The 119,872-nt window shown below is 35.6% G+C and overlaps 4 protein-coding genes across 7 annotated transcripts; 2 read left to right on the top strand and 2 right to left on the bottom strand.

The window, feature by feature from the left end:
* Positions 1-30,270: 30,270 nt before the first annotated feature.
* Positions 30,271-39,365, bottom strand: LOC306875546 (mitochondrial import inner membrane translocase subunit TIM44-like). The gene is made up of 13 exons (XM_079426196.1): positions 39,320-39,365; positions 38,673-38,780; positions 38,420-38,593; positions 38,252-38,332; positions 36,115-36,264; positions 35,828-35,964; positions 34,850-34,935; positions 34,400-34,492; positions 33,248-33,372; positions 33,127-33,177; positions 32,952-33,041; positions 32,644-32,754; positions 30,271-31,425 (listed from the first exon to the last, which is right to left on the bottom strand). The coding sequence occupies exons 1-13, from the start codon at positions 39,347-39,349 to the stop codon at positions 31,306-31,308; spliced, it is 1,356 nt and encodes a 451-aa protein (XP_079282322.1). The 5' UTR covers positions 39,350-39,365; the 3' UTR covers positions 30,271-31,305.
* A 16-nt stretch (positions 39,366-39,381) lies between these two features.
* LOC306875545 (TIR domain-containing adapter molecule 1-like) lies at positions 39,382-42,866 on the bottom strand. 2 transcript variants are annotated; one of them, XR_013784753.1, is made up of 3 exons: positions 42,645-42,841; positions 40,363-42,288; positions 39,382-39,487 (listed from the first exon to the last, which is right to left on the bottom strand). XR_013784753.1 is itself a non-coding variant. In XM_079426195.1 (2 exons), exon 2 carries the CDS (start codon positions 42,178-42,180, stop codon positions 40,480-40,482), a length of 1,701 nt encoding a protein of 566 aa, XP_079282321.1. In that variant the 5' UTR covers positions 42,181-42,288; positions 42,645-42,866; the 3' UTR covers positions 39,668-40,479. The 2 variants fall into 2 exon arrangements, 1 of the variants encoding a protein (XP_079282321.1); XM_079426195.1 differs by lacking the exon at positions 39,382-39,487 and having other exon boundaries at positions 39,668-42,288; positions 42,645-42,866.
* A 715-nt stretch (positions 42,867-43,581) lies between these two features.
* LOC306875234 (E3 ubiquitin-protein ligase UHRF1-like) lies at positions 43,582-62,117 on the top strand. Its single transcript, XM_079425711.1, has 17 exons — positions 43,582-43,866; positions 45,933-46,095; positions 47,128-47,388; positions 48,028-48,176; positions 49,017-49,232; positions 53,262-53,377; positions 53,486-53,672; positions 55,191-55,314; positions 55,403-55,510; positions 56,186-56,290; positions 56,372-56,478; positions 56,678-56,840; positions 57,534-57,671; positions 57,753-57,873; positions 57,962-58,113; positions 58,209-58,307; positions 59,404-62,117. Exons 2-17 carry the CDS (start codon positions 45,943-45,945, stop codon positions 59,551-59,553), a joined length of 2,349 nt encoding a protein of 782 aa, XP_079281837.1. The 5' UTR covers positions 43,582-43,866; positions 45,933-45,942; the 3' UTR covers positions 59,554-62,117.
* Positions 62,118-62,460: 343 nt separating this feature from the next.
* LOC306875563 (lysine-specific demethylase 4B-like) lies at positions 62,461-110,306 on the top strand. 3 transcript variants are annotated; one of them, XM_079426223.1, is made up of 22 exons: positions 62,461-62,586; positions 64,805-65,204; positions 66,528-66,703; positions 66,957-67,071; positions 67,213-67,406; positions 72,714-72,763; positions 80,344-80,447; positions 87,153-87,290; positions 91,432-91,628; positions 93,067-93,302; positions 93,436-93,614; positions 93,698-93,821; positions 95,446-95,624; positions 95,848-96,028; positions 100,262-100,338; positions 100,509-100,564; positions 100,685-100,793; positions 104,093-104,278; positions 104,351-104,518; positions 105,592-105,711; positions 107,712-107,804; positions 107,998-110,306. In XM_079426223.1, the coding sequence occupies exons 2-22, from the start codon at positions 64,824-64,826 to the stop codon at positions 108,340-108,342; spliced, it is 3,408 nt and encodes a 1,135-aa protein (XP_079282349.1). In that variant the 5' UTR covers positions 62,461-62,586; positions 64,805-64,823; the 3' UTR covers positions 108,343-110,306. The 3 variants fall into 3 exon arrangements, 2 of the variants coding, with proteins under 2 accessions (XP_079282349.1, XP_079282348.1); XM_079426222.1 differs by having other exon boundaries at positions 104,093-104,518; XR_013784755.1 differs by lacking the exons at positions 93,698-93,821; positions 95,446-95,624; positions 95,848-96,028; ... (6 more) ...; positions 107,712-107,804; positions 107,998-110,306 and adding an exon at positions 72,929-73,057 and having other exon boundaries at positions 93,436-93,494.
* The last annotated feature ends 9,566 nt before the right edge of the window (positions 110,307-119,872 follow it).

Raw genomic sequence — 119,872 nt, 5'->3', positions numbered from 1 at the left:
ACATGATACAAATGTGTATTTTTAATATTTATTTAAATTATATTATAGTTTGGATTATATTTATTGATTCTTTTAATAATGTCATTTTGAAATAAATGATTAATGATAGTAAAAATAAATATTAAGAATTATTGTTAATACTTGTAATAATAAAGAAATGTTAGTTTAAATTTACCAAACTTGATATTGCAGTCTATATAATAATACATCAGTATTACCAGTAAAATATGAGGTCCTTCGATTTGATTTTGATATGATTTTGCAAGAATTGACATATGTGGCAGTCCTTGGCATCAAAAAGTGTGAAAACCGGTCTGAGGATCTGATGCCAAATGTTCAAGTTCATACTGAGACTTTTGACTGCAAATCTGAGCCCAGTTGAAAACTCTAGATGACAAATGTGAGCCACTTCACCTTCATGGTGCTCATGAGCAAGCCCTGAAACATCAGAGATCTGGTTCGCGGCTTCTGTCCTTCAAACGCTGAGGATGGACGGAGCGCTTGTGTGCGGCCTGCTGGACGGCTCGAGCAGATGGCAACCCAGCAGGCCTTCAGAAATCACAGGTCACAGTCAGAGGACTCATCTCAGCGAACCCTCTTCAGCAACCCTCCGGAAACACCACTCGATTAACGAATCGCCTGTCAGGACGTCCCAGCGTAGGGCTCCATGCAAATCACGCAGACAGACCCTTAACAACATCTATCAGGTCGCCAGTGCATGTGTGTGCAATAACAAGGCCGGTTGCCAGATCCTCAGGCTGTTAAATCCCCTCAATGACATCCACAGGATCAATTAACAAGTAAACAGTTATTTTTTTTGAAACAGAAATATTTTCCAACATTACAAATGTCTTTACTGTCACTCTCGATCAATCTAATGCATCCTTGCAGAACAAAACTATTCATTTCTTTCAGAAAAGCCCTTACTGGTCTAAAAGTTTCTCATGATGCATCAGATTTTCCATTACAGTAGTAAATGTGTGTGTGTTTGAGCAGGGAGAAACTCTCCTCAGCTCTTCCTCATCCGTTCATTCGTCTGCTCCTCGATTCTCGATAAATCGGCGTCGCTCATTTACGCCGTCAGAGCAAACGAACGGCATTTCATTAACAAGCTCCTCGGGGTGGTTTCTCTGCTCTCGGCCCACAGGAACATTTGTGAGGAAAACAACTGAAGCCGATCTCATTATTCACAGAGATGGGCCAAACGGCCGGATTCGTCGTTATTTGTCCAAGAGCCCTCTCCAAAACTAATTAGAGGCCACAATCGAATGACAAACGAAGGGTGTTAGCATTGAAGCGAATGCTAACCGAAGGCTACGAGCGAATTCGGTTCAATTCTCCCACTAGCTGGGTGTTTATCAAGATAAAACGGGTCTAGGAAGAGAAAAGAAAGGAAAACAGCCCGAGAGATGACGCCATCCATCACAGCCGTTATACCGCTGACAGTCTTTGATTTTTGGCTTTATATTTCTGTTCGTCCGTGTTCATTCATCAATAACGGATCACTGTCACCGCCGGCTGGTCGGTGGGAAACATCCCGGTCACCTTGAGCTCGCGACAAAAGTGTAATGTCACGTGGATGATGGAGAACTGTGGGGTTCAGATCAAGATGTTTCTCCTGAAGTTCAATACATATAAATAAATGTTTTTTATACGAGTACAGGGATGTAAAATGAATGCGGACAGCAGCTTTGTTGAGAAACTTGAATTCATATTGAGATATCAGAGACTTTGGACCTTCGATTCAATGAGAAATGTAAAATTCAATAAGGAAATGTAGAATAAAACCTGCAAAAATAATATAATGATAATAATAATGTAAAACAAATATAATGAATATATGAAAATAAAATTCTAAATAAAAACTGCATATAAAACAGAACATAAAATCCATAAAAGACATAAAATAAAAATGTATTAAATAAAAAAATTACAATACAAATTCTAAATTTTTAAAAATGCATATAAAACAGAACAAATTCTATAATAAAATGTAAAATGATAAAAAGTCAAATAAAAATGCTATAAAACAGAACATATCTATAAAATGTAAAATAAAAATATTATTAAATTAAAAAGTAAAATTAAAACGCTAAATATAAGATGTATATGAAACAGAACATAAAATCTACAATAAAATGTAAAATAAAATTAATAAAGTAAAATAAAAATGCTAAACTATAAAAATGCATAAAATAGAAACTAAAATGTAAATAATAATTATAAATAAAAGGTAAAAAAGTTCTAAATAATAAAAATTTATATGAAACAGAACATAAAATCAATAAAATATCAAATAAAAATAATAGTAAATAAAGAGTAGAATAAAAATGCTGAATAATAAAAAAAATGCACAAAACATCTATAATAAATAAAATCTATAATGAAATGTAAAAAAGCTAAATAAAACAGAACAAAATCTTTAAAACGTAAAATAATAATAATAATAATAATAAAAGTAAAAAGTACAAAAATAAAAATGCTTAATAACAAAGTAAAAAAAATCGAATATAAAACTGAACATAAAATGTAATGATGCACTATATCGCAATATATCGGCGGCCATATCGGTATCGGCTGATAAATGCTATTTTTTATATTATCATTATCGGTCCGATAACAAAATTTGGTCGATATCTTTAAGCCGATAAATTATGTATTATTTCCGCTGGTTGAACCACTTCACACGTCACACAAAGCAGACGCGCGCGTTACAAGAGCTGCTGCTAGAGAGAAGATAAGATGTCAGCGGTGTGGGAGTTTTGAAAAAAGCAAACACAAGACTTGCAATCTGCAACAGCTGCAAATGCAAGGAGGCAGGAGTACAAAAAACTTAAATTCTACTAATCTAATAAGCCATCTGAAGTTTCGCCATCCCTAAATTTATAAAGATTATCAGACGAAAGTCACTGCCAAACAAACAGCGTTATCCACTACCAATAAGCCAGTACAACAAACATGAAGAAATTTGACAAGGATAGTGCCAAAGCAACAGCCATCACATGCAAAGTTATGGAAATTATTGCAATTCCTGACCAACCTTTCAGCATTGTTGAGGATTTTGGATTTCGTCGGCTTATCGAATGTATTGAACCGCACTACTCCTTTCGCTCCCCGCTCTATACAATGAAGTGTCAGCTCACATCCACATGCTTTTGAGCAAAAATCTGACAGATATAAGTTTCACTACTGACATATGGAGCTCCGACGTAAGTACAGTGAGTATGTTGAGCCTTACTGCTCAGTGGATTGAGGAAAACTGCATGCGCAAGAATGCAGAGGCTCTCACACTGGCGCTGCTATAGCAAGGGCACGCAAGAGCATGTTCATTCAGTGGAACATAACTAAAGATATAGTACATGTTGTGCTGTGAGATAATGGCCGCAATATGGTTAAAGCAATCGAAGACTGTGGTTTGAACAGTCTTGGCTGCATGGCTCATACTCTCCAGTTAGCCGTGCACGAAGGAGTTCTGAGCCAGCGCAGCATTTCCAACTGTATGGCGATAGGGAGAAAGATTGTCGGGCACTTCAAACATTCTCACCTTGCCATGTCCCGACTTGGAGAGATACAGACAGAGCTAGGACTGTCAAAAAAGATGCTGCAACAAGACACTCCGACACATTGGAACAGTGCGCTTTATGTGATGTTGAGTTTGTTGGTGCAGAAGCGAGCACTTGGTGCATATGGGGCAGAATTCGAGCTTCCTGCATCTTTCAGCGTGTACCAGTGGAGCCTTATTGAAAATGCAGTAACACTGCTTGCGCCTTTCAAAGAACTGACGAAAGAATAAGTTCACACACGGCAACTTCTTCAGACGTGATTCCCTCTGTTGAGGCTTTGAAACGTTTACTGAACAAGAGTCTTAGTACAGATAGCGGTGTGAAGACGACAAAAGCTACTCTGCTGGAGGCCGTGAAGCAGCGGTTTGATGGCATATACACTGAACCTTTGCACTTCTTGGCAACGATCCTCGACCCAAAGTACAAAGATCGCTTTTTTGATCAAGCCACCAAACAGCAAGCAACAGAAATGCTGCTGAGACAACTGAACAAGAAGACAGAACCTGAAAATAGCACGGAGAAAGAGAGAAATGAGACCGAGCCCCCTTTAAAAAAAAACAGAAGTGCACAGAGAGAGACGGAGGCGCAACATCCCTGCTTGACATGTATGGTGAAATTCTTGAAGAAAACATGGCCAAAGAACACCAGACGCACCAAACATCTGTTGTCCTACTGGAGATGTTTGGTGTGTCTGGTGTTCTTTGGCCATGTTTTCTTCAAGAATTTCACCATACATGACAATTTGACAATTTCACTTGACAATTTCTTCATATTGTCAAGTGTTTGTTGTACTAGCAGATCTGTAATATATAGAGTACAAAATATGCTTTGATGTTTTAGCGTCACTCTAAAAATATGATCAAAATGACATATATACATTACTGTAACATCAAAATAAGTTAAGCAGTATTCAACATTTATAATAAGTTTATAGCTGTGAATGCAAGCTGACTGCAGCAAGTGTTTTTGTTGTTGTTGTTTTTACAGTGTGTAAATTTACATGCTTGTGTGTTATATTGAAGGAAGGATTGTAATACATTTTGTATTGCTCTTTGTAGGTGAATGCATATCTAAGTGAGCCACCCATTTCCAGGAGTGAGAGCCCACTGCAGTTTTGGAAAAGCAATATGTCCCGTTTTCCAGCCCTAGCCCAAGCTGCACGCAAATACTTGTCAGCTCCCTGTACTAGCGTTGACAGCGAACGTCTCTTCTCAGCGGCATCAAATGTGATTGATGAAAAGAGAAACAGACTTATGTGTGAGAAAGCTGAAATGCTTCTCTCCATTAAAAAAAACACCCCACTCTTACATTCACAGATAAAGTAGCCAGACAATCCTGTAACATTTTTAGTTGGCCTTTCTGTTAAGTTCACACAAAGTCATGCTGTATCAGAATACAATTTTTTTTTATCTATTGCAAATTTGTATTATTTGATTGGTATTTTGATTATGCAAGTAATGTTGTTCAGTGACTTGGTTGCTTTATTTATGCATTATTTTTTGTCAGGCAATTGATTTTATTTATATAAAAGAAAGTTAGCCATAGAAATGAATAGTTAATTAATAAAGTTCAGAGATCAGTTTCTTTTCTGAAGTTAAGGTTTTAAAATAAAATTAGTTGTTCGCTGTTTGCGTTTGCCGTTTGTTTTTGCAATCATGCTAAAAAAAAATCATATTTATCGACCTACATATCGGCTATCGCACTTCAAATATAAAGAGTTATCGGTTATCGGTATCGAGCAAAATTTTCATATCGGTGCATCCCTAATAAAATGTAATTTATAAGATAAGCCTAAGTAATAATATGTAAAATAATTGTAAAAAATATATAAAATAGAACATAAATAACAGTATCGTTAAGTTAATTTGATTTTCTAAACCACTTTTCACAATACACATTGTTTCAAAGTAGGGATGGGTGATATCTTATCGTTTGTGATATACCGGTAAAAATTCTCCCCACGATACAAATTTGTCTTCCGGCGATGATAACGATAAAGTCTAGTTGTTGACATATAGTTGTTGAAGGTGGACGTGAAATTGAGGAGTTTATCATTAAATGAGGAGCAAGGTTATTTTCGTAGACGAAAACTAAAACATAAGACAAAAACGATTGATGAAAAATTTCGTAAACTGAAATAAAATAAAAATGTCAAAATAGTTGAAAAACTAAAAACGAAACTAACAACAGTTATTGAAAAATTAACTGAAATAAAATAATAATTAAAAATAAATAATCGTTTTCGTAATCATTATGCCTACGTTCTCACCCCTTATATCTGAAAAATATATGAGCTGTGTGGCGGTTTAGGGAAATACCTGTAAATGGCGCATCTCTGACGGAGAGATGCAAAGCAGTTTAAAGCAGAGTCCTGCACGGGTCCTGTTTGATAAACGTACACCAGCAGTACTTAACAGAACACCCGACCCGTTATCCGACAGCAGCACTAATTTATTTTTATAGCCTACCAGACCAGAACCGTTTGACAAAGACTGAGAGTCACGACGCGAACCGGACCCACATTAATCTACAACATCAGGTAGGCAAACTTATTCATTTTCTCAGGTAACACAAGCAATCAAACCAACATTAGGCAAGTTGGTGCTTTGAAGAAAAACAGAGATGCAGCACAACATGATAATTAACAGAAAAAAAAAGATGAGAACGCACCTTTCTGTAAACAATACAAAACTTGCCAAACTTTCAAACAAATAAATATATATAGGATAAATTACATCATACACACCCTTATAATTCTTCATAAATAAAGAAAATAACATATTCAAATGTGAGCCTTTAAATAGGCCTACGATTGCTGTTATTATTGAATTTCATTAGTCCCAGTTATGATTTATGCGCGGTTGTTCACGGAAAAGTGTGCAAAACAGGACAGTTAAAATATCATGATTATGGTTAAATAAGAAAAAAGACATAACCGAATTAGGCTACGTTTATTTTCATATTAAATCTCAACACACCATTAGATATGACATTAAGAGCAACTTGTGTAGATTTATTTAGTAAAAAGGCCTTCCTTTGGTGTATATTTGTATACTTTAACCATCTATCAATCTCAGCATGGGTCAATTTTGTCGCTAAACGTTTTGTCGCTAAAAGTCTTTCTTTGGCCTTCGCTCTGGACGTGATCTGTTGATTCTGCTAAACTTTCATTAAAGCTGAAACTAAACTATATAAAAACTAAATTAAAATGTGTTCACAAAATAAAAACTAAACTAAAACTAACAAAAATATTAATGAAACTAATAAAAACTCAACTGAATTTCTTAGCAAATTTGAAAACGATACTGAAATAAAACAAATTAAAAAATTCTACACTATAATAACCTTGATGAGGAGCTCCTTCTACAGTCTGGGACTGGTTTGGTTAGGGCTGTACTGTGCACACAAAAAAAATCGTTCTGAATAAATTGACTACAGTAGCATGTGTGTGATACAGTTTTGCATGTGTATGAGCCTGTTTAGAAACCTGTTGTCCAACAAAGATATCATTTATTGACATGCTTTTTTTTCCAAATTAACATAGTTGAGTGTTTGAATTAACTTCTTTTTGTGACCAGACGTGGTTTCATATTAGTATATATACAGTGATAAAGGCTATGTTGATTAGCATTGCATAATAAATATACTTTCCTTATAAAAAAAAATACCCAAGATTGCTTGAAGAACACAGATAAACCATGTATTTTGTGCAATCGTATGTTTATTGTCTTAAAGTTAAAACATTTCTCTATCTCTTTAATTCAGCGATAACTTGATACCTTTGTCCATATTAGGGATTTCCTGGAGCGTCATCAGTAGTATTACTTCTGCGATGCATATGTGGAGTTTCTGTGCAAGTATGAATTAAACAGTCAATACATTATGTGTGTACTCAGTAATGCTCACAACACCCTATTTTGGGTAAAAAATAGGAAACATAATACTTTTCTCAAAAGAAACAGGATTCCCTGGATTATCGTCATTGATATCATTATCGCAATAAATACCAGAAATATCGTGATAAACTTTTAAGCCCATATCGCCCATCCCTATTTCAAAGCCACTTTAAATATAAAGTAAATCTAAAATAAAAATATTATCTAATGAACAATGTACATATAACATTTAATTTAATGTTTAAATATGACCCCCAATCTAATCTCACTGCTGTCTACACATTATTAAAATTATTAAAGATTTTAAACAAGGTTTTAAACAAGAATCAGTTTGGATATTAAAGCAATCTCACTTGTCGATTTTTATTTTCTGTAAGCATTTGCTTTTGTAGGAAAGATTTCATGCTAATTGTTTGAGCTCGGCCTGACATCTTTGGTGGTTTGGTGAATCGAACACAGTTTGAGATGCTGAAATTTCGTTCGAGACTCTAGGGGAGTCACATGTGAGATTACCGTGGTATTTTCTGAGAACTAGGCTCCATCTAACTCCATTACTGTCTCTGAAACACAACAGATATATTACAGAGATTATCAACTGTGATTTTCTTCCCTACAGCTGTGCTTGCTCCTCTCTTTAAATCTGTCATACAGTGGGTTTCTTTGGTCAAATCTCTCTCCTGACAGCAGAGACTAGAGAAATCTCACCCCACGCATTTGCTGAGTGGGCAAGACGAGAAGACGTGAGTGTGAAGACGTCTTCAAACTGCTGACCTTCCTCATAACAGGAGGAAAAGAAACACTAGTTTTATATGCTCGGCTGCATGACGGATGCCTCCTTTGGCTTTGGAGGCAAAAGAAAAATGTCCATTGGGGACGATCCGTTATTAGCGTCTGCAAACAAAGTTGCGATGGCTATATCTTCGCAGGATTCTCGTTGATGAATTATCAGCATAATTTGACGTGATAACGGCACGGAATAATGAGTGGACGCTTTAGACCCGGCTGGTAGTGAGTGAAAACGCCCGTGCAATTTTCGATTTGTTGAAAGCACTGATTCATACAGCAACAAATGGCTGCCTTCATGAATGTGAGTCAGTGGGCCCTATCATCATTGTTGCCTGGTTTTCACAACAAAACCCACCCAATTGCTGCCCGAAGGTATCCCAATCGCATTTCGAGGAGGGTCCCCCAGCAAAAATAGCTTTCTTGGGGGTAAAATTCACGTTTTTTTGCAGGATTGCCCTGGTAAAATTAGCATTACAGGGGTTAAATATTACGTTATTGGGTCACTTCAACCTGGAGACATGAAAAACAACCTGCGACAACAGTATTAAAGTAGCCCAATTCTGCAGGAAAACCGCAGACTTCGCAATACATACACTCGGTGCAATGCGGCGCCAGGCACAACGCAAGTGTTTTTTCTGCCGTGTAAATAGCGAATCCGCCATGGCGCAAGCTCAACTCGCTCTTAAAGGGATAATTCACCCAAAAATGAAGCTTCTGTCATCATTTACTCACCCTCAAGTAGTTCCAAACCTGTATGAATGTCTTTGTTCTGCCAAACACAAAGGAAGATATTTTGAAGAAAGTTTGTAACCAGGCTGTTTTGAGCCACCATTGACTTCGGGAAAAAAAAATACTATGGAAGTCAATGGTGCCCCAGAACTGCTCTGTTTCCCACATTCTTCAGAATATCTTCCTTTGTGTTCAGAACAAAGACATTCATACAGGTTTGGAACTACTTGAAGGTAAATAAATGATGACAGAAACTTCATTTTTGGGTGAACTATTCCTTTAAAGGGAATGGGAAATGAGTCTCTGATTGGTTTATTGCATGTTATGCCCAAAAACACACCCATTACTCGTTAAGAGAATAGGGACAACCGTTTTAGACCATGCGCCGGGCACACATTTCTCCTGTCGTTAAACTAGCAAAAGTGGATTTGGACATGCCCTAAGTGCACTGGACCTTGCACTTTAGACCATGCGCTTAGATCGTTAAAATAGGATCCAGTGAATCATTCACTCAACTCAGATAATTTTTTTAGAAAAAATTAAAATGAGATAGTCACTGAATTACAATATTTTGCTGTGAAAATATAGTGCATATAAAGAATTGTGAAGTGAAATATCAGACGTCTGTATAAGTATAAGGACGTCTGGACCCAGATCGGTCTTAACGGGTCAGTGTTAACCTGGACTTGGCCTGTGGAGAATGAGAGGAAGTGATCTGTCAGCACTCCTGACATCTTTAATTCACATCCCAAATCAAAAGCATGAATTATTGAGCCGCGTGAGCGTTTGATGGACAGAAGAGATGGCAGTGAGTGAGCGCTTTGGACAGCGCTGGTCCTTAGCGGGACGTCCTCAACAAACGGACACATCCGCCCGGTGTCAGTCGGGACGGGAAGTGAGGGCGACTCGGACTCTGGGTTGCGAAAAAACTTTTGGACAACATAGTTTAATTTAACTTTACAGTAAATATTACTAGTAAAATTAAACACACCTTGATTTACATAACTGAGTTAAAAACATTGAACAACAGTGACCTTTAGGTAAAAGTATTTTTTAAAGTTAATATTTTCATTGAAAACTGCAAATAATGGCAATAACACAAGTCATTTTGTTTCATGAACAAATACTCTTTTAAACTGGTTATTTTTAACAATTCGAAAACAAGTAATCCAATTCACAAAAAAAGAAGAAAAAAAATTCAGTGAATCAGATTCGGTGAATCAGCATATAGAGCACATTCAGTCTGGTGCGATTCACAGAAGAAGAATAAAACAAATGATTCTTTATAGTAAATTAAAAAATATTGCAAAATCAGTCTGATTTTGTTTTTGCAATTTGTAAAAAAATTCATAACTAAAGCCAGTTCTTTTTAATGCATCACAACATACAGCACAATCAGTCTAGTGTGACTTTATTTAATGAAATAAATAATGAATCATTTAAAGCAGTACTTTTTAGTGAATCACAACATCTGTCTGGTGCGATTCATGAAAAATGTGTCATTTAAAACAATTCTTTATAGTGAATCAAAACATACACTGCAACCAGCATAGTATGATTTACAAACATATGACTCAGTGTAGCACGTCATAGTTTGGGTCCCATTGCTAATATTTCTGTACCATGTTCAAAAGTTTCTCAAGAAACAGAATTAGTTGTTTTTTCACTGCATATGAATACAAAATGGACATATACTGCAAGTAAAACAACCTAAATGCCCAAATGAAGAAGGTTGTGAATCATGCCAGGCTAGTCTAGTTGATTTCAGCGAGGTCAGAGGTCACAGGGCGGATTGTGGGAAGGTCAGCAGGTTGAAATTCAAAAGGACAACACCGATCGCTGCCTAAGGCGAGCTAACACCGGCTACAAGCACGCAACTGAATACTGAAGAGCTCTCGCCGCGCAGGGAGAGAGAGAGAGACGCTGTGTCATGTCAAACCTCAGCAAATATGAGATGAAAAGTGTGCGTTGCCGTCGGGAGGGCAAGATGGAGACGCCAGGGGAGATAAAACGACTCCAGCCAAATCTTGACAATGGGAGATCCCAGCGCAGATGTACGCGAGAACGGATTATTAAATCACTACAGATGGAAATGAAAACGCTGATTCCAGGAAAACGCAACAATCGCTTTGCCAGCGCCCACATCCGGCCCTGAAAGCTCAAATTCATCTTTCCACAGAGTCAAAAAAAGCTGGAGAGCTGGAGGGCAAAGGACACCCTGCTGACAAAAAATGTGTTCCAGGAACGTTTTGCTAATGTTTCCATTAAGCTAAAAAAAAAAACTTATTTCTGAATGTTTTTTAAATGTTTAAAACAAAACGTTCTTTTCTTGGTTAAACATTTATTTTTTATTTTGCAAATATTTTGGAAATGTTATTATTGGATTTTCTCTTCACATTAAACGAATCAAGTTTGTCAAAGGTTTTAAAATCGCAAGTTCTGAAAACATTTTCTTCTGAACGTCCTCAGAATGCCCAGTTTTCAAAAACTCTTTTTTTTCTGGTTATGCAAACATTGTTTTATCATTTTGCACACATTATATGGGAACGTTACGATTGGATATTCTCTGAAAGTTCAAAACATGCAGATTTTTTTTAATGTTTTAAATATCGGTTATGAAAATGTTATTTTCGGAATGTTCTCAACGTTCAAAATGTCATTTTTTTATGTTTAACTTTTTTTCATGATTATGCAAACATTAATGGAACAGTCCATTTGATAAGTTTGCAAACATTATGGGAACATTACAACTGAATGTTCAAAACGTGCAGATTTTTTTAATGTTTTAAATATCGGTTATGAAAATGTTATTTTCAGAATGTTCTCAACGTTCAAAATGTCATTTTTTTATGTTTAACTTTTTTTCATGGTTATGCAAACATTAATGGAACAGTCCATTTGATAATTTTGCAAACATTATGGGAACATTACAACTGAATGTTCAAAACATGCAGCTTTTTTTAATGTTTTAAATATCGGTTATGAAAATGTTATTTTCAGAATGTTCTCAACGTTCAAAATGTTATTTTTTTATGTTTAACTTTTTTTCATGGTTATGCAAACATTAATGGAACAGTCCATTTGATCATTTTGCAAACATTATGGGAACATTACAACTGAATGTTCAAAACATGCAGATTTGTTTAATGTTTTAAATATCGGTTATGAAAATTTTATTTTCAGAATGTTCTCAACGTTCAAAATGTCATTTTTTATGTTTAACTTTTTTTCATGGTTATGCAAACATTAATGGAACAGTCCATTTGATCATTTTGCAAACATTATGGGAACATTACAACTGAATGTTCAAAACATGCAGATTTTTAAATGTTTTAAAAATAAACGTTATCATGATTTTCTGAATGTCCAGTGTTTTATTCCTCGTTATGCAAATGTTAAAGAAACTTTCTATTTCATTTTGAAAACATTATGGAAACATTACTATCGAATGTTCTCTGAGTGTTCAAAACCTCCAGTTTTTATGTAAATTATGAAAACGTTATTTTCTAAATGTATTCTGAACGCTTAAAATTAAATGTTCACTTAATGTTTCCACAATAGGGAATTGTTTTTTTTTATATATTTAAAAAGCCAGAGATTTTGAACGTTCAGAAAATATAGTTTTCAAATGTATGTAAACATTCAACAGTAACATTCCTGGAACATTTGTGAAATATATATTGAAATGTTGTTTATGCGAAAGGAACATTCAGTTTTAGAGTGTTTGCAAAATGATGAGAACGTTATTATTGAATGTTTATGGAACATTAAAAAAAATCCTGGCTATGCAACTTTCAGGGAACATTCAGTTTTATCATGCTGCGTTCAATAACATTACTATTGAACGTTCTGAAACAAGTAGTGACATGTTACACAAACATCCAGCTAAAACGTTTTAGAAGAAAACATTCCATGAACTATGTATAAATGTGACCCTGGAGCACAAAACCAGTCTTAAGTCGCTGGGGTATATTTGTAGCAATAGCCAAAAATACACTTTATGGGTCAAAATTATCCATTTTTATTTTATGCCAAAAATCATTAGTATATTAAATAAAGATCATGTTCCATGAAGATACTTTGTAAATTTCCTACTGTAAATATATCAAAACTTCATTTTTGATCAGTAATATGCATTGCTAAGAACTTGATTTGAACAGCTTTAAAGGTGATTTTCTCAATATGTAGATTTTTTTGCACCCTCAGATTCCAGATTTTCAAATAGTTGTATCTCAGCCAAATATTGTCTGATCCTAACAAACCATACATCAATGGAAAGCTTATTTATTCAGTTTTCAGATGATGTATCAATCTAATTGACCCTTAAGACTGGTTTTGTCATCCAGGGTCACAAATAACGTTTTAGTGCTGTTTTGAGTACATTACAGATAGCGCTTAAGTATCAATTAACGTTACTCGAAGAACGTTTGTTCATAATTTTGAGAGAACCTTGCCAGAACATTCTGAGAACGTTTCCTGTTGGCTGGGAAGGACAGGGTTAATATCCCGTTTTTCTTTCTTCCAAATCCTATTAAAAATACTTGATAGCACACTAAACTAATTTAAACACGAATGCAGGTATAATACTGTAATATCATAAATAAACTAAAATAATACAACCCCAGTCCCCAGTCGATTATTAAATGCTTTTAGGGTAGGTGGTAATAAATGTTGTTCATTTGAACTCAAATAAACCACAGCCAGCTGTAAAACGCAATGGAAATGTGACTATAAGTGCATTAACTAATGAAAAAGTGTCATTCTCAAATTCAAATGTGATTAAATCCCCATCGCTCATCTGATCAGGCCTAAAGAGGCGTATTATCATACGGCTACGCCCCATCCGTCACTTCAAGCTCATTTTCGAGTGTAATTGCCTGACTCTGTAATTAATTTTGACTGAAGCTTGTACTATTTTTGCACTGGAAACCTTATGAATTGTTTCTGTCATGAACATGCTGACTGAGATTAATAACGCTGATCTTTACAGCATTGCTTTATGGATGTGTGAGACCGATCTAAGTGAACAGAAGTAGATCAGCAAAAGTTTCCCAGGAGTATCTGTTCTGTGCCATATCATCTGCATTACATCAGCTACGTCTTATGTTTTAGTCTTATTTTATGAAAAGCAGATTACTCCATCATAAGAAGACACTTGACCATATATACTGTATAATCCGTGATTTATATCAATTAAATTCTTTAGGTTTGATATAAAGCTACAGACTTTCATAATATATTGATTAAATCTCAAGGTTTTTAATATATATTCATAAATGTATGGTGTGAGAAAAGATGTTAATATTTAATGAAGTGCATTATCATCACATGCTTTCAAAATGATGAAATACCCTAAAACGAGAGACTATCCTAATCAGAGTATTCTAATATAACATAATATTAGTATTAATGCAAAAATATGATCATGTAACTGAACAAAAAAAGTGAAAAAATACTATAGCACATGTCCAAAAGAACATGGTATTACCGTAGTATGGTGATAATCATGATATGAAGGTCGGATGGCAACGCCATGTGAATATGGCAATTTGAAATTACCATGGTACTGAATGGTATTCATATTAATGTGTAAAATATAAGGTAATATGTGACCCTGGATCATAAAACCAGTCATAAGTAGCACGGATATACAACACATTGTATGGGTCAAAATTATTGATTTTTCTTTTATGCCAAAAATCATTAGGATAATAAGTAAAGATCATTGTTGCATGAAGATGGAACTTCATTTGTGATTAGTAATATGCATTGATAAAAACTTAATTTGAACAACTTTAAAAGTGATTTTTTTTTTGCACCCTCAGATTCCAGATTGTCAAATAGTTGTATCTCGGCCAAATATTATCCTAACAAACCATACATCAATGGAAAGATTATTTATTCAGATGATGTATAAATCTCAATTTCAAATAATTTACCTGGTTTTGTGGTCCAGGGTCACATATGGTGCATGCAAAAAAATTAAATAATAATAAAAACCATATTTGATACATAAAGTACTAACTGATTGAGTACTTAAGGTGCAATGGTACTACCATATTAAATGTGGTAGCCTACTTTTTCATACTTTTCTGTCTAATTACATATATATCATTAAGCTTTAAACAAATACGTGCTGTATTCTTGATTTCCTTAAGGTTAAATTAAATTTTTGATTCTAACAAATTAAAGTTATTTAGTTGGTTCTCTGTAAAATAACTGAGATTTCGCCTGAGTTCGTTTAAAACGCTTCACACGTCTAAATCACCAGCTATTAAATCTGAATAAAATGAAATATGTAATAAAGTAAAGACTCACCTGCTCGTGCAGTCGCCTCTTCTGTGTCTGCTGCGAAACCTGGGCGCGTTCAGCCGCTGCGCGCTCACGAGGCATCTCTCCAGCCGAGAGCGAGAGCGCGCGAGCGGGCGCGCACCACATAAACCAATCAGAGCAGAGAAGAGCGAGTTCTTTCATTATTATTTACAGAGATTGGCTTGATTTGGATCTTGCAGCGTGAATACAGTGGGACTTCATAAATAAATACCTAATAAGTCATTAATTTAACAAATACGACCTATAACAGTTTTAATATGGCTAGTATTTAATTAATTAATTTAATTAATGTTCTAATTAATGACAGAACTTGAGCTTTTCTGGTATTTTGACACATTTCAATCACATATACACTGTTTTTATTTTTCAAAGGCAAAACTAACATAAGACAAAAAAACAAAAAATTACTAAATATGAATTTATTTAAAGAGTCACCAGCTTCAGGTGTGCATGTGAAATGTCATAAAATTATGTTTTGACTGCTCAGAAATAAACAACACAACACATCCCTCTGTGATGCGTGTGGCCCCCCATCTGTTCATGACAGCACCTGCCATCTGTTGCCAACAAGAAACCACATCCACCCAATTACATAACGTGGATCTTTCCCAGAAGACTAAATTTAAATTAATAGAGATGCAGACAAAACATGATGTGATCAAAGAAAAGGTGTTAAGCAAAAAAAAGCATGTAACACTTACAGTTTCTCTGTTTGAATCCAAGAATCCTCCAAAAAAACCTCTTAAAATCATTGTAGACGTATAAATAAATAAACAAACAAACAAAAATATAAATTAAGTACTCTGGTGTCACTCAAATATATCATGAATGAATGTATTTAATGCATTATTATTATTTTGGTTGTACCAAAAATAAATAATTTTTAAATGAATAATTATTCACCCCCATGTCGTTCAAACCTGTAGTTCTGCAGATCATAGAAGAAGATATTTTGAAGAATGCTGGTAGTCATGTGGTTTCAGTTCACGTTGACTTCCATTATATGAACAAAAACACAATAGAAGTCAATAGGGGCCAAAGCTGTTTAGTTACAATATTCTTAAAAATATCTTCTTTTGTTTTCCACAAATGAAAGGAGGTCATGCAGGTTTGGAATGACATGAGGGTGAATAATAATGACAGAATTTTCATATATCTTTAAAATATATTTTTACTGGAAAACAGAACCAAAATACAGATGTTTTATTTGCATTGGAGTTGGTACTTTGATATTTTGGCTCAAGGTCTGCATATAAAGTCACACCAGAGGTGTTCAGCTGGGATCAGGACTTGGCTTTCTGCAGACCAGTCAAGTTCTTCCACACTGACTCAATCAATCATGTCTTTTTGAACCGTGTCTTATACACAGAGGCACTGTCAGGTTAGAATAGAAAAGGGTCCAAACTGTTGCTATAAAATTAGAAGCACACAATCCCCTAGAATATCATTATATGCTTAAACATTTAGATTTGTACTCATAGAAATGACTAAAGTAGTCAAACCTGTTCATTAGAAGGGGGTGCCAATACTTTCGGCAATATAATGAAGATACATTTCACACAATGTGCAGTATTTATGGAAAAATCATCAAATTACATTGAGGTTTCCAGTCTGACCGAAGGTTACAGTTTGACTCTGTAAGCCATAACCCTCCAGAACTTACTCCCAACACAGAGAATCATCCAACCGAAGGTGGCGACTCAGCCATCTGCGCCACCTGCTGCCTTCTACGCTGCATTCTGCCAATCCTTGCTTGTGCCAAGCACGCGGACGCCAGCCTCTCCCGCAGGTCAGACAGCTAGATTTGTCTCTGTGAACCCTCACGGAAACAGTCTGTAAGGAGGTGTATTGGCAAGCTCGCAACTAATCTCCTAAAATTACCTCGTCAGTTTGTCTTGTCATTCATTTTTCTCTGATATTAAATACACAAATTACTCAAACGCTAATTAATGGTTTCGATCTTCCAAACCTGTCCTGTCAGATGATGTATGTTTTTCTGAGGAGAGATCAGAATGTTCTTCACTGAACGCTTTGGTCAAAGTCAATGGCATGCCAGCTGGGAATTGATTCATTAGGCATATGATTCAAAATTTAATTTCTGCTAGGTCAAATTCCAACTAACTTTTCAGACTACAAAGACAATATCATGGTGTTATGTAGACTAAAATACCCTTGGAGTATCACGGTATATGGAAATTGTAATCTCGCAACCCCAGCTAACAAAAATATGTTCTAACAATGTTGTGCTATGTTATGAAAAGTTACACCTGAATGTTCCCTGAACATTAAAAAATGTCCAGTTTATTTAAATGTTCTAATTTTTAAATGCAAACTTTCAGAGAACATTCCATTTTAGAATTTTGTAAACGTTATAGGAACACTACTTTTGAATGTTCTCTGAACATTTTAGGAATATTTCTCTGTGGTTATTCAAACATTTAGGGAAATAATTTCAGAAATAAAACACTCCATGAGCAATGTATAAAAACTTTTTTGCGCGTCGACGCCGATAGCCTCGTGGGCAGCGCCTCGACATGTAGAGCGTCCCTCCTCTCTCGCTCCAACTTCGCTTCCTGTCTAACTACTGTCCTATCAAATAAAGGCAAAAATGGCAAAAATATATATTTTTTTGCGGCACTGGTTTCGGAACATTATTAAACATTATATAAATTCCCGCGTCTCGCCAGAAAATGGCGTTCGCATCACTTCTGTCACACTCAAATGTCACACATCTTGCGACACACAAATAACATTAACATCAAAGGTATGTGAATTATTTGAGTGAGTAGATTATATAAAAAGTCAATGCAAAGACACGAACAGACGTGAATTCACACTGGGCGACGCAACCCTGCTGAAAAAAAAAAAAACTGTTAAAACCAGCCTAAGCTGGTTGGCTGGTTTTAGCTGGTCATCCAGCCTGGTTTTAGAGGGGTTTTGGCCACTTCCTAAGCCGGTCAGGCTGGGAGACCAGCTGGAACAACCAGCTAAAACCAGCTTGACCAGCCTGGCCAGGCTGGGAGACCAGCTAAAACCAACTACTTCCAGCTTAAACCAGCTACGACCAGCTTTTTTTTTTCAGCAGGGAAATGACTCGATTGCCATGAACGCGAGATATTCGCCTAAATCATGTCAATCATGGCAAGTTCAAAAATTCAAAGTCGAGTGGGAAATCTGCATGACCTGTTGCGCATGCAAAGCAGTGAAGAGCTTATTGACACATCCAGTTTGACATGTTGTTGTTGTTGTGAAGACACTCCTCATAGCGTGATGTTTTATCCGCACGAGTGACCCGAAAAAACATCTTGCGACTAACCTAAATATTTGCTTCTCTTTTGGTGTGCACATACCATAACAGCTGTTTTAATAATGGCATATTTAAATAAGCGTAAAATTATATATTTCACACAAATATTATGTAAATATAGCCTATTATTTAGAATTTTTTTTACATGGTGGTTTTGAATTAATTCTCCCTGATAGCACACACATCACAGCGACGTCTGCATTTACATCTGCAGAGACGTATTTTTTAGTGTTTGCTCATCTGCAATACGAGATGTCAGATAGATGTCTATTAGATGTCTTTAAGATGTTTATGATTTAGAGTGTATGTAAAACTGACATCTGAAAGACATCTGCCAGACGTTTGTAGACAGCAGAGGCTTTCCAGATCAAGAGATCTTTAACAGACATCTTGTAGACGTACGTGTGCTACATCTCGGAGACATCTATTTGATGTCTGCAAGACATATTTTTTAGAGTGTTTGCTCATCTGCAATATCAGATAGCACATGTACGTCTGCAAGATGTCTGTTAAAGATCTCTTGATCTGGAAAGCATCTGCTGTCTACAAATGTCTAGCAGACATCTTTCAGATGTCAGTTTTACATACATTCTAAATCATAAACATCTTAAAGACATCTAATAGACGTCTATTTGACATCTAAAAGGAAACGTCCTATAGACGTATTGCAGATGAGCAAACACCCTAAATAATACGTCTTGCAGATGTAAATGCAGACATCAAATAGACGTCTCGGAGATGTACGTGTGCTATCAGGGTATTGCTCATCTGCAATACGTCTATAGGACGTTTCCTTTTAGATGTCAAATAGACGTCTAGATGTCTTTAAGATCCCTGATAGCACACATACATCTCGGAGACATCTATTTGACATCTGCATTTACATCTGCAAGACGTATTTTTTTAGGGTGTTTGCTCATCTGCAATACGTCTATAGGACGTTTCCTTTTAGATGTCAAACAGATGTCTATTAGATGTCTTTAAGATGTTTACGATTTAGAATGTACGTAAAACTGACATCTTAAAGACATCTGTCAGACGTTTGTAGACAGCAGATGCTTTCCAGATCAAGAGATCTTTAACAGACATCTTGCAGACGTACGTGTGCTATCTGGGATGTTTATGATTTAGAATGTATGTAAAACTGACATCTGAAAGACGTCTGCCAGACGTTTGTAGACAGCAGAGGCTTTCCAGATCAAGAGATTGTTAACAGACATCTTGCAGACATACGTGTGCTATCTGGGTATGTAAAACTGACAGCTTAAAGACGTCTGTCAGATGTTTGTACACAGCAGATGCTTTCCAGATCAATCAAGCGAGCTTTAACAAGACGTGTATGTGCTATCTGGGCTATGTTTTTATAATAATTCCTGCTTTGTCAATTTTATATAATTTATTTCACACAGCTCACATTGTCAGATGACACTGCCTTAATTAACGCCTCGCTACTCATCTGTATGTGTGTGAGAGAGAATGAGAAAAGAGCCGGTGAAGGACCGGACAGTTCCTCAGAGGAAACTCTCGCAGCGTATTAAAAGCATGTTAAAAAGAGAAAGCGGTCGGACTGTCGCGGCGAAAGCAGGTGGGCCGATCGAATAAATAACCCTGATAATGAGATCCATGGGGTGTCTTTACCGTCACCCCTTCTGGCCACACAAGCGCCTTCTTCCGTGACGAGCACTGTCTCCGTCGAGTGCAAAACGCACCTCATTAACCTTTACAGGTCTCAGAGCACTCTCCTTTTCCTCAAGGCATGTATGTACAGTTTTTATGAAGGTATATGGGTTATACATTTCTTTTAAAAGGTTAACTGGAAAGTAAAGCTTCAAATTTGGTAGTTTTTCCTGGGCAATAAGATTACACAAATCTAAAATCACAAGTCAGACCACCATAATTTATCAAGATCCATATCACTGTGTGACAAAGTAATACGGATCTTGCTAAATTATGGCAGTCTGTGTGTGACTTAGCCTGCTGTTCATATGATGAGGGCTGAACCAGACCAGGCTGACAGGAGGAAGGCGCCTCTGGGTCACTTCCTTTGCAAGCGGAGCAATAATGAAATATAAACAACTCAATCACCTCTTTTTCTTCTTGGTGATTTTATTTTACTCAGGCAATTGACAACCTCACCCTTTCAAAATGTGTTGACAAGGGTTTCAGAAGCTTTTACAGTCTGACTGACTAGCATGCTAACACTTACCCTGCTAACAGGGAAAAACATTCTCACAACTTTTACTAACGTTATATAAAAATTAGGACAAAACGTTCATAAAGTATGTTTATAGAACGTTCTTTTAATCTTATTAATATTTGATATATGTTGTCATAACGTTCTGAGATCAATATTTTCTGAATGTTCTTGTGATGTTATTTGCATTTGATGAATGTTCTAAGAAATATTTTTAGAATCTTTATATATTATTACAATTACAGCAAAATTCTTAGAATATTAAAATCCTTTGCAGATTTCTAAAATGCATTGAAAGTTTAATGACATTTGTAAACATTAACTAATGACCTGTTAAGCATTATATAATGTTTGATAACACTTTATTAATGAAGCTTTTAAACATTGTACACAATCTGTCAAAATCATTTGAAGATTTATTTTCAAAAAATGCTTGATCAAATGAATTGAAATTTGAATGGCTATTTTAAAGAGGTCATCGGATGCCCATTTTTCACAAGTTGATATGATTCTTTAGGATCTTAATTAAAAGTCTATATCATACTTTAGTTAAAATTTCTCTATGGTAGTGTAAAAAACACATTTTTTTACCCTGTCAAAATCAGCTCTGGTTTCAGCAAGCCATTTTTTGGTCCATGTTGCTTTAAATGCTAATGAGCTCTGCTGACCCTGCCCCTCTCTTCCGTGGGGTGACGAGCAGTACTGTTTACTTTAGCTGCGAAACTTGCTAACTAGCACATTATTAGGAAAGACGATTTGCTAATATTCATAAAAAACCCCTATACTCACTTCTTCTGTAGGTGAGGCTGGACCACAAATGATTCGTGCGGACATAGACGCATTTAGGCAGATCGGAGATGATAGCATTCCCTTCAAAGCGAAAGTAACGTTAATCCTCTGCATCTTCAGCAGCTTCATGTCGGGAGTAAATGATGACTGCTATATTCATTATTACATCCAACAACAAAACACCTCAATCACTTCATCGGAGACATTCTTGTCTTCCCCTGCACCAGAATGACAGACAGCTCTCAGTTCACTCAAGGTAAGACGGCCTTGTCAATCAACTATCATGGGAGGGATCTGTACAGAACTACGTCATATTGACAGGAATCTCAGAACAGCCTGATTTGAGAAAGGAGATTTTAAATAGGGATTTAGTTTAGTTTGTGTTCAGTTTATGTAATTGAAAACAACCAACCAAGGTGTTGTAAGGAAAATCTAATCTTTGTTTTTGCAAAGTCGCTCTTGAGGGCCGCTGCAGAGCACCTGAACGTCTTCAACCTTCCTTCTAAAGCGGGGGTTTCATAACGGCCAAAGGGCTTGATTCAGACACAATTCCACAAGCGCCCTGCAGCGTCGTTGAGTTGTGTCATGCCCTGCTGTGAAATAGAGTCCACCATCAGCGCTCGGAGCTCGTGGAATTGAGTTGGACTAATGGTCACTCATTTCCCTCTTTCCAGAAGGCCAGCAGGTATCGATCAATATCCCATAGACATCCATCAATCCCAATATTCCAGTGGGAATGGTTTTATTATGAGCGAAACAGCCAGGCGATAAACACATTATGTCTCTCAATGACTTTGGGAATTGAGTTTGGAGGATTTATGCGTTTTCTTGAGCCACGGCACAAAAACAAGGCACTCGTTTTGAGCCTGGCCCCATCGGATATGCATAAGATTATTAATATTGCATGAATGAATAATGGACGCAAACATTTCATACCAGCATTAACAATAATTTGCTTGGTACGAGGTGTATGAAAGTAAATTAGGTAAAAACTATTAGTTAGTTGCGTGCTGCATGCATAACGTGAGTGTTTATATCCGTCAAAATACATATACGTCAAATTGTGAGTCCCTAAATATCAAAACCATCAGAAAAGTGATTTAATGCCCAAACTTTACTCAGTTCTGTGAAATAATTAAATGACATTTTCTTCATAATTACTGCCATTGTGGGAATGCTAGGCTATAAATAATGCACGAATGCGTCGCTCATGAGTTGCACGTGGATTTTGCATGAACTCAGCTATGGATATTATTGATCACTTCTTATTTAATTACATACGAAAATTTACTTTTTTCTTGAGAGTGACGTGGCTACGGGATCCCTTGGGTTTGAAGGACACGTCAGGATCTCCCGAATTAAAAGATCAGACCGATTTTATGATTGCAAAGCAGATCTTTATTTAGCACCAACCTGGACGTGAGGCATTAAAAATTTAAATTAGATCTGCACATTTCATCAGTAATTTAAAGAAAGAGAGAGAGAGAGAGAGAAGAGGGGGTTGATTTTGATATTTTTGTCTGGGTTTTAAATTTCCTCTCTTTTCATATTTTATCCTGGCTTCCTAAATATCCCGGTCTCCCCCCTTTCCTCTTCTCCGTCTTGTTATCTATCATGTGTTATGACTTTAATATGCTTTACGGCAGATTATAGCTCATTTATCATGTAGAGCAGGACCTTGCAGATTTCATAGGCCAGTAAGCGATGCTCATCTCGGGCTGCGGCGACTCTAATGCGACTATTTAACCCAACAGACGCACCATTGCGCAATCCGTCACCCTCTACATTTACAGACACAAGCAAACTCAGTTAACATTAAGATTAGTCCTGTTGACATTAATGCCTCAAGTGTGAGCCTCAATTAGGGTGATGGAGGGCTAAGCACTATACAGTACGTGTCAAATCTTTGAACATAAATAATATGGCTGTTGCCACCGTTTTACTATTCTTTCAGTATGTATTATGTATACTGTGAACATTTCCAGTGAGACAAATGAACACGAAACAATATGAAATATAATTTGTAACTGTCTTTTTTCACTCAGTATTTGATTGGACCAGCCAAAATTACTTTTTGTACATAATTGAATTAAAAAAGTCTAAATAACAAAATCCTTTGTCTTTTGTTTATACTAGAACTGGAGGGTCAAGTATACTGCATACTGCACGTTCCAAAAAAACCCAAGGTCTCTTCACAGACCTGTCAAAAACATACGCTCGCACACACACAGGCATGCTCATTTACATATGCAAATAAGCCGCTGCATTGGCATTCATTTAGTGCTAATGAGCCCCCTCCAGTGCTCATTTATTAGACCTTTAGGCTGTTTTGTGAGTCACTTAGCATGTTGCAGAAAGCAAATAATTGTTGGCATGATCGTGTGTCTTGTCGAGGAGAGAAGTGCTGTTAGGTCAGAGGTCAAGGAGGCGTGCGATTACTCAACGACTGCAAATTAGCGGCAAATCGACGGGTATTTAAACATTCTCTACTGTGGAGCCGCATACAATCTCCTCATGAGCCTGCGTTGGCGTCTCCTCGCCCGAAATGAAATGAACGATCACCGCAGACACGGCTATCACCTCATCCCAGCGGCAGATTCTTTATGAGGATCTATGGCTGTGCTTTGGAGGACGAAAACAATGGCAAATCCGGTTTCTATTGATCAGTAAGTCCTCTGCCTGCGGTTCTCCTGTTAGTGGCTTTCAGGATGGCAATTTGTCACGGCCTTAATGCGGAGGACGACTTGTTTCTGTCAGGGCTTGAGACTGGGGGAGATTTCTGCTGGTGTAAATTCAACTTCAGCCTTAAAACATCACAAACATTTGTCTAAACTGGGAACGCTTCCGCAAGATGATCTCAAATAGATGTCGTACTTTGAATTTAATGGGTTGGTTCAGATTCAAGTTTTTTAATGACTGCATTACCAATTCTTTAGTATTTTTACACACTCAGGAAATCTTCATGGATGCTTGCGACTTTTTTCCTCAGTTTTGTTCTTTTCGTCTTTTTTATTTTATTTGTTTTCTTGGCTCAAACAAACAAACAAAAATAGCTCAGGGAGATGTATAATCAGAATTCAGAGAAAAAAGTTGGATGTAAACTCGACAAGGGCCTATAGGTTGATTTCGGCATTGGTGGGGACATAACAGCAGACATCAGACATTTAATTGCTTGATCAAAATTATTGCTAAGGACAATTTAGTAGTCGCTGGATATTGGCAGGGACATGTCATAAACCTCTTTTCTTTATTCAAAGTCAATGTAGACAAGCATATGGAAACTATCCAAAGCTCTGCTAATCCTAAAGCATTCAAAACTGCATCTCTATATTCATCCTATGTGTCCGCTTAAGTGTAAATTTATTGTTTTTTTTAACCTGCCAACACATCCCTTATGAGGAAATAATAATTAAACCTTGGTAACCACAAATTGACTTTTTTTTTTTTACAACACTAACAATAGTTTAACCATGGTATTTGTAGTAAAACTGTGGTTATATGGAAAAAACAATTGGTTAGAATATTGTTAAACATGTTTAGGCCTACTACATTTTTTACTGTAAACCATGGCAAATATGTCTTAAGAGATTTGTATTTGTGTATACTTGTTTTTTCTTTGTTTACTTTTTATAACTCTAATGGTTTGATGTTTTCTACTTTTTAATAAAAAAATAAAATGTTTCAGGAACCGAAGTCCTGACCTAAATAAAATGATTCTTGATCTGTGATCTGTGATCTGTGATCTGCGCTCTGAAGTCCCGATCTGAATAATTATTCAAGAATTATTTCAAATCGGGACTTTGTAGCTCGGATCGCAAATCATTCAGTTTTCGCAAAATGATTTGCAAAAACACTCTGAAATTCCTGATCTAAATCAAATGATTCACGCTCCGAATTCCCACGCTCCAAATTCCCGATCTGAATTCCCGATCTGAATCAAGTGATTCACGCTCTGAATTCCCGATCTGAATCAAATGATTCACGCTCCTAATTCCCGATCTGAATCAAATGATTCACGCTCCAAATTCCCGATCTAAATCAAATGATTCATGCTCTGAATACCCGATCTGAATCAAATGATTCATGCTCCGAATCACGCTCCTAATTCCCGATCTGAATCAAATGATTCACGCTCCGAATTCCCGATCTGAATCAAATGATTCATGCTCTGAATTTCCGATCTGAATCAAATGATTCATGCTCCGAATCACGCTCTTAATTCCCGATCTGAATCAAATGATTCACGCTCTGAATTCCCGATCTGACGCTCTGAATTCCCGATCTGAATCAAATGATTCACGCTCCGAATTCCCGATCTGAATCAAATGATTCATGCTCCGAATCCCCGATCTGAATCAAATGATTCACACTCTGAATTCCCGATCTGAATCAAATAATTCACACTCTGAATTCCCGATCTGAATCAAATAATTCATGCTCTGAATTCCCGATCTGAATCAAATGATTCATGCTCCGAATTCCCGATCTGAATGATTCGCGAACCCGCACTGAAGTCCCGATCTAAATCAAATGATTCGCGATTGACGCTCCGAAGTCCCAATATAAATATTCTTGAACATTTCGATCGATGTAATGTGAAAATGAATGGCTCTTTTGTTCTGGTTTTTGCTAGTGAATCGCTTGAACTGAATGATCCCCTCACTGCAGAACAAAGATCCAAGGGACGTGGTTGGATCTACATCTAGGGGGTGGAAATGGTAGGTTTAGGGATCGGGGGTTAGAGATGGGTAGGTTTAGGGGTGGAGATGGTAGGTTTAGGGATCGGGGGTTGGAGACGGGTAGGTTTAGGGGTGGAAATGGTAGGTTTAGGGATCGGGGGTTGGAGACGGGTAGGTTTAGGGGTGGAAATGGTAGGTTTAGGGATCGGGGGTTGGAGACGGGTAGGTTTAGGGGTGGAAATGGTAGGTTTAGGGATCGAGGGTTAGAGACGGGTAGGTTTAGGTATATGTTAGGTGGAAGGAGCTGGATCTAGATCCAACCTCGCCCCCTGGATTTTGTGTTCTGCAGTGAGGACCATCTCGTATGATCAGTCATGCTGAATAAATTGCAGCGGTTCCAGCGTAAATCAGAATCAGATTTATTCACCAAGTGTGCGCAAACACACAAGGAATTTGTTGTGATGACTCACTCAGTTTGTCTCTTGCTCCACTTTTTGCGTCTTCAGCCATGATTATATGACACTGTCAGTACAACTGGCTTAGCTCTCTAGTTATATAGGTGAAATAAGCTAAATAAAGTATGATGTTTACAAATAAAATAACAGTATTCCCATTCCAATGACAACATCCAACACAAATCTACGAACATATTCAGGTGAGGTAACCGGTTTACTCACTCAAAAAACATGTTAGATGGAAATACTGTGCATTAGGATCGAGTTTGTAGCTTAATTCACTATATTTGAAGTTGTCGAGCACTGCAGTTCAGTTGATGGAAATCAGTTGAAGCATGCAGTCACAACAAACATTGAATTGAGTGTTCAATTTATCAGTATATTGTAATAAATATTTGAGAAATTATTGTTGTATCTTATTGCATTAGTCTATATAGAGTGACAGTCAATGTAAAAAGAGCAGATGGGAGAAGCATATGAACACAAAACAGTTAAAGATGGTCAGCTTTATCATTCAAATCACTATACATATTTATTTATAGTTAGCAACACTGTAAACTAGTAAAAACTAGATAACTGCAATGAAGGTACATAGCTACTCAATTTAAAGCAGCTTAAAGTTAAAGTTAGCAACTATAGGTGATGGATAGGCATTTTTGTGTTGCATATAGATTATTCTGAAAAACATCTGAAAATCCCGCAGGAAACCCGAGATTGAATTAGATAACTCTAGGAACAGCCTGATCCAAGAAACCGACAAGAAGCAGGAAATTAGGCTTGAGTGCCTGGAAAACAAGCCTAATGGGGTGGCAAACCTTGTGGGAAGTGGGTTTAGAGTTCGGCCCTATATATATCTTCCCATCTACCCCCAGGCCAGTTACTTACGCCCTCTCAGGCATTTGTTTGCTCCGTGGAAGTGACAGCTAATCTATGGGCGTAAATCAGACGACTGGAGGTTGGGAAAACAGTTGCAGAAGAGACTCTCTCTCGGCCGTCGCCCGCCGATAATAATTGACTTAATTTTTATGACGAATCTCCAGGTTCCGTTAAATCAAGCAAGGTTCATTGAGGCACTGGATGAGCAAGTGTTTATCGACATGTAACACCATGAAGATGAAGAGACAATTAAAACATTGAGTATATGCAGGAGTAGTATATACACTCTAAAAAAAATGGTGCTATATAGCACTAAAAGTGGTTCTTTGGCTCGTAATCATAGGGGAACCACTTGGTGCATCAGTGGTTCTTTGGCATGACTGAGGTACTATATAGCACCGCTCCCATATACAGAACCTGTTAAGCTCCTGTATGATTCTTCAGCGGTTCTTCAGTGGTTCTTTGGGGTGATTAAGGTGCTATATAGCACCACTGCCATACAAAGAACCTGTTAAGCCCCTTTAAAGGTTCTTTACGAGCCAAAGAACCACTGTTGGTGCTGTTTAGCACCATTTTTGTTGAAGAAATATAGTGCAATATGGCACCTCTTATGGTTCTACATAGCACCATTTGACAAATTTGCTGTATAGCACCTTTAAAGATATGATGCTATATAGCACCAAAAGTGGTTGCCCTATGATTACGTGCCAATAACCACTTTTAGTGCTATATAGGACCATTTTATTAAAGAGTGTAGTACAAATATTATGGTATAGTATGCTATTCTGAACCAGTATTTAATCGTACAGGCAATAATCATCACATTTTAAAAAAAAAAATTATTGCTTAAAAATTGTGGGTCACAGTATACATACTATACATATACTACATACTGCAAGAACAGTATGTAGTTTTAGTCACACTATACATAACAGTATGCTAAAACGGTATTTAATAAACCAGTATTAAAACTCAGAATTGTCTTGTATTTTAGGATATCATCTCATGTTCTGAGGTGGGTTTTGTTTATTTTCTGTAGGCCTCCTCGAGTCATAACTGCACATCCAGACCATCCATCTGCAGATGTAGGGAAACATCAGGCTGCAGAAGCGCACACCTCAGCGGTCTCCTCAAGCCGAGGAGATCCATCACCAAACATATGCGCTTGTCATGGGGACGTATGAATGGATGAACAAATAGGAAGGCCTGTTTATCAGGCTTCCTCCCCGTTTCCAAAGCCCAGGCAATAAATCTGACCGTGTCAAAACGGCGCGCCCACGTTCATGGACAAGCGTTGCACGTTGGCGAGCATCTGCCCACAGAAACCCGAAGAGAACAATTCTCTGAAACACATTACATAACAGCATTTTCTCACTCACTGTGTTGGTAAATGGCCAGATACAGCCAGCAGTTCTGCAAAAGCTCCTAAACTGAATTAGCAGTTTTACAATGTATGATTAGGCTACACAAGCCAGCTGCTAACATAAAGATACCTTAGCAAAGACATTAATTTTAGTTTTTAAGACTTAAGACAGAAAACTAAAGTAAATTTAGTTAACCTGCTAAATTACAAGATACTTGATTTAAAGTGGTTTTAACAGTCAAGCTACTCTTTAAAAACAGTACAAACACTAACTGCAATAATGCTACAAATAAAATCTACTTAGCTAGTTTCCGTTAGTTGCTATGTGAAGTTCACTAGTTTTTCTATTAGCTTGTAGTCTGATCAACTGCTTTTTTTACAAAAGAGTAGCTTAAATAGCTACAATTTAAAACTTAAATTTAGTAGCAATATCTTTGTTGCAGTTAGCTAGTTTTTAGCTAACTGCTTTTTACAAATAGGTAGCTTGACTACCTTTTAAACTACTTTAAATTGAGTAGCTATTCAATGTGGTTAACTAGATTTTGTAGCTATTCATTGCAGTTAGCTAGTTTTTGCTAGTAGCATGTAGTGTAACTAATTGTACCACTTTAAATTGACTAGCTATGTACTTTCAATGCAGTTAGCTAGTATTTGTTTGTAGCTATTTCATTGCAGATAGTAGCGTAACAAACTGATTTTTAAAAGAGTTGAGTGGCTATGCACTTTTAGTTTTTGCTAATAGATTGTAGCATAGCGAAGTGCTTTTTAAGAGTTTCTTAACCTTGAAGACTTTGAATTGAGTAGCTGTCCTTTCAAATAAAGTTGCTCCTTTAAAAAGCAGTTAGCTACACTACTAGCAAAAAAACTAGCTAAAGCTTTAAACTACTTTAAATTGAGTAGCTACTTCATGGCAGTAGCTTGTATATTTAACTGCTTTTTTTTTGAAGGATAGCTTAACCATCTAATATTTAAACGTCTTTAAATCGAGTAGCTTGTATTTTCCTGTTTATATTCAATCAGAGCAGTATAGCCTCATGTGCTAAGGTCAAATAATTTACACAAAATACTACTAAGAAAACTTTAAGAACTCTAAAAGAATGATAAACAATGGCATTTGGTTAATATTTAACAACATAAAATGCTATGTGTTGATATATATAAATGGATTCATCCAGCTAAAGCTGCTATAGGTTAGCTAACTTGTTTAGAATCGAATTCGAGCTTGCTTACAGTATATCGTCAAAGAAATATGTGAAAACAGTATGGATTAGCATTTCAAATACAATGAGTCAAACCAAATCAACATCTTTCGTGGTGAAGCATGGAATATTTTTAATATACATTATAGGTTTACGATCAAGTTCTACATCAACCAGCAACTCATTTTTATACAGCAGGAAAATCGAATTAAATTCGTCGTAATGTCATTTTGAAGACGACCCACTATTTTAGCCCCACATAACTGAGGCGGAAATTAATAAAAAAAAAAACAACTGATGGCTTAATAACAATCCGTTGAAACACTCCGAAAGTGGAAAGCGTTAAGGCCGATCTTAAAGATTCAATCTGTAATTGATAAAACTACATAACCTGGACCAAATCTTTAATAAATAGACATCTACCATTGTCGCAACAATTCCTGTATCTCGGTTTAAGACGCCTCCCTGATAGCACACGTACATCTCCGAGACATCTATTTGATGTCTGCATTTACATCTGCAAGACGTATTATTTAGGGTGTTTGATCATCTGCAATATGTCTATAGGACGTTTCCTATCAGATGTCTATTAGATGTCTATTAGATGTCTTTAAGATGTTTATGATATAGAATGTATGTAAAACTGACATCTGAAAGACATCTGCCAGACGTTTGTAGACAGATGCTTTCCAGATCAAGAGATCTTTAACAGACATCTTGCAGACGTACGTGTGCTATCTGGCTGGGGATGTTTGATTATATTCAGATTCAATCCAAAAGAAATTAAGTACTTTTATTATAATTATTATTATTCAACATTGTTATTGATAGCTTGGTAGAATGGCACTTGATAACCACTCGACTTTACATATTCCTTCCAGAACAGTTAAACAGACAATACGCACAAACAAAAACGAGTCTGTTAGTCTTTCCGACTGATGGGGATTCGGTCCAATGGCGTGAGTCCAACCGTCGGCCATTTTGGCTCACCGCGAACAACCTTGCGGTTCGTGGTAGAGCTCTGGAAGAAACCTCTAGGAGCGGAGTTATGTAAAACAAGCCAATGTGTGGCTCCGCCCCCAGTTGAGCCACACCCCCGACCCTTCCCCTCGTGTCCCAGTCGAGGAAGCCGTTGTTTACAGGATCTGCTCTGTGCTGGAAGCGGAGATGTCTAAGAGTCTCCAGGCGGCGGAAGGGTTCAACTCGTCCTGATCTCGACACAACGCCCAAACGTACATCATCCTGAGAACCTTTTCCTGTGGAATGCACAAATGCAACGAATGCGTGAATTTTATGAAAACGTACATTTTTCATTACAAAAACAAAACATTTGTATTCTATTTTAGTAAAATTACGATTTTTCTTGCATTAAGATTAAAAACGTTTAAATATATATATTTTTTATTTTAAATATAAATAAAAAAACATATATACTTTAGATTACTCTCAGTATAGATTTTTGTTTTCATTAATCACTGTAGTACAGTTACTTATTTAATTGTTAATATTAATTATTTGATTAAAATGATTACAAATGATTAGAATTTTTTCTCAAATTTGTCAGAATATATAAATTATATAATAAATTACATATAATTTTCAACAATACAATTCATATTAAAGGTATAATTCATATAGTCATTGTGTTTAATTAGAATTATGGGGGAAGTTGCTTAATCATATCTATCCATAATAAAAATAACTAATTAATTAATGTAAATTATTATAAGTTTTTTTTGTGCAGTGAATTATTTGATATTAATATTATATATAGCAATAATAATAATAATACCATCTTGAAATTATCTAAAATAAATATTTTTAAATAAAATAAACATTTTAATATTTTACTATGTATTCAAGTAGTTTTTTTAAAATAATTTTTATATTTTAATTAAAAAAAACTAACAATTAATATTACATTCACATTTAATACATAGACATGTTTAACTGAATATTTAATGTGTATATATATATATATATATATATATATATATATATATATATATATATATATATATATATGTGCTGTTGTATAAATTTGTTGTTTTATTTTATTTCATGAAAACTATATCTTGTATTTTTTTTTATTTTGATTTTAGGTTTAAATGGACATGAGATTCACCCAAAAGCTAATGATGACCAGATATTTTGCAAGAGAACCTTTATGTAGAAACTAAAAATGAACTTTTAAATGTTCAGATTTAAATCAAACACGACAGCTACTTCAGCTGTGTGAAATAAAACAGCGTTTCTAATATCCACGACTGTCTGAACTCAGCGACTCGAGGGCGCTGGATGGTGAAAATTAACTACAAACTCCTAACGCAGAAACATCCCTGGTGTGTCATTACATTTGGCCTCTGAGCCGATTTCTGCAAACCGCCCAGCCACGGCGGCTCCAGAGGGGAATCACGCCACTGATTCACAAGCGCTAGCGGTTAACGTCATCGCTAATGCTAGCGCTCACTCACCGGGTCGCCCTCCACCACTTCACCCTTCATGTTACGGATGACCATCACCAGCTGAGCCTGGAAGGTGATGATGAGAACGGGACCTTGCTCCATCATCTTCCCCATCGCCAACTACAGCAGAAAAAAAACAACCGAAACGAGTTACTCCAAACATCTGGAGAAGATGATGATGATGATGACATAATGAAATTCTGACGCTCCGATATCCCATTATTCTGCAATATACGTCCATCAGGACGCCCTGATCGAGTTACTGGGCCATTAGGATGCAGCTGATGGATGTTATGTGTCTTTCCAATGGTTCTTACATCAATGTTATCGATGTCCAGGATCTTGGAGTGGAACTGGAGACCCATGGCTTTGGCCTGCTGGATGGGGTGAGCCAGCTGACTGTACGTCTGCAAGCAAAACCAGAGAAAAACCAGCATCAGTGCATCGAATTTACAGCAGAATCTGTTATGTGATGGTTTGTGGGACACTCACGGCCTCGTAGCACCAGTCCTTCAGGACGTCCAGCTCTCCCTGGATCATGGCCTGCAAACAGAGCGAATGTTCAGCTTTTGCTTGCCTTTAAGAGAAAAGCATGCTGGGAGTTTGGTCTCACCTCGAGGATGTTGGGAATGATGTCCTGCTCGCACTGCTTCAGGAACGAGTCCTTGTCGAAGCTCGGATCCACCTTCAGGATCTCGGTCAGAACCTCAGACATCTCGGTTTTGGAGAACAAGCCGCCTGAGAAGAGCAGAAAATATTTACGATGATATTTACAATCATCTATCTATCTATCTATCTATCTATCTATCTATCTATCTATCTATCTATCTATCTATCCAACTGTCTGTCTGTCTAGCTATCCATCTATCCGTCTGTCTATCTATCCATCCATCTCTATCTCTCCATTCATATCTATCCTTCCATCTATCCGTCTGTCTATCTATCCATCTCTATCTCTCCATTCATATCTATCCATTCATCTATCCTTCTATCTATCTATCCATCCATCTCTATCCTTCCATCTATCCGTCTGTCTATCTATCCATCCATCTCTATCTCTCCATTCATATCTATCCTTCCATCTATCCGTCTGTCTATCTATCCATCCATCTCTATCTCTCCATTCATATCTATCCTTCCATCTATTCTATCCGTCTGTCTATCTATCCATCCATCTCTATCTCTCCATTCATATCTATCCTTCCATCTATCCGTCTGTCTATCTATCCATCTCTATCTCTCCATTCATATCTATCCATTCATCTATCCGTCTGTCTGTCTGTCTATCTATCCATCCATCTCTATCTCTCCATTCATATCTATCCTTCCATCTATCCGTCTGTCTATCTATCCATCCATCTCTATCTCTCCATTCATATCTATCCTTCCATCTATCCGTCTGTCTATCTATCCATCCATCTCTATCTCTCCATTCATATCTATCCTTCCATCTATCCGTCTGTCTATCTATCCATCCATCTCTATCTCTCCATTCATATCTATCCTTCCATCTATCCGTCTGTCTATCTATCCATCTCTATCTCTCCATTCATATCTATCCATTCATCTATCCGTCTGTCTGTCTGTCTGTCTATCTATCCATCCATCTCTATCTCTCCATTCATATCTATCCATCCATCCATCCATCTCTATCTCTCTCTCTCAATCTGTTATTTGTCTATCTGTTTATCATCTATCTATCCAACTGTCTGTCTGTCTATCTATCTATCTGTAAAGCTAAGCAGAAATGCAGTGGTGTTTTTACCGATTATGTCAGTCATTTTGTCAGTGACGGCGCGGGACGCTCTGATGAAGGCGTTGTCACTCTCGTCGTACTTCATCTTCATCTCAAAGAACCCTGGGAGGAGGACAGCACATGAAATGACTCAGGATAATAACACGGCACATATTGTGAGTCGTTCTCTCAGTACAACAATCTAATGCTAAAACAAACGTATCACATCACGCTTCGGGCAACACACAGCCCTTCCTGTGGAAAAGGGTTCGTTCGATCAGTCTCTGAGCCGATGGGCTGCGGCTGCTCGTTACTGAGCCTCATTATCACTGCGCTTAACGAGCCTCTATTTGATGCAGTGAACTCTTCAACACAACTAACATCCAGAGCTGCTTCTGAACAGAGCAGCTGTCAACATACAGCAGATCCCTACGGCACAGCGCCATCTATTGATCACACGAGCATTTCAGTCAAACTCACTGTTAAAAACAACATTGTTGTCCTTGAAGTCCTTCCACTGCTGATACCATTTAGAGTCCTTGTGCAGCACGACACCCATCGCTTCCCTTTAAAAGAGAAAGAAAACACTACATTAAAACATTATTAAAGATGAAATGCTTTAAAATAATTTAGATGCTCTATAGTTCATATTGATGTGTCATTTTTCCTATGTAATCCCAAATTTATTTCAAATATGTTTGTTATTATAAAACATTTATGAAATTTGGGGAAAAAAATATACAGAAAATAATAACAATTAATTTGTCAATTAACATCTCATTACCTGTAAAAATTTAACACCTATTACTAATTAATATGATCTATACATTTAATATTATTAAACAACTAAATATTAATAATTATAACAATCAAATATTATCTATAATATTTTATTTGAACATTTTAATTATATATAGCCCCCCACACAAAAAATGGAATGTATTCTGCTATTTAACGTGCACCAATACACAATATACATTAAGTCTATTATTAATATGAATTTAATAATTAATTAATACACATAAATATATCCTTATTTATTTACAATAATTTTATTAAAAGTCTAATATTAATTAAAATAAATACAGATAAATATATCATTATATATTATTTACAATGATTTTATTCAATATAGCTAAATATTAATTCTAACTATTATCTACAATAAATATGTCTATAATATTTTAAGTAGTTTAATAAATATTGATACTGAACCATACATTATGCAGCCCAACAAACCAAAAAATACACAATTCTTTAAAAATATATATTAAATAATATTTTTCAAAAATCGATATAAATGTTCATATATAAAATTCATTTTAAAAACTAAATGGAAAAATAGTTATTTTTCCTTTTATTTTGCAACAATATACATTCTTCATTAAAAAACAAGCAAACAACAACAAAAAAAAAAAAACAGCTCATCATAACATCAGTCCTTGAGAAGTGACCTACTCGTTTGCCTCGAAGACTTTGGCTTCTGCGCCTCCTGCCTTCGATGAGAAATCGCTCCTCTTCCTCAGCCTGGTGGGCGGCCGGTACGGGCCGATTTGTCCGAGGTCACCGATCTCTTTCTTGACACTCTCGACGCCCTGAAGACAACAAGAGTTGAAGCTATTGAGCCATTCAGTTCATTCATATGCCACTTTCACAACATACACGCAAGAAAAAGCCAGATAATTCACAGCTTATAACATAAACAGCATTTCTATGATGTGAAAACTCATTATCATGATAGGGACCTGTGATATCGCCCGAAAGGCTCCGGTCTTTCCAAATTTTCCTCCACCTTTAGACACCGTCTCTGCCGAATGTTTGGCTGTTTTGGCCGCTTCCTCCATACCTTCTTTGATTTTCTTTCCAATGTCTGAGCGGCCGACCTCTTCCAAACCCTGGGTAGAAACACACAGAATCAGCTCCTGAAATATTTTTATAAATGTATTACAAATATAATGCTTTGCAGACTGTTAAAATAACACAACATGCATTGAATGACAACAACACTGAGCAGTTATGCAAATCACTTCAAATGAATAGGGTAAAAAATTAACCCAAAAATATCACCATACTTCCCAGTTTATTGATTAGATTAAGAATTGCAATATTTTTTGGTATTACAACTTTTCTAAAATATTTTGTTTAGACATACACGAGGCATTATCTAATTAAATATGACACTAATTTGCAAACATTTCCAGAGCAGAAATCTGTAAAGCCAGGTTCAAAATTCACTTTGTTGACATATTAGAGTTAAAGGTTTTTACAGAAGGGATTTTGGATAAATCTTTTATCACTCCAAATCAGAAAAATACTGTCAATAGACATAAATAAGATGTTTTAAGAATAAAATGTTGTAAAAAAAAAAAAAAAACAACAGTTGAATGATATGTGTGTGTATTATATATCAAATTCAAATTTTATTTGTCACATACATATACATACATAGTACGACATGTAGTGAAATGTATTATACGACTGTCCAACAAAATTAAGAAAAAACCTCAAGTTTACAAAAATACAAATAGCAAATAGAAAAAGTACAGTAAACATATATATAGAAATAAACTAGCAATAAAATAAAATAACAAATAGATATGAGAATAAAAATAGATATGAAGAATAAAATAGAATATGATTCTATATAGATTCTGTAAAAGTAAAGTGTATGTCAGTGACAAAGTGTCTGTGTGCTGTGCAGTGCAGTAAAGTGTATAAGTGAGTAAAAGGAATACTAAAGACAAATGGTATGTAAGTCCCACTCATTTATCCTTACGTGACCTTCTACAAATTAGTGCAGATGTAATGAAGATGTGCAAAGTGGAAGTGTGGGGTGATGTGATTATAGTGGAGAGAGGCTAAGACTCCGAATGGCCTGCGGGAAATACATATATATTTTATATATATATAAAATAAAAACAGCAAAAATGTTCAGAATACAACTGGGAATAAAACTGTAAAACTTGGTGCATGTAAGTGCTGCTGGAGTTGAGAAAAAACTCATTTTGAAGAAATCGCCTTTCAAGATAATGTAATTGAAATCTACAGAGGCAAATAGTGCAGCAATAATCCATGCAAATGACATATGAACAAACCCCACAGTAAAAACCTTCAGAATATAGATAGGAATAACACTGTAAAAAATTGTGCTAGTAAGTGCCACTGAAATAGAGGAAAAACTCATTTTGAGGAAATTGCCTTTTAGGAATTGCATTGCAATTGAAATCAACAGATGCACAAAATAAACAATTTGTATGTTTTCCTTCCACCAGTCTGAAAGAAAATGTGTTATGGAAGCAAAACATTTCATATCTCAAAAGTGACTGATGGTTATATTAATATATCAAATTTGCAGTAAAATTAAATCCATTAAAAATCAGTTTTGTTAGTTGAAATTTAAAAGTTACTGGAGAAATGTTTTGTTTTTTTTCAGCTAGTTGCCAAGGCAACTTTATGTACTAAAATAAATATGAATAAAAACATATATGTATATAATACTGAAATTATACACACAAAATTTGTAATCATTTAGCTAAAATTAAAATGAAAACATAAATTCTAAACATAAAAACTACATTTTAAAATATTAATAAAATCTATAATAGTATCTCCGTGAAATGAGACTGAATTGACCAATACCTTAAATAATAAATGTGTTTTCCACATAAAATCAGAACAAAATCCAACAGATTATTTTGCAACGTAATCCTTCGTAGAACATGGCTATACTGCAGCGCAAACACTGCAGAAACATAACGTTCAGCACTCATGCAAATCGCTGCACGCTTAATGAATACATAAATATAAATGTGCTCTGAAATGAGAAAAATTGCACATCAAGATGTCCTGGGACGGCCAAAAATCAGCGTTAATTACACTCACCTCCTTCACCGTCTCTGATATCGTCCCAAGTGTTTTCTTCAACACTTCAGAAGTTTTAACTGTTTCAGACTCTATGGTTTTCTGGAAGACACCCACAAAAACACACTTTCACAATAGAGAAATAACATGTTTGGCTATTTTAGAGTCACGTTAGACATAACATCGTACATATTTCCTCCTGGCTTGCTTGAGGGCTTCTGATTCCTCTAGTTTTTTGGCCTCCTCGCGAAACTTCTTGATGTTCTCCTTCATCTCCTTGTTCTTGCTCAGTTCCTGCTTGAGATTGTCCACAAACTCTCCAAGGAAGCCTTTCCGACCGCCACCAGAGGACATAAACCTTGCCTGTGGATGATATACATGTAAAAAAAAATGCTGTAAAATCACAATTTTCCCCAAAAAACTAATAATGTGCGACACTCACCTGCGCCGTAGCAGCTGCCGGGCTACATATCCTGTAAACATGAGCTCTGTCGTATAATGACGCATACTGACGAGCGACTAAAAGTGCAGAACCTCTCCTGACACACAGCTGAGGAGAAAAACATGCATAATAATACAGTATTTCCATAATTATGAATGGAAAAACAGCATTTAATGACAGGTTTGCCACAGATAAACATGCTCATGTACTGATGTCACTGTCAAACAAGATTTTATACATAAATTACTCATATATCATAAAACTCAGATGCTTCTCCAAGAGATACCATAGTATTTCCATGGTACATTTCCAAAAAGCATGGTAAAACCATGGTACTTTTTAGTTAGGAGGTCTAAACACAATAATCAATTCCTGTCTAGCATTTTTTTTGTCATTTGTACCTACGTAATGTGATTTAAGAGCTTCGTTTGTTATGTTATTTTAATTTTTAATGTTACATCAAGGCCAGAATCATGTTTCATAAGCATGACTGATCAATCTAGGCACATTTCTGCATTAAAAACGCGCGGTTCTAGTGAACTAAGCGCGCGCTCGTGCTGCTTTAATCGCGGACATTGTGTTTATCATACCGATATGAATCGCGTTGTTAATGAGCGCTTAATAAAGGGTTTAAATGAGAAACTCACCTGGTAACACTGACACAAGGAGGCCGCCATCTTGGAACCGCTGCAGTGACCTGTTTGGCTGGTGACCTTGTGACGCATTTCCGGGGGAGGAGCGGCGTCTTCGGGCAGCCAATGAACAGACTCCTGTTCTCTGACGTCTCATTAAGTATGATTTTAACATATTATAGCCTATAGAATGTGTGTATATATATATATATATATATATATAATATATAAATAATTGTATTAATTATAATTAATTGCTAAATAAACACACGCACACACACACACATATATATATATATATATAATAATTATGTTATAATTAATTGTATATTTAAAGATAGGAAGAAAAAGAAAGAAAGACATCCATTAAGCTTATTTTTATTAAAAAAATAAGAAATATAGAATAATTTATCATTTTGTCAAATTGTAAGCATATTCCTTGCTGTCCCATGGCAATGATTTTATTATTTTATCCAACCTTTTTCCTTACAGTAACACAATAGACATTTTGCTTTCAGTTGACGTTTTTCATTTCTGAATCAACTTAATATTTAAAGCAAACCATAATTATAATGAACATATGAATTATGCTGAACATGGAAATTAAGCTTAGACTCATAAAGTACCAAAAGAAAAAGAAAGTTAATAGAGAACTATAAACCACCATAAAACATACAGACAGCCCTAATGTTGAATTAATACAATGATATGAAACACTATCCCCCGGTTTCATAGATAAGGCTTAAGCCTAGTGCCAGACTAAAATGCATGTCTGGGCTATTTCAACTGAAAGAAACTTGCACTGAGTGATCTTAAAATATGTCAGATTCATTGTTTTGCACACCAGTAATGTTTTTATCTAAGGCATATTTATAAAAGCTACTTAAATGTCCTAATTGAACTACGGCCAAATCCTGGCTTAACCTAAGCCCTGTCTGTGAAACCGGGCCTATGTCTTGTTTTTTCTTTTCTTTTTAAATTGGTAGCTGTAGATGATCATCAGGCCTTCTCCCAACCCCGCCCCCAAAATCACATCAGCCAACCAGATGACAACTAACCTGAGCGTCTAAAAAGATTGACAGGCAGAGAGGGTTCTGATTGGCTAAAATAAGGGTTCTTTCCCAGAATCACATTTGAACACCTATTTTAGGGAAAAAAAATATAAAACACCAGGTTTACAAATCAAACTCATCTGCCGAGTTTTTAGCATGGTCAATATTCATCGTTGAGTGATCTCCGATCATAACGTTTTGTGCGTTCTCAATGTGGATGCATGACGGTGGTTGCTGCTGCCATGCGGCGTGTTGCGGATGCATCGCTCCATGTGACGGAGGTGGATGCATTGGTACAGATGGCGGATAAAACATGTTATTTTGCTGCATTTCGTTTTCTAGTTTCAGTCGCTCTAATTTTTCCATCTCTTGTCGCAGCTCCACCTTTACGGCGTTCTCCTCTTGTTGTCTCTTCTGTTCCTCGACTAGTTTCTTACGATGCTGTTTGATGCTCCAAATCTTCTTTTGATTTGCTACTTTTTCCGGTGCGATGGCCTTTCGTGCGTTGCGTTCAAACATTTTGTTGCTTTCATCGAGAGGCACCTTCGTCCGAAGCACTAACGGAAAATTTTTGCGCAACAAACAGTTCTTGTGAGGCAGCAGCGGAATTACGGAGTTAATTTTGTGGTGGTTTTCCAGCGAATTCACAATCGCAGAATCGGCGCTAGTCGCGCCGAGGTGGGAGTTGAAGTTCTGGGTGAGCAGCAGCAGCGTGTACGCCGAATTCTCGATGGCGTCCTCCATACATCGCAACGTCGACCTTCCTGGTTGCTCAAAGTCGTCGGAAAACGTTGCACCAACTCCAGAAATTATACGTTCAAGTTTGTCCTTGAGTCTTTGCGCCTCGTCTGCGTCTTCAGCTTCGTGTAGGATCACAAAGTTGTAAAAAGTTTCTTCTAAGTCGCTTTGACTCGGTTCTGGAGAGCTAAAACTGACAGGTTGAGTTGTCGGTGTGTGATAATTAGCGTTTAGCGGTTGAGCTCGAAGTTTCTCACCATCGTTTGGGATGGACGAAAAATTGAGATTCGTGTTTTTGGATGTCACATGGGAGCTTCCATTGCGGTTTATACACTGCTTCGACTTTGTCGCGTCATTGACTTTCGCTGTCGGTAGCTGGTTCTTTGCGCAAATATGTCGTAGTTGGTCTTGATTGGTTGTAGTTTCGCCATCTGTTGGTGTTCGTAGACTCATCGGCTTTGATTCTTCCATATTGGATTCTGTAGAAGTTGGCGAGCTAATTTGGATACTGTAATCCAAGCTTGATTGCTGAGATGATGGAGGGCCACCGTTTCGACCTAGCGACGTCAAATTGTAGGTTTCGTTAGGAAGTTCGGCATTGGATTCATTGATAACGTCAGGCCCGCAGACTCGCTTTACTTCCTCCTCGACGTCTAAAGATAGCAAACCAGCCATTCTGCTCGACGCAAGAGCTTCACGGTATGCTTGATCTCGTAGTGACTTGTCACACAATCTCTCCTGCACCAAAACGGCAAAAATTCTTGCGATATCCAATGACGTATTGGCGTCTGTTGACTTAAACCCGCCAATGTGGCTACTGTTCACACGTTCTCCGTGCATTTTGACCATTTCGAATAAGTATTTTTCAATGCTGCTGTCGCTGTTAGCCGTTAGCTTAGCGTGCACCTCTCCAATCCTCTTCAGGAGAATCAAGCACATGACATTTACCATTTCCTCGGCCCGTGTGTGGACCATTTTGAACGTCAGGCTGACCCATCGATCCTGACCAGCCTGGGAAATGATCTCAAATGCCTTGGCGAGATTCGTGAATCCTTGATCCACGAGCTCTGCTCCACCATCTGCCATTGTTTACGCAAATACGGGCGATCATATGTGAATATGTGCTCTCATATGACATGTTCAAGACATTCCATTCAATCTGAAGTCACTTAGATGAGTATGAGCTCCTAAATGCTGAAAGACAAAATGAAGTCTATTTCAGTATTAATTGTGATAATTCAGTTCACAATTACCTTTAAACGAACGTTCTATTAACCTTCCAAGAAGAACTTTCGTTGAACTATCAGAGAACATTCTCAGAACGTTTGCCAAAGTTCTAAGAACGTAAGCTGGGTTCATAAGGGATATTAAAAATGGCGTGTGACTTGAAAATAATCCCAAATAAGTGTTTAACGACTTTCTTCAAATAGCATAGTCTAAATGACAGTCTGACGACGTGACGTTCACCCAAATAATGAATAGATGACTACTACGTCACTCAATGTATTTGATACATTTGATAAAGAAACACAAAAGACCGTGTGTCTTACCTTCATCCAGAAGCAGGAACTGGGAAACAGAAATAGACTTTTACAGAATAAACGGCGAACATGTAGAAATGGACTGATTATTAAACATAAAGAGGCATATAGTACCGTTTGTTTTATATCTATAACATTAAGTGACACGTGAAGACTGAATGTTTGTCTTTTCGCTTTCTCTTGTAATGCGGAAGAAACACTTCTGTAGGACTTTGTAGTTTCAGATGACCAGAAGATGGCAGTAAAATTGACTGGGAAAGTTACAGTAATGGCCTTGAATAAAACTACCTGTTGATCTAGTGAACTTTACGTTATTTAGCATCAATTCTAAAATAAATAGGTCTTGTTGTTTACTTGACCATTGTTTAATTTTTTAAACATTTGACAACTGTAGCTTCCCTGCTAATAAGAAACCATCACATAAATACCATTATAAACCAGTTTTGTCCAGTAAAACCATTACAAAATTCATTTTGTGTGTGTGTTTTGGGCATTTTCCCAATATAATTTAACATCTCACCAATAGAATCCATCATATACCAGTAGACACCATTATCCATTAAAACCAATACAATTGTCATCATAACCATTAAATCCATGTTTTGTGCAGGACTTTGTTTTTTTTTCAGCAGTAAGGTTACTGGAATTACTTTGGGCTATATTTTGCTAAAAAAAAAATATTAATAATATATTAATCAAAAGAAAATGATGTGATTTTAATGTCCATATTTGAAGCATAGATTTTTTTCATTCTGAAAAATATTTAACATTAAGATTAAACGCAACGCATATATCATTAATTAAATAAATTCGTTATTTAACGTTAAATTTTTTATTATTATTCGTAAATGTAATAAAAACATGCTAATTATATTTTAATAAAAAAATAATAATGCTTTTATTATATAATACACCGCCAAATTTCGCGAGATTACAGGAGATCCAAGCATGTGCGATAACGAGAGCAGGGTTTCGCGCGCTGAGCCTAAGCTCCGGCAACGCTCGTAAGTGACGCGCGGCTCGACCAATCAGCGAGAGGCTCAGAACTCCGCTCGTCCAATCAGCGACGCGCCGTGCCCGCGGCAGGCGGGGAAACACGTTGTTGAACACTTTTATTGATTCGAGCCCCAGCTCCAGTGCGTTTTGCGTAACAAAAGTGCAACATTTTCACACTTTTAGCGCTTTAATTGAATTAAAATCACGTCTTCTGTTCTCAAGAGGAAGATTACAGGTAAAAAGCCGTTTTTTAAATCAGATTCGCTTGATGTTTAAAGGTATTGTCTATAAAACCATGAGTACGCGCCTTATTGTACTGTGTAAACATTCATAAATTAGCATTTTTATCTTCTGCATGTTAATAGCTAAGTCATATTTAGCGCTTTTCAGAGATTTCTTTCTTTCACTTTCTGTCTTTGTGTTTGAATTGATTTTATATCAGCCCCATGCCCTTAAATGAACTCTGAATTGTGAGTTTAATACTTTGTTTGCTATTAAATTAGTTAAAGTGTGTTAGAAACACGCATATTTGTGCTCAACAGTTCAAAACAAGCCCATGAGAGACAGGAAAGTGTTTTTGGAGGTGTAACTGGAGTAATCAATGGGTTGGCGTTCATTAAAATGATACATGTTTAGCTATTTGACTCAATTAGTTTTCATCTTTAATTAATCCTAGTGTATTTTTGACATTTAAGTGTCTGTTTTTGATACTAGACCACCCACATCATCATGACCCTTAATTAAATGAATGCAGTTTGCGTTAATTCTGATTTAAACTGATTGATTTCTACAAATAAACCTCAAATAGACTCCTATATAGAAGTTAAGGCTAAATGACATAAGTAAGTAAAGTAAGGCCTCATTCCTGCTTCCTGTTGTTGGTGTAAACTCGATAACATAAAGACTGATGTTATTTCACACAATGCACTACCATTGAGTGACGTTAGGGGGCGTTTCCGTCTATTTCCGCCAATAGCAGGCGTGGTTTTGAGAGCTGAGATATAAACAAGGCCCTTTTTATGCTATTATACACCATTTCACCCCTAGGAATGGAGAATAAGCTCGCACGCCAATTTGAAAATGGATCTAGACAGGTAGCATGTAATGCCATGGTTTATAGGCATGCATCATTGGTGCTACCATGGTTTTTTTTGGGCACGAACCTTGGTAATACCATGTTTTTTAGGCCCACACCTTGGTAATACCATGTTTGTTGGACATTCACTGTGGTAAAACAATATTTTTTGGGCAGCTACCATGGTAAAGCCATGTTTTTGTGCATTGACCATGGTAATACCATGTTTTTTTTGGCATGCATTTGGGTAATACCATGCTTTTTGGGCATGAGCCATGGTACAACCATATATTTTAGGCATATACCTTGGTAAAACTGCATTTCTTGAGTATGTACCATGGTAAAACCATATTTTGTAGGCATATACCTTGGTAAAACTGCATTTCTTGAGTATGTACCATGGTAAAACCATATTTTGTAGGCATATACCTTGGTAAAACTGCATTTCTTGAGTATGTACCATGGTACAACCATATATTTTAGGCATATACCTTGGTAAAACTGCATTTCTTGAGTATGTACCATGGTAAAACCATATTTTGTAGGCATATACCTTGGTAAAACTGCATTTCTTGAGTATGTACCATGGTAAAACCATATTTTGTAGGCATATACCTTGGTAAAACTGCATTTCTTGAGTATGTACCATGGTAAAACCATATTTTGTAGGCATATACCTTGGTAAAACTGCATTTCTTGAGTATGTACCATGGTAAAAGCATATTTTGTAGGCATATACCTTGGTAAAACCATGTCTTGCATTAGTATTATTTGATGTGCCCTTGTAATATTTTATATAAATATTGTAATCATTTAATACAATGATAAATGCATACGCCATGTTCGGACATTCATTGAAAACCTATGAATTGATCGTAAATTGGAAAACTAATAAAGTATTGGTCAAATGTCGTGGAAATGCTTAGAAATCAAAGTACCTTGGGATTTGCCGTTCGTTAGCATCACTGTATCGTGCTAACAGCTTTTTTGTAAAGGTAACGTAACCCTACATAAAGTCGTAAAAAAAAAAACAGATGGCTTCTTGGAGTATCAACCCTAAAATCGCCGGAGGAGACGAACGAGGAAAAAGCTGCCCTTGTCACTCACGTCACTGTGAAACGAACAGCTTTTTCCTGCTCGTTTGAAGCTCTTGGCTCGGAGCCATAGTCTGAACTATAAAAAGCAAGGCAGGAAACAATCTCACTCGCTGACGTCGCTCGTTCCAGGTTTGCCGCCATGTGGATCCAGGTGCGCACTATGGATGGCAAGGAGACCCATCGGGTCGACTCCCTGTCCAAGCTCACCAAGGTGGACGAGCTGCGTGTGAAGATCACAGAGCTCTTCAACATCGAACCTGAGAGGCAGCGACTCTTTTACAGGGGCAAACAGGTGACTTGTGTTTCACATAAGTTGTTTTACTTCCATAAAGTGGACAGGAATTGGTTTGGAGGGGTTGGATTGTTAGAAAGTGATTAGGTAGTAAAAAAATGAAGCATTATTTTGTGTATTGCTGTTTTAAAGGATAAGTTCACTTCAGAATAAAAATTTCCTGATAATTTACTCACCTCCCAAGTCATCCAAGATGTTCATGTCTTTCTTCAGTCGCAAAGAACTTAAGTTTGAGGAAAGCATTCCAGGATTTTTGTCCATAAAGTGGACTTCGATTCTGGCCAGTGATTTGAAAGCAGCTTCAAAGGGCTCTACAGCATTGGTGTCAAACTCAATTTCTGGAGGGCCACAGCTCTGCAGAGTTTAGCTCCGACCTTAATCAAACACACCTGATCCAGCTAATCAAGTTCTTCAGGATTATTAGAAACCTCCAAGCAGGTGTAAGTTGGAGCTAAACTCTGCAGAGCTGTGGCCCTCCAGGAATTGAGTTTGAGACCACTGCTCTCCACGATCCCAGCCGGGGAATAAGGGTCTTATCTATTGAAATGATTGGTCATTTTCAGTAAAAAAAAAAAAAAGATCCACTTTTTAACCACGAATGCTTGGCTTGCTCTAGCTCTGCGATGCGCGTCTTCACATTACGTAATCCTGTTGGATAGTCTTTGTACTTCGGTTAAAAACTCCTGATTTTCTCCAACTTTAAATCATCTGACATTGTTTTACTCTTTTTGTAATGGGGAATGACTTTAAAAAAAATAATAGCTCATATAAGACCCTTACTCCATGGCTGGGATCGTGTAGAGCTCTTTGAAGCTGCATTATTTTGGACTTTCAAATCATTGGCCACCATCAAAGTCCACTATATGGGGAAAAATCCTGGAACGGTTTCCTCCAAAAAATGTATTTCTTTGCGACGGAAGAAAGTCATGAACCTCTTGGATGATATGGGGGTGAGTAAATTATCAGGATTTTTTCTTAATTCTGGTAGTGAACTTATCCTTTAACGTTGAATGTTTTCTTTGGGCATCATAGATGGAAGACGGCCACACAATCTTCGACTATAATGTTGGGTTAAACGACATAGTGCAACTACTGGTGCGTCAGAAGCTCCCGTCCGCACCGCTGCCGAAGGACAAAGAGGCCGAGCTGTCCGACTCAGACTCAGGCTGCGGTTCGGCCCAGAGTGAGTCCGATAAGAGCTCCACACACGGCGAGAGCGACGGCCAAAGTGCCGGGACCTCAGGCCAGACTGACACGCCGGATCTCATCGACCCTGGCTTTGGCTTTTACAAGGTGAGGAACTGAGATTATACCTTATTAGAAACTCATGAAATCATTCTTGGGTACATTGTCATGACAAATTAAAATTCGACTATAAATGTCTCGTTGGCCTCAAGTTTGTCTCTAGTATATTGAAATTATTAATTATCTTTAAACATAGTTATTTAAATAATTATAATTTGTTACACTAGGCTCTTAAATCTTTCTAAATTGTCATTTACGTAAATTGGTTAAGCATTCGTAAAACTATTCTTTTGCAAAAACAAATATGCAGTGTTTGAAATCAGTTTGTATGCAAGTTGTCGCATTCAGAGCGCATTTGCGTTAATTGCTCATGAAACTATTCTTGTGCAAATTGTTGCATATTATAAATTGTGTTGATTCCACTATAAACGTCATGTTGGCCGTATTTTTGACATTTTGCTGGCTAATTTTCTCTTGTATTTTTACATGATCTACAAACGTAATAATTTTAATGGTATAATTCACTTTTTTCATCTAAAAAGGCTCTAAAATTTCGAAATTGTTAAATTTGAGTGAATATTATTTCATTTAATTTGCATATCTATTCCACTACAAATGTCTTGCTTTTCTTTCTATCTGATAGTAAATGTAACTTTTAAACTATTTTTATTATATATTTTTTTTTAGATCAATGAGTTTGTGGACGCTCGAGACTTGAACATGGGTGCTTGGTTTGAGGCGCAGATTGTCAACGTGACGAAAACGACAAAGTCTTCGAGTGAAGACGGAGGCTCTGATGAGGAAGAGGAGATCATTTACCATGTCAAATATGAAGAGTGAGTAAATAGTCATATTTGACCTTAGTTATGAATGTGAGTTTGCCGTCTGAATGTAATGACAAATATTTTGTTTACAAAACATTGGTAAGAAACGTCTTTATATGGAGTCCTTGCGAGCTGAACACTAAAACGAATATACAATGTAACCGCTCTAGTCTTATTCAGTATACTGAACAAATGATTCCTGTGAGTCGATTCCTTTAATGAATTGTTCAAAGATTAGTTACTGGTTTGAAACCATGCAATTTACACCATCAGCATTGAGAGAATCCCTTTCCGTAGGCAAAATGGACTTTATAGCTGAAATATGCCCAAATTAATCTGAATCCAACTGAAATCAGAAAAAAGTTAGTTAGTTTGTGTATTAAATCAAATAGAGAAATCTTTAAAGAGACTCTGTATTAATCCTTGGTTTTTATGTGTGTTCCACAAGGAGCACAGTTTGACATTCAAATCTTAAACTTAAACTGAAATTTCATTTTGAGTCAAAGTTAACAACTGATTCACTTTCTGAATCGCAAGTAATTTTCAGTCAGATGTTTTTATGACCCAATTATAAGGTTGATTTGAAGGACAGACTTTTAGAGTAAAACTGTAAGGTGAATAACACATTCAACTTTATCTTTTCCAAACAGGCTCAAACTATTTTTTTTTCCCTCCAAATTCAAACTGATTTCAGCATGAACACCTGGGTTCATCATGGGTGCCTCGTGCACCTGTTAACATCTCCAAGTTTCAGTCTTTCCTTTCATCTGTGTCTTAAACCGTTCATCAAAGGCGGTCTGTTTAAACGTCCCGCGCTGTTGAATGCTAATGGGGCGCGTGTGCTCTGTGCAGTTACCCTGAGAACGGTGTGGTGCAGCTACGTGGGAAAGATGTCCGTCCGCGGGCGCGCACTGTCTACCAGTGGCACCAGCTGGAGCAGGGCATGATCGTGATGGTGAACTACAACCCGGATGAGCCTAAGGAGCGCGGCTACTGGTACGACGCCGAGATCCAGAGGAAGAGGGACACACGCACCCAGCACAAGGTTTATGGCAAGATCCTGCTTGGGTAGGACGATGTTTTAGTCTTTAAAGGAATAGTTTACCCAAAAATGAAAATTCTGTCATTACTTACCCTCATGTCGTTCCAAACCTGCAAAGGGCCGTTCACACAAAGGACAATAACTATAAGGATAACAAAGATATAGTTCTAAAAATTGTTCTCAATATTAAAGGAACACTCCAGTTTTTTTTTTTAAATATACTCTCATTCCGGCGTAATAATAATCAAGGAACTTTGGTGCAATGATATTATGCAGCGCCTGTAAGTAGTCCCCAGCAAGGTTAACTAGTTATGATATAGCTGGGGACTCTGTGTTTCCCCTATAAATTTTTCCAGCAGCGGTGCTGTTACCAAGCTGCTCGCGGGGGGTCCGAGGGCATGCACCCCCGCAAGATCTTTTTTTTTAATAACCCCTTAAACCATGACTTCTGGCAAGTTTTGTGGATAGAAATGCACATTTTGAGACATACAAACTTGACATACCATCAACAGAAGGCATGATTATTGCAGCACGTACCTTGAACTGGTCACAAACAAGATTAGGACAGGATTATTCATGTTTTTCTTTTGTTTTAATTTTCAGCTGTAAGGTAGAAATAGATAGTGGAAAAATGAAACGGCACAACCCAGAAAAAGATTATTTACAATTTATTGAAAATTTTATCCTAATGGCAAGGGCCACACCCAATCTGTGAGCACTTAATTTTTCTGGGCTTTTCATAGAAGATTCATATCATGTAGGGTGTCATATCAGGTGAGTTTTTTTATTGATCGGATGTTGGGTTATTTTTTTGTGGAAAAAGGTATGTACCAGGTATCTGCATGAAGAGATTTCAGTGTGCCTGGAGCTGTAGGTATACAGAAATCACGTCAATATGTCTTAATGAATGAATAATGGATCTGATTAAAATCACCCTATTCAGTGTGGAAAAGTCCCACTCACAGTTCACACTGGAGATTGGTATGCCACAGGATTTCACCCATCTGAAAAATGAATGGTATTTTCAATACCAGTGAAAATTCACGGTTTTCGGTACCAATTTCGCAGTTTGCTTTCTCCTTTCCACAAGCGCTTGCTGGCTCTCCCGTGGCGTCTGTCGTTGCTATGTAACCATGAACAGAGGCGCGCAAAACGAGAGTGAATGTTAACGGCCCCTTATGGCAACGTGACATTAGCCTAATCAAAAATAATTTCCATTTGTGGCTCTTTCCTCCTTTCTTGTCAACAAGTGGATTCAGAGCCATCGCATTAGCAGCGCTGCTGGTCGCCATGTTTGTGTTTTTAGGTATGTTAGTGAATGTCGTGATATTACTGATCATGTGAAGATTTTTCAGCGGCGCCGCTGCTTAATACATTGTAGGCGAAACACTGGGACTATTTTCAGGCGCTGCGTAATATCACTGAGCCTGCTACACCCACAGTACGGCAGCAAAGTTTCTTGATTACGCCGGAATGAGAGTATAGTTCATAGCCATATCGGCCTAGAAAATTGCAACTTTTCATTTTCGGTCAGTCTTGGTACACGACGTAACTACAGAAGAGTCAAGTTTTAAATGGGAAAAATATTGAAACTCTTTGGTCATTTTTGAGCGAGATGCTAACGGTCTAATCCGATTCAATCATCTATGCTAAGCTACGCTAAAAGTGCTACCGCTAGACCCAGAGATCGGCTGAATGGATTCGAAAGCGGTAAAACTCAACTGTTTAACTCTAGGGGAGTTGGAAAATGAGCCTATTTTCGTAAATTGTGGAGTGTTCCTTAAAGAATAGCGGAGTCCAATAAAGGCACAAAGAAACGATATCATTGGAATCATTTCCAGAATGATTTTTTTCCAGCTGATGAAAGATTCAAACATTGACTGCCAATCAGAATCAACCCTGCTCTCACATGCTCGATTATTTAAAGTGGCAGACGTGCATGCGCTTGGAATAAATATGATGTTATCTCTATAGTTATCATTCTTGGTGTGAACGGGGCTTTAGTCCTTCGTTCATCTTCAGAACACAAATTAAGATATTTTCGATGGAATCCAAGAGCTCTCTGACCCTCTCATGGACAATAAGGGTCCTTACACGATCAAGGCTCAGAAACGTAGCAAGGAGATCGTTAAAATAATCCATGTGACATCAGGGGTTCAACCGTAACTTTACAAAAATTATTGTAGTAGCTTTTGTGTGCAGAGAAAAAAAAAAAACACTTGATTCATCAATTCGTCTCATCCGCGTCACCCTATAGTGTCGTTTTGGAGAATATCACATACGTAAACAACGTATGCTGTTCTGTATCAGCAGCACCGTATGCAGATATGCTTTGATCTGAACGTAAACAACGTATCCACCTACATGCATTGCATATGTTGTTTATGTATATGATACTAAGTGCTATAGGGAGGAGATGAATTGTTGAATAAAGTCATTATTTTAGTTTTCTTTGCATACAAAAATTATTCTCGGAGCTTCGTAAAGTTACACTTGAACCCCTGATGTCACATGGATTTCTTGCTACGTTTCTGAGCCTTGATCGTGCTGTCTTGGGAGGATCAGAGAGCTCTTGGACTCCATCAAAAATATCTTAATTTGTGTTCTGAAGATGAACGAAGGTCTTACGGGTTTGGAACGACATGAGGGCGAGTAATTAATGACAGAGTAGTTCACCCAAAAAAAGAAAATTCTTTCATTTACCCATCCTTTCACTTGTTCGAAATGAGTTTCGTCCTTCTGTTGAACACAAAATATATTTTGAAGAATGTTGGTAACCCAACTGTTGACGTTAGCCATAATATGGAAAAAAAAAAATACTATGAAAGTCAAAGGCTACCGTCAAATCTTTGGTTACCAACATTCTTCGAAATATCTTTTGCACTTCCTTAAGCCAAGCTTTTAGCCAAACCATGTAATAAAGAAATGTTCTTGCGCAAGAAGAAATGCACAAAGTGTGGTTTGGCCAACATTTTACATATGTAGTGTATTTGCGTTAATTGTTCACTCTTGAGGAAATTGTCTTGTTCGATGGGCAAATCTGATTAAAAATGGTCGATTCCACTTGCTGACCATTTTCTTTTATTGGTCTAATACGAGTTTATCATTTTGAATTATGAACTTAATGGCATAGTTAATTATGAACTTTATAATAAGTATGTTTAAAACAATTATATAGTATGGTTTAGGCTTTAAAATCATTTGTAAATTATCAAATTAGTTTAAATCTCTTGTAAAGTGTGAACGCAAAAAGGAATGTTTACCAAACCACTTTCTACGTAAGGCATCGCTTTCAATTAGAAGAGCAAGTTTGCATTAATTTCTCATGAAAATGGCCTTGTTTTAATTTTTTTTCTTTGTTGGTTTGCTCACAAGTTTATATGCAAATTTAATGGCTTTAATTAAATTTTATTTTATTATACAATTAAATCCACATTTTTAAAACGACTAGCATTTATTACGCCGTTCTTAAAATCATTGGTAAATTGAATTTAAATTTAATCCTTCGTAAAGTGTTCGTAAAACAATTCTTATGTAAGAACGTGTAAAATGTCAAACTACTTTTTACGCCGTGTTGCATTCAGTTCGTAGAACAAATTTCATGTGACGAAACCATTCTTAAGCAAACTATCGTATTTAGTGACCAAATCCTATTAAAATTGTTAATTCCATTATAGACGTCTTAATCTGTTGGTTTATCTATTTAAATGATGTATCTGTCTACAAGTGTTCTGTAGAATTATTTGATTTAAGTTTTGTTTGTATAATATTTAAGTATAATACAAATTTGTTAGATTTAAGCTCCACAGTCTTTTGTAAATATGTAAGTCACTTGAAGTATTCATATGCAAGAACGAATATGTAAAATGTTTGTAAAGCCCCTTACAATGCAATGCAAGTTGTCGCCTTCAGCAGGAAAAATAATTAGAAAAATGATGAATTCCTTGTGAAACCAGTGTGCAAATTGTCGAGCGAATTAGATATTTAAAATTGCATTGGTTCCGCTGGTCATTTTCTTTGTTTCGCTCACAAATCTTTGTCCACACTTTCTACAGAGACGCTGGCGATTCTCTCAATGACTGTCGCATCATGTTTGTAACCGAAATCTACAAGATCGAGGAGCCAGGAAGTTCGGAGTGTCCAGGAGCCTCTTCTGACAGCCCTCTCAAGAGTGAGTCTGACTTTTTAGTATCATATCAAACCTAGATTTTGGTTTTGCAGTATTCTATCTCAATATGTTAAGCGCAAACTATAAGGTTCCTCGTTTCTGTCGATTCAGGGTCGAACGGACCCGAGTGCAAGGTCTGCAAAGATGACCCGAAGAAGAACTGCCGCATATGCAACTGCCACGTTTGTGGTGTGAAGCAGGATCCTGACAAACAGCTGCTGTGCGACGAATGCGACATGGCGTTTCACATCTACTGCCTGAACCCGCCGCTCACCACCATCCCTGAGGACGAGGACTGGTAAACGAGTTTATCTAATACTTCCATCCAAAGCATCAATAAACCAACTCTTGAGGGATTTGAACCAACAACCTTCTGGCAACATCAAAAAAACTTGTTAGTTAGGGCTGGGCGATTATGGCAAAAAAATTTAATGTTTTTTCCCCAAAACGTTTGACCGATTCTTATTTATTTTTAAATGATTAACTAGTCAACTTAAATGTAACTACAACATGATTCAAGTAATTTGTCTTTATTAACCCTCTAGTTAAAGTAAATTCTATTCCAAGTGCAGCACACATGAAGTTGTCAGCATGATGTAAATGTTAAACAAATCACTTTGCAGAAAAGATGCATGAACTACATCTTGTGCAAACTTGTCTTATACATATGTTCAGAAATAATACAAAGAAAATGCTTTAAAAATTCTCAAAAGTCAAGGCAATTCAAATTTTGCAAGGTATAACACCAGTAGATTATTAACTATAAATGTTCTATAAAAACAACTGCAGCTTTCAGCCTGTCACCATGATGCAAACATGAAATATCAGACCTACAGTAGGCTAGCAGTTCTTTACAGGGTTTTTTATTCGATTGCGCTGCTTTTCCAGTGTTGTTTTCTATATAAACATGGATGCATTTATCTGTTGCACTCGTGAGTCCTCTATTTCTAAAAAAATAAAAAAATTGTGGCAAAACATTAAATTCGAATTAATAGATCATCTGAAAAATCACTCAGCCCTTATTGTTAGCTGTAGCTCTATTTTCGTGTTCACAATGTTTCTCTCAAGTTTATTTACCTACTTGAAAATTTCTGAAGTATAATGAAGAAACGCTTCATAGTTATCTAACGTTGATCATACAACTTTAAAGATATTTCAAATAATCACACACAATTGTTACACTAAACTCCAGTATCATTTGTAAGTTGTTGAATTTGTGTAAATCACTAGTGATTTGTAAAACCATTTTTGTGACTAGGACTGGAAAACAAGTTTTTCGCCACTAATGATCTAATATGTTCCTCCAAAGCAACAATAAACTGATTCTTGAGGGATTTGAACCAATAACCTTCTGACAACATCAAATAAACTTGTTAGCTTTAGCTGTTTTTGTTCTCATGAAATTTGTCGCTTAAATTGATCTACAAACCAAAATATTTTAATTGCATTTTGAAGAAAAAAACTTTAAGTTTCAGTATCATATAGTTTTGTTCATGCAATAAAGATTCAAAACAACTACATGTATTTTTGTTACGGTAAGATCTAAATCATTTGTGAATGAAAGTGTAAACTGTTCGTCAAACCATTCTTGTGACGAGGACTGGTAAACGGATTCTGTAATGTATTACTCATTTATCTAATACGCTCGTCCGATTTGAACCAACAACCTTTGGCAATAATGAATATGTAAAGTGTTTATTAAACTACATTTATATGAAGTTTTCACCACAAATTATTCATGAAACCTTTTGCATAAATTATCTGCGCAATTAAAATAAAACCATTGTCGTTTCCACTCTAAATGTGTTTTTCGCAGGTATTGTCCTGAATGCCATAACGACGCCAGCGAGGTGGTTCTGGCCGGCGAGAAGCTGAAGGAAAGCAAGAAGAAGGCCAAGATGGCGTCTGCGAGCTCGTCCAGTCAGAGGGACTGGGGGAAGGTGCGTTTTAACATCAGGGACAATCACAAACACGGGTGTGGGATTGGTTCAGATGAAGTGTTTATGAGCCTGGTGTCTCATTTGGCAGGGTATGGCATGTGTCGGCCGCACTAAACAGTGCACCATCGTTCCCTCCAACCATTACGGCCGTGTTCCTGGAGTCCCAGTGGGAACGCTCTGGAAGTTCAGAGTGCAGGTGGGAATCTTTATTTATGGCCTTCTATCGTCACAAAACCTTAAAGTATTAGTCTTAAGTTTTTTTTTTATTTATATATGTGTGTATATATAACAGTTTCCGTTATTAGTTTAATAAGCGAGTGAAGATAGTAAATAATACTAGTTAAATTTTTTTTGTAGGCCATCTATAATCATGGAAACCCTAAAAAGTATTAGTTTCATTGTTGATTATAAAATTTAAAGGATTAGTTCACTTTTAAAAAAACTTTTGCTGATATTAGTAGATAATGCTAGTTTTTTTAGTCCTATCTTGTCTAAATGAACTTTTAGCATTTATTATACAATTAATGTATTAAGGATGTTTTAAAAATTTACATAGTGTTTATAACACTGCTGTAATATTAATTGTATAAAACTGATTACAATTTACTTGATGATAAAATGTTTATCATACAATTAAAGTTTATATGTAAAACTTTTCATTTTATAGTATATGTATATTTGCATTTTCATATTTATTTAAAACAGTTAAAGGTATTTTTTTTCCAAATAATTAGTTAAAAATATTTCCAGTAATCATGAAAAATTGAAATTCATTGGTCAAAATGTTTGTGAACCTTGTGTTTGCTCATTGTCCTGAGCTGTGGAGACGTGTTGTATATGAATGTGATCTTGTTGTGTTTGTGGCGCTCAGGTGAGTGAATCGGGCGTTCACAGGCCTCACGTCGCTGGGATTCACGGCAGAAGTAACGACGGCGCTTACTCTCTGGTTCTCGCCGGCGGCTACGAGGATGACGTGGTGCGTTTGTGATTCTCGCACATAACTGTGCTTCAAGAACTCTTTCCCTTCTTCCCTTCACCTGTGACTGTCTTTATTCAGGACGACGGTAACGAGTTCACCTACACGGGCTCCGGGGGTCGCGACCTCTCGGGAAACAAGAGGACGGCCGAGCAGTCCTGCGATCAGAAGCTCACCAACATGAACAGGTCAGAGAACCGTCGTCGCATTATTAAAAATTTCCTGGGTTTGCTATTTGGAGTTATGTTTATTTGCATTGCGCTTTGTGCAGTATGGAAGATATCAGTGTTGCAAGTATGAAATTGCATTAAACGTGGATAGAAAGTGGAAGAAATGCCAGATGTTGTACATGTTCTCTTGTTTTTATTGTTGGTTTGTGATTTGCAGGGCTCTGGCTCTGAACTGCAACGCGGCGGTGAACGAGAAGGAAGGCGCCGAGGCCAAAGACTGGAAAGCAGGGAAACCCGTGAGAGTCGTGCGCAGCTCCAAAGGACGCAAACACAGCAAGTACTCTCCTGAAGACGGCAACCGCTACGATGGCATTTACAAGGCGAGCGATTTGTCCGTGTGTTTTCAGCATGATTGGGTGCTTTGCACTTTTTTTAGTTTTATTCATAAATTTTCTCTGAATGCATGTGGACCTTGAAATTTTAACGTATACGTTTTTAATTATACTTTCAAAATGTATTTATTGTTTTTTTTTTAGTTAATTTTATTAGGTTATTTTCTTATATGCATTTGTTTATTAATGATTATTTTCAAATTATTAATGTTTTAACTTTTGTTTTAATTTTTAAAGAAATAAAAAAAAAATTATTACACTTTTTCAGTCGCACTTTTTAAATTTTTATTTTATTTTTAAATTTATATTTTGATTATACCTTTTAATTATGCTTTAGTAAAGTTATTGATTATGTATTGTTTAAAATTTAGTTATACTGCATTCCAATTTACTTAAAAAAAAAAAAAAATTGATGTATATATTTTATACTTATACACACTTATTTATATATATTTTATTTATTCCTCAGGCACGTTTATTCATTTACGTCAGTAATTATAATTTTATTTATTATTATTATTTCCATTCCTTCCTAGGCTTGTATTTATTTTTTGCAATTAATGTTTTATTGAAAACTTTTATATGCATGTATGTATAGAATTAATTTTTTTTTTTATTTTTTGAATTATACTTATTTAATGCTGTTGCATGTGGGAAGTAATTCATCGCTGTGTTTATTAGGTGGTGAAGTATTGGCCAGAAAAGGGCAAGTCTGGCTTCCTGGTCTGGAGGTACTTGCTGAAACGTAACGATGATGAACCTGCGCCGTGGACCCGCGACGGGAAAGAGCGCATTAAGAAACTAGGGCTCACCATGCAGGTAACATCTGCCAGATTTCACTCAAATTTCGCTCATTTCGTTTGAGAATCGCTCGTGAATCCTCATTCTGGGGTGCTTCAGTATCCTGAAGGTTATCTGGAAGCCGTAGCTGCGAAAGAAAAGGAGAAGGAGAACAAAAACGATGATGACGACGTTGAAGAAACACCCACCAAGGGCAAGAGGAAGAGGAAATCCCAGACCGGTAAGTGAAAACGTCCTGATTTAATAAAGTCCGAAATTAAAAATCAGTCAGGTTTTGTCTGTAATGTCTTCGCTTTTCTCAATTGCAGTGGAAGAGAAGAGCTCTCCGGCCAAAAGCACGCCTAAGAAGATGAAAGTGGAGGCGTACAAACTGAACAAAGAGCAGAAGGCCTTGATCAAGGATGACGAGCTCAACAAGAAGCTGTGGGACGAAGCCATAGAGTCTCTCAAACTCGGACCTGTACGTTCAGACCAGTGCCTTCGTTATTGTCGTTTGTCTTGTAATTAAGCCGCTCTGATGATTGTCGGTTTAATGTGTTCTTCTCACACTTGTAGCGCTTCATCAACAAAGTGGAGGAAGTTTTCCTGTGCATCTGCTGCCAAGAAGTCGTCTATCAGCCCATCACCACAGAATGCCAACACAACGTCTGCAGGGTAAGAGATAAAACCACAGACACACTTATGCTATATTGCAACAACGGACAATAAACACTTTAATTTTCCTGTGAATGCGAGTGATGGACCTTGAAATTAAGTATTTTAAATATACATGTTCTATGCCCCCCCCCCCCCCCCCCCCCCCCCAGTTATTCTAATTTGGTTATTAATAAATTATTTAATTTTAGTTATAGTATATTTTATATATGTAGTATTTTGGTTCGTTATTTTAATTGTAATTTTTATATTTTAATTATACTTGATTTTGTCGTTTTTAAACTTGTAAATGATATAAAAATAAATTTACCTTTGGCGATTTTAATAATTTACCCTAATCCTAATTTATTTTGATTATGCTTTTGTGAAGTTAAAGTATGTATTATATACTAATATACACTAGTCAACATTTGAAGTAGATCAAAACCTTTCAAAGTTGTCCTAAAACCAAAATGCATTCTTGTCTTAGGACAACGTTTTTGATCCACTTCAATTGTTAACTACTGTATTATACTTTTTCAATTATTTTATGTATTCTGGTTAGTTATTTTAATTGTACTTTTTATTTATTTTTTAATTTTCCTTGATTTTAGTTGCTTTTATTATACTGTTTTTTTTTTTTTTTTTTTTCAACTGTTTTAGTAAAATTAGTTATTACGTATTTTTAAATGTACACTTATATTTTTTGAAAATGTATTTTATGTAGGCCATATTTTCATACCTAATTTTTTGTTAATTTTATTCATGTTTTTTTTATACACAACTTGTCAGCTATTTTTAGCTGACAAGCTGTTTTAATTATCCTTATTTATATCTTAAGTAATGAAGTAATTTAATAGTTTTATTTTAATTTAACTTTAATTTCATTTGAACATTTTGTGTATTTTATTTGCTTTATTCATCCCTCCTGCTGATGTACAGTATTGCTTTTAATAGAAATATTTTTAAAAATTGGCTTGATGAACCTCCATTTTTTGATAGCAGCAAAATAAATGACGTCTGATTCTAGGGTTTATGGCAACACTTGAGGGTTTAATTTGTTCATTACACATGTATGTTTACGAATAAGACAAACCCAATTTTCTTCTCTTCGCAGGAATGCCTTCAGCGATCTTTCAAAGCCGAGGTCTACACCTGTCCGGCCTGCCGACACGACCTGGGCAAAAACTACCAAATGACGGTGAACAAACCTCTCCAAGCCATCCTCACTCAGCTCTTCCCCGGATACAGCAGCGGCCGGTGTTGACGCTTACGCTGTCGGCACAGGGATGCAGCACGACAGAATTTCACGAACGAAACATGGATTTCGTTTTTTAATATATTTAACAAATGCATCAGGTTGTAGGATTGATGGAAACACCTCCGTCTTGATTGAACATCGCTACTTGATTTGGCCCTGTTTTGTGATCTGCCTCTATCTAGCCACTTGACTTCTGTACGTTGTAGTTATTTCTTCCGAATTGCGATCTTCGTATTTACGAGTAAAGTGATTCTAGTCGTGTTTTAGCTATAGCCGCTTCAAGTGACCTATCAATGCCTTGTACCCTACACCAGCACAATGAACCATAGCTATGCACAATTACGATGTTCCTTAATCATTTTTCGCAGCAAATTGTCATTACGATGATTTGTACGAAAACCCTGGCTCTAGAATCCTGTTAAAAAGATCTTGTTGCTCCATAAGTGCTTTTGGCATTTTTACTGTACCATCGTTAGCGCTAACTGAATTTAACGAATGCTAATATCACATTAAAACGTTTTTTTTGCCATTTGATGTTAAGCTTTCGTACGAATGCTATTTAGACTGGTTGAGCTTAAGGTGCTGTAGAGTTTTTACCATTGTTAGCGTTGACTACAAACTATCTATGCACCATGATGTTTCTTAATATTTCAGAAGCAGTACTTTGTCATTACGACGATTTGTCCAAAAGCACTGGCTCTAGAACCCCGTTAAAATGATTCCAATGCATTTATGATCAGTTACGCTTTGATATTTGTACCACCGTTAACGTTAACTAAATGTAGATGAACGAGCTATGCCCTAATATGATGTTTGTTCCCAACAATTCTTCGTTGTTTGACGGTAACAAGCCTTCATACGAATGTTAAGATCCGCGTGTGCCGTAGCAGTAACAATTTTACTGTACCAACGTTAGCGTTAACTAAACGCCGCTATGTACTGTTATGATGTTGGCTAATGGTTTTTTGCAAGCGGTAATTTGACTTTGCAATGATTTGTGCGAAAGCGCTGGATTTAGAGTCCTGTTAAAACGATCCAGTGCATTTGTGGATTTACTGTACCATCATTAGCCTGAACTAAATTTAAAGAAAATAGCGATACACGTTTGCGACGTTAATCATTTGACATTAACAAGCTTTCGTGCAAATGTTAACATCCATGAGTTTAAGGTGCTATATATAATGTTTGCGATGCTAATATCCCAACAGGTTTTTCTATCATTTGTTGTTAAGCCTTCGTACGAATGTTTACGTCCATGAGTTTAAGGTGCTTTAGCAGTAACGTTTTTACTGTATCATCGTTAGCGCTAACTAAATTTAAATAAACTAGCTATGCACTGAGGATGTTTGCGACGTTATCAACTTTTTTTTTTTTTTTTCGCCAGCAGTTTTTCGTCATTTGACAATGACAAGCCTTCGTACAAATGTTATTAAGATCTGTGAGTTTAAGGTGCCGTAGCTTTATTAGCGCACAAACGTTTTTACGTTTTGGCTTTATTAAATCTTTTATCGTACTGCCATTTATTGGTGACTAACTAAATTTAATCTAAAAAAATATTCATTTTATCCTAATAGTAATTTACATTAAAAAAAAAACGCTAAATTCGTTGAACGTATCCTGTTTTTTCTTATCCATTTTGATAAGCGAATAAATTAATACACTCAAATGAATAGATATTATCCCTCTTTTTTTCGTTTCGTTTGTTTGCTTTGCTGTTTAACTGCTGTATGCGCTTTAGAAATGGAGTGTCATTTTTCCACTAACTTCTGCCGTTATGCAAACAGTGGTCATGCGCGTAAAACCGATCCGCGATCTGCATTTCAGGTGCTGTTTTGAGTCAATCCCAGGTTCGGTTATAAATGCTCCTGATCTGTCTTGACTTTTCGAAGGTTTCCGAAACCGTTTTTCGCACAAACCTACACAGATACTCATTCAGGAAATATTTAATTGTATTGTCTTTTTCACCCGTTGACGTTCTTTGCTTGTTGTAAGAGTTATAGTATTTGCTAAATAAAATGCCTAAGGCTGCAGATAATTACCTTTTTGTTTTATTAGTTGTTATACCTCAACTATTTCTAATATTTACGTAGACTGGAGCTGTATATTCTGAAATTTGAAATTGTATATTTTTAGCACTTGTATTTAGCGATTTTATGTAGTAGTTGGTGCATAGCTATTTTCTTGCACTGGGACGAGTGCTATATTTTTCAATAAAATGTATTGAACTTTTATATAAAATAAAACCCATGAGTGTGCTCTTCTTAAAATACTCTGTGTATCATATTTTGCAATGAAAATGCTATTTTATTTGAATGTGCGCGACTTGATTCATTAGCGGTACATACAGGTGCATCTCAAAAAATTGGAGCATTATGAAAAATGACAATTTTTTTTTTTTTTCACTCATTTCTGAAAGTGAAACATATTATATAGATTCATTACACATAGAGTTAAATATTTCAAGCCTTTATTTCTTGAAATTGATGATTATGGCTTACAAATAATGAAAACCCAAAATTCAGTGTCTCAGAAAATTATAATATTGCATAAGATCAATAAAAAAAAGGATATTTTAAACACAAATGTCAGGCTTCTGAAAAGTGTGTTCATTTCTGTGCACTCAATACGCGTGTATAAATAATAAATGGAGGGTTTTCTTCTATTTATAACGTATTGTACACAAAACGGGACGAATCTGGGATATAAAAAGCACATGTTTCATATTCCTTCAAATGCAGACGTGCAGTCAAGTATTTTATCCCGGAAGACACACTATTATTACGTGAAGTACGTGGTTTCCGTGATAGTAGAGTGCACAAACACAAGGCGATAGGCCGGTTGAGCCGTCAATCGAGCGCGTCAGCCAATGGGAGGCTACGCTTTGGTGCGATCCAGCCAATCACGGCACAAGTCGCGCTGCAGTGGGCGGAGACGCGGCCCAGCGCTGCTGTAACACAACCGAGCCTTTGGAATCCAGAAAACGGATAGAATCGAGAAGAAAACAGCGACAAAAGAGCAAAAAACGACCCGGAGCAGGAGGTAACGCGATATATACTATCTCTATAGCGCTTTCGGGTCGAGTCCGCGGACGCTGGGGGATTTTTTATTGTTATTTGTGATGTTACAGAGCAGCTGTGTTGATATGCTTGTCAAATCAGGAGCCTAAACGCTTCTGGTGACAAATATAAGCACATTAAAGCATTTGCACTTGAATACAGGCGTGCATTTGATCCATAAGTCACAGTATGTGATGTATATGTGTTATTTCAATCGCTTCCTGTATTGTTTTCCCATGCATTTCGCTTTAGTAGCCATGATGCATTCTGCTGTAGCTGCACACATACACAAAGGCCATTTAAACCTCATCTCTCATGCTGATTGAACTTGAGCTGAGCTGAACACTGGCAATTTAACATGCATTGGGCATTTCTTTCATTTTTTCATGCGTGGATGGTCTTTATGGTTAAGCATCAAGCATATTTTTAATATGCAATAAACTACAGTAAGCGAAAGTTAGTGATAGAAAACTGTCTTAAGCTATGAAGACGTGCTTGAGCTGAATTTGACGTGCAATTCTTGATTATTTATGGTAACACAGAGACTTTAGTAGTATCTAATTCAATTAAATATAAGCGATGCATTTTGCATGTAGCTATTGATTTTTTTGTTAAGGAGTAGTTCACCCAAAAATAAATATTTGCTTAATGTAATCACCCTCAGGTCATCCGAGATGTAGATTAGTTTGTTTCTTCATCAAATTCGGAGAAATGTAGCATTGCATCCTTTGCTCACTAATGGATGTGAATGGGTGCCGTCAGAATGAGAGCTGATAAAAACATCACAGTAATGCACACCACTCCAGTCCATCAGTTAACACGTTGTGAAGCCAAAAGCTCCGTGTTTGTACAAAACAAATCCATCAATAAGATGTTTGTAACTAAAATACGAGCTCATAATCCATAAAAACGCTTCCTCCAGTGAAAAGGTCATCTGATCTGATTCAGGAGAGAAATCTGCTTTTCTAGATGTTAATTGATGGACTGGACTGGAGTGGTGTGGGTTATTGTGATGTTTTTATCAGTTATTTGGACTCTCATTCTGACGGCACCCATTCACTGAAGAGCATCCACTGGCGAGAAAGTGATGCAATGCATGTCTGCTTGGTTTGTACGTGGGATGAATTTTTATGCAGTTATTGATTATTTCATTCATGCATGCATAATCTTCATGGTACCATGCAGACTATAGTGTAGTTACTAAAATATAATCAAATAAAAAATGGAGAGAGCATGGAATCAGTTTTTATGCTTGGTTTGGACAACTTCTGTTTCCAAGAAGTGACAAGCAAAGGGAAAAAAGCAATCCACTGCCTCTATTTGCTTTCTAGCCATTATTCAAACTATCATTATTTATTAATATTAATTTTTATTTAGCTAGTTGTAAGAATTCTGTATATTTGCAATGCAAGTATTTCCATGCCATTTGAATGTTAATGCCTTGAGCGAATTGTCACTAAAATCTACTTATGCATAAGAAAATATCATGCAAAGCATCACGGCTGGTCGAATTTTTCATAACTAACTCTTCTGTGCATTTCAGATATTTTAGTTTAGTTTAATTTAGTTTATTATTGTAGAATGGTTGGCAACTTCATTGTGTGCAAAAATGTATTTATATCCCTCTTTAAATCTGTAATATTCATTTTAAATTTGTATTACTCTACTTCAAAATAGCATCTTTGTTTCAAAATAATATTTCCATTGCTAGAACATTCAAATTCAGTCCATACAGATTGCATTAGTAAATTCAATGGCATAGGCTATCTTTATTATTGTTGTGCACAATAATCGGATTTCTTATGCAAAATCATGCAAAGATCCTCGATTTATTTATTTTTCATGGCTGTAGAGTGTTGTCATCATTCCTGTGGTTGTTGGGCTCATGGTTTGTGTGTTTCTGATGAAAGCGTGTGCAACGCAACAGGTCAGATGAGGATTTCCGCTCGGCGACAGTAATAATGTCTGAGGTTTTTGCTTTTGGCTCTTTGGTAATTGGCCTGTTCAGAGCAGGTTCTTTTTTTAAACAAAATAAAATAATTTTTTTTATTTTTATGAAACATTGCTTTTTTATCATACATTTCTTCATGGCTTGTGGTTATGATTGAGTGAATTTAACAAAAACAAAGTTAGCTTATACTTAATAATTGTAATAGTGGTGTGGTTATTGATTTGTGATGTTTTTGTATTTGTGTCCGCAGCATTAGCTGACCTGCAGTCATGGACCCGGCTTTACCTCCAGACCTGAACCCTGAGCCTGAACCGGCTGCAGACGTCACTCCACAAGCAGACGTCGCTCAAGATTCCCCAGTCCGACTCACCTTGGATTTGAACCAGCAGCCATGCCTGGAACCGGTTTCAGATCTGGCCCAGGAACCCTCACCAGAACCGACCCTGAACTCAGAGATAAAGCCAGAACTATCAGCACCAGAACTCACACCAGAACTACCGATCCCAGAACCGGCCCCAGCACATCCTCCTCCAGCGGCCAGTTCCTACAAGATCATGACCTTCAGACCCACCATGGAGGAGTTCAAGGACTTTGGGAAGTACATCGCTTACATCGAGACCCAAGGAGCTCATCGTGCCGGTCTGGCAAAGGTATCCAATGGAAGTTTGATTTAAGCTAAGTTTAGATTTACATTTTTAAAAGTAAAGTTTAATTACTCATCTGTTATTGTCATGAGTAACAATAAACAGCATTTTTGACAGTATATAAACCTAGCTTCATTAATTTATAAATATGCTATTGTTAATTCATGCTCATTCAAAATTAATTAAAATTAATATATACAACTTGAAATGCTAAACTAATATAATTCAAAGAATTGACATAAAACTAGATGAATAAATGATGTAAAAGTATTATTTATTGTAATTTCTTGTTTCATTACATTAATGTTTTGCCCACATGACCTCAAGTGGATTATTGTTTATATTGTAAACTAGCGTTTTGTTTTTAATGTTAATAATACAATACGTTAATTGTAAAATACAATTACATTTAATTCAAAGCTCAATTTAGTAAAAATGAAACTAATATAAAGGCAATATATAATTAAAATCACAAAATTTTGCAATTTGCTTATTTGTTTTCAATAAATTATGTATATGTTTTATATCGGTATTGCAAATCAATACCGATATAAAATACCTTTTTTAAATGTTAAATAAACTATTTATCTAAATTATTTTCTCCAAATTCTTTACTTAATAAAATTAACATATGTGCAAAAAATTACAATACAGAAGAGTACAATACATAATACTTTTACAGCATTTATTAATCATAAAATGTAGCAGTTTTCTCTTTGCTTTCATTAAATTATGTGTGTACATAGCCTATATTAGCTTTATATCAGTACTGTAGATATCCGAATCATCACTGGCTGTTAATAATAAAAAAAACTATCACTGTACGAGTTTTTTTTTCCAAATATCAAAAAACTTTTATAAAATTTAGCAATTTTCTTATTTGTTTTCATTGTGTGTGTGTACAGTTGTGTATGATTTGTATCAGTAAATCACAGTAAATTAACTTTTTTAAATGTTAATCCTTTTATCAAACTCTTTGCTAATCATTAAAATTAAAGAATGCGCATACGATTACAATGCATAATACTTTAATGCTATTTAATCGTCTTGGTTAATGCTAATTTCTACATATCCTAATTTAAGATTTCTTTTAACATTTCAAATTGTATCAATTAACATTAATGTATTATTCAATGAACGTGAATTAACAATGAACAATAATATATTTATAAGTTAACCTTGAATAAAAAGGTCTGTAAATGCATTTATTCATATAATCTTAATAACAAGATTGTCATTGTTGTTTTTCTGAGGACTAATGCTTTTATCAGTTGTCTAATTGTACAGTTGTCAATCACAGTTATTAAAGTTCATGCGTTGTTATTTAAGGTTATTCCGCCGAAGGAGTGGAAGCCGCGGCGTTCCTATGAGACCATTGAAGAGATGGTCATTCCCGCTCCCATCATGCAAGTAGTGACCGGCCAATCAGGACTCTTCACTCAGTACAACATTCAGAAGAAGTCCATGACGGTCGGAGAATATCGCAAACTGGCCAATAGTAAAAAGTATGCTTTGTTTGATAAAGCCAATTTTTATAGCACATACAATGTGGTTTCTTTGTAAAGTTTGTACTCTCTTATCCGGACCTTCGTGTCATTAACGTGACGTTTAAAATCACAGTTTTTTGGTGGTATATTTTTAAAAATATTGACAGAATAGGGAATGTTTGCATGTAAATGTAAGATTAAGTTTGAAAAGTTCTTTGGTCCTTCAAGCTTAATTTATACTTGAACTTTCTATTTTCTTGACCGATCTCAGGTACTGCACCCCTCAACACAAGGACTTTGATGACCTGGAAAGAAAGTACTGGAAAAACTTGACGTTTGTGTCGCCCATTTACGGCGCCGACATCAGCGGGTCCCTTTATGACCCGGTTAGTCACCCTTACTGTGATTAGTGTTTGAAAAGCCTTGGCAACTAGCTGATATATATGATTGTATTTTAAGTAACAAATATGATAATAACCCTGATCATTAGTCATATGCATGTGTTTATGTTGTTTTTTCTTCGTAAGGACATCACGGAGTGGAACATCGGCCATCTGAACACTCTTCTGGACATGGTGGAGCAGGAGTGTGGGATCGTCATTGAGGGCGTCAACACGCCATACCTGTACTTCGGCATGTGGAAAACCACCTTCGCCTGGCACACGGAGGACATGGACCTCTACAGCATTAACTACCTGCATTTCGGCCAGCCAAAGTCCTGGTGAGCATCCTACATTCACTATATATGTGCGTTTAGTTGAGTTCAAAAGATTCAGAGGACCATTTTTTTTAACGTATGACATAGATAAGAAGTCAAGTCACCTTTATTTATATAGCGCTTTTAACAATGCAGATTGTGTCAAAGCAACTTTCCAATATAAAAATAGGAAAATAGTGTCAATAATGTAAGATTAAACACTCATAATTTCAATTAAAGGCATTTCATTATTGAATGAAAGTGATAAGGTCATTTTGATAGTATTTTACCAAAAAATGACTTGACTTTTTTTCTTGTCATGTGTATTTAGTACATTTTCATGTAAATATAGGATATTAACGCAATTCATTTTCTGTTTTATATATAAATATACTCTTAAAATATAAACAAATTATGAAAACAAAAATAAATATTACAGTAACACACTTAAAAATTAAATAGTTAATTGTTTTCTTTTCATGTGCATTCAATAAATTTGTGTATTAAAATTGTTTTATAAAATTGTATGTGGTGAACAATATTATGTAACAAATACTGATGAAAACATTAATATGTTGTTAAAATATTTTTGTATCTGGAGGTTTATAAATAATTTTGCATTACTTACAGAAAAAACAAGGTATCACAGTTAAAATTATATTAGTCTTCTTTTGGTATGTATTCGTATGCGTATAATTATATTTGTGTAATATATTTTAGGCATCAATTTCTTATTTGGTAAACTATATTATGCCACAAATGCTGTTCAAACATATTCAAAAACATATTTCTGTATCTGGAAATTAGGGATGCACCGAAATGAAATTTCTTGTCCGAAGCGGAACAAAATGAAACACTGGGTCGAATACTGAACACGGTTTTTCAAAATTTTTTCACCATTGCATAAATTAAATGGCCAAAATGTGCTTTTTACTGTTTTGACTTGCTTTTCAAATAAAGAGTCAATTGCAAAACAACAATTTAAAAAATATTTCCTTTTTTTTCAATTCACTATTACACTGAACATGTTTAAACATATTATTGGGTCTTTTAGCTTATTTGGCCAAACTCCGAAAGAGCTTTGTTTGCTATTTTCGGCCGAATAATGTTTTCTTTTTAATATATTTTAGAAGTCATTTTTAATATGCTTTGTATAATCAAGATATAGTTGAATTCAAAAGATTCAAAGCAGTTTGTTGGTAATTTTTTTGGACACATGGTCTGGATTCAATTTAACATGCTCAGATTTGGTAATTTTGGCAGTATTTTACTTGACGCTTGCCATATATGGGTTTTGTGAAGATAAAATTGTGATCCATCAGTTTGATTGACATTTGGGCCCAATAAGTGTCTCGCAAACTAGATTTTATGCTTGATTTTACAGTACAAACCTGCTATGGGTGCAATATGAAGGAACTTAAATCTAGATCTGTTTTTGACCTCTTGGGGGAGCTGTCGTCATTCACGGCAGCTGTAGACATTCAGGATGATGTCATCGAGAGAGATGAATCATGTGCTGTGTGCTTTGTCTCACTGTATCTCGTTCTTGCCGCATTTAAACGCACAACAGGCTCTTTATAATGGAGCAGAGCGTTTCAGAAGCACTTGGTTGTGAAGTAAATCCTCCAGAGAATCGTTAGGGATGATGTACGTGAATGAGATAATGCTGAAGTATGTGCCATGCTTTTATTCAATAGATAGAAGGATAAATGTACATTGAAATCAAGGTTTTAACAAGAACAACTGACAATAGTCAACTAAAAGATGTGAAAACTAAGCTTAACATCCTTGATCCAAATCAAAATGCTGTTGAAATGACTTGGTATTCTGTTGGTTTGTTTTGCTGAAGTTCAGCTTGACTTTTCTTCTCCGTTCTTGCGGAGAGAAGCTTTAATACTGTATTTTCAGGTTCAGAATACACAATTTTCCGGCTGAGCGTCTGTCCTGTGCTGAAAGAGTTCGAATAAACATGATTTCAGTGTCCTTTTTTCCACATGTGAGACTTTTATCTTTTATCACATCCTCCCTCGCTCTCATGTTGCATCTTCTCCCTGGTGTATCCTCTCATTTTTCCCCTCTTTCGAGAAAGATGCAAGTGTGTTTTGCATACTTGCACACAAGTCCTTGATGCCCTTGGCTTGTGTTTTCTTAAAGAGACCCTGAACAGAGCAGAGCGTTCATTAGACGCAGCTGTTCTGTCAATATCTCGGGCTGTCGTACAGAGGGATGTTTCATCCATCTGTGTGTCTTTTAATCAAGCTGGAAAGCAGTAGTCAATCAAGGGTGTTTTGTGCCTTGGAAATTTTTTTTTTTAAAAACTGGTCAAAATGTAAAACGAACAACATCGGGGCTTCGTGAGATGAAAAGCATAAGTTGCATCACGAAAGGAAGGTTTTGTGACGGAAGTAGAAAGTAGGAATTGTTCGCAATAAACAGCAGGGTTCCCACAAGTTGGTTCCCACATGAAACTGTGAATAGTAAATGCAAGAGTTAACATCAAGGACCCCTTATTTAAAAGTTGTATTAGGGCTAGATTTAATGCTCATGCTTGATGCTTGTCTCTGTAGAGTTGAATGCACTGACATGAATCATGTTGAAAGGGTCGTAGCATGTTTTTGGGTCATGCTCTGGTAGGCACAGGTGTCCAAATGGATAAGGGTGCAAAACTGTGATTCTTTAAGAGGCCTTGCGTAAGTCTTTCTTGCTCTCTTGAGTATTTTTCCGTCTCCATTTCTTCTGTGTCCTCATATCTCTCTGAAGTGTTAGCTCTTGATGTCTCTAGCTAAGCATTCTCTCTTTCTCCCGCTCTCCGGAGGCCTTATCTCAAGTTAACTTTCCGCACAGCGGAGAATGGCGAGGTTCGTACTCAGAAAAAAAGGAAAGAGGAGAAAATTTACTCACCCTTCAACTCGGCTTAATGCAGCTATGCATGCGCTCGTCCTCCCCACCCAAACACCCCCTTCTGCTTTTGAAATTGAATCCATTTTGCTTTTCTGGTAATTACAGTATGTTAAAGTGTGTGTGGTAGCTGTTTGCCTAACCCTCTGTTCAGCCACTGTGAAATTAACTTCATTCGCCTCCAACTCTCCTCCCATCAAAGTCATAATTCTCGCCGCCTCCTGAGATCTAGTGTCAGATTCTTAAAGATTTCGGAGTGGCCCAAAGTGGTGCGCACGCTGCCGGAAATAATCACTGAGAGAGGGAGTGCTGCAGCTGAAGGGATAGCTTGATTCTTATTGCTTGTTTTCTCGTTCTTGTCCTCTTCAAGATGATGACAAATAAAACCGTAATGCTGCCGGTGGCGTTGACGCCGTTTGGCGGGTAGGGGTTTTGTGTTGCCGCCATGGGATTAGAGAGATATTGCATCTGGGAAGTGAAGTACGGAATTGTTTCATGGGCCGTAAACAAGGTAAATGGGATGCGTCCCTCACATACGCCCAGGCACCTAAGTACCCTTGTATCAAAATCTCAAACGGTGTTTAGTAGGCGCTTTGTGTTCATTTCGTCATTCCGGTGGCACTAGAGAAACCTGAAGAAACTGGAGGGTTTCCTCCAAGTGGGCGTTTACGGTCACACCAAATCAAGCTCCTCAGATTTACCTTGATTTCTGGTGCCCCCGGTGTGATTTTCATCAATATTTGCCTTCCTCCCCAGACAGTTCCAGATCGAATAAAGCAACTTTTGGTTGCCAGATAGAGTTACTGCCAGCTTGATCTGATGAGGTTAGTGGGGTGTAAGGATACTCCTGCTGGCAGGAAGCATTCGTACCCTAATTACAGCCGCCCATCAGATTCAGCTTTTATCTGCAAGAAAAGGAGAGAAAGAGCCATCTAATTAATATTGATTTGTGGTGGCACCTCAAACACCAAATTGAATCTACTACCTCCAGTGTCCTTAGAGTTGGCCAGCCGTTCGATTTCCCACTGGCTCTGTCTTTGGTGTTTCAGAGCTGTTCCCAATACATGCAACAAATGCATGTCAATGTGGGAATTGATTAGCATTCATGTTTGTTGCAGGTCGAGGCCAATAAGTGGCATCCTTCTGTTTTGTAGTGTCCTGTGCCATTTTAAGACACTGTATGAAAGTTTTAAGTAGACTCAAGATCCCTGCGTGCACTTAAATTGTGCTCGGATTTGGTCTTAAATGTTTTTGAATGCAAGAACGAGTACTTTGTGAATGGTTGCCACTAGTAGAGTAATTTCTACATGTAGGTGCCAACACAATGGCACTTTTTCTAAAATATGCACCACAACTTTGAGTCCAGGGTCATCTAGTTCAGGAGGAAGAGAGTTTATTTTAGACATGGTGAATTTTGATATTGCGCTGCTGCTAATTCCATAATTATATGAGTATGGCAATCACAGACTGTTAACTAGCAGCTTTCTTCGCGTCCAAGTTTCCATCTCCTTAGATCTTATTTCCATCCTGTACTTGTTCCCGTTTGTTTTTTGTGCATAGACATGTCAGGCTCTTTCAGTTCCCATCCCTCTTTGTTTTCCCCCCATAATTCTCCTACTTTTTCTCCTATAACCTTTTAGTAGAAGCCACAACACATTGTAAAATAAAACAAACCTCCTCTTGTACATCCCATCAACTGCATACAAACACAACTCTTTAATCCATCCACTTGGTATTCATTTGACTTTCAAACGATCCTGCGCTTGTGTGGAGAAAATCACTGCTGTGAAATTGGCCTGTGTTTAACTAGAAAGTGCCATTAGCCCATAAAATCCTCGTTTTGCCTCCTGCTGCCAGAAGAGGGCAGTGCGACGCCGCTCAAAACCCTCCCAAAGCCATGTTCCCCTCATTGTGAATTTGTGATTTGGAGCTGAAGCCCAAGGGAGGGTGATGCACCGGATTTACATTTGCGTTCGAGGCCTCGGGAGGGTTTCGGCTCTCCGGAAACTTGAGAAATAATTAGGCTAATACAGACAATGTCAATAACAACGTCAAGCGAATTGAACCTTTAGAAGATATTGTGCTGTTTCCTTCTCCAGCGAAATCATTTCAAATTAAGCAGCACAGCACAATCTGTATTAGCATTGCGTGTGTTTGAGCCGATTAGCCGAAATAAATTGGCTCTGGCGCAGTAATTTTCCAGGCTTTGTCTCGGTGACGTTTGAGTACTTTGTCTTTAAACTAGCGTGTGACTGGTGAATGTGAAATAGGGGTGAAATGCTATCTGTGTGTTTCATGGTTTCGAGGGCTGTGTGATGATCAGACAGCGATTCTCACAGAGGCGTCTCGCTGCGCGTCCCTCCAGTGTCGTTCCCTCTCGTCTTTTTCCATTGATCCTGTTAATTGATCTCGTTTTTGTCCTCCTCACCACAGGTATGCCATTCCTCCTGAGCACGGCAAGAGGTTGGAGCGGCTGGCGCAAGGTAAGACCTCACATCCGTTCGTTAGCGTGCCTCCATGCAGAAATGGAGCTTGGTAGGTTAGGCGATCAAAACAGAGGTCATTTACATATAAAAGCCTTAAAGGACAAGGAGTGAAAACAGAAATGTTGGTACATATATATGTGTATGTATGCGTGTATATATCAGGGGTCCCCAACCCTGGAGCAACCCTGCTCCTGGAGAGCTACCGTCCTACAGATTTCAGCTCCAACCCCAATTAAACACACCTGAACCAGCTAATCAAGGTCTTCAAGGCTACTTGTTAATTTCAGACAGGTGTGTTGGAGCAGGCTTGGAGATTTATTGTCTATATATGTTTATATTAGTTTTATATATTTTGATGTATCTTATATGTATGTAATTTATGCATTTATAGAAATTAATTTTATTTAGTTTTTTAACATCGTTGTTTCTTCCATTTCTTAAGATATAAGCCCTTTTAGTGAAAAATGGCTAAAAAGCACCATAACAGTAGGGCATAACAGCTGTATGCTGTATTTCACGTCTTTTGGAAATCGTAGGATAAATTTGTGTGCGGAATATTCTGCGAAGTTTCTCAGTTTATGTTTTACCAAAGGAAGGTCATACGAGTAAATAACGGTAGCAGTTCATTATCAGATGAACGATTCTGGCCTCAAACAGGGAAAATGTTCCTCTGTTCTCGGGGTCTTTTCCTGCCCCAAATTACGCAGACGAAACATCAGCGTAATCCTGAATGAGGTACGAGACGGTGCTGGCAGAAAATCCTCTCCGCACCTCCCGAAAGTTTGCGGCGCTGTCTAGGAAAGCCCTGGCGTCTGCCTGTGGTTGTGTGGATTATGAGATGTGAAGATGTTTGTGCGTCTCTGAGATCTGAGGCTGCTGTACTTCAAAACGCTACCGTAACCCACATAGACAAACTCCTGTCCCACTTAAACAAACACCCTGCTTTAAACGAACACTCGACACGGCGCCAGGCTTTCAGTGATCAGCACTGAGACGACACACACAGAACAGATGTATATATAAACACCAACAGAGTTTTATCGCCACACCTCGTCTTTTTCCGGCCTTGTTTGGACGTTTTTTGTTGTTGTTGTTGTTGTTTGTTTTTTCATCCTTAAGAATATGATGAATAATGTTGTATTTTACTGTCATCAAGCTATAATGCATTTCATTTTGTTATTCTGAAATAAGACTTTTATTGATATATAGGGCTATATATAGATATTTTATATATGAACCTTTTTGGCTCATCTCTTTAGGAGTCTGCAAGATGAATATTTAAAAGTATTTTTATTAATAAAAAAAATAAGTGTGTGTGTGTATTTTTTTTATTTAATTATTATTATAATTTTTTTTTTTTTGAAAGCTACATTTAAATTATTTAAACTTATTGATGAATCACGATTGTATTATATTTTTATAAAAATTCCAAATATGTTATTATCAAACAATATTGTTTATTCTGTTCTTTATAGTTATAAACTCAAGATTCTTTTTTTTAAATGTTCATATTCATACTTATTTTTAATATATATTTTTAATATTTTAACATTATTTTATCATTATTCTTAACTGTTATTTATATTAAATGTTAACAGATTTTATAAATATTTTTTTAAATTAAGAGTGCTTGCATAATGTATATTTGTATAAAAAATACATATTTTATCTCTCTTGAATATATTGTTTCATTTATTATTTTTAGACACACATTCAATATAATATTCAAATGTACCTTTTTATGAGATTTATTTATTAAATATTTTAACATTATATTTTATGAATATTTTTAACAATATTGTTTTGTTTTTAATATATATAGCATTTTAACCCTATTTCATACAAATTTATACTTATGTTTATTTTTAGATATGCATTTTATTTTAATTATGTATATAAAATATTTTAACATTTTATAAACATCCTTAATTTTATTCTTTTATTGATTTTTGAACACTTGAAGTGCTGACATGTTGATGAATTGTTTTTTGCACACACTGTTACCGAAGGAGAACCTCTGCGTGGAACTCAAGCGGTCCTGAAGAGAGTCATAGAAGCAGCCGAGTCGTGGCGATCTGCGCTAAAGCTTTCTGTTATGCGAGGCCTGACGCCGCTAATGGTTTATGCAAAACTCCTGTACTTCATATGCCTGCATAAAAATATGAATTCACACTCCATCGAATCAGTCGCCTGGTTTTAACCATCGCCGCATCCTTTTCTTCTGTTAAATCTGCGTTAAACGACGAAACAAAGGCAGCTGCGGCTCTGAATGACAGGATCGTACCTCAGCATCACTCTCCACACCTAAGAGTCTCCTGCTCTTCTAATGCTCTCCACAAATGACAGAATGCCTGACGATATATTCTCATCGGTCGCAGTGAGTAACGGCGCTTCGCAGAGACGCGTCTCAGTTGGACGATCCCCTCTTCAGCTCCTGAAGACGTCTAATGTTGTTTTGAAAGTGAGAGGCCTCTTTTTATGTCATATACCTTGTTTTAACAGAGTTGCTGCTCTGTTTTTGCTGTACGGATAACGAGAAGTGGAAGGAAAATATTGTACGTTATAGCAACACGCTAAGAGGAGGAAAAAACTCGTAACTAGCATGATTTCCAATATTTTTGGCTGGAAATATTTTACGTTCAGCGCTTAAGAGGTTATGTAGTTTATATCGATGAACTCAAACCTTAGAAATGTGGACTAACAGACGCAAAAGTTTGTATTTTTATATTGTTATTGTATTTATCTGTATTATTTGTTAATCATAGAAACATAGTATTTTTTATTAAAAATTACATTTTATTCTATAATTTTTTTTTGAATATCTGTTCATGTGTAAATATAAACCCAAGATAATGTTTTTAAAATATTTGTTTATATTTATTGTTAATACATATTTATATATATTTAAATTTAAAATATACATTTATATGTAAATTAATAGATTTTTGTTTTTGCAAATGTCCTCTTTTTAACGTTTTGTTTGTTCTTTATAGATATAAATCCTAGATTATTTTTTTATATTAGTTTTATTTGTATTTATAATATTTGTTATTGTATTTATTTTGTTTATTATTATTATTTGTATTTTAATATGTAATTTTATATATGTATTTTGAACATCCATTTATTATAGATATAAACCTAATATATTTATGTATAAATTATACACTTATGTTTATGTAAAAATTATATATTATTTTTTTTTTAGTTGATAATTGATATAAAATATTTTAGTATAATTTTATAAATTTTAAAATTTATGCTTTTATTTATTTTTTTTGCAGAGATAATCAGACATTTAAAATGAAAAGTAAATATTTGAACATGTTTCATTTGTTCTTTGTTTTTTTGTAAAATATTATCGTTATTGGTTATATTTATTTGTAATATAGTTTGCAAAATAAATTATGAAATATTTTAACATTTAAAAAATATTTTGAAACGTTATTCTTATTTTTTGTGTGTTGTTAATTGTATATTGTTTGAACAGTATACTGTATATAATATTTTTACTTTCATTTACATACATTTGATATTTATAGATATTATTTTATTTTGTAAAATATTGTTTGATTATATTTATTTGTAATATATTTTGTGAACTTAATTTTTATTTATATTACATTTTAACATTTTATAAATATTTAGAAACTTTCTTTTATAAATATAATGTTAATAATTATATATTGTTTAAAAAATATACATAATATTTAAACATTTCATATACTTACATTTTTTTTAACCCTACATTTAGAGTAAATTGAAAGGGGTCATATGATGCTTTTTTTAAAGGTCATTATTATGTGTATTTGGTGTAACAGAATATGTTGACATGCATTAATGTTCAAAAAACAATTTTTTTTTAACATTAAACACAATGTTCAACAGAGTTGCGTGACAGACACAGTGATGATGCTATATTTGCACACAAGCCGCGATTAAGACAGCTGACTCCACTGTGATGTGACCCTGTCTCTCTCTCTCTCTCTCTCTCTCTCTCTCTCACACACACACACACACACACATTTACGCACACGACACGCAAAATTCTGCATTTAAACAGTCAATAGCAAATATTTAAACTAATAACAAAACATACTTGCAGTCGCTGATTCAGAAGCTTGACCAGATTGTCATAGCAAAGTCAGAATTACCTCCTCTCCTAGGTTCACGAAACGGTCATAAAATGCTTTGCTGTTCTGTTGTAAGTAATCTTAACGATTCCTAAATGCATCTACTTTCTGAAGGCCAAATAAAGTGCTTTTGCATTCACCTAGAAACACAGCGTTTCCCTGTCATGGCTTCATCAAAACTACTGTGTTACTGAAACCACACCACCTTTCTTTGCGTGAACATTTGGGCGGCATTATGCAAATATTTCCACATCTTGACGTCAGTATGTGGGGGCGTGTTTAAATGAGCCGTTTTAGGGGGGCGTGGCAGAGTCTTAACTTTGATAAAGAATATCTCTTTGGTTTTGAGACTTTAGTCTTTGCAACTTCAGGGATCTTATCTATGCACAATCACATGATGAAAATTACAGGCCTCTCTCATCTTTTTAAGTGGGAGCACAATTGGTGGCTGGCTAAATACGTTTTTGCCCAACCGTATCTGTGCACAATCAGCTTGTAACACTCCAAAGAGAAACTTGAAATCTCATCATATGACCCCTTTAAGTTGCAACTTGATGTGGATGAATCCTGATTTCTTTGTGAAACTGTTCACATGCAGGTTTTGCGCACAAATACACACATTCGCAGGAATTCCACTTGTTTTAGTGCGAACTTGTCAACAATAGCACGCTAAACAAAGAGAAATGGCCGATGAATAGTTGTACAGTGAAGTTATTGTAGCAAAAGTTCTCCGCTAAGTGACTGAAAATCGCCCATATTTAAGCCAGTAAAGCCACTTAAGCGTATTGTCGCTAATGATAGAGGCTGCGTATGAATCACACGCTCTGAAACGGCGTGTTTGGCGTTTATCAGACGTTTTGGTTGTGTCGTTATGACCTTTATTGTCGGCTGTGGGCAGGAATGAGGAGATGATTATAATAATTAAAGGCTTTCAGCATGATTCAGCGTGTGGCTGATGTGCTGACCCGCGGCGCACCGGAGCCTCTTTTACCCGTAGCCGCAAAACCGGAGATTATACGTTATGCGCGTAATAAGCGCTTACTTCTGAATCTCCACAGATGATTTCACTGTAATAGCTTTACACCGGCTCTGTGCTAAAGCCCTGCTCTGTACTGACTATAGACAGCATGCTAACCGCTAACGTTCATGAAACGCTAATAGTTTTGCTAATGATGTGATAGACTTCAGTATAAACAGACAATATTGGGTTAAATCATCCATTTTCTAAATTTTATTGGTGCGTAACAACAACAATAGTAGTAATAATTATTATTATGCTTATTTCAAGTTAGCTATAGTAATATGAAACGCCATAATATGAAATACAAAAATCCTCAAATATGTTGGAATTTTTTTTTTATTGTTATTATTATTATTATTATTGTTGTTTCGTGGAATAAATTTCTAATAATTTTATTTACATGGAATTCAACTCTCTGTAAAAATGTGTGTGTATATATATATATATATATATATATATATATATATATATATATATATATATATATATATATATATATATATATATATATTATAAATGTATTAAATATTCTCTCTCTCTCTCTATATATATATATATATATATATATATATATATATATATATATAGTTTTTTTTTCTATCTGTATATAAAAGAAACATCATGCGATCTTCAAAATATATGTATGATTTTATTTTTTTATTTAATAATTATTAAAAATTATATAATTATAATAATAATGTTCATTAATAAAAAAAAAACAATATATATATATATATATATATATATATATATATATATATATATATATATATATATATATATATATATATATATAGAGAGAGAGAGAGAGAGAGAATATTTAATACATTTATAATGTATTTTATATATATATATATATATATATATATATATGTGTGTGTATATATGTATGTGTATGTATTTCATTTTATTATATTATTAATAATAATATAATATATTATAATATTATTCATATATTTTTCATATATAAAACAAATTCTTATAATATAATTTGGTCAAAGTTCCAAAGATTTTTCAGTGTAAAAATGTATTTATAAGGAATGAATTGTATAAAAAAATGTATATGAAACATCTTGCAATCTTTATAATCTTAATAATAATAATAACAACAGCATTGACAGCAACAGCATTGACAGTAATAATATAGTACTAATAATGATAGTTAATAATAAAGAATAATTGAAATAGAAAATAAAATAAAATCAATAAAAATTACATAAATGTAAAATATAATAAAATAATTTACGTAATGGTTTTATTTCTGATGTATTTGTAATGTTATTGTGAACTAGGGCTGCAGGATTATGACAAAAATCATAATTGTCAATTATTCCCTTGAGATTGTAATTGTGATTATTAATAACGATTATTTTGAACAGATTTATGCCATTGTTTGAAGCTGCATGCCATATTTTTATGTAAAATATGTATTTAAGAAAGGCTGAAAACACTCTTCCTGAACTTTTATTGCTTTTCTATAGCATTGAGCCTCAAATATCAACTATACAGTTTGGTTTCTTCAAAAACAAAAATAGGTAAAATTATGCATGATATAATAAGGTTATACTAAAACTAAAAGAAAAAAAATGGTCTACTAAAGCTATATATTTCATTTACAATTAAACAGACGAAATTACAGTAACATATTACAGTACAATTTATAATATCAGGGCTCCAGACTAACATACGAGAGCAGTGGCACCAGCACCTGATTTGGTAGCACTGAACATGTCATATTACAAGTTTTATCTCTTAGAAATGCATATTAACAAGAGCTTGAGTTGGGATGCAGATGTACACTTGACAGTACCATTGTGAAAACTGTAACAGCCTCGTCTTTTATACATAACCAGAAGTACAGCACCTCAGTACCATGGTAAAAAAGTAGCCTAACTATATGGTTTCTATGGTGTTTGCATTGAAGAACAGTAGCCTAAAATCCATATCAACTAAGAGAATAATTAACAAATAATGTAATTATATTCCATTACTCCTTTAACATATTTAGTATATTAATTACGTATATAATAACACTCAATATGAATATCCTAGAGTCACAACGACTATCAGTTAGACAGAATGTCTTTTATCCAGTGTGTTTGAGTTTGGCAAACACCTCTTAAGCACACAGAATAATGCAAGTGGGCATTTTTAATAGTTTATTTATTTTGTAATCGCGGCTTTGAACGATTATGTAATCGATTAATTGTGCAGCCCTATTATGAACTAGAATTAATTGTTATTGTTAATGTTATCAAAATAGAAGTTAATAACAATGAATTACATAGTTGTTGTCATTATTATGATTATTATTATATTTACACCCACAAGTTTTGTCCTTTTAAAGATCATCAGTCTGTTTATTTCAGCGCTTCTTCCGTTGACATTTTCTTATTCTCTCTCTTTTTTGCTGTTTTCTGCAGGTTTTTTCCCAGGAAGTTCTCAGGGCTGTGACGCATTTCTCCGTCACAAGATGACCCTCCTTTCTCCATCCATCCTGAAGAAATACAGCATCCCCTTTGACCGAGTGAGTTATTCACACATTACATCACTTCCTGGCACTCCTACAGCACAAATGTTCATTCAAATAATATGGCTGGTGAATAAATTGCATAAAAAATTGTATCAATGCAAATGTTAATCATAGTGGTTCACAAACTGAAATAGTGTGAAATATTTATGCAATTGTATGTGTTTTTGTGATAGTATGCAATACATTATAAATACATTAAAAGTGTAATAATTAACTATAAATCAAAAACTTATCAATACAGTAAATTTTCATTCTAAATATTTATTTAACATTATTATTGTTAGTATTATTAATAAAATTGTTAGTAGTATTATTAAGGGCTGTATTAATTAAATCATAATAATAACAACAAAAATATGTATTTAATTTACTTACAATTTATTATTAAAGTTCAATTGTATTATGCAGATTGTCACATTATAATGTGAAGTATTTTTCTTTCATGTCATTATGCAATCATTATTTATTATTAATAATAAAATATAAATAAAGTAGTAATAATAATAAATGAATAAATAATAAATATACAAGTTAAAAAACTTTGCTTTTAATAATTTATTATGTATTTATTACTTTGTTTAAATAAAATAAAATATTAATGATATAACATTTATTTAATTTACAATTTGTTGTTAAATTAATTTAATTATAATTTATTATGATGCAGATTATCACATAAGGAAACTAATTAAACTGATTTTTAAAAGTTTTAATATTAAATGTTAATTGTTAATTATGAACCTCTATGATTAAAATTTGGATAAAATCATTGTCAATTTAAAAAAACTCTGAAATAATAATAATAATAATAATAGTCATATTTAACTATTATTCATAGTCTCTCATAGTTTAGTAATAACTCTAATGAGCTCATAATTTTTTTTTTACAAATGCCAGTTTCTATGTAATTATTTTTTTCCTGCAGAAACATCATGTCATAGAGTTTGATTCAGTAATGTCTAAATATAATCTAAATATAGTCCAGTTTATATAAGGTGGTGTGTGTTGCGAAGTTGCCATAGTAATGGTATCTGCTGGGACTTATAGAGATCAGCACATCCATAGCAACCCAACAGTGCAATTTATATTGACTGAGATGCAAAGAGCGAATCTATAAAAGCCATAAAAGATCAGCATAAGATCAGGTGGGCTGTCTTAGAGGGTCAGATATCATTTACATGCGTGTCGGATGTGATTATATCAGCAAGCTGAAGCCCAGGTCAGCAAAACATAGCTTGATTAAACGTTTTGTGTGAATTTCTTTGTAAATTGTTCGTAAAATCGTTAAAAAAAACTATCGTTAAAGAAATGATCAACAATTTACATAAATTCAGTCTATTCATTTATAATCACTAAGGCACATAGCTTTACGTTGTTAGGTTCGCATTTAAGAAATAATTTTTTTAGCCTGCAAAGTCTCGAACTTTTACGAACAAATATTTCAGAATGGTCTAGCTTAGCCCAATATTTACCAGTTTTGTATCTGACTGTTCTGCATTTGCTACAAATTCATTAAAATGAACAATTTTCAATTCAAGAACAACTTATACGAACAACTTATAAATTCGTTCTGCTCATGTTTCATTAATACGCCACTAAAAGAAGCAAATAAAGCTAATTTATTTATTGTAATTTGTTTCGTGTTATTATGGGATCATTTGCATAATACATTTGAAGTATTTTAAAAATGTAATGATAATATTAATGATAGCTAAATAAATTTAGTTTGTTTCGAAAGTTTTCAATTCAACAATGGTTTTGCAAACTATTTAGAACTTCGTTCTGCTCATCTTTCATTAATATGCGAGTAAATTTTTTTTAGCTTTTCTCACTGCTTTAATAATAACGATAATTGTTCGTTAAACAATTTTACGTTTGCTATGAACCCTTTTCATATTCGATTTCGGTAACTTGCGATTATAAACAACATTTCATTCTGATTTTTACCGGTAGAAATGTTTCTGTGTATTTTAACGAAGGTAAGGTGCGTGTTGCGCAAATATCAGTGTGTGTTGCGCAAAAATTGGCTTTTCTAATAGAACACACTTGGCTAATTTACACAGTTTGTGAATGTCTGAAAACGCACTTTGAATGTTAATTTTAATGTTGCCCACAGTGTTCAGAAATTCATTCAAGTAAATGCGACTATTCATTAGAATGTTTTATTTCTTTAGCTGACTATGCACCAGTAAAAGATGTTAATAATGCTAATTTTATTAGCTTCTCTCATTGGCTTGTTAATGAAACACAAGCTAAGTGATTTTTCTATGTGGAAATTGTTGCGAATATTTTCATTTGAAATGGTTTTTAATGAACAATTTACACTCACGTTTCATTAATACAGCAGTAAAAGAAGCTAACAAAGCTAATTTTACTAGCTTCTCTCATTGGCTAATTAATGAAACTCATTGCGACTATTTTCATTCAAACAATTTACACAAACGTTAAACACACTTTAGACTTTTAGTGAGTGTTTATGTGCAGTTTTCGTTAATAAAAATCATCCTTTAAAATTAAAATGTGTTGCGCACGTAAGCCTTGCTAACAGCGCACACTTTTTCATGAACATAGTTTTTCTTAAAGAAAATGCATCTCTTAGTTAGATAAGCTTAGTCACTTAGCTATTTCACACAGTTGTTGGAGTCTCTGAAGACACTTTTGCATGCTAATGCTAATCTAGGCTGCAGGGTTAATTTCATAGGCTGCCTGCGGGCAGAAATTGTTGCATTAGCGCTTAGCTTTGCATTCAGAGATGACGAGGGTGGTAAACTAAAGCACTGTGACCCTACACACATAATTTTGTGTATTTGCACAACAAACGCGCTTTATGCGCCAACCACGGACCCCTGCTAGCATCCGCGCCACAGATTACATTTCAATTTACTCCGCCGCCCATTTCCGTCCGCACAAATTAATCTTCTCCACAGATAATTCCCATTGTTAGGAGCCCAAGACCCTCGCGGAGAGATTAAACCGGGAATAAATCTCTGTAATGAGGCTAGATAAAGTTCAGCGCTGCTATACGTTATGCTCAACCCTTGCAATCCTGATTTTGGCTTCCGCTGCTGCTCCATGCGACGGATGTTATTGTCACTTTTGAGTCGATGTGACACACTGTGGAGCTGGAGTGAGATGAAACGGAGAGGGAGATGCTGAAGTGTTGATCTCAGCAGGTTTCCTGTCTGTCTGTCTGTCTCTCTCTGTGTGTCTGGGGACGTTATTAGAGCTTCAGCTCAAACTCTTGCTAGCGAACAATCGGAGAGAGTGTGAGTAGAGACCCAGGAATCATGCATTAAATCTCATCCGCTCTGCCGTTATGGTGACAGTTAAGACCGTGTGAAACATAATACCAGACTTAATACCAATATATAGGATGTTCCTGGATTCTACACTGTGGTATTCTTTAAAGTACCTTAAAGTAACGTCAGCATGAAATCAAAATGTACTATTTTCATCTTGAGTAACCTGATACACTCTAAAACACACTTATTATGGAAGTAAAATCGGTTGTGAAATATTTAATGCTGATTTTAAGGTATTTAGTTTTTTTTTTCTTTTTTTTTGAGACTTTCAAGTCCTGTTTTTGGTTCTCTCTTATTTTCTGTAAATTTGCAGTAATCTTTGGTGGAAAACTTTTAAATCATAAGTAAATTTATTAATATTTTAGGTTTAGATTTTATTTTAAATCAATACTTTTTATTTATTTTAAATGTTTTATTTACAATACATTAATGCAAACTTCAAATGAATATATATTTAAATGTATTTAAATATATATTTACATAATATTAGATTTTATTGTAATGCAAATGTACAAAATTACACAATCTATCTGAATTGCATTTCTGAAAAAAATTCTGAAAAATTGCAATCAAATTTTTTTTATGCAAATGTTCACCATAATACCTGACTTTTTTATTTTATTTTAAGTTAATGATATTACTTTACTTGACTTTTTTCCTTTTGATTTAGTTCAAATGAATTTTTTTATTATTATTTAAAATAAATAATACTTTTATATACTTTTACAATTCAGATGCGTCATGATGCGTACAAGTCACTTGTCTATTTATTCAATTTTTTGTATATAAAATATTTTCGCAATCAGATTTTTTATTGTAATGCAAATTTACACCAGAATACCTCGTTATTTTTTTAAAATGAAAATTACATTTAATTTAAAAGTTAATTTTATTAATTTAGTTTACTTTTTCCTTTCAGTTCAAATGTAAATAATTTTTGTCATTTTTTATTATATTTTTTCTTGTAATTGTTTTGGTGCTTATTCCTACGTTGACATTTTTTGTTTGTTCACATCTGTGCAGAATTAATTTAACACATTTTTACTATGTTATTTTTTTATTTAGTATTTATTTTAAATAGTTTTTACTTTAATGTTTATATTACATTTTAAATGTATTTATTTTACTTTTTATTTTTTATTGATTTTAAAATATTTATTTGTGTTTGTCTGAGCTGTAATCGACACTCTATAACACAATATCGCGGTGTCTACAGGTGTGGATTTAATCTAGTTTCGTTAAATGAACAAACGCCCGAGGACTAATTCTACAAAAACACCAGACACGTAGCAGTGAAATACGCCATTAATGAATCTGACTTTCTTTCTAATGGACGCCAGCGTGATGCTGAAGCGTGACTCCACCGATCGCAAAGCTAGAAAACGGAGTGAAATAAAAATAATCATTAGCTAAGGCCGGCTAACTCTCCTCCATGCTCCGCGCCTCCACCTTAATTGCGCACGTAGCGTCTGAAAATGTCTTTCCAGCGTTTCGTTTGGCCGGCGGCGGCTGAGGAGCCCGAGGTCTGAAGGAGACGATGAATGGAGGGAGAAAACGAGAGGAGAGGCTGAAGATTTCTCAAAGCAAATTTCTTTTCCCATCAGCCGCTAATGGCTACAGATATTAGCGCTGGAAGCCGGCGTGTTTCTCGGTCTCGGCTGATTTTCCCGCAACAGCTTTTTCTCCCTCTGAAGTGTCATTTGCAGCTTAATTCAGCAGTTATTGGCTCTTTCATCAAAGTACAGTTCACTGAGTCCTTTAAATGTTGCCTTCGCCCAGATTACTGTGGAGCTGGATGAAATTAATAATATGTGGGGTAACGGAGCAATAGCCGGGAAAAAATTAAACGTCCAGCGCCTTCCATCTTCAGAGACACATGCGTCCCGTGAGGATGAGCCGAGAGCTTCATGATTATTAGCACATGTGCAGAATTCACTAGAAAGTGCTGCAGATATTGACATTCAAACTCCAGCTGTTCACAAAGACACTTGTGCTTATATAGTGTTGGGGAAAGTTACTTTTAAAAGTAATGCATTACAATATTGCGTTACTCCCTAAAAAAGTAACTAATTATGTTACTTTGCTACTTTTTATGGAAAGTAATGCGTTACGTTACTTTTGCGTTACTTTTTAAATATGAGCAGGGCTAACATATTTAATTAATCTGAGTTTGCATTTCACTGTTTTAATTCATTTTGATGAATACTAAATCCCTTTTTTTGCGAGTGGGATGAATTAATGCACATTCATATTTAGTCTAGGACTACAGTAACATGTTCACACAGCGCACTGTCAGTCAATAAATGGGGAAAAAATAACTGCCGTAATTTTTTTTTTTAAAGTAACTCCGATATTTTCTTGTAAATTAAAAAGTAATGCGTTACTTTACTAGTTACTTGAAGAAAGTAATATTATTACGTAACTCCCGTTACTTGTAATGCGTTACCCCAACACTGCATATATAATATTTATATTAAAAATTAGTTTACACCATAATACCTGACTATTTATGTTAATTAAATTTTATTATTTTATTTGTATTATTTTTTTATGCATTTGTTCCTTAATTTGTTCATAATTTTTCATTAATTCCTTCCTTTTGTTCTTTCACATTCATAATTATCTTGCTTTTGTTTTGTTTTTCTTTTAATTTAGTATTTTTTAATAATGCATCAATTTTTAAATTAAACATAGTAAAAGTATTCTTTTTTGTTCATTCAGCATTTTTCTTTAATTTGTTTATTGTGTTTTTACATGTGTTTTTTTATTATTTAATTGACTTATTGTTTTTAATTATTCATCTATTAATAAAAAAATCAAACTGTTAATGTAACAAGAAATAGGTTGTTTCATTTCTTTTTGTTTATTAATTCTTTGTCGTTTTTTTTGTGTATATATTATTTTATCTATTTTTTGCGATTAAAATTAATTTTTTTTTACAGTTAATACCTAACTTTTTAATGAAATTAATTTGAGGTTAATCATTAATTTATTAATTAAATAATTGAATTGTAATAATAAAAGTAGTTCCTTTTTTAAGTCAATTTAATTTAAAGGTATTAATTTGTATTTAATTAGAATTTTTATTTTTAAGTATTCATCAAATAAATAGCTAATAAAAGTAGTAAGTTGTTTGTTCCTTTTGTTTATCAATTCATATAATTTCTTAAATTTTTCATTGTACTTTCAGTTTTTTTTTTTTTAGCGTATACTATTTTAGCATTTTTTTTCCGCTATAAAACGCTGTACTTTTTACAGTTCACCAACATCGGCGTAAGAATCTAATTCTCCCACTTTATGCGTTTTATTGTATTCATTTTGTGCAATTAACAAGATTTTACACCATAATCAGCACAGATGACGTGAAATGATGACGTCATTTTTCTTTCTCTCGTAGATCACGCAGGAGGAGGGCGAATTCATGATCACGTTCCCGTACGGATATCACGCCGGATTCAACCACGGCTTCAACTGCGCCGAGTCCACAAACTTCGCCACCCTGCGCTGGGTCGACTACGGCAAGATGGCCACGCAGGTGAGCGCTCTCAGACCCAACGATTCCCTACACCACTCGCTTCACCGCCCCTTCCTCACACTCATTCTTGTGTTTCGTTCGTTCTTTTGTGCTTTCGTTAGTTATTTCGCACACTTTCATTCATTCTTTCTTTCTTGCTACTTTGTTCTAGATTCATTTGCTCATTCATTCATCCTTTAATTTTGGCTGCTTTTGTTTGTTTTTGTTTGCTCATTCACATCCTTCACCTTTTTTTTTCTTTGTTTTGTACATTTTTGTTTGTTTTTCTTTTGATTTGTCATTTTGATTTGTTCTTTCTATTTGTTTCTTTTTGATCTTTTTCTTTCTTTTCATTTGCCCTTATTGTTTTTTTTTGTTTGTTTGATTGTCCTTTTCATTTATTTTTTCTTTGCTGGTCGTTCATTTGTTCTTTCGTTTTATTGTTTCTTTTTGATTGTTCTTTTTCTATTTTAATTGGTCCTTTTCTTTAGTTTTTTGTTTGCTTTTTGTTCTTTTTGATTGTTTTTCTTTTCATTTGTTCTTTTCGTTTTTTTTTGTCTTTTTCATTTGTTTGTTTTTTTTGTTCTGTCTATTTATTGTTTCTTTATGATTGTTCTTTTTCTTTCTTTTCATTTGTCCTTGTTTGTTTTTGTTTGTCCTTTTCCTTTGTTTTTTCTTTTTGCTTGTCTTTTTCTTTTGTTCTTTCGTTTGGTTGTTCTTTCTTTTAATATCCTTTGTTTTTTTTTTTTGTTTTTCTTTCTATTTTGTTCTTTCTTTTGTTTCTTTTTGATTGTTCTTTACCTTTTCATTTGTTCTTTTCATTTCTCTTTTTTGTTTGTTCTCTCGTTTTGATTGTTCGTTCTTTTTATTTCCTTAGTTTTTTGTTCTCTTTCTGTTCTTTCTTTCTTGCTTGCTTGCTTTCTTTTCGTATATGTCTTTCTTTCTCTCTTATATGACACAAGTCGTTTTTCCCGCTCGTGTTGCGCTCTGGCATTTAGAGACTCTCGTCACACGTGTCTCGCGCGGCTGATGATATGCATGTATCGTAATGATTAGCGATGTGCTGAATGTCGGGTCACAGAGGCGCGACTAATTAAAGCGCACGAGCGGATTTTGTGTTTGAATCTCTCTCGTGTCGCGCTCAGTCCCACTCATTATTTGAGTTCCTCTTCTACAGGCATCTGATGGAGCGCCTCATTAGTCAGAGATCTTTAAACCTGCACATTCATGACAAAATACTGATTTCTGGCCTGTTAAAGAATATTTTGTATGCAATAACAGTGTTGCTGATGCTGTGAACATGCATATTTGTTATATTTACATTTTCATGCATGAGAAATAAAAAAAATTTAATGGTGCTGTGAATGAATCCTTCAATCAGATAAAAAAAGCCCATTAACGTCAATGCTATATTCACAGTGTTGCTTGATTTTCTACCATTGTGAATGTACTGTGAATAAATCGCCCATCATTTGTGGGATCTAAGAGAAACCGGTAATAATCCACCTGCAGACCTGGTCTAGTGAGAGAGACACGATGAGTTTACAGAGTTATTAACATGTTCATCTCTGATATGAGACCGTGTCTTCAGAGGCCTGTGATTGTTTCTTTCTCCATTTCCATTTATTGGTTTAGCAGTGAGAAATACAGCAATAAAAGAGATTGATCCCAGAGAGTTCAGTGTCAAAATAATTGTTTTTTGTTCTTTTTTTAAACTTTATTTTATGGTGTAAAAATATACTCACTTTTTATACATATCTTTAATTCTTTTTTGTTTTGTTTTTCATTTTAAATTTATATATTCACTACAATGCAAAACTGAGACGTTTTTTAAGCAAGAATGCATTAAATTGATCAAAAGCTAAAGTAAAGACATTTATAATCTTACAAAAGATTTCTATTTCAAATAAATTCTATACTTTTGAGCTCTCTATTTATCAAAGAATCCTGATGAATTAAACTTTGCATCAAGGGAATAAATTACATTTTGAATTCTATTCAAATAGAAAACTGATATTTTGAATAGTAATAATATTCTACAATATTACTGTATTTGCAGTATTTTTTTTTTTAGCAAATTAATGCAGCTTTGGTGAGCAGAAGAGACTTTTTAAAAACAGAAAAAAATATTGCCTCACTTTTAAACCGTATTGTATATATATAGTTATTTTTTTTCAATGTTTTTCAAATATGCTTATAAAAATGTATTTATATAAAAATATTTACAATTTTTACCAGTATTTTGTAGCTTTTAGGGACTTTTTTTGCCAATTTACACTCACACACTCACACACTCACACACACTCACACACACACACACACACACACACACTCACACACACACACACACACACACTCACACACTCACACACACACACACACACACACACACACACACATATATATATATATATATATATATATATATATATATATATATATATATATATATATATATATTATTATTCTATATATATATATATATATATATATATATATATATTTCTAATTTATTTAGATATTTCTAATGCTTTTTATATGCTTTTTCCAGTTGAATTTTTCATTGTTGTGGTCTAAAACAATCACAATACATACTTTTTTAAACAGATTTTGAAATGTATATATTTTTATTATATACACACACACACATATGTATCTCCCTATTGTCACAATTTTTGCTAAAGAAATGTAGAAGTGTTTTGGAAACAGCGAGTCTCAGTTATGCTCCTGAAAATGTTCACAGCATGATTGTACTTTTAGTTTTGGTTGGTTCCTCTCCTCAGCGCCGCTTGTTTTCCAGGTGGAGTCAGATCCTTCCAGTCGGGCTGGAATTGCATTTCTGAGCATAATATGGCAAGCCCTGGAGTTACGCTGCGAGACATTGACATTTCAGAGTGAAGAATAGCGCTTGTTGCCATTATTACGCCCTCACACGCACACACACACACACAGGGTTTGCCGTGTTTGTCTTCACTTCAGCTGCAGAATGTTTCTGGTAATTGAACAGCAGCTCCGGTGCGGCTCAAGAAATAACGGCTCGATGTAATACAGCCAACTGCAGCTCGCAGGAAAATGACTTTTATTTCCATCCGTCTCTCTCTCTCGCTGTTGATTGAGAGATGTTGATTTGTGCGTTTTTCACTTCGGTCCACGCCGCGCAAACTCTGCGATTAAAACCGTGTTTTTCTCCCTTCCAGTCGTCGGCGCTGATGATTTAATAATCCTGTGTCTGCGCACCTGCATGAAGACTTATTTCATCTAATCATCTCATCTCCATTTTCCTTTCAATTGTTGTTTCAGACACGACTCCCAGGATGCAGTTCATTTGATTCTCATCTGTTATACAGTTTCATCTTTTTGAACCCCAATATTTTGTCATTTTTAAGGTCCTTTTTTAGTGAATTTGCATTAGATTTTTTTTTGTCATTGAAATATTATACTTCATATTTTCTTTAAATCTGCTCCTAGCAACTTGACTTAAAATTACTTTTGTATTTAAATAATCTACATTTAATTTTTTAATTGAAATATTTGTATTAATGTATATTATTATTTTTAATGTATTAATTTAATTTTAATTTAGATTACCTTGTATTATTCGTTGAATTTAAATATTTATAATGTTATAATTTATAATGTTTTTGTTAATGTATTTTTAATTTGCATAGTATAAATGTTTTATTTAGTTTATTATATTATAATGAATGTGTATTAATATTAAATTAATTATGCTAATATTTATTCATCATTATTAAAACATTAATATTTTTATATATAATATTTATAAATCTTTAATATATTTTAAATTAATTTGCATTTTATTTATATTACTCTAGTTTGTTCTCAAAACTGAAGGCCAAAAATAAAAAGTGTATTTAATCTTAATTTAAAAAATAATATAATGCAATATAAATTAATTAAAAAATATACTCTACAATAATGCAAATTAATAAATACACCTTTTTTGTGTGATGATTACCTCGCCCACCGTGGAATCTCATTGGTCCAAAATATCACTCCACATAGTTGAGTACTAACCTTTAAATTCATTCTGATTGGCCGTGATTGTGTCACATCATATATCATGCAGTCAGAACTTAGAACTGTTTTACAGTTGTTGACTTTAATTAAAGTTGTTGGTTCTCTTGTTGGTCTTCTGCAGTGCTCGTGCCGTAAGGACATGGTGAAGATCTCCATGGACGTCTTCGTTCGCTGTCTGCAGCCTGACCGCTACGACCTGTGGAAACAGGGGAAAGACAATACGGTCCTGGACCACCTGAAACCCACGACCCTCACCAGCCCCGAGCTGGAGCACTGGAGGAAAACCAGAGTCACCTACAGAGAGAAACTCCTTCGCAGGTGCCGACAATTTTTCATTTTGTTGCGGAAAAAATCTGCTGGTTGGCCTTCATTATTGATTTTAGAAATTTCCATGTCGCTTGAACAAAAAAAAAAAAAAAACATGCTTTGTGGAAACTTGTTTCGTTTTAACAACATCACCGCAAAAGTTATCGTAAATAGTAAATATACTATGCAAAACACAAAATGTAGAACACAAAACATTGTTACATTGCTCATAATATTGAATGATAATAGTAAAAAGTTGAGAGAGCGTGATGTTGGAATGGCACGTTACGATGATGTTTATGCTCAGATATAGTAATTGTACAGCTGTTGTAATACAGAAGAAAAAAATTATTTATGGTATTTTTTTGTTACTGGTCAAATGCATTGTTTCATTTTAACAATGTCTCTGCAAAAATTTGCCATAGACGTGAAATGACCTTTATTGTTAATTTTTTTAAATTAACTAAATTAATTTTAGTTTAATTTATTATTAAATATTATTAAATTTAATTAATTTTTATTGTTTATTCTTAAAGAGGCTATGTGTAGGTTTTTACTTAAAAAAAAAATCTTTAAGATAGAGTTTTCATTTGTCCATTTATGAGCCAACCATAATGTAATAGGAAGAATGACACCTTGACTGTCCACCTCGGTTGCCTCTATCAGCCTGTAGGCTCAGTTGTGTCTGGAGGAGTCGGGTCCGAATTGGCGCGAAAATTCACAAAATGTGACATCATGCGCGTTCTCGTCTACCGCGGCAATCGCTAGCGGTAGTGTTTGAAATGGACTCAACCCAGACACCCACGGAAACTCCTCGTAAGCTTAAAAAAAAAAAGAAAAAGAAGCCTTATCTAGTGCGCACCGAGAGCGAGCATGAGACTGGCTGCAGTTCCTCTAACGGCCACTGGTGTCAGTAACTGTTAGAAATTTCAGAACTTACGCAGTGCTCCTTTAATAAATAGAATTTTATCAAGTCAGAAAACTTGGTTTGAAATAAGTTATATCTGTTTTGGTTGTTCGCCGTAGAGCTCACGCAAAGGTTTTTCGGTGCGAAAAATTCATTGTTTCATTTTGAATGACAGTTAATTTTAATGACTGTTTCATTTTTCATTTTAGCCCTGAATTCGCTTTTACGGTTTGAATCGTAATAAATAAAAATTTGGGTTGAAATAAAAGTTCTTTATCCATTTGCATTGTTTTTTGTAGACCTCAGCATGGTTTTTATTGACATTTCGCCTTTAATTTTCGAATCGTAATACATAAAACTATCAAGCAGGAAACGTTTTGTTTAAAATAAAAGTTTATCCATTTGCGATGTTTTTTGTAGAGCTCCGACAAAGTTTTTATTGACTTGACACTTAAAGTTCAAATCATAATAAATAATTGTTTGAAATAATGAAATAATTTGAGTTGAAATAATTTTGTTATCCGTTTGCGTTGTTTTTTGTAGAGCTCAGGCGAAGGTGAAACAGTTCCGGCGTCTGAAGCTGGAGGAGGTGAAGGTCCTGGCGGAGGAGGGAGTGGAGCTGGACATGAGCGAGTACCTGCGTAAAGTGGAGGAGCGCGAGCAGCAGCGCCGGCAGCAGAGGGACGAGCGCATGGCGCGGGAGGCGCTCCTCACGCTGGAGGCGCTGGAGAGGGAGGAGCAGGAGCAGGCGGAAGCGGAGGCGGCGCTTCGGGAAGGAGGTGACGGGAGCGAACTTTTAACATATAGAAACCACCCCATAAACCCTAGCAACTACATAGTAACACACCCCTTGTTATTACTGAATGTGTGATGGTATTTTCTTCCCATTCCTCCATCTTTGTTGTTGTTCAGCCGGTGAAGACAGAAAAACAGATCCCCAGGATCCTCCGCCGGAAAATGTAGAGGAGGAGAAGAAGAAGAAGAAGAAAAAGAAGAAGCCGAAACATCCCGACGAGCTCTCCTTCCAGCAGGTGTTTGAGCAGTTCGCTTCCAGCGACATTGAGAGTAATGAAGTCACTCCCGGTCTGCAGGTCAGCGCTTTCTCTGACCCCAAAGGGTTTTTAGGGGATTTTAAATGCTGATGCAAATTATCGTTAAATGTTTTTGTTCGCAGCCGAATCCCTTCACGAAGCTGAAGAAGAAAGTTGAGGTAAAGAAGAGCCGAAGACATCCGTTCAGCAAGCCGCCCATGCGCTCTCCTCACTCTATAGTCAAACAGGAAGCCTCTAGCGACGAGGGTGAGTACTGCTTTCAAGACATCATTAATGATAAAGTTAAGCGCAGTGTACTTTAAGTATGAAATTGAAATAAATAAATCAATTTAACTTAATATTTTGGGCCTCATTCATGAAACGCAAGCAGATTTCTTTGTAAATTGTTCGTAAAAACATTATTATCAATTTAAATTTCAGTGTAACATTTTATGTAAGAACGGATTTACAAAAGAACGGATTTTTTTGTTCGTGTTCGTGTTTTTTTTAAATGCAGATTGTAATTATGTTCGTAAAATGGAATTTTGTAAAATGTTCTAATAGTTCATTGAATTTTCATTAGAATAGTTTTACGGAAAATTTTGCTGAATTAATTTTGTTCATGCTTCAAATTAAGTTTGACATGACGTTCATAAAATTAACTGTTTTGGAAATTTGTTTATTCACAGAAACTATTTTTCTAATGTTTCAAAAGTTACATTTGAAATAACGTATGAAATGTTTAATGATGTTCTTACAACTTTGTGTAAAATATGCATAAATTGAATGGGGCAATTTAGCAAAAAATAACTTTATAAAAGATTTACCTGAATTCGTTTTGCTCATTCATAGACATCGTTCGCAATGGCAGTCGTAAAATCGAATGAAATTTTTAAATTGTTAGTAAAGATATTGTTATAGTCCCACTGTAGTCAAATATTTTATCCTATAAAACTTATCTTTGATTATCAAAATGACACATTTAAATGTTATTTCTAGCTTGAATATAACTCAACACCCTTGCCTCATTTACTATACGCTGATCTATGAATATGCAAATTAGCCCCGCCTCCACTCAGTCGCACCAGCCAGCGCCTCCTGATCCATGGATAATGACTGATAAAACTATGTTTTTACTAGCGGACAACTACCGTGAATACTCTAACATTCGCTAAAGTTACGTACTTGACAATGTTGTGTCCTCAAAATGCCGTTAAGCCTGAATACGATAAATATTCTGCATTTGTTGTCACGTGGCGTTCAGGAGGACAAAAGAAACTTTGCTCCCTGGGTTAATGTCTTACGGCACATTTTCCACTGAGGAAAAAAGATGTTCAAAGTTAGATATGTTTTTACAATATGAATGTTTCTAGAACATTTCAGGCCGGCGTTTAATTTCGGAGTGTTCTGGTTTGATGGCGAGATGTTTTGTGTTTGTTTGTTTGTTGTGAAAGTGCGCACTCGAGCACAAAGAGCAAAAGCAATAAAATATAAAAGAAAGCAGCCACAAACAATCAGCGCTTTATAAGACGGGGCGGCTGAAAGACGGTTATTGATTTGTCTGTGCTGTGAGTTATGAAGAGACAGACAGCTGTAAACCCACACCACCCGCTGTCACTGCAGGGGGCAAAATGCAGGACAGAGGGGCATCAAAACTCTCCAAAAATACATCTTCACCTGCTGTCTGTAGAGTCACAGCTCAGAGGAAGAGGACAACACTCATACTGAGCCATGTTTTACTTCTATCTGATTCATTTTCCTCTAAACTATGTGCATTTTCTGTGCTTAAGAGGCATATTAAAATTATTCTTTAGCTTCTGCACACTTTAAAATTGTTGCATCTGTCTGTCTAGACATCTAAATATCTGTCTCTCTCTCTGTGTTTCTGTAGAGCTGTACTCTGGGCTGCCTGTAGGTGGCGGCGTCCAGCCTGAGGCTAAGAAGTCCGAGGAAAATGCGCTGTGGCAGAACCGTTTGCCAAACTTCCTGGCCGAGAAGCAGTTCAATGCTGCGATGGCGACCATCGAGCCGCACTGCGCCGTCTGCACGCTCTTCTGTCCGTACACACAGGTAATACACTGAGCTCCACAGCATCAAAATACTGAAATCGTTTGTAATAGCACATAATCAATACATAATCAAACTTTTGACTATCTGCATAAAGTCTGGTCCACTCCAATGCTTTTTTTTAACCACAAACTGCCGGGTCGAACAGGAAGTTGTTTTACTTCTTTGTTTATTTCTCTTTGGTTTAGCATGTTCTCCCCTCTCTTGTGTTTTTGTGCATGTTTAGCCCGTTAAGGACCCCTTCCACCTCTCGCGGGTCGGCTGTCGCACACGTCCGCTGGTTCCAGAGATGTGTTTCAGCGCCGGTGTCGAGAACACCGAACCTCTGCCGTCGAACTCCCACATCGGTGACGACGGCACCAGCGTCCTGCTGCCCTGCGGGAGCTGCGGCCTACAGGTCCACGCCAGTGAGTAACACACCTCACATGTGCTTCTCATGATACAAAGACAATTATCACAGCGTTAATGTGTTAAGCTAAAGGCCGGTATACACAGAACGTGTTTTTGAATTACAGTGCTCTGGCGTTTAATCCTTTTACTGTACAAATATGCTTGATGGCTGCCTTCGACTTGTTACTCCATCCCTTATTGATTTTATAGGTTTATACTATTGTTTGATACTTTAATACTCATGCATAAATAGGTTAATTCAATATCGAATTGTCAAGAAAAATGAGAATCAGCAGTTCTGAGTGAGGTGGCCAACCCTAGCCCCAACCCTAAGTTAACTGTGTTAAATATTTTGTTAAATATTACGGAAAAAAATTAATTGCCTGCGTTAACACACTCATTTTGATATAAATACATATATACACACACGCATATATAGTGATAAATTTGCTTTATTGGACAAATCGACAGAACCTTTTTTTTTTTTTTTTTTTTTTTGGAAAATGTATTAAAAAATGGAATAATAAATTAACCTATTTATGTAATTAGAAATGATAAATAATATATATTTATTTTATTTGAGATAAATTGGCTTCATTGGACAAGTCCATTTTTTCTGTAAAAATGTATAATATATAATAAAATGTATTATCAAATATATCAGTCGAAATATAGCCAATGTCTATCCAAAAATTGGATAGATATTGGCTGTATTTTCACTTAATTGTATGAGTAAAAAGTGCCTTCCATGTGTTCCTGTAAAAAAAGTAATATTTAATGAATATATTTTTATAATATAGTAATATAAATGAAAAATTATTTTAAAAAACGATATATATATATTCTTTTTTTTAAATATATATATTACCTTTTTCCTGGTTATTATTTTTATTTTGTTTATGTATTGGTGTGTTGCCACTATTTTTCCTAAAAGACATAAAAGAAGTTTATTATAGACCATTATATAATACTAATATATAATGTTAGTCTCTAGGCCTTCCTCCTAATAAAGGAAGTCAAAAACGTCTGCATCTGTATCTCCAGCTGTTTGTTTGCCGTCTGTGTTTGCTAATAAACGGCCTTGATTCTGTCTTTATCTGGTCGCGAGAGCGTCTTCCGGCCGTCACTCCAGCCAATTTACCGTCAGTCAGGCTGAACTCCAGTTATTTATTTAGATGAGCACAGACTAAAAAAACCTCCCGAAGAGGAAAACACAGACGGGAAAGCGGCTCGTTTCGCCGGTTTCTCTCCACGGCGCGAGTCTAAGCCGCGTAGCCAATTAGCCACAAGTTCACCGAGGTGACGGCGCGCTCTGATTGGCCCGTTTTTGCTTTAAACGAAAATGACAGTTCAGACCAAACTATTTCAGTTTCCTTGATGTTTTTGTGTTTTCCAGAAGCATCCGGCCGTGATATTTGCCATCGGCTGACGATATGATTAGATTTACTCGCGTAAGAACGACGGATGAACGCCAGCGTGCTAAAAAATGCTCGTTTCGCTCAGATACCTTTTCGATGGCGGTTTGTAAGTTCATTACTGCGAGTTGTTCAGATTTATGAAGTGCGATCGCTCTCGCATGAGCCGCCGCGCGTTCGTCTGCTTTTAGCAGCGCTAATCACTTTACCGTCGCTCTGTTTTCACTCTGTCAGACTAATTCAAGTTGTCACGGTGCGTCAGAAGAATACTTGCTCATATTTTACCTGCGCTGCTGTCAGCTCCGATCAAGCTTTCTGAAAGAAGCCAGGCTTATGAAGCAGATATTCCTGGCTCGTAAATCTCCCCCGAAGACCCACATTCGATAGAAATAGCTGATATATAATGTGCACCTGTGTTCATGTCACATCAGTTATATATTACTGCACCAGGTAAACGTCCTACAGTTACTGTATTAATTAGTGCAAGCATTGTTCATGCACCTTTTATTAAGACTAAAATAATAATTATTAGTAGTAGTAGTATTGTTATTTTTGTACATATAACTATTTCTTTGTTCGTTTTTGTTCATTTATTAATTCATTTTGTATATTATTGTCTTTGTTCTTGTTTTTTTTAGTTCTTTTTATTTTTTTTGTCGTTCTTTTCTTTTTGTTTTTATCAATCGTTTCTTCCATTCAATATTTTGTTCTTCATTTATTTTATTTGTGCTTTTTTCTTTAATATAATAATTAATTAATAATAATAATGATTGTATTTCTTTATTATAGTTGTAGTGGTCCTATGTTCTTTGTTCTTTAGCTGTTTTTTATTATTGTTGTTTTTTTCATTTGGTTATTTTGGTAACACTTTATTTTAAGGTGTCCTTGTTACACATTACATGTACTTACTATTATAATAACAATATATTATTCATAATTACATGCAAGTAACCCTAACCATATAGTAAGTACATGTAGTTAATTAATATTACTCAGTACGTAAATCTATAATTGCACTGTAACAAGGACACCTTGAAATAGTGTAACTATTCTTTTCTTTAATAATATTAATGTAAGTATTAGACTTTTATGTTTATTTCTTTTGTTTGTTTTTTGTTCTTTACTTTGTTTCTGCTTAATTTGTTTTTCTTTATTCTTTCTTTTTCGTTAGTCATTTTATTTTAATTAGTTCCTATTTTTTTAGTTAATTTTTTTCCCCTTTCGTTTACTTTTTCTTTCATTTCTCTTTCTTTTCTTTTTTGTTTGTCTTTAAAGATTTTAATTTGTTTGTTGTTTTTTCTTTAATAATAATAATAATAGATATTAATTAATAGATATTAGGATTATCATTTTTAATTATATATACATTTTATGTTACGTTATTCGTTGTTGTTTCTCTTGGGAGTTTTTTTCTTTTGTTTCTGCTTTTTTGTTCATTTCAAATTTTTATTTTTTGTCTTTTTCATCTGTCATTTGTTTCTTTTGTTTTCTCATATTTTTCTGTCCTTATTTTATTTGTTTCTGTTTTGTTTTTGTATAATTTTAATATAATAATAATGTTTTCACATATTTTAAAGTGGGAACAAAACATGTCTTTAATCATTTTACTCTTAACTTGGTTTAATGTAATTAATAAGCCACTCAAGGCTGTATGTAATAGAGATTTTACTGCATCAAAGCCCCTTTACTATAGTAAAATCACTACATTTTAACCTCAAGTGGCTTAGTGCTTTCATTTACTGTCTCCATGTGAGCTTCCCGCAGGTGTTTTAAACGCTCAGATTCCCTCGACTTCCTCTTACAGAGGCAACAGCGAACCACCGACCCGAATGAACGTGAAGGAACAGCAGCAGCATCTCCAATTTGTTTGCTTTCCGAAGGCTTGAAGAAAGGGCCGTGAAGAGAAAGAAAGCTTGTTAGTCGACGCTGTCTTTGCCTCCTCGCTTCTCCGTGCTATTTTGGGTTTTTGCTAAGCGCTCGTACGCTTGAACTCCCTCGCAGCGCTTATGAAAATGGCTCGCCAGAACATGTGCGCGTGTCGCATATTAAACTAATGCCCGGAGGCCGTGTGTGTATGTCCTGTCCTCCATCACGGCTCCAGCTGGGCTCCCGCTGCTCATGTTTACCTGCAGAAAGCTGCTGATTTCGTTAAGGCAGCAAGAGCGGAAAATGACAGCGGCTTTCCGTTCACGTGAGCTTTCACCTCCGGCGCGCGTGATACCACAGTCCATTCCTGCTCACAGGGAGTCCGGGGTAATTACCAGAGATGGTCTTAATATAGGGAGATGAGAGGGTCTGTATAACTTACTATAGACCCTTTTTCTGTTAGTAAACATTGTGACGTTTTTCTGTGGGCGGAGGCAGAAAGATTCCCCCGACTGCTTCACTAACGCCTGTATCTATCTAGTCATGAAGATGTGTATATATATGTGACCCTGGAGCACAAAACCAGTCTTACGTCACTGGGGTATATTTGTAGCAATAGCCAACAATACACTGTATGGGTCAAAATTATAGATTTTTCTTTTATGCCAAAAATCATTAGTATATCAAGTAAAGATCATGTTCCATGAAGATAATCTGTACATTTCCTACTGTAAATATATCAAAACTTCATTTTTGATTAGTAATATGCATTGCTAAGAACTTAATTTGGACAACTTTAAAGGCGATTTGCTCAATATTTAGATTTTTTGCACCCTCAGACTTTGAGGAGAAAGATGGAAAATTACAGAAATCTTTGTAAATAACGCACACCGTTTAAACATAGAAAATATGTTTAATAAATAAATAAATCTGAATGCACATTATCAGTTTGGTTCTCGTTTCTCTCAGGTTGTTACGGCGTCAGTCCCGACACGAAACAGGAGGGCTGGATGTGTTCTCGCTGTACTGCGGCCGAATGGACAGCCGTAAGTATCGCAAACATCTTTCATGCAAGCATAGATTAGTCCTACGACTAGTTATAAATCATTAATATTAGCAATGACTGTTCACATGTAAGTCTTAAGCAGAAATCTGTGCACTAAACCTGGCACATTTATTGCGTTTTGTTGGTTATTGGTGTTGTTTATCGTCACAGGCCTGCTGTTTGTGCAGTTTAAGAGGAGGAGCTTTGAAGAAAACCACAGATGACAGGTCTAATATCTCAAACTCTGTTTCTCTCATATCGCATGTCAATTATGAGAAGCATCTGTTCATGCTCGTTTGCCAAACGAACCTTGAGTGTAAACGGTGCGTTTGGTGTCCCGTCCGCAGGTGGGTTCACGTGATCTGTGCCGTGGCTGTGGCCGAGGCTCGTTTCGTTAACGCGGTGGAGCGAGAGCCTGTGGACGTGACGGCCGTCCCCGACACCAGGAAGAGTCTGGTGAGTCAAGACTTAGAAGGAACAAACAATTTAATCTCTTTGACTCTGTGTTTTTATACTTTGGTTGCTCGTTTGCGCCTACACTGATTTTCTTTTTCATTCTTTCCTTCGTGCTTTTGTTTCTTACTGGTCAACTGTTTTCGTTGTTTTTTTTCTTTCTTTCATCTCATTTTGTTTTTGTTTTTTCCTGTTGGACTTCTGCGTTTGTTTGTTTTTGTTTATTTTTTATTCATTTGTTAGCTTGTGCTTGTCTTTGTTCTTTCACCCTGTATCTTTCATCTGTTTTGTTTGTATTTTCATTTGTTTTTGTTTTTCTTATCTTTTTAATTTTGTTATTTTTATGCTTTTTTTAGTTTGTAAATGTTTATTTATGTTCTGTTTCTTCTTTTCTTATTATTATTTGTATTTTTTTTTTTTTGTTCATTCCAAATTTTAATTAATGTTAATTTGTACATTTTTTCACTCGTTCTTTTATTTGTGCTTTTGTTTTCTTTTTTTGTTTGTTTTAGTTAATTCATAAATTTTTTTTGCTTTGTTTTTTTGTTCGGTTTCATTTGTGCTTTTGTTTATTCCTAATTTGTTTTTCTTTTTTTCTTTTATTCCTTTTTCCTAATTTGTTTAATTTGTTTGTTATTTATTTATTTTTGCTGTTTTTTACTTTCATTTTAGGTCATTTGTAAATGTTTCGCTCATTCATTCGTTCTGTTTCATTTGTGCTTTTGTTTTTTCTTTTGTTCATTCCTAATTTGTTTGTTTGTTCTCATGCTTTAATTGTTTGTTTCTTTCTGTTTTACTTTAGTTTGTTCTTTTTTGTTCCGATTTAAGTTTAATTTTCTATTGTTTTAATTTTTTTTTCTTTTTTTCTTCTTTTGTTTGCTCTTTCAGTTTCTTATTCTTTTGTTGGCTTCTACTTTTATTTTTTTTTCCGTTAATTCCTTAACTTTTTGTTCATTCATTAGTTTGCTTCTGTGTTTTCATTTGTTCATTTTTTTTTTTCATTTTGTTTCTTTCTTTTGTCTTATTTGTTCTTTCACTCTGTTTCTTTAGTCTGTTATTTCTTTGGTTTGTATCTTCATGTTTTCTTTTGTTGTTTCGCCGTCATTCTCAGAGGATATGATGCATTATTAATGATGTGCAATGCCTGAATAATCAGGTGTCGTTCCTCACTGTGCTAAATGAACTGCATTGATTATATAGGCAGGTTTCTCCTCCTCCTCCGTGCGTCTGAATGCTGCTCAATGCATCGGCACAAACACGCAACCCAAAGCAACTTCAGCACACGATAACATGAAAAACATGCTATAAACCTCTCATACCGTTCATACATCTGATTTCAGCTTCCAGTCGCCATTAGCAAGCAGAAACACACTGGTTTGCTAGAAATCAGTGCCAGTAACGAAAGAACATCAAACATTTAGTCTCGTTATTTGCACAGTTTCACTCTAGAACAAGAAACCGTGTCGTATTGTAGATTAAAAGGAGGTCCCTTTATCTTCTGACACAAAATGGACGCTGGCTCTTGATGTATGAATGAATAACTGCGAGCTTGATGCTCGTAAATCACGCTTTTTTCCCCTTCTCTTGTCCGTTGACCTGTCCTGCGATCAATCCCTGGCGAATGATAAATCGGAGGCTTTCACCGGCCGATGAAATATTTCCGAGCCGGCGCCGCATCGAAAGGCCGTCGTACATTACGGCCGCTTGGCCACAGGGGGTTGAAATGAAGTATTGACAATTTAATAAAGAATTTTTATTCCCGTCGATATTCCTCTGTGTGTGTGTGTGTGTGTTTGGAGTCGGGTTATGCGGAAATGGAGCAGAAGAGGAGAGAGACGGGGATGAACTGACACATGTTTCCATTTGAGAGGATATTAGCAAAAAAAGCTGAAATATCAAGTGCATTGATTTTAAAAACACTCTCGTGCCACAAACTCGGGCCTAATTTCTGCGATTTAAGTCAACGTGGAATTAAAACGGACTGTGTTTGTGAACATTTCTGCTGTTTACTTTATTAATAAATGTTCATCTTTGTAATCTTTCATCGGAGCTGCTGCTACGCTCTTAAAATGACTTGAGTTTTTAGCTGACACATGGAAATAATGTTAGCCAAAAGCCAAATAGCTGTTTAGCATTGGCATTCGGCTCAGGCGTCGTTCTGGTTTGATAATATCACTTTTTTCATTTAATATCTGGTTTATTACTGAATGTCTGCTTTTTGGTTTGTTTTTCTTCATTTGTTTGGTGTTCGTTCATTTGTTACCTTGTCTCTGTTCTCTTTTGTATCGTTTCTTTATTTTATTTGACTTTTTTCTTTTTTATTATATTCTTAATTTGTTTTTTCTTGATTGTTTTTCAGTTCTGTCTTTCATCTTTTCTCAATTTTTTTTTTTTGATTCGTTTGTTTTCCTCCTTTTATATATTTTTCTGCTTCTATTTCTTTTGTTTGTGCTTTTTTTTTTTTTTTGCTCTATCAATCATTCTTTGTTTTTTTTCCTTTTATTCTGTTCTGTTTTTTTTCCCTGTTTCTTTCAATGTTTTTTTTTCTTTTGTTTCTTTTAGCTCATTCCCTCTACTTTTGTTTCCATTAATAATTTTTTTTAGTTCCTTCGTTCATTCTTTTGCTTGTGCTTTTTCTTTCATCCATTCTTTCTTTTGCTGTTTATTTTCTGTTTTCTTTATTTTATTCATTGTTTTGTTTTGTTTTTCATTCATTTTTTTATTTTCATTTATTTTAGTTTGTTTACTTCTCTACATATGTTTTCATTCGTTTGTTTGTTTGTTTGTTCTATTTGTTTCTGTTTCTTTAGTTTGTTCTTTCATTCTTATGTTTGTTTGTTTTTTGTTTCTTACACTGTTTTCTTTTGTCTTGTTCTTGTTTGGCTTTAGTTTTTTTTAGTTAATTTGTTTTTTTTTGTTTTTTTTTACTAATTTGTTGCTTTCTTCTCCGTTTCTGTTTGTTTATTCCATTTTTCCTTGTTGTTTTTTGTCTTTTTTTTTATTAATTCTTATGTTGTTTCTTTGGGGTTTTTATACTTTTCTAAAATTTACTCTTTGTGAACATTTTGGATGTTTTTATTGTAGTCTGCACATTAATAAATGTTTGTATTTGTAATGTTTTATTAAAAAAGACGTTCGTTTGCCATTAGCCTAATAGCTATATCGCACTGAACTCCCATTCGACCTTGGCTCCAGTGCCCTTTTCCTGATGGATAAAATCACTTTTCGTCATTGAGTCTGGAAGTTTGTCATGTTACAAAGGTTGTAACTCAAGTTTCATGTTTCCTCGATACAATTTGCAGAAGTGCGTCTACTGCCACAAGACGACCAAGCAGTTCTTCGGTGCGTGTATCCAGTGCTCATTGGACAACTGCTCCACGTCCTTCCATGTCACCTGCGCCCTCCTCGCCGGAGTCGTCATGAAGCCAGCCGATTGGCCGTATGTGGTGTCCGTCACCTGCCACAAACACAAACAGACCAATCAGAAGGTGCGTAGCTGCTATAGAAGGGACCTCAATGCACACAGTGATCCTCAAACTGACTCTTTGCCTCCGCTGCAGGTCAAAAACAGCTCGCGTGAGCTGTCTTTAGGTCAGGAGGTCATCGGCAGAAACAGCAATGGTTGGTTCTATCGCTGCACCATCACCGGCATCGGCACGCAGAACTACTACGAGGTCAACTTTGACGACGGCTCCTACTGTGATAATGTCTTCCCAGAGAACCTGCTGGTGAGAATATTGTTTCATTATTATTGCCAATAATACTTGCATTTGCTGGGAAAAAAATTGAATTGCATGATAAACTCAAAATTGTGACCCTGGAGCACAAAAGCAGTCTTAAGTCGCTGGGGTATATTTGTAGCAATAGCCAAAAATATGGGTCAAAATTATAGATTTTTCTTTTATGCCACAAATCATTAGGATATTAAGTAAAAATCATGTTCCATGAAGATATTTTGTAAATTTCCTACCGTAAATATATCAAAACTTAATTTTTGATTAGTAATATGCATTGCTAAGAACTCCATTTGGACAAATTTAAAGGCGATTTTCTCAATATTTAGATTTTTTTTGCACCCTCAGATTCCAGATTTTCAAATAGTTGTATCTCTAACAAATATTGTCCAAATACAAACCGTACATCAATGGAAAGCTTATTTATTCAGCTTTCAGATGATGCTTAAATCTCAATTTCAAAAAGTTGACCGTTATGTTTTGTGGTCCAGGGTCAATTGTGATTAAAAATTAAGAATTGTGTTGAAAAATCTGAATTGCATGATATGAACTCGCAACTGCAGGAAAACAGTTTGAATTGTGAGAAAAAGTCAGAATTGTAAGATTTAAGCTCCCAGCTATGAGGAATTGTGTAATATCAATCGTGTGGAAAAAGTTGTATAAAAAGTCAGAATTCTGACTTTGTAACTCATAATTATGAGTTTATTTCATGAATTTCTGGAAAAAAAAGTCAGAATTGTGAGATAAATAGTTGCAATTACCCTTTTTTTTGCAATGATGGCAATGGGCTTCCACACTTTGGTGGATTTGTTTATCAGATTTTAGAGATTTTGGTTGCTAAAACCTCCATAATCATGGGGGAAAAAATAAAGAACTGTAATGTCTGGCATCTTGTGGCTTATTGTGGTCTAAAATGCATAGCTCTGGTCCTGGATGCTGATTGGTAGAAATCTAGATTGGCTAAATGTACCTCTAGGTTGTTATGGTCGGCAAGTGGCTTTGGCCCATTAATTCGGCTCATCCAATCAGATTTTAGAGCTACAACTGTCTGCATTTCTCTGTCTCAGAGTCACGACTGTCTGAGGAACGGCCCTCCAGAAAAGGGCGAACTCGTGGTGGTCAAGACAATCGACGGACGGGTTCGCAACGCATCTTTCATAAAGGAACACGTCCACCGATACTACCAGGTAACTACGACATCTAAAATTTTTATTTGTATTTATTTATGCCCCATTTTACAACCCTTATATAAAGAGTAATCCATTTCAAACCATACCATTTCATTACTTTCTTTGTTTCTTTTGTTGTTTTTCTACTGTATTATAATTGTATATTATATTTTATTGTTTTGTTTTGTATATAGTTAAGACCTGTAACGACACCCAATTTTTAGGTCAAGAACTTAAATCTTTCAGTCAGCTTTCTTGTAGTTCCACATCTCATCCGAGTCTTTCAGGAGTCCCACATTTGGTGCAAAGTTCGTTTTGATGTATTGAACGGAAGGGAGCCGAGATTAATGGGAAAATGAGAAAAGTAGGCAGATGTGGCGCATGGGGGGATTTATGGAGTCTGTAGATGAAGCTTATGAGGTGTGATGGACCGCAGACGGCGAGAGTAGGCCGCCATTCATCTGCTATTTCACGTACACGCCGCTCCTCACAGGAAGTGCTTTTGTGTTCTTGTGCAGTGATGGGTCGATGTTTTAATTCACATCTGGGTCACATTTGAATGGAAAAGTGACTCAGAAACTACCAGAATGTTTAACCGAACATGCTTTTTCAGTTTTTCTCCTAAAATGAAGCTTACCAAACTGTTAATACATTGTTTGACGCATTGTATGAGCTAGTTTTGCTTCTCTTCAAATTCTTCCTCATTAAAACTCAAACCCACACACACAAAAACACACAGTGTTTCATTGCTCGGCTGAACTCTTGAGAGACTCCTCTGTCAGCATTAACGAACCGCTTGATTCTCTCCTCCACCACAAGACTCCATTATTTATCAGATCCGTGTGAGTCATGGCACTCGTAACAAGTGCCGATTGCTTTCATGACGTCACTTTTACCTTTGCAAGACGCGACAAACGCTCTCCCACTCGCTGCGGGCGATCTGTAACTGGATGCCTGTAAGCCTGACAGGTCTTGAAGCCGTTGGGAATTGATCTGGAATAGGGTGTTGATTGCAGACTGGTTGAAAGTTTGCAGCTTATATTGTTGTTGGATGCACTTCCAATCAAAAATATAAGACATTTAAAGGAATATTTCGGGTTAAATGCAGTTTTTACAGCTCTATGAACAGCATTGATACATTAGCATTAGATTTTGCATTACAGAATTCATGTGGATTGATGTATTGTCAGGACATGTGCCCTACATTTTATTAAAAAATATATAATTTCAATATTTTGTCTTATTTAAATTCACACATACATATATATTAGTGCTGTGAAATGATTAATCGCATCCAAAATAAAAGTTTTTGTTTACATAATTTATGTGTTTACTTTAGAGATGCACCGATTGACTGGCCAGTGATCAGAATCGGACGATTTTTCTCATGACCGGCCCGGATCGGTGACCGGCCGGTCAGTCTCACGTCTTGCCGATTCCGAGACGATCTTTTTATTGCCAGCGGCGCAGGCAATGACGTCACAGCCACGCATACACTCACAGTCGCCTGTAAACACTTCGTTTTGCATGAGAATGATTCTAATTTGAATGTCGTTCAGTGTAAACGGCGACTGATAATGTATTTATGTCGTGCCAATATTTATGTCAATGTGACATGTCGAGTGAGCGTGTGAGAGAGACAGCACAAACAAAGTAACTCATGGAAATTTATAGATGCATACTGCGGTAGGAAAAACATTGATTTTTACAAAATATGATTTAGATAAGCAACATTATATGGCCATGATGTCTCCCCGCATATCAATATCAACACGATTGCAATGTGACACTGATTATATACAATAGTATTTCAATAAACAAGAAATTAAAATTAAGTGAGTTAAAATTAGGAAATTAAAATTAACGCTCCCAAGAGTGTTAGAAAGATGGCAGCCAAGCAAACTGACACAAAAGCTTGGAAACGATACTAGTTAGTTTTTCTAAACTTGGATTGTATGAAGGAAAGTGGTTCCAAGAAAAGGATCCGAGGCGTCTAAACTGCCTGTATTTCTTTCCAGGTGGAGTTTCAGGATGAGACACAGATCTTACTGAAGCGCAGCGAGATTCACTCTCTGAACCAAGAGCTGCCCAAGAGGGTCATGTCTCGTCTGGTAAACACTTTTATTCACTTCGGGCCAAGTACCGTATGTTTCTGCACACAGAATTCATCAACATGAAGTCAAAGTGCAGGTTTAACACTTTACAGCTTTTGTGGTTTTTCAAGCTAACAGTGCAGTTGGAGTCCATTTGGAGGGTTCTGACTGACATCGCTAAATGATAATTGTCTTTTTTTCTTTTCAACAGGCAACTGTGAACCAACAGCAACCTCAGGCACAACCATCAGATGAACCTCTAGCCGCGAAACGCCCACGTCTGCCGACACCGCCGCCCACACTAGCCATTGAATCCTCGGCGCTACCTCCAGAAATAGTCACCGCTTTCCTGCCCGCTAGTATTACTCCAAACACCAGCACTGCCCCCTGCCTGCCTCCCCCCACATCACTTCCTGTTTCAGCACCCACACTTCCTGCCCCGGAGCCCAGCGAGAGTTACACCCACAGCTCCAGCTATATAGCATACATGGAGTCTCTCCTCAACTCTGACTTTCCTCCAGAAGAGGGCGAACATGGCATTGAGCCGATGTATTGAAGCGCTGTTACGCGCTACCAGCTATTTGTCAACGCTTCATACAGACTTTAAATTCATCCACTGCATGTCTTTGTTTCATTTATTCGCTGTCGTGCTAATCTGAGTCTCCCACCCATAAATGGTGCGCGTGGGACGCATGCGTGTCATTATAGACTGAAGCCGAAACGGACCCAGTACATAGCCTTGGGGGATGCCACACTCTTCCGACCCTTTCCACGATCCCTCGCTCTGGTTCTTTCACTAAAAGGGCCACCATATGTTTTCAGATGGGATAATCATTCACTGTATGTGCTGTTTACTTTATACCTGATTTTTTTTCTCTAACGAGTGCTAAATATTTTTCTAACTCAAGCCAAAATATCATGCTACCCGGTCACAGTTCAAATAGACAGTCTATATCTGTACAATTTCAGGTATTTTTCTCTAAATTCAAGTGTTCGGGGGGGGGGTCACAGGAAGAGTTTTAGCTGGGCTCATGGGATTTAACAAGTATTTAAATGTCTTTTGTCACATATAGATTTAATATTTGTATAAAGAAAATCAATTATTGCAGCATCAGAAGCTACAGTTTTCAGTTAGCGTACACATTTGTGTTACGATAGTCGCGCGTCTTCATTTTCTTCTATAATCGGTGGTAAAATGTTTTTTCAGCCACAGATGATTTGTTTTTGTAGCATACTTGGTAGACGTTGATATTGAATACTATTCACCTTGTCTGTTTTTTATTATGATTACTGTTGTTGTTATGATTATTATTTTTATTGATTTTTACTTTGGGGAATCTTTGCAACACAATGTCAAAAGATGAAAAAAAAGTTGAATTTATAATTTTTATTCAAGGGGTTGAAGTGGCGTACATTTAAGCGTATAGTCATAGGTGATGTTAAACAGATGCGCAATCCGCCTTCTCAAGGTGCTATAGAGGTCTTAGACTACTGAGGGGCGATCTGGGTCAAGTGACCCACAATGAGGTGTACATACTACACGTCCTGCTCACGAATTGGAATTGGAATTGGAATTTTCTTCAGTGTAACTTCTAGTTTTATCAAATGCCATGTCACATTCAAATAAATGGTCTGGTTGTCGCTTCGGATTTCATTTTTCCATTTTATTGTTTGCCCATCCTTGTTTCGTCTTCTGATGTGAACGATTGTCGATCGGCACACCTCCTCCACTGGTTTTTGCGGGTTCATCATCCATATAATATTGAGAATTTGCTTCAGCGCCCCTCAATTGATTCGGAAACAAACACTCTGATAAGACCTTTACAGATAGGATCATCATTATAGACTGAAGCCGAAATGAACCCAGTACACTGCCTTGGGGTATGCCGCACTCTTCAGGCCCTTCCCACAATCCCTCGCTCCCAATCCTTCGCTAAACCGAAAGAACGGCCAAACATTTTCAGATGGAATAACCATTCACTTTAGCATGCCAAAGATTTTGGAGAATTGTTCAAAATGCCAGATAAATTAATAAAAGTTAAGGCCCCAGATGAAGTTATTAAAATATTAAATTGACAGCCCTTCTTTTTCTATATATTTTCTCATACATCATGATTTTTTTTATTACTTTCTCACACTATTAGTCCTCCCACTTTCATTTAGCATGTTTTTAATAATAACATCTGAATTACACCTTTACGTAGAAAGTGTGTAGTGAGGTTTGAAACTCGTGAGTGCATCCTCTCTCCTTCCGTTCAATGTGACAACCACCATTCTCATCTCAACACTGTTTGTTGTTTTCCACCCGCCAGTGACGCCTACGGGCGCTCTGACACTAGACGCAGTGTGTCGATGGCATTTGTACTCTTTTTCTGGGGTTTCTGCTTTGCATTAACAGAAACTTCACGAGAGGCAGGTTTAATGAAATAACCCACCACAGCTTGCATACTGATGATGGCAAATGTGTATCTGTGCAGAAGTACTAGGAAAGATTCTAATAAAATGTGAAGTGAAACTGTGCTTTGTGTTTGACTGTGTTTATTTCCCTGCAAAAGCTGATTTAAATAATACCAGTAAAAATAATTACATATATGAATGAATAATAGAAAGATAATTGTAGTAATAATTATTCATTTAATTCTTTATTCTTTATTAATTCTTTGTGTAAATTTTAAGAACAATGGTTTTATTTAGATATTTATTTTTTATTATCGGATTTTCAAGGACTATGGATATTATTTTGGCCAGTAATTTTAGTTAATGATTGCTTATTCTTCTAGGATGATGTGTATTTTATATTTATATGTGTCTTTTATGTAGTTGTTGGGTGTTTGATTGTCTATGGTGTTTTTTATATGTGTGAGCTACTGGAATAAAGTATTATCTAGTCTAATAAATAATATTTTAAAATTTATAATTTAAATAATTCATAAAAAAGTGAAAGTCAGAGAAATTTCAGCGTTGAATTTATTTATATATTTATTTTTCTGGAAAATATTTCATTGGCTAGGTTTTGTTCTTGTATACAGGTTTTGTATGTTGTGATATCCAATTTGTGAGCAATTTTGTTTTTTGTTTTTTTTTTGTAATGAATCACATGACCCAGTCTAAATGCTTCTACAAATCCTTATCCAGTAATCACAAATTATTGTAAAGGTCATGAAAATCAATTGACCTATAACGAGCTTTGGCTCTTGAAAATGTGGCATTTTTATAAATTGCTTTCTGAAAAATAGTTTTCTAAAGTTCAGAGGTCAGTAAATTGCTGTTTATTCATTTCAAACGATCACAAAAGAAAAGATTAAAAGCTTTTCTCCAGACCAGAGCCATTAAAAATAAACCACTATGAAAAAAAAAAAACATGACTCATCCGAGGCGAAAAGATTAATCTAGTTTAGAGTTGTTCTGTCAAATCGAAGCCTCATTGACATTTAGCCGCTCTAAATGTGCCTTTATCTGATTAAAAACCAATTAGGCTTTTAAAATATCGGCTAATTGTTTCACACTGAAATGAAATGTCAGGATTTGTTTGGCGCCACTGTATATCCCATAATGCACCGCGCACGCCTCGTACAAACTCTGTTCATAAAGTTATGAATCCTCTTACGCTCTGAGATATTTCGAGACACAGCTGCCTCTGTAGGGGCCTAACTGAAGAGATGTGAAATGACACCTATGCTCATTACCTGCTGCGTCTCTTCATTAGTTCAGTGTGTGTGTGTGTATGTGTGTGTAAGTTCAAGCTTGGATGACTTTAACCCGCCAGAGCGTGACGCGTATCAAAAACACGCAGCTGCGCCTCATAATAGAACAGAAGGCGAGAAATAAAGCCGTTGCTAAAGACATAAGTAGCTTCTTATGAAAGCGCTTTGCATTAATAGACTCGTGCGGAGGACACGAAAGGATTCATGAGAGTCACTGGGAGTCATTCGCGTAATCAGGTCTGGAGTGAAAATTGTTACAAAATGGTGATGGTCTTTTTTGCTCTATTTCGCTAACAAAACCAGACAGCGTCTCTGCAGCGATACACAGCGATCTTACTAAATGAATTTGTGTTTTGAACAAATCGGGTCAATGTCAATGAGTCAAATATGATTCGCTGATCCATTCATAAAATGACAAATTTATTTCTTACTTCCTGAATGAATCAAGTGATTTACTGCCCAGATAGCACACATACGTCTGCAAGATGTCTGTTAAAGATCTCTTGATCTGGAGACCATCTACTGTCTACAAACGTCTGGCAGACGTCTTTCAGATGTCAGTTTTACATACATTCTAAATCATAAACATCTTAAAGACATCTAATAGATGTCTATTTGACATCTAAAAGGAAACGTCCTATAGACGTATTGCAGATGAGCAAACACTCTAAAAAATACATCTTCCAGATGTAAGTGCAGATGTCAAATAGACATCTCCGAGATGTACGTGTGCTATCAGGGATGTGACAGCATCGCTCTGACACGTCTGTCTCTCTCTCTCGGGGCAGCCCGCATTGATATTCCACTCGTGTTGTTACGTCCAGAACAGGGTGCTGGGATCGTGCCAGATTCGCAATTACAGATATTAAAATGCATTTAGAGAAAGACAAGGCCTGCTTTGATATTATGGATCAGGGCAGTGTAATATAAAGGAGAATTTAGTGCCGGCCAAGCTGAGATCACCTGTCATGTGACAGGAAATTAACGGCCTTGGTAAGTCACATGTGTGGCGAATAAAACTAGATCAAGTTTGACATGGACATTTTGAATTTGTAGATTTAGTTTAATTCTATTAAAATAATTCTGCTTAATTCTATTATTATTATTTTTTATTATTTTAAAGTCATTGTTCATTAAAACTTCCAAATGTTGAGACATTTTTGCACAAAAATGGATTAAAGATGCATGTTTTGGATTAGTAGTTTTATTTTAATATTATTAGGATTTTTTAACATATTTTTTTTATTATTATTTGTTCAAACTTCCAAAAGCTGAGACATTTTTGCTCCAAAATGGGACTAAAGATGCAAATTTTCGATTTAGAGTTTTATTTTAATTGTATTTTTTTTTTTTTACATTATTTTCTTGATGTGTTTTTTGTTAAAACTTACAAAACGTGGAAATCCAATGCACTTTTTGGATTTGTGGTTTTATTTTAACCCTGTTAAGATTTTTTAACATCATTTTTTAACATATTTAAAACTTCACATAGTTTTACACAAATTTTTGGTCAAAAATGGTTTAATTTGGATTAAAATGTTTTGGATTTGTGGTATTATTCTATTCTATTTAAAATTTTGAAACTTTTTTTTTTGACTCATTATTAAAACTCAAATTCGAGCCATTTTTACGTAGAAATCGATTGAAGTTAAATGTTTTGGATTTGTAGTTTAATTCGAATTTTATTATAATTTTTTTTAACATAATTTTCTTGACTCATTATTTGTTAATTTTCAAAAATACATTTTTGCTCAAAAACGTTTTGGATTTAGTTTTTTATTTGAATTTTATTATCAGTTTTTTCTTTTTTAAATAGCACAAAAATGGATTAAAGGTGCACATTTTTTATTTATTTAAATTTTATTAAGATCTTTAATTCACCTTTTCACACCACATATATATATATATATATATATATATATATATATATATATATATATATATATATATATATATATATATATATACACACATATATATATATACATATATATATATATATATACATATATATACACATATATATATATATATATATACATATATATATATATATATACATATATATACATATATATATATATACATACATATATATACATATATATATATATACATATATATACATATATACATATATATACACATATATATATATACATATATATACATATATATATATACATATACATATATATATATATATATATAATTATTATTTTTTATTAAATATTTATTTTTAGCATTACAGAATGAGTCCTGTTTCATATTATTTATTTTTCCCAAAAAGTAAACAGTATATTTACCATATAAACATTTAGCATATTTAGCATTATTAAAATTCAAGTTGTAAAATGTGTTATTTCACACATTTAGCACATAAATGTGTAGCATACAGTGTTTAGCATGGTAAACATTTTACTTGCCTGTTATATAAAGAAAAATCATATGTACACTATATTTAGCATACAAACATTTAGCATAGCATTTATCATTGTATGTTTAGCATAGTGAACATATCTTGTTTCATGTTGTGTACTGATTAGAGTATATACTTACAGAAATAATTCTATATTTTTTAATAGTTCGTATTTAAACATTTAGCTTGTTAAATTTACTGTATGCTAAATGTTCAAGTGGTGACTAGTTTTCATTTCATAAATGAATATGTTTATTTTAATGGTAAACATACTGCAGAAATGGTACTTGTAGTATGGTAGTATGCAATATTATGAATGTAAGCACAGTTTGAGAGTTGTTTTCAGTCACTGTTTGAATACAAATGTCTTGTCTGTGGAGTTCATTTGTGTGTGCGTGACAGACGGCGAGAGAAAGACGTATAAGCCGTCCTCTAAGTTTAATGAAAAACAGCGTCGTGAGTTACTGGCATGCTAATGAAGCATCTTTGTCCAGTCAGGGACGACAAACTAATCGCTCCTCTCCTCCAAAAGCTCCCAAACGCTCCATTAGTCCAGAAGTGGATGAGGGATCTGATACGCCGAGCTCGGCTCTATTTATTAGCGTCTCTGAAATAGCAAGTCGCACACACACACACAGGCAAGCGTTTGCTAGCTACCTAAATGAGGCCATTTGTTCTGTTTATATATTAAGCTAATTGCAGTAACTAACACAAAACCCTAAAAGAAGTCTTTGAGTAAATTATGTTTAAGCTACTTTTTAGCTAACAGCTAATTCCTCCGTCTAGCTGTATGGGAAACTTTCTTCTCTTTACAGGCATCTGGTTATTTTTGACTGGAGTTATAATAGACTGAGGAACTGGTCTCAGATCAGCTGCAAAAGGACCGTGTCCTCCGACCTCTAATAATTCTGCTGCTTAAAACCTAATTTCAGATACAATTAGCCTTTAACCTGTGTAAAGCCTTGACAGACCCGTGAAATCAAAATGGGAGTTTTGTGGCTTTTGGTCCATGTCTGTTAGCATTAGCTTCGAGGTCATCGAAGTTGATGAAACTTTCAGCAGACGTACAAAATGTCTTTCTCTTCCTATAAATGAGCCAAAAATACTAATCTATGATCTAGATTGACTAGCAATAGCACGTGGCAAATCATGGCTTGCCAGCTAGCATGCACAAGTGTGTCGTCGTTTGATGGTGACCTTCAAAAGATAGGCTGTTCTAAAGAGAGAAAGACAAACTTCATAAACTCTGTGTTCATTTAATTTAGTTTTGTGCTTAAAGCAGACTGCGGGAGATTAGCTGTAATTGTTCTTGCATACGCAGGATTAGCCTTCGCCAGGTGTTCAGCTTCCTGCCAGAAAGACACTGAAAGCAAATGAGAGAATGAGTGATATTTGACCCATGATGCACCAGGACCAGTTCAGATGATGAATCTAATGAGTCTTAAACAAATAGATATTAAGACATTCCATAACATTCTGTTTGATCACTTTGCAAATTATGGGAATGTTACTTTTGAAAGTTCTTTGAACTTTACGAAACAAGTAGTTACATTTAAATAAGTTACACTTAAACATTTTAGACAAATGTTCTTTTAATGTTACTGGAAGAACGTTTGTTCATAACTTTGAGAGAACCTTGCCAGAACATTTTGAAAATGTTATAGATAGATACCCATTTAACAAAAATATGTTGAGAACATTTTGCTTACATTCACTGTAAAACAAAATTCCGTAAAATTTACGGTAAAAAAAAACGGCAGCTGTGGTTGCCAGAATTCTACCGTAAAAAATAAGGTAACTACATTTTAGGTTTTATGGTTTTAACTTAAATTTACAGATAAATACAATGAAATAAAGATTCATTTCATTAACTGATATAATGTTAATACCAACCTATTGAAGTACTGAAATCAGTTTGGTATCTTTGAAATACACTGATAACCACCAAATGCAGCAGGTGGTGATGAGAAAGTCACATGATGAACCAAAGCCCATCACAAGCAGCTTTTAAATAATAATATATATAGAAGGTGCACAGTGTCATTCACACAAGCACTAAACACCATCATCGTGAGATTCATTAAACTGAAATATGCAATAAACATTAATTGAACAACATTAGATGTAACATACAACTCTAATAAACATAACTGATAAAAAAACTTAAAAGAAACATATTTTAAAGAAAAAACATCAAATTCAAAAAAATTTGAAATGCAACGCAGAAAATTCTGGGAACGTCAGTTTACGGTTTTTCCCTGTAAATTTTACAGGAACTTACCGTTAACCATTTAACAGGTGTTTACTGTAGCATTTTCACAGTTTTTACCGTTAAAATAGTAATTTTTTACAGTGTTCTTATTAGGTTATGAAGATTTTATTTCTGAAAGTTCTCTGAAAGGTTTGATTTTTTTTTCTTGATTTGGCGAACATTAAGAAAACATTCCATTTCATCATTAAGCAAACATTATGGAAACGTTACTTTTTAATGTTCTCTGAATTCATCTGAAACAAGTACTTTTAAAAATGTTAGACGAGCGCCTAGCTAAAACGGTTCAGAAAAAAATGTTTCATGAACGATGTATAAATAATGTTTTTGTGCTAATGCCAACATTACAACACTAGAGAACTTTGCCAGAATGTTCCACTAAAGTTACTGGAAGAACGTTTGTTCAAAAGGATTATGAAACTAGTTCAACATGAATATTCAGTACCCTAGTTTATGGATAAATATATGGACAGATAGACCTAAATCTCTTCATCTATTGTTGAGAATTAAAGCATATAAAGTGGGCTGATAAGAACAGAAGCCTCTAGAGGCCCTCGGGTTTTCTTAACGTGGCCTCAGATGTGCTGGCTCTTTGCATACATGTAGAGCTATAAACCTCAATGGCAGTCTGACATGTAGATAAATATGCCGTGTGATCTAATTCCTGGTATCTGTGGGTCATAGTGTAATCATAACTGTAATCACGCGCGCAGTTATTATGGCGCATGTCTGTCAGCACGCATTCCCCTCTGAGGAAACCTCCGTGTTTCGCAGCGTTTCCTTCTGTATTTCTCACAGGATTGTAATTAGAGAAAAGCGAGGAAGGCAAGAAAACGCTTCCGCTCCTTAATTATCTGTGTATGTGTGCGAGTGTGTGTGTGCCGGCGCGGAGTGGGAGATTTCATTTGAATAAAATTGAATTTAATCACCATGTAGAGAGCGCGAGAGCAGGGGAAATATTTGCAGCCCTCAGGGTCAACATTACATGAAAAAGAAATTAAAACAAGTAAACATATTTCTCCTGTTTGCTGCCGTGGAGCTGGAGGGGGCTGCAAAATTGTATTTGCTGCTGTGTGAACAAATTTTTCACTCTGTTCCGGGAATATTAGCTCTCTCTGCCCCCTCGCCTTTCTTTGACATCTGCCTGCTTACGTCCTGTGAGCGCTTTTCCTCAAATTAACGTCTAATTTAATATTCTGCCCAGTGTGTGGTAAGTGCAGATAGCTTTGTTGATTACAACAAGAGCGCTTGTTTGCACCCTCGGACTGCAGACAGTTTTGTTGATTATTGGTGGGATTTTTCATGCTCATTGCTTTCTGCGCATAAAAAAATTGTGTAAAAGTCGTCTTGGGTAGTTTTGTCTGTCAAGTGAACTATTCTTCTTCTTCTTAGCATTTGCATTGCGTGCCCAGCCACAGAACAGCATCTTGTTCAACCAGATGGAGAGCCTTGAGTCCGCCGTTGAAATGAGTCAGCGGACAATCGTTGACAATGTGCTGCATGGTTTCTGGTTCCCCACAGCTGCAGTTCGGATTGGTGGCTTGGCCCCACCGGACAAGGTTGACTGCACATCGACCTTGTCCCGTCCGGAATCGGTTCAGCATTGACCAGTGTCGTCGAGGAAGGTCGAAGCCAGGATAGACCAAAGGCTCAGCTACGAGGGAGTGGTTCACAACATCAGTTGCTGCCCACTCATTCAAGTTTCAAGTTTGTTTTATTTATATAGCACATTTAAAAACAGCAAGCACAGCTGACCAAAGTGCTGCACAAACAAAGACATAAAACACAAGATAACCCACAAATTCATACCATAAATTCACAGTGAATTAAAAGCCAAAGAAAAAAGATTTAAGAGATGATTTAAAAACCGTTAAAGACTGTGCCGATCTGATATAGGCTGGAAGGCTGTTCCACAACCTAGGACCAGCAACCGCAAAGGCTCTATCCCCTCTATGCTTTAACCGTGATCTGGGGACAGAGAGAAGTCTTTGATCACCAGACCTCAGACTTCGAGTAGGGTTGTAAAGATGGAGTTGGTCAGATGAATAGCTCGGTGCCAGATTATTTATAGATTTAAAAACATAGAGAAGAATTTTGAACTCAATTCTAAAATGCAGAGGTAACCAATGTAATGATTTCAGAATAGGAGTAACAGAATCAAATTTACGTTGTCCTTTGAGGAATTTAGCAGCAGCGTTTTGAACTAATTGGAGACGAGCGATGGAAGATTTAGAAATGCCGAGATAGAGAGAGTTGCAGTAATCCAGGCGAGTTGTAATGAGCGCATGCATAGCAATCTCTAAATTTTTCACAGAAAGAAACTATTTAATTTTAGAAAGAAGGCGTAGCTGGAAAAAACAGGAACCAATAACAGCATTTATTTGTTTATCAAATTTAAGACTCTGATCCCAGAAAACGCCTAGGTTCTTAATACAGGAAGAAGTAAAAGGAGCAAGGTAGTCCATATCAACACTTCTGCTCCCTGAATTTTCACTAGGGACAAAAACTATAACCTCGGTCTTTGATTCATCAAGAAATATAAAATTATGAGAAAACCATGTTTTCACTTCATCCAGGCAAGCAAAAAGAGATTCCAGAGCAGCATGTTTATTTCGTTTCAGAGGTAGATAAATTTGGGTATCATCTGCATAGCAGTGAAATGATACACCATGCTTTCTGAAAATAGAGCCCAGAGGAAGTAAATACAAAGAAAAAAGAATTGGTGCAAGAATAGAACCCTGCGGCACTCCACAGGAAAGTTTAGCGGGCAATGAAGAGAAATTACCCACTCTGACAGTAAAACTTCTATTTGTTAAATATGATTTGAACCAGCTAATAACAGTTCCCTGGATGCCCACAAAATATTCTAGTCGAGATAAAATCATTTTATGATCAACTGTATCAAAAGCCGAGGTCAAGTCTAACAGAATTAGGACAACAGAGTCACCAGAGTCAGTCGCCAATAAAATATAATTTAGGACTAGTAATAAAGCAGACTCTGTGCTATGCAGAGGCTTAAAACCAGACTGAAAGGTTTCAAAAATATGATTTGCACTAAGAAAGGACTGTAGCTGAAAAAACACAGTTTTCTCCAGTGCTTTTGTAATAAACGGAAGATTTGAGATGGGTCGAAAATTATTAAAATTACTAGTATCAACAGCAGATTTCTTAAGAAGAGGTGTCACAGTAGCTTCTTTGAGGCTATCAGGAATAGTCCCTGAAATTAGACATTTATTCAGAAAAGACAGCAGACTGGGACCAATCGAGTCGAAAATTTGATTTAAAATACGTGGAGGGAGAAAATCAAGAGAGCAAAAAGACCGTTTCAAATGGTCGATGGTTTCTTTGAGAGACTGGAGAGCAACTGGATCAAAATTACTCCATATAGCTGAAGAGTAACAGCATTCAGGTGAAACATTAGCAAGAGGTTGTAGCTGAGATCTCAGAGTAGTAATCTTGCTGCCCACTCATCACTCCATGCCGAATTGGCTCTCATATCCTCTGGCGGCGAGTCCAGCCAGACAGGTTTTCTCGATGACAGGTGGGCTGCTGGATGCAGTGTGATGTCCAAGTTGAGTGGCAACTTGTCATTCGCATAGACTTTAGTCAACATCTTGGCAGTGGCCTCCTGTCGTCGGAGATGTGGTGGTGGTATATTACTGAGAACTGGCAGCCGTGGTAGAAGAGTAGAACG

This window comes from Barbus barbus (genome assembly GCF_936440315.1).
Source record: "Barbus barbus genome assembly, chromosome: 9".
Lineage (NCBI taxonomy): Eukaryota > Metazoa > Chordata > Actinopteri > Cypriniformes > Cyprinidae > Barbus > Barbus barbus.
Note: the sequence above shows the minus strand (reverse complement) of the source record. Positions and strands in the feature narration are given on the sequence as shown.

Excerpts from the sequence above, each read along its gene's own strand:
- LOC306875546 (XM_079426196.1), bottom strand. The coding sequence starts at position 39,349 with ATGGCGGCCTCCTTGTGTCAGTGTTACCAG. Across the intron at positions 33,373-34,399 it reads CAAAATGACTGACATAATCG|GCGGCTTGTTCTCCAAAACC; the intron begins GTAAAAACACCA and ends TGCTCTTCTCAG. Across the intron at positions 31,426-32,643 it reads AAGTGGTGGAGGGCGACCCG|GAAAAGGTTCTCAGGATGAT; the intron begins GTGAGTGAGCGC and ends TGCATTCCACAG.
- LOC306875545 (XM_079426195.1), bottom strand. The coding sequence starts at position 42,180 with ATGGCAGATGGTGGAGCAGAGCTCGTGGATCAAGGATTCACGAATCTC.
- LOC306875234 (XM_079425711.1), top strand. The coding sequence starts at position 45,943 with ATGTGGATCCAGGTGCGCACTATGGATGGCAAGGAGACCCATCGGGTC. Across the intron at positions 47,389-48,027 it reads CTGGCTTTGGCTTTTACAAG|ATCAATGAGTTTGTGGACGC; the intron begins GTGAGGAACTGA and ends ATTTTTTTTTAG. Across the intron at positions 58,308-59,403 it reads GCCAACACAACGTCTGCAGG|GAATGCCTTCAGCGATCTTT; the intron begins GTAAGAGATAAA and ends TTCTCTTCGCAG.
- LOC306875563 (XM_079426222.1), top strand. The coding sequence starts at position 64,824 with ATGGACCCGGCTTTACCTCCAGACCTGAACCCTGAGCCTGAACCGGCT. Across the intron at positions 93,615-93,697 it reads AAGTCACTCCCGGTCTGCAG|CCGAATCCCTTCACGAAGCT; the intron begins GTCAGCGCTTTC and ends TTTTGTTCGCAG. Across the intron at positions 93,822-95,445 it reads GGAAGCCTCTAGCGACGAGG|AGCTGTACTCTGGGCTGCCT; the intron begins GTGAGTACTGCT and ends GTGTTTCTGTAG.